Raw genomic sequence first — 128,779 nt, forward strand, 5'->3', positions numbered from 1 at the left:
ACAAGTTATACTGTATATACGATCTGTAATAGCAAACATCTGGTGACTCTCAATCTGTTCATCTAAGTCATTTTAATTCCCGCAAACATTTTCCATAAATATATATGTAGCAATATATTTACCAAATGGTATATCTGGATGCTCTTAATTGTATTGCTGCAGTAGTGTTCAAATATAGTCAAACCTGTCTATAGAGACCACCCAAGGGACCAAGAAACACCAAGTGGTTTTAATACACAGGTCAACTTATGTTGAAATTAACCATTTGGGACCCTGAGAAAGTGGTCTTAAAAAGCAGGTAGTCTTTATACAGAGGTGGTCACTAAGGCAGGTTTGACTGTGTATAAATGTAAAGTTTCATTCATGAACGTTGTTTTGTTTACTATTTATTGGTAGTGTTAAGTGATGATGACCAAATAAATGAATTAATAAACATGTTCTTGTCTTTGTGATCTGTATATTTGTAATGTACTTCTTTTGATCGGTAATCAGAATACCTACAGGTCAAAATTTAATTCACCGCTTCTAGATATCCTTTGCTGTGATCAAGGATTTATAAGTGAGAAGGATTTGTCACTCAGGGTTTTGGACGAATACACTGCAAGCGCTTTTGTGTTTGTGCACGGACTGTGATGTTGGGCGACGACTGATTGTCCTTGATATCCGCCAACGCACCCTTTGATGTAGCTTGCTGGTGCCAGACTTACTGTCTTACTTTCTGAAGGAGGCCGTCGTTTCATGAGATGTCCTATTTTTTAATGAGAATTTAAAGACATTTCTTCTTAATCTTCCGTCCTTAAACCAAGGAATGAAATTCTGGAATTTATTAAGCTTTACATTGGTGTTTATTTAGACTCGATAGACAAGTATTTGTTGAGAAAAAAGGTTTTTTTTTGGTCATCTCGCGTGGTGTTAAGTAGTGAAAGAGAAAGTGACAAATCCTTCTTACTTACAAATCCTTGCTGTGATGCACTATTTTCCCCTACAAGTAGATGCCGACAGAACACTTACCAAACTTCAATTGGCGAGACAAAGTTTATAGTAATAGGTGGGTCATATAGGCGATAAACCATAACTAACTAAATTCCAACCAAATCTTTTCTCCTGAGTGTGCAACAAACCATTTACATACATATGCATGTATCTGCTCAAATTTTCGACTTCTTATATACAACAGCAAGTCAATAAGTTACCACCCTATCCCATCTCCAAATGAATGAGACAGTTATGATTTCCATACTTTTTTTGATACATGTTTTGTTACCTGGGTACAAAATTGCACTACAGCTAGGGTGTTAGAATTATACCAGCTGTCTGTATTACATGATCATAAAAGTTCTCTTCTTCCTAACTTACCTTCTTCCTAAATCTCCCTCGATCACTTTTGGCCTGGAGTTGAGCATTGAGCATTCGCCCCTAAGACATTGAATGAAGTTCAAGGTCATTCATTTAAACAAACTTTGTAGCCCTTCATCCCAGTATACTACAGATCCAATATCAAGTCTTTTAGTTATTAACAAGAAGTCGTACAAGGTTTTTATGTCTTTTGGACCCCTGTGATCTTGAATCAACATGGTTGCCTTAATGTCAGCATGCTACAGGCCTCTTAGTCCCCAGGTATTCACACAAAGTTCTTTACAGATTTCAGCCTATTTGAATTCCATGACCTTGGATAAAGGTCCAGGCCATTCATTCAAACTTAGTAGCCCTTCATTCCAGTATGCTTCTGCCTAATATCTGGTGTCTAGGTTTCTTAATTATTGACAGGAAATTGCTTAAAGATTTTAGCCTATTTCATCCAAGACCTTGAATGAAGGTCAAGGTCATTCATATGAATAAACTTTGTAGCCCTTCATTCAAGAAAGCTATAGTCCCAATATCGGTACTCTAGGGTTTTTCGGTTATTGAGAAGTCGTTAAATTAAAAGATTACAAATAGCAAACCACACACAATGATGGATGAAGCAGGTTGACTATAGGTCCCTTTGGATCAGGATGACCTAAAAAAAAAAAGACTTTTCGTGAAGAAGACATTAAATTAGTTTGAAATTAAATTTTAAAATCATGGAACATGATGCTGCATATCCAAGATTTAACTTTGATTAAATGGAATTTGGGCATGTTATCGGTGCTTTTGACAAAAATATGCTACCAAGAGAAAATCACTGTGGGCTAATTTAGAAGTACTAACAACAAACTTTGAAGGGTTGTTCTCAACAAACTTTATATCTCCATTTTGTCATGCTTTCTGTCCAGAATAATACCGAATTGGCTACTAGTTGATTCAGAAATCAAAGTATGGCATAATTTTTTTGTTGTCTTAGACAACAGACAATAAACAACTACATCAGTCACCTGAGTTACTGTACAGTTGTTAAATGTTGCGAGTGTAAAATTTCATTAACTCTTTGGAAGTTCACAGGAGTAAATTTTTGCGAATCATTCACATGAGAGGCAACTATGAAATTTAAAACCATGATTTTGATAACTTTCACAATGTTTTAATTTTGCAAAAATAGGATGAATCTGCGAAATTGAATAAAATTAAACCTCCACAAATATTAGAAACTATACAGTATATGTTTTAAACAAAAAGACGAAACAACAGGAATCTGACATTATCATTTATTGACAGTAGACACGACCAGATCAAAGTTAAAAACATAAGTTTGACATACATGAGGACTGCCGGTTACAAAGCAACACAAATGTAGTTAGATAGATAAAGACCTTAAGTCCGGATGTGTCAACCAAATATTATACACGTTATCATTAAAATCTTACAACACGTAACCTGCCATGTTGTATGAAGGGCGGGTAAATCCACCCATCTTTGAACACTCCTCCCTCTGATACAAGCCGTATCTTACTTTCTTATTACCTATATTTTGTACAGCGATAGTTGTCCGGGTTGTACAGCTAACACCGCTCTTCAGACAAACTGGCAGACACATTATACATGTATTAGTTATATTGTACACAGATAACATGTATAGTGAATAGCACTTTATGATGTAAATTGATGTTTATTATACCACATTGATACCCTGCCAAAGATTACCAAAACAGAATTGTTTCTGGACTCTATATGGCAATATATATATATATATTTTTTAATTTCATTCAATATTTTCTTTTATAATCAGTAAGAAAAAAAATAAAGCACATACATTTGACATTCCTTGAATAATTATTGAATTACATTTTGACTAAGACTGAAAATTAGAGACACAAGGACAACATTTCGTGTGTGTTGTATAGTATTTACAGGTATAAAGGGAACCGTCAATTAACTGCAAAAGATGTGTTAACATTAAATTTTATTGACCATTCTCAGGTCAATAAAAGAAAATATTAACACAAAATGTGGTAGTTTTACAAATAGATATTCCCTTTATCGAAAAAAGTGAGAAAGATAGAAGTCGAGAATAAGATAGAGAAAGATCATGAGAAGAAAATCCCCTCGTTTTCATCTATAATACATGGGTGCAGCTCCCAGAACTTAGGGAGCATTACTTCTGTTTATAGACAGGGTGAAAATGAAGGGATTTTCCATCATTCGTATTCTAAGCAACAGTCTTAGCTTCGATAGATACATAAATGAATGATAAAAACATTCCTGAAGAGGCACAGCAAACACAAAGGCTTTGGAACAAATGGTGGATATAGGGGTATGCACAAGGTTTCCTGATTACTATACACCGTCAACTGTAGTACTTCATGGAAAGGTTCAATACTCTTAACCAACCTTCACCATGACGTGGGTATCATCGGGTTACCGACTGGCTGATACACAAGGCCAGGACAGGGACTCTGAGGAATTAATCATTCAGATCAGATTTGGAAATCGTAAAACTGATACGGGAAAATCAGGATAAAATTTGTGGAATGCTGTTCTTATTGCAGAGAATGTAAATGCACGGTTGATAATAAAACATGACTTATATGGGGAACATAACATAAATAATAATATGAATAAAATCAAATTACATTGGCACTTGGTATATAGGTTATACTTCAGACAGGTAGAGTGTATCTATTTATGGATAAATCACATTATAACTCCCACATCAATAAATGCAATCCCATCTCTGACTTTTCCTTAAACTATGTATTGTAACATCATAGTACAATTATACAGCGTCAGCTAAAGCAATAACCGGGCCCACATTTATAAACATTTCTTTAATTTAAGGAATTCCTTAACTTAAAATTCTCTATAGGAAAGCATTACAGATTTTAAGGAAGGCTCCTTAACTAAGATTTTGTCTTAACTGTAATGCTTTCCTATGGAGAATTTTAAGGTAAGCAATGTTCATGAAACTTGGCCAAGTTATGGTTGCTTTTGATCTGTTATGCAAGACAACTTCACAGTAATGACGACAAAAGTGAAGATAGCTTAATATTTGAGGTTATTTAGTCAAATATTCAAGCTTTCATCTCCTTTACCTGAAGGGCTATGATCCCACGAGCTACGTTAACATGGACATATCTACTGTGATTATAACCCCTCATTATTAAGGGTGTCCAACATCGTACAAAATCTAACTGGAAGTCACGACAAGTGACTATTGTACTGAAGCTACAGAAACAAAGTCCATACAAGCATCACATTTGTTGTCGTAAGGCGAGTGCAAAATGTGTGGACTAACCCTGTCTAAACATAATCTGTAGTCTGAACTCCAAACTGGATCAGCTACACATCTGGGTAATAAATAACTGGTGTAGGCAGACACTTCAGAATGGTACCATATTCAGGTTTATATCTATCTAACTACAAACAAAACGTCAATAATAAAAACATTTCTCTTCAACAAAAATTGCACAGGTCGCTCTTTTCAATACAAAATGTTGTCTCTCAATGTATAAAATGGGACTAGAATAGCACTTCAGCAAGTCAAATGGGCATAATGTTATTTTCATTCTTACTTCTTTTTATAAAAAAATGCTTTTATTATGTTACCAAACTTTCAAAAATATACCTGAGAGATTAAAGAAATATAAACTGGCCTAATAAAGGTACATCATCAAAGGTTTTGTAAATACACAACCCGTTGTAGTCCGACATCAGCAACACTCCTACAAGGAAATGCGATGCAAGTATGAGATTTTGTTTCCTTTGAAGATAGAAAGCATCAGTGTAGAGTTCACCGATATATTAATATAGTTTTATAACAACACATATAACTGTGTCTACTGCAAAATAATAATTGAAATCCTGTGATAAAAAGCATGTGTTTTAAATAAATTAAATGAATATTAAACTTAACAATGAATATGAAGCACACTGACTATAGCATGGCAATGCTAGAGATGTTTTTTTATGAGAGAATACATACGAATGGCAAGCTTGAATAGAATGACACACTGTATCCAAGTTAATGGACCCCATACAGAATCATCTACAACCCTGACGACAAGTCATACAAGTTTCCTTTGATTTTCTTCTGTATTTATATGTTTACTTATTAACAACCATCCACCACAATATCGTTTGGAAACAAAGACAAAATTCAGACTAATATTCTCAAAATCTTCCATTTTTCTTCAAAACTATATTGAACACAGAGAATTTCTGAAATGAATGTTATTCTTTTCATCACAAGCATTTCAGGTATTGCATGTTTAAAAAAAAATACAAAATATTGAACAATTAAATAGATATGTTATTTCTTTAATTCTAATATTAAGATCTTTATCAAGTCATGGAATGCTGATTTGAGCTGCACAATATATACTTTGCATTTCAAATTGACTCTGGTCAAGGAGTGAGGGGAAAAAAAAAAAAAAAAAAAAATCAGAGATACATCACCGGAAAAAAAATGAGAAAACATTATATGGACGGATGGTTGCATGAATAACAGCAATCACATAAACATCAGGGCAAAAAAACAAGAGGAATATCAGAGTTAAAACTTTACGACAATCAGCGGAACTGGAAGCATGGCTCATCTCAACAGTATTAGGTTTGTGATCATGCCTCTAGAACATCTATACGATCTGTATAAAATCCATTAAAAGCTTTGGAACTCCCATCTAGTGCTGACATTTGATGCCAAAAGCGCCCAGACAGGTAAGTGCACAATTTTAAGGATTTTGTATCAAATCTGTGGAATTTCATTAAAAGATGATGCCTAAAAATTGCTTTAACTACTAATTCCAAGAGTACAATATGTAATTAAGACAATAATTAATTTGAAAATGTATATCACAGATTTTGTAATATATATATAAATATGTGAACAAATATATAACATTGGACTCTTCACCGTGTCCCCTGTACCTAGTACCACGAATTGGGTCATTTCACGTTCTAGACCGATCGATGGTATAACAAAAGATTTGTTTAAAGACATCTCTGTCTTAATTGAAGTGCATTTAACTGTATTCTGGAACTGCTTATGGCAAAAAATAAGTCAAGCACCTTCAGGTATGTGTCGAAGAAACAAATTGATTAAAGGATGATTATAATGTCTATGCTATCAATACTTACAAAATTGTTTACCACATGCAAAATTGGCATGATACAATAAAAAGATACACTATGGATATTAATATAGTCAAAGAGTATTCATACCATTCCTTAATAATAGCACTGCACAACTTAATCAGCAAAATAAATTTGATCAATGTATCTAAATGAGTGCAAATTATTATCATTCTGACATATTAATTTAATTTTTACACTAGACTTATTATAGAAAAAAAAATTAATGCATTATATTATCTCGGGAAATAATACTCATTTTCTCATTTAGCATAGAGCCACGTTACATGGTGGCATATAGTTCATTGGAATAGAATTAGTTTATAATTTCTCTATACAATGACAAGGGGAATTTCATGTATTTCCTTTGGGATAACATTGTTTTCAACCTATTCCATTAACCACTGAAAAACTTTTATATAGCAAAAGCTCAAACCAATACCTATTTACTTGGAGTACAATGTATACATATTACATACAATTAAATATCAAAGAAACACAATTTAACAAAGCATGACAATTTATTGACTCGTGCCCTATTCGGGCCTCGAACTCACGATCTACGGCACCCAATCGCCTTGCCAAACATGTGAATGTGGCAAGGCGCAGGTATGTTTAGCTAGGTGATTGGGTGCCGTAGATTGTGATTTCAAGGCTCGGAAAGGGGCATAGGTCGATAAATTGTCATGCTTTGTTAAATTGTGTTTCTTTGATACTTATTACATACAATTTAAAGAGAGAAGACTGGCAATAACACACTGTGCACAGCTTTTAACATGTCATAGATATGGTAGTTCTATAGGCTCACATATATTGCATTTTGCACAAATGGTTGTGAAAGACATGTCAGATCCGGTATACACACTAAATGAATAAATCTTGTTTAATTACTTCTCGGCCAGCAAATCTCTCGGTATCACCGTCAGCGAGTCCTGTTTAAAATAATCTGATGCATGTCCTTGAGCACATAGTGTACTCCACAGCCAAGTCCTAAAATCACCGCTCTAGATGTGTATATATTTATATATATGTAAAATAAGTGTGAACTAAATTAAAGACAATCAACACCTTCACTGAGCATGAATAAATCAGCCATCTTCATTTAATTCATTTTCCTGTAAAGGAAAATTTCTCTCAGATTAGGAGAATAATTAATCTTTTCTCAGATTAAGAGAATAATTAATCTTCTCAGATTAAGAGAATAATTAATCCTTTTTATAATATCTTTGATGGCTATTGGTTAAAATAATGTGAAAGAGGTATATGACTGAATAACAAGACAAGCGGACAAGACCACTGGAAGCAAGCACTGTCATATAGATCCAAAGGAGGCATCACTGAGATCATTCACCAGCACCCCATAATAGTGCGACACGCTCGACCGAACTCTCGATCAAAAGTATAAAACTAGGCTTTATACCAACCAATCCAAACTCTCCCAGACCGATACCATCAAACCAGATCCTCTCCACACGATGGTTTTAATAGGATGATTGTTTGATTTGTGACGAAACAGAAACATTTCGGGACAGTTTTACAATATAATTTGTATCATTGCTTGGTACATACTTAGCCCAAGTAAAATGCAGTTGCTGGCTGAGTGATTTAACGGCATTCCCAAACTTTGACGGTCTGGTCCACAGAGCCAGTTATTACGTAGGGTGCTGTCTTATGCATGTCTGAAATAGAAGGTTTAAAAATAGTCTTTAGAACACTTTCTAACCAATTTAAACGTTTTCCCATGTATATATTGTTACATTTATACTACACTTATATAACAGAACAAGTTTTTCAAAGCATTTCTCCCAAAGATTTTAGGCCCTGAAGAGTTATTCCCCTTTTAAAGAAGAAAATTTAATAAACTGGTTGCCAAATTAGTAAATTGTGACTAAAGATTCATATTTTTTAGAACAAATCTTTACTAAAAATTTCCTGTTCACAATTTCAATTAATACACATGGTGTTCGCATCCTGACCTTGATCAAAATTCACATCATAGGTGGAAAGTGCAAATTTGTCACTGTGTTAACTTGTTCAAAATTGTTTTTTTTCACAAAGAATTTATTTGTGCCAAAATAAGTACTTCATAATTTCTATCTAAACAGAAAATATATCTTAAAATGCACTTTTTAGGGCAACATATAATACCTTCAGGACTAACAACAGCATTAACTCATGTCAAAGGAACAAACTTCAACATCAGTCAAATTGTATAATATCTATACTTTTACATGAAACATTTAAGAAATCATTCGGTCTGCTATGATTTGTTTTTACTCTTGCAACTCTAGTGAGATTTTCATTGTATCTACACATATGGTATCAAAGTCAGTTATATTGTGATCAGTGTATACATCAGAGGTCAAGAAGGTCAAGCATTGGGTGTAAAAAAATTTTTGAGGTACTCTAAATTTTATCAGTGTCTATTATGATAAACTTCAGCTTGGTAGCTTTTATATAAATTTTGTGTAAACATTTACCTAGAGACGTTACAAAGTGTTGATGGGCGTCTAGACTCTTCTGGTTCCTTTTGTTTTTGATATCCCAGATCCTCAGGCTCTTGTCATCTGATGCACTGAGGATATATTTGCCTCCTATATGGAACAAGATACCTCTAACCCAGTTGTCATGTCCAACCTGCAAAAGTAATTTTACACATGAACAAAGAGCAAGTTTCCCTAACATCTAATTTCATACAGTTCTTCTAAGAATGTGTCAGGACAATCACTTCTGCTTAATACAGATACTGTTCAGTTTTATCTTGTCTGCAAACAATCCACTGGTCCCATTAAATGTATCAAATCAGTCCATTCTAATTGGCATTGTTTATGTTTTCTCTGTCGAAAATTCCCCTGTCTAAATCACTGTCCTTTCTGCGGTTAACTTCAATGAACTTAAATGGGAAGCCATTAAACATTTACGTAACCATGATATACCTTCCCCTCAACAGCTGACTGCTTTGCCTTACCGATTAAAGAGCGCAATTGGATTAAAATTTATGTGTTTATTAGCCGGGGTAGTGTCATACCTACAGTCAATTTAGTGTTAGGTATCGTTTGGGTCCAGTGAACAGGTCATTAGAGGACAACGAACAGTACATGTGCTTAATTTTTTTTTCTTAATATTTTTTTTAAGTACATGCCATCTTCTATATTCCAGGGGTTCCGATCACTTACGATCTCTACACCCCTGGACTATCTCATAGTGAAATTGAAGGCAGCTCAGCTGAAAATATTTGACCAATCACAGACCAGCAAAGATTTCCTTAGCGGACAAGTGTTATCTCTGGCTCTGCCGGGGTGAATGGGGCTCCATACGGGGGTTTGATAGATGGGCTTTCAAAATCGGGAGATTACTGTCTTTTTGAACAATATGATCAGGAAACGGGATAGGGAGTCTGAAATCGGGAATCGGGAAAGATGGCAAGTATGTATCGACTATACAGATTGTTTAGCATGAACACAAAGAATGTGACGTCTTTCAGAATATCTAGAATAGTAATTACCAGAGTAAAGAGACAGAGTCCTGTGCTGATGTCCCAAATCTTTATGGTCTTGTCACGTGACCCAGAGGCCAGGTATGGGCCACTTCGGCCAGTTTTCTTCGCCTGTAGTCAAAATATCATTGATTCATTGGAAAACATAACAGGTATTTAGGTTCATATGAGAAGAATAGGATGTCAATGTGATTCTCAACTCTCTATTTACCTGTAAAATCATTCATGCACCTATTGGCAAACGTAAAAGCATGTAGTTGTATGGTATATACTGCAACATTTCAAACCCAAATTTTGCTAAGAACCATGTGATACTATAAGGATTTTAAATCTTCCTTAAAGAATCACACTCGCATCAGTAAATGTTTGAAATTTTCTTTGTGTAGAAACTAGATTGTTTCCTTCGATACTGTTGAACATGAATACATGTATTAAAACAAAGTAATCCCTTTTATACAATATTAGAATCACTAGCCAACCACAAATATTCCTTTACACAAAATACTGTGAAAGCTCATATCTACTAAAATAATTAAGCAAAAAACTTTGTCTTATATTGTATTTTTTTTTAACCTAAACTTTTATCACATATATATAAATAAATTTTACAAAACTTTTTGTACATACATCAACACCGCTGGCCTCACAAATGGCGGGATGTGCGGACTCGGGAGCCCAGGCGATACACTCGACGACGTGTTCATGCTCCCTCAGTTCGGCCTTACACTCCTTGGTAGCAGTTACCCAGACACGAACTGTCTGGTCGTTAGAACAGCTGGCGATGAGGGAGCCGTCGTGGTACACCCTGGCCATACGTACCCACTCTCGGTGGCCGGTGTAAGTCTTCACACAGTACCTGTGGATATAAAAACTTAAGTTCAATATTGTAAACAAACATATTTTAACATAATCATATTTCAGTGCTTTTCACATTTGACATTTTGTACTAAGATAAAATAGCACTAATCATATTTTCTGCATAATGTTAGTTTGTCAATATATATGCATCGATATTCATCACAGCGTCAATTTTGCGACAAAATAAGTAGGATTAGAGTATGTCACCAAAATTTCAAGTAAATCACTTTTTAACATTAAATCTATTAGCATAAATAATTGACTCAATTCCAATAGAAATTATTACTTTGATTCAGAAAGTAAAATATTTTGTATGTCACTCATCCTTCAAACAGCCTCAAGTTAATGTTAGTTAGTAAGTTATTGTTAGAACTATTCATAGTTCATCTGTACAATGGTCTGTATGACAGTGCGCTGTTTGTTTTAAAATCTTTTAGAAAACAGATATTCAATAAGCCATAGGAACAGCTACAACAACTGTAGATTACTGACCCAGTGGAAACCTCCCACATCTTGATAGTCTTGTCACGTGAACACGAAATAATATGATCCCCACTTGGCATGAAAGTCACACTCGAAACGTTGTGGTCATGACCTGAAAAATGTGCACATATGTACTCAAATTCATGTCTACAGCGCTACAATGATTCCTAGCTATATATATAGGGTTCCATTATAAAATACAAACTCTTGTAGGAAAAGACAACTCAAGTATTGACTCCAATTTTATAAAAGTTTCTTTGCGTTAAACTAAAAGCAAATTTTAGCAATGCCAATTTCTAATTCAAATTAAATCTATGTTTGAAATCTGCTATCTTATTTTTAAACAGACATCAATATTCCTGTATCATATTAAATCTTTAACATTAGGGTAAAAGAAGCAAAACAGAATTGTCATAAACATAATTTTTCATTAGACATTAAATCTATCAGTAAAAGTAAAAGACTAGATTTAGGAATTGTTCCTGATACTGATACCATGCATGGTCTTCAAACATTCGTATGATCCTGTAAAGTCCCACAGTTTTATAGTCATATCAGCTGAACACGAAACTGAAAACAAAAAATAACATGCATTACAACAATTGGAAAATCAATTGAAATTTTAAATTTAAAAGATTTTTTGTTTAATTTACAATGATGAAGTATGTCAACCCTAAAATTGATCTTATAGCCAGCAGTCACTGAAAGCTTTTTGATACAGGGCCTTGTGTGCTAGGAGTAGGTTTTAACTTTCAACGTTTGTATTACCTAAGAACTTTTTGGATTTCTATTTTAAGATCTACCAGTTCCAAAAATATATTACTTTTATCCTTGGTTAAATGAACTTTTTATTATCTATAAATACCATATATCAAAGCTGGACGGGACAGATCGGATGGACTTATCAATAAATAGAAATATACAGATGTAACTAATCAATACAGAGGTTTCGAGATCCACAAACGACCTGGGTAAAGTACAATTTACCGTCAATCAGTCCCACCCTCTGGTGATTATGACGTCATGAAACTCAAGTGAAATGATGACGTCAAAATCACTGGCTAGTGGGACTAATCAACGGTCAATTTTACTTTACCCATGTTGTTTTGGTATCTTGAAACCCCCGTATTCAATATGACACATTATTCCGTCTTTGCATTTTACAGAGTTAGCTCCCTTTGGGGTGGGTATCGATTGTCACATCATTATTTTGTGAGCGCATGCGCAATTTACATTGTTTTCTCCGAAAACTAAAACTATGACGTTACGCTCGCAAATACATGACGTCACAATCAATTCCTACCAACAAAGTCAGATAACTCTGTAATACATATGCAAATACAGAATAGGCCCTTACCAAGTGATTTGCCTGCCTGATCGAAGGCTACATCCTGTACAGAGTCTGTGTGTCCTTTTAAGGTCCTCTCATAGTCGCCAGTCTCGTAATCCCATAACTAAAACAATGAAAAATATCTTTCACAGAGTGTTCTATGTAAGCACAGACAATTAATATCATTATATGATATCATACATAAATACATTAAAGTCTCGTAATCCCATAACTTAAACAAAGAAAGATGTCCTTCACAGAGTGTTCTATGCAACCACAGACAATTAATATTATATTATACATATATCTATACAAAAGGTTTCATTCATTTGAATTTGTAAAGAAATCTGCAGTATGAATTATCATATACAGTAATTTTTCGAGGTGCTTTTTTTTCTCAGATGAAATCTTAATTAGTGAAATAAGAGAAATGGGTCAATTTTAATCATATATAGGGACTGCATTTATGGAACAACCAGTCAAAAATATCATATATACTTTCATAGCCAGGTTGCAATAGATTTAATCCAATAAAATTAATCTTTCTAACAAAAATTGTAAAATTTGAATTGGCTCAATTTCCTTGAAAATGAGACGACTTGACATTCAGGTACAGAAGTCATCATCACTGTCTTACCTTCATAGTAGCATCTTCACTAGCTGAAACCATTATACTAAATTTGGGGTGAAATATAACCCGTGTGACGGGACTCCGGTGTCCACTGAGGGTGTATTTCTCTGGAGGGCGGGGAATCCACTCTGCAGGACTTCGACGGTCGCGGGTGGGCCCTCCAGAGTTGAATTCTTTTTCTGCCTCCGAGAGTTTGGCTTCAAGGTCCATGACCTAGAAAATAAAAACATATGATCATCATCAGAGAAATGTCCTGGTACCTCAAAACAAAAGTATTTGGAATCTATTTCTCCAATAACACACGATTTTGCTGTTCAATTTAGTATGATACTTATTGTGCTGAATATTAAATCTCAGATCACAACACTCATTCAGGTTAATTCTTGCATTTTGAAATATCTAGAAAGAATTTCTTTGATTGACAATTTTCATTATGAATATAATCTTTAAATTATTATGATTATCGCTCACCTGGTTTGTAATGCCAAGTAATGTTCTGAATACAGGTTCATTGTTTCTTTTCTGAAGGAATTTTAATATTAACCTCTAAATCCCCTATTGGGCCCCACCCCTCCTGCCCCCAGGGGGTCAGAGCCAAAATTTATACAAGTAATCCAAGCAAAACTCTAGGACAAGTAGCGATTTATAGGATTTACCTTTATTTCCCCTATTGGGCCCCACCCGTTCTGCCCCCGGGGGGCCAGAGCCAAAATTTATACAAGTTCTGTTCCCCTTCCAAAAAGGATTATTTATGGCCAAATTTGGTTACATTCCATGCAGAACTCTATGACTAGTAGCGATTTAAAGGATTTACCTTTATTTCCCCTATTGGGCGCCCCCCCTCTCCTGCCCCCGGAGTGTCAGAGCCATAATTTATACAAGTTCTGTTCTCCTACCCCCAAGGATGTTTATGGCCAAATTTAGTTACAATCCATACAAAACTCTAGGACCAAATTTGGCCACAAGGATTTACCTCTATTTCCCCTATTGGGCCCCGCCCCTCCTGCCCCCGGGGGGTCAGAGCCAAAATTTATACAAGTTCTGTTCCCCCTCCCCCAAGGATGCTTGTGGCCAAATTTGGTTACAATCCATGCAAAACTCTATGACTAGTAGCTATTTAAAGGAAATGTTGACGGACAGACGGACGGACGACGCGCCATGACAAAAGCTCACCGGCCCTTCGGGCCAGGTGAGCTAAAAACCCAAATGACGTTATACCCATTACCATCAATTTTATATGTTGAAATCTAAATGTTAAAGATGGTCCACCGCTGACAAATGGTATTTTTTCACTATCAAAAACAGGAGCAGACGATTTAGTATTTTTATTCGGTTACAAAAGTTAATATTACTTTACACCATTATCACCATTGAAAAGTTAGAGCTTCTAATTTTACTTCAAGTTAAAAATATGAAAAATAATTAATTGCATCCCGAAAAAAATTCTGTGTCACTATATCCTATATGGAATGAAGTATTGATTGCGCATGCACCAAAGGCAAAATAAATTATTTTATATTATTTTTTGTGTTATTTAGACATATTTACACAATTAAACACCAATTATTGTTCAAATGATGAATATCATTTATGCTCTGTCGGCGGTGGAGCATCTATAGTAATATGTAAATTGGCTTTTAAATATTTGTATGTAACATTTTCTTTTTGGCTTTACCAATTTTGCTCATTTTTTTTTTAAATTTACTTTACATGTATCCTTTTGTGTCCCCTTTTCTGGACAGAGTATTTCACTAATCTCTAACCTTCTGTTACTATAAATAAATGACAAGTTTAAATCAAACAAAGACTACAAACCTTTTTCTGAAGCCTGATGACAGATGTCCATTTCTTTTCTAATAGGCCTGCATATTTCTTGTCAATTTCTCCTTGCTGAAAACAAGCAATATTTCAAAACATGAACCATGTGTAAACTTAATTTCATCATTACTAATAATTTGAAAATTCTTATTTAGTGAAATAGTAGTGAAATATGTCTGTGACTAAACTTTAAAAGAAAGAAGAAGACATGAAATCCAAAGATCTACCGTCGACTTCCGTATGGTTTTGACATAATATAACCACACCACTTATTGTCAACAATTAGAGTGACCAAGATGACAGTAACTACTGAAAGCTCTTGATAAGTTTGACAAGTAAGATGTGAGTGCAATTATAAGTTTACATTTATAATTCTGTAATTAATTCAAATATTTTTTTTGTTTTGTTATAATACTTACCATGGAGGCCTCTTTCTGGAATTCTCCCAGAGCACTAATGTATCCATTAGAACTAAGGTAGTCAGCTATTGCACGATTTCTGTTGAAGATAAAATAACACTATGCAGTATAAAACAAGTTTTTAATACCAGACTTTATAATATATACACTTTTAATTATTATGAACTAAGTTATAATCAACTTTCTTATGAATGGGTTATTGGTTTAAATCTTACAAAAACCTCATTTTCGTGAAAATAGAATTATATAGCAACAAAATTTATCAATAAATTTAAAGCAAGATTTCAAGAATAGATCAAGTCATACTATGAAATTCAGGTTCAAATGCATGAATAACAGTAAACATGAATAATTTAGAATTAAATGGTTGTATTGTGATTTACTTACAGTTCTTCTCTTTGTCTTTGAGATAAAACCATTTTGAAACTTTGGATGCACCAAACACTTCACCGATTAAAGTGCCAAGGTTAACCAATGGGAGGCAGATACAGCAGAACAGTTTAGTTCATTTTGTTGCAAGTCTGAAAAATAAAACGAAGGCAAGGTAATATAACAATGTTCAGCAATTGAAAACCTGAACTTGAATTATTCATATATCAATACTGAACCACTGAAATGTTCCCACTAACTAGGTATGCAATGAATTATTAAGTTGCTAGTGTGTGAATAGCATCACAAATTCAAAATCAATAATTGGTTGATAACAACTGATTAACTATCACTTAAATCATGTTCTGGCATGTATTTAATTTTCATGATTTATCAATTGTTTAGTTTAATCTATATGGGATGGGGAACATTGGATTTCAATGTCTAATAGTACTAGCTATTGAAGGAACTTACAAAAGTTTTCATTGATACATATGTAATTACAAAAAAATTCTATTGGCAAATCCAATTCTAGGACCCAAGATTGCCCTGACAATAATGTAATAAAGATAATGCCCTGACAATAATGTAATAAAGATAATAAACTGAAACATAATATAAAATATCTAAAGCTTTTTACAAAACACTTAAGCCTTTCACAAATATTATCATTAGCATGGTCACGCATGTTGTAAGTTAAAGTTTATTTTCCAGTACATGGATCCTCTGACTCAATCACAGGGTGTCCAGTCGACCCCTGACTTTTACAATTCAGAAGGCAAATCACAATTTCTCAGATTGAGAAAACTGAATAGTCAAAACATATATGACAAAAAGACACATGCTTCAAACTGAAGAGTCAAATCTGATTTTTGGGAGTCCAGGGCTTGACATTAACCATTGCTTGACTGCCTGGGGCAGGTGATCAGTTACGCCTGTGACTTGCCCGACTGGGCAGGAGGATATTTTAGTGCCAATGTTACTTGTTTGAGCTGATGTAGGGTTGATATCCGTCAAACAGATGTTTGTACACCCATGTAGTATACATATGTGATAATTCAAGCGCTTTGATGACACAGTCATAATGTTATAAAAGTTTACAGAAAGCATAGTAAACAAATGCAACAGTATGGCAATGGTGGAAATCAAAAGTTTATCATTATGTGCAAGATTAATTATGCATGACCAGCTTTTGACTGAAAATTCATCAATTCATATGTGTTTTGTTCGTCATGCAGGTTACATGCAACCTAATCTACTCATTAATCGATCTTTCACTAACAGTGACACCTGTTCATCTCGTAAATAATCACTGATACTGTGCATGTGTGAACTTAAGAAGATACCGGTATATCAAAGCAGATTGGTAGTGTCGGCGGAGTTATTAGGTCTGGAAGGTTCTTGATAATTTTCAGTTGGTCAACTGCTCAGTAGATAGGAACAATTTATCTTAACAGAACATATTTTGTTATAAACTTTCATTATGCTCACAAAAAAACCCACAAAAATTAAGAAAATCTAAAGGAATGATAAATTAATCATAAAAATAGAGAAATTTTATCATTTTTCATTAAATTTTATTGGGCAAGTCAAATTGCCAGTCGGGCAGGTAGGTTTTTGTGGTCACCTGCCCGACAATCGTCGAAAGCCAGTTTAGGCTTCTGGTGAAGATACATTAGGTTAGTTCGTTAACATGGATGGGAACAATTCCAAACTCAGTGGTGAATCAATTTATCCCTATCATTATCAAAACTAAATGTGATGAAATTAATGGATTTAAAGGTTTTCACATTGACCATTGCAAAAGTATTTACATTTTATATAATCAGGCTCAAAGGGTTGAGTGCATTTGACTCTGGGAGGTGGCATGAAATTTAATGTTGGTTACATGATTTTTTTATTTTGAATTTTTTTTTTTTTATATGATAAAAACTTGTTCTTTTATGGGTGGTAATGATTGGCAAGGGCAGACCTGAAGGGGTTCAGGTTTGTTATGCTTGCTTCTGAAGATGGTAGGGAATTCCAGTACGAGATGGTTCTGGGTAAAAAACGAATATTTGTAAACATTTTTGTTGGTGTAAATTTGGTTTAATTTGTGTACACCTCGAGTTCTTCTGTCTCCTTGTGATAAGTGTTGAGATGGAGTTATGGCAACAGTTTTATTTATGATCTTATGGAATGTTACCAGTCTGGCTACTTTTCTTCTTTGGGCTAGGGGCTCCCATTCTAAAGATTGTAACATGTTTGTGACACAGCCAGGGTCTCTTGATCTATGGTCATTATAAACAAATAGAGAAGCCCTTCTTTGTATGTTCTCTATAATGTTAATCATAAGGTGTAAATAAAAAACCATGCATTCCACAGGTAACGTTCAATGTCAAAGTCACCTAACTTAGTGTTTAAAAGAAACAATGTTGTAAAACAATGGACACAATGTAAATCCATTGCTGAGTAGGATGGTGTATCGTCATAATCGTGACACTGACAGATGTCAAGAGCATCAGAATGAAGAAAGACTGAGAAATGACATGGCCAGGAATCAATCGCAGTATTTTGCTATTCTCTAAATTAATAAATGGTCAATATCTATAAGTATTGCAATGCATGTTATACAAATATTACGGCAAAAGTGATGGATCGATTCAAAGTTAAAATTTCAGCTAATGAATGATAATTTTTGCAGACAGTGAAATGTCACCCCGCCATATCTGTAAAGTTGGGCCATGAGGAAAACATCAGTTTCAAGATTAAATCATTAACATCGGATAATCTACATAAACATCAGATATTTTGAACCATTTACCATGTATAAATACTTGAATTATATCTGTAAAATTGTCACAAATCGTCGAAAATACCCTCTTTGGCAGGACTCCACACGTAAATTTCACCCGATAATGACTTACTGCGCATGCTCATTACCTCATCCGGAAGTCATATCGTAAACAAAACAACGCGAGATTTGACGTTATTTCAAAGTCTGCGCCAACTTACGTTTTGTAGACGTTGTTTACATGTTTTCATGTGGAAGCATGATATAAGGATACTTCAGTTGTGACACTTAACGATAGAGTTTCTTCAGTAACACTGAGAAACGCTGTTTCTATCCGAATGAACTGCCAGTTAAGAGTTTTGAAGTAATTTCCAAATCGGACAGGTCTAAGATTATATATTGAACAAAGCACATGTCTGCATGTTAGCACGACTTCTAACAAGCATTCTTAATAGACAAGATGATGTTTCGAGAGATGATTCAAGATATACAATAACTGGTAATTAAATATATATTGTTTTTATTTTTACTTGTCTCTTTGCCAATTTAACCATTCAATGTTAATTAGATATCAATTAAGGAAGAAAGTGAAACCAGTTATTTTGTACCTTCATTTTGAAAGAGTTCCAGTTTAAACAAGTATTTAAGGCAATCTTTCAAAAAACTATGAAGGCTCCTATCCATCATTAATTGAAAGCTGTTGTGGTAAAGTTGGAGATGAAGATAGGTATCACTCCACTATCCAGCATCCTCAATCCCAAGTAAAAATATCTGCTTAGTATCCCATGGTACAGGCTATAAAATGTAAACCTTCTATATCTTTAACTGATTAATTAATCAATCATTTAATTTGCTCTGTCACAGGTTAAATAGGCTTAAAATAACGGAGAGATAGTTAGGGACCTGATGAATGTTTTATTGACCTTCATTAAAGGTCATGGCTATAAGTGTCGGATAGGCTTACTATCAGTAAATCTTTTAAACAAGAGACCTAATATTGGACTTGTGCCATACTGGAATGAAGACCTAGCAGCATTGTTTAAATTCAAGGTTACAGAAAGGCCTTAATTGCTCAGATGAAATCTTTAAACTACTCCTTATTTAATTGGCAATAACTTAAAGATGCTCCACCGCCGACAGAGCGTAAATGATATTCATCATTTGAACGATAATTGGCGTTTAATCGTGTATATATATGCCTAATTAGCACGAAAAATGACATAAAATAATTTAGTTCGCCTTTGGTGCATGCGCAATCATTACTTCATTCCATATAGGATATAGTGCCACGGAATTTTTTCGGGATGCAATTAATTATTTTTCATATTTTTAACTTGAAGTAAAATAAGAAGCTCAAACTTTTCAATGGTGGTAATGGTGTAAAGTAAGTAACTTTTGTAACTGAAGAAAAATACTAAATCGTCTGTTCCTGTTTTTGACACTGAAAAAATACCATTTGTCAGCGGTGGAGCATCTTTAAAGTGCAAAGGCCTATAGATTATATTGGACCTGTGGCATGAACTGTCAAGTTTGTTCAGCAAAATGACCTTGACCTACTTTCAATTTCATGCTATTCAAATAATATCAGAAAGTTACCACTTTTACTCTAAATTGTTAGTTAAAGAAAAAGTGAGCATGCATTTTTTTTAACCCACTTCGTCTTTTTTATTTTATCCAAAGATTTTTTTTCTTTTATATCAATAGTCAAAGAATTAAATTTGATCAATGATGACCTATATACAGAATGTTGTTATCCATCTTTTCTTCATTTTTGCAGATCATTTAGTGCCATCAAGACTTTGGATGTAATAAGGAACAGTTTTCAGAATGGCTTTAAATAAGTTTATGCACCCGAGGAACTTGTACAAGAATAAAAAGCCAAACTTTCAGGAGTTAGCACTGAAATATCCTGACTTCAGGAAATATGTGTTTCCTGATGTAACAGGCAAACTGTTCCTGGATTTCAAGCATCCTGATTCACTGAGACAGCTATCAAAAACCTTACTGGAAGACGATTTTGACTTGAAGATGGAACTTCCTTTGGATAGACTTGTCCCTACAGTACCGCTACGCCTAAACTATATACACTGGCTTGAGGATGTTCTCGCGGCATCAAAGGCAGGGAAATGTATAAAAGGCATAGATATAGGTATTCATATTGCATAATTTCAATTTTTTACATTGTACATACTGGTATTATAGAGTTATCTGCCCTTGCAGGTAGGTTTTGATTATGAGGTCATGTATTTGGGAGCGTAACATCAAAATTTTTTTGCGGAAATAACAAGAATTTCACTCAATAGAGAAGTCTTAATCTATACCTTCTGTAAGGGAGATAACTCTGAAATATGCAAACAGATTAACGGATTCAGATGGTTAATAAATAGCATTCTGTAGATTTTAATCAATTCGTTATACCTTACCTAATACTCCAAATCTATATCTTAATTTGTAGTCTTGGTTATTTTGCCATATGCTTTAAAATCTATTATACAGTGAAACTTGTCTAATCCAACACTATGGGCACACAAATCTTTGGTCCTAATCTTTGGTCCGATTAGATATGGTGTCAGAAAAGTCAGGTATTCATTGTTGTTGACTATTGTTTTTCGTGGGAATATGGTAGTGTTGGATTTAACAGAATATCTTAAAAATCATGTGTCGGATTAGACAGTATTCACTGAAAATGGTTTAAGTGTAATATCTTACAAGGGGATAAAACTTTAAAAGTTCAACATCTTATGATCTTATATCCTTTAATGATCATGAAACTCTAGACAAATGTAAAGTGTTTTGAGGAAAATAAGCAGCAATTTAACATAAGTTTTCATGGTTAAAGAAAATTAACTATGAATAAAATCCTATAGTGCTTCAGGCCGTTTAATCAAAATTGTGTTTTATTTTGTGTAGAAATGTGCATGCATATGATGATACATTAAATGAAGCACTAAAAACCTAGGCTTATTGCTGTTGTAGGTACAGGATCAAGCTGTATATACCCCATACTGTCCTGTAAATTACACGATGACTGGACCTTTTTGGCTACAGAGGTGGACGATAAAAATTTCATGTTCACGCAGAAAAATATAGAAACCAATGGAATGACTGAGAGAATAAAAGGTAAAACGTTTGGAGTGTTTGTTTGTAAAACAACAGTTATTGTGTTATCTGCAACGCAAGGGCGACATATAGGTATCACTATGTCTGTGTTTGTGTTGGTGTCGACAGCGTCTGGGAAAAGGTTTCTGTTCGATAACTTCAGTATTTATTGTCCAATTCTAACCTTTGGTATATATATTGCTTTATATAAATGAGATCTCTGATTGGTTTGATACTTGTCAAAATCCGTCAATATTTGAGTTTATACGGGACTTGATAACTTCACCTAATTATCAATAATATTTTCAACTGTAAATAACTATTTTTTGCGATGTTTTAAACTGCTGTGTAGGAGACCTTCCACTTTTGCTGAATTCTTGTTTGTTAGATATCTACTTACTTTGACTATCAGTTGATGTGATATACCCGATATCTACTTACTTTGACTATCAGTTGATGTGATATACCCGGGTATGAAATATTACCTTCATATGAGAATGAACGGTTTTTGTTTTGCTGAGGCTTGACAAACCTTTTTCCAATGAATAGTAAAGCATATTTTGTAAATGAAAATATTTGTAGAAAAGTATACTCATTATTCAGGTGTTCTATTCCTATATGATGTTTTAATACAAAATACTGCATTGTCTTTACATGTTATAATGGTAATAATGTTAGGATTGTCATTATTGGAAAATGACAGGAATTTTATAAAACATGTTGATAAAATGAGTTTAACCTATGTTCTATAAGCTGTTTAACCCTGTTTTACATTCATTTGCAGTGAAGAAAGTAAACGCAGTTGATGACACCATCTTATGTGATGCCATTAAAGATGAATCAGACACCTTTGACTTCTGTATGTGTAATCCTCCGTTCTTTGCCGATCACGTGGAGGCCCAAGCTGTAGCTAAATCTCGTAGTTACAGTCGTGCCGACCCAAAGTCTGTCTGTACAGCCAGTTTCACAGAGAAAATCGTGGAAGGAGGTGAGGTCAACTTCCTGAAGAGGATGATCAAAGACTCAATGGAACTGGGGGACAAAATAAGGTACAACTTTTCAAAAGGAATAACATATACATGTACCTGTGTAACAGCTTTTAATAGCCTTTTATGGATTATTTCTGGTATTAAGTGTTTGGGGAAATTGAGTTTTTATGGAAAAATGTACCATATTACATGGATAAGTTATATGTAGTAAATTTCATCGGGGCATAATTGTCATTTGTTGAAAAGATCTTGAAAAGTGATTTGATATTTGAATGTTTGTTTAGAATCTACTCCAGTATGATCGGGAAGAAGAGTTCCTTGCCTCCACTGAAAGAAGAACTTAGGAAACTCAAGGTATGTATATATCTATATACATCCTTGTTACTTGAGGGGTTACTATCACTGTCGTAATATCCACTCCTGCAATTGCTAAACTAAAGTTATTTCAGGAGAAAGAAACTGACCAATCACATGTCTGTATAGACTTCCTTTGTACTGCGACACCCAACTTCAAAGCCATACAGTCAACCACAGTATACCATTATTTGATTCTTTTGATGTACAATATCTGTTGTCTAACACAGTGCCTGCATTTTTGCTATGAAATATTCAGGGATGGATATAGCATCAGTGATAGTACACCCTTGAGTATCAAGAATGATCTATATATGATTACAGATGTTTTGTAAAAATAATGGTTTTTTGTGGGTCAAATATTTTGTGCTGAATTGGATTTTGAAGATGATAGCGAAATGTCAAATCTGCACTAAATCCCAAATATCACTGTTCTAAAACTAAAAGCTATTTACCTCAAATTCAGTACAAAATTTATAATGCTATAAGTGTTATAATAAGTACTCAATATTACTTGGCAACTGCCCCACATGGGATTCAAATGCGAAACCTAGAGGTGGAGGGGGTTTTGAGATCAAAATCCATCATGTGGCATTTGCCAGGTACTTACCCGGGTAACTAACTAAACCCTATAACTATCTTAACCATATGTCTGTGTTTCTTTCTGGTTGGTAATCTTTTCATTTGCGATGTTTCTAAAATTGTATACTGTACTTACATTATATGGCATTTTCCTTTTTAGCCCACCACTATCAGATGTTGGGCTATTCAAATAGCTTTTCTTCTGTGGTCTGTTGTCCGTCCGTCCTTCTGTTCGTTAAAAATTCTTGTTACCGCTATTTTTCAAAAAGTATTGAAGGAATCTTTCTCCAATTTCATATGTAGGTTCCTCCTAGGGCCCTACTTGCGCATATATTGCATTTTGGGACCAATCGGTCAACAAAATGGCCGCCAGGCAGCCATCTTGGATTTTGATAGTTAAAGTTTGTTACCGTTATTTCTTAGAAAGTACAAAAGGGATCTCTCTCAAATTTTATACTTGCTGGTTCCCCTAGGTGCTCTATTTTCGTGCAAAAAGATGCATTTTGGATCCATCTTGGATTTTGATAATTGAAGTTTGTAACTTTTGTAAAATACTCAAAGGATCTTTCTCAAATTTCATATGTAGTAATATGTAGTAAAAGTTTGAAAAGCAGAGGAAAGATCTCTCTTTGGTTTGTCAGACATAGATCATTCTTTGGTGGGCGCCAAGATCCCTCTGGGATCTCTTGTTAATTTATAGTAATTAAAACTTGTATAAACCGAAAGCCTGGCTATACTGGTCCCAGTGACATCCGATTTAAACAAGTTACACTGTATATGATTTGTGTTGAAATGATAGATATTCTGTTACACATAATCTCCAGTTTGAGAATGTTTGACAAACTGGATCATTTGACTCTCAAACAGGTATGATATGCACATCAATGTAAAATATGAATTATGCAATAAGATCATGTTTTTGTCACAACAGAAGTCCCTCTTCCAAGAATCCAAGAAGGAGCGGCCTCCGCTGGTGTACCAAGTTCCTCGTGCTCCGACCGACCTAGATTACGATGTCGCACACATAAGTGCCAGGATTAAGGCACTGCTGACAGATCTCAAGGTCAGTACAAGTTCAAGGTCACAATTTCGAACATTGGTCTCTTTTCTGACCTTTCCTTTCACAAATGTTTGCTCAGTAGGGTACATACCTTTATATAAAGCAAAACCGCTATAATTTTTACTTCACATATCACTTCCTGAACAATCTAATATAATAAATCAAATGTTAATTTCTAATCATGGTGTCCATTCAATTCATTTTATTCCAAATGCAAACAGCATATACAATTATATATTATCCATACAGTAGATTCAAAACAGAGAAATGGACCTTTATTGTTAGCATAGATTGATTAGTTGATAAAATTCTGGTTTTATTTTCAGATCCAGCATGATGTGACCCTAAACCAGAAGTCTCTTGTAAAAATGACGTTGGTTGCTAAAGAAAACACATGGTCGAATCAGAGACGAAAGCGGCGGCAGAAAGCAAAGGAAGAAGCTCAACCCTCCAAAAATAGTTTTGCCCCTACGGAAGGAACAAAAGACGGACATGATGATGGCTCTGATGGCTCAGAACATTTGAAAGGAAATTCTCCGTGTGAAGAACATATTTCTTCCTCAAAAGAACAGAAAGCAGTCCCTGAGGAAAATGAAAACAATAATCATCCCAATATTGGGTTGGACATTTGCAAAAAAATTTTTAATCCGTCTAAAAGTGCATTGCTGTAAAACAGCTGTTCCTTCTGCTGTGTAACTAATTCCAAGCAACTTAAACTGGGTAAGCCATAAAGACGACTCTACGTGAACCAAGAAATAAACTTCCCACAAGCAGCTGACCTTGCATTTTGGCCTTAGAAACACCGACTTCACAGAGACGTAATTGCGGATTAAAAATTTATTATGTATGTGATTTAGCCGGGTGGTAGTGGTCTACCTACAGAAAACAGTCAGGGGACTATGATAATTTTTTAGGTATATCTGTACTGGCGTTCCAGTGAACAGGAGATCATTACGCAGAGACAACGGAACAGTACATAGTGCTTAGTAAAGGCGGCACAAGTGTTTATCTACGTGGGGCTGCTGGCCGCAGGTGTAAAAGTGTCTCGCATACGGGGGTGTAGTTATAGACAGGGTCTATCAAAATCGGTAGATTACTGTCTTTTGAAACAATAATGAGTCAAGGGAAACCGTGATACAGTGAGGTCTTGAGCACATCTGGGAATTATTTCGCAACAGAAATCCAAAGTGAAAGATGGGGCAAAGTAAGTATGCTGACAATACAGTACTGGATGTATAGCATGAACACAAAGAATGTAGAAACGTCTTTTCAGAATATCTAGTAATAGTTAATTTAGCCAAGAGTAGTAAGAAGACCAGAAGTCCTGTGCAGAATGATCCCAAAATCTTTAAATTGAAACCTTGTACTCACGGGCAGCCCCAGATATGCCGAGAATGGAGGCCACGAGTTACGGGCCAAGTTTTATCTATATCAGTCGCTGATCAGTCCAAAATATCAGTTGTGAATCCTTGGAGAAATCTATAACAAGGTATTAAGGGGTTCATTATTCAAGACAAAGAAGTCAGTATGTGTCATGAATAGTTATTTCTCAACTCTCTATTTTACCTGTAAACATCATGATCTATGCACCCCCGACTTAAAATTGGTGCCCACAAAAACACGTAAACGCGGGAAAGTATATAGTATATGTATAGCTAACTGTGGCGCAGACATTTCAAACCAAGAGAAGTCAAGCACACATTTGCTCACAACCTAAATAGATACTCAGGATCAAGCGATTTTTAAACGCTGGCTCTCGCATACAGAATCCGCACTCCCAATCATTGCATTATGAGCAACAATTTGCTATTTGTGGTAAGAAACTAGATTGGTGGTGCCTGGATTGCTGATGGAACTCCATGGAATGTTACTTAAAAGCAAAGTAAATCACATTTTATATCAATCTAATAGATATCACTAGCCAACCACAAAAATTCTTTTACACAACAATACTGGAGGAAACGGTGCGATCATCAGCTACGGCCCGTCACGTAATCTAAGCAATGAAAACTATCATTGATAAATTTAATAGTTTTATAACATTACCTACAACTATGTAATCGACAAACATAAAAATACCATTCACAATAACAGTCTACTGTCACATAGCGCAATCAACAGCCCGCTTGGCCATCGAGCAAATGGAGCAGAGAGCGAGGTCCTGACATGTCACACCAAGGAGCCCATGGGCGATACGAACACGAGGGCGACTTGTACATTTCTAAAGTGACCCTCAGGATCGGGCCTACACTCCATTGGAGTAGCGTGAGTTACCCAGAACGACACTAACTCTGGTCGTTAGAACAGCTGGCGATGAGGGAGCTCATCGTGTACAGTAAAGGGGGAGGACAGGGCTTCGATTGTAGGTTGAGCAGCAATCGGCACCAGCCTCGGGCACATAGACGTCGACTGGGGGTGTCTTACGCTCTTTCTCTTCATAACTCCCCTGGCTCATTCATTCATGACCGGCCACTTCTCGACTCTGCTGCGGCCCGATGTAAGTCGAAGCACACAGTAATCGTGTGGTACTATAATAACAGAAGTTTCAATACTGCACGAAACAAACCACATGTTAACATGAATCCAAAATTCTAGTCGCTATTTCCACATTTGACATATTGTAGCTAAAGATAAAATACGCAGCGTTAATGCATAATATCTGCATATTGTCTCAGTTGATGTTCCTCATGTATCTATAATGACAGTGCGTCATTCATCCGCATGATGTGGTAAACCCTGTCTGCAGAATTCAAATTGTTGGTAGACAACATAAGGTATTAGAGCAGATATACAGAGAGAGATAATCAACACAAAATGGTGTCAAGTGATATCATCACCTTCAGTTAAAAACATTACAACTAGCAGCATAAAGTTATTTGATCTCATCTCCCATAAGAAATAGAATTACATTGACTAAGAACAGAGTAAAATATATTTTTGTAATGCCGTACGAGTCACTTCTCGCGTTCAAACAGCCTCAAGTTAATCGTTAGATTAGATAATGATAATGTTAGAACATATTCATAGATCATCGCTGTAGACACATGATTGCTGTAATGACAGAACTGTCGGTTGGCTTTGAAAACCCTTTCTGGAAAATGAAAACAGACTTAATCAAATACGTCGCCATAGTGAACACTTACAACAGACTGTAATAATACAGACCCAGTGTACAACCACCCACAACAGAATTTCTTGAGATAAACTTCTAGTCCACGGTGAACCCGAAATAATATTAAACCCCACTTGTCCTGAAAGTCATCGACTCGAAACGTGTGGTCATGACCGTGAACAAAGTGTTCCATATGCGACTACTAGTGATCAGCAAAGATTACATGTCTACAGCGCACAGCTATCATGATTCCTAGCATATATAAATAGGGGTTCCATTAAAAAATACGAAACTCTTGCAGGAAAAGACGCGCGCGCCATAAAGTATTGACTCATCAACTTTTATTAAACAGCTTCTCATTGCGATCAGATAAACTCTAACAAGCACAATATTTAGCACAGCCTATTTCTAATTCAACATTAACATTCATATGTTTGAAATCTGCTATCATAATTTTTATAAACAGGACATCAATATTCCCTGTATCATATTTTAAAAATCTTTAACATTAGGTAAAACAGAAGCAAAACAGGAAATTGTCAAAAACATAATTTTTCATTAGACCATGTAAATTCAATACAGTAAAAGTTAAAAGACTAGATTTCTAAGGAATTGTTCTCTGATACTAACTAACCATGCCGATGGTCTATCCAAAACATTCGTAGATACCTGTAAATTACCCACAGTTTTTATAGTACATATCAGCTGAACACGAAAACTGAAAACAAAAAATAACATGCATTACAACAATGGAAAACCAATTGAAATTTTAAATTTAAAAGATTTTTTGTTTAATTTACAAGGATATAAGTAAGTCAAAACCCTAAAATTGAATCATTATAGCCGAGCAGTCACTGAACAGCTTTTTGATACGGGGGCCTATTGTGTGCTAAGAGTAGGTGAGTTTTTAACTTTCAAATCATTTGTATTACCTAAGAACTGTAGTTCGGATTTCCATTTTAAGATCTACCAGTTCCAAAAAATATATTACTTTTATCCTTAGGTTAAATGAACTATTTATATTAGTCTATAAATACCATACATATACAACAGTCTGGAAGGGCACATACGTATATCCGGGGATGGACCTTTATCAAAAAATAGAAAATATACAGATTTAACCTAACCCAAACAAGAGTTATTATCGAGATCCCACAATACGACCAGTGGGTAAGGTATCAATATTTACCACGGTCGAAATAGAAATCAGATTCCTCTGGATGATTATGACGTTCATGAAACTCAAGTTGACATTTATGACGTCTAAGCATACTAGCTAAGTGCGGAATAATCAATCGGAGTCAATTTAACTTAGGTCCATGTATTTTTTGGTATCTTGAAACCCTGTATTTCAATCAGGGACACCGTATTGCTGTCTTTGCATATTACCAGAGGTTAGGCTCCCAAGGAGGTGGGTATCTGATTGTCACATACATAATAATTGTTAGACGCATCGCGCAATTTACATACATTGTTTATCTTAGCCGAAAACTAAAACTAAGACGTTTTACTCTCCTGTCCACCATCCGAGCAAATACATGACCCGCACGAACTCAAGTACCTACCAACAAAAGTCGAGGTGAACTCTCGTTAATACATATTCAAATACAGAAATAGGTCCCTGTACCAAGGTGTATTTGCCTAGCCTTGATCGAAGGCTACATCCTGTACACGAGTCACTGTGTGTCCCTTTTAGAGGTACCTGTCAATAGTCCAAGCCAGCATCTCGTAAATCCCATAAAACTTAAACAATGAATTGATATCTTACACAGAGTGGTCTCCTGTAAACCACACGAGACAAATAATATCATTAATATAATCATCAAACAAAAATATATTTAAAGTCTTCGTAAATCCCATAACTTAAACAAAGAAAGATGTATCCTTCTCTAGAGAATGTTTCTAAGCAACCGACAGAGAAGAGCAATAAATATATATATACATTATATGCTACTATCAAAAAGAGTTTTATTTTTATATGTAAATTAGTAAGAAATCTAAGCAGTATTGAATTACTCCTAGACAGGTAAGGGATTTATTTGTTCCGAGGTGGCAGATTTTTTTCTCCAGATGATATCTATAATTAGTGAAATAAAGAGAAATGGTCAATTTTAATCATATAATAAGGGACTGCATTTATGGAACCTACCATTCAAAAAAAACATATGATAGACTTTCATAAGCACAGTTTTCAAACAGATTATAATTCCAATAAAATTTAATAATCTTTCATAACACAAATTGAGTAAAATTAATTGCGAATTGGCTCACAATTTCCTTTAAAATGAGACGAACAGGGTGGTGTGACAAACATTCAGGTACAGAAATCATCATCTACTGTTCTTAACCTTCATAGTAGCATCTTTACACGCTAGCTGCGAGAACATAACCAATATACTAAAATTCGGAGGTGAAAATATAACCGCGTTGGTATGACTGGACTGCAACAGCATGTACCGGGTGGGACCACATGAGGAGGGTGTACTTTCTCTAGGAAGGACGGTGGAAACCCACTCTCCGCAGAGACTTCGACGTCCGCGCGAGTGTGGGCCCCTCCAGAGTATGAATTTCTTTTACTGCCTACCGAAGTAGTTTTGGGCTTCAAGGTCCATGACCTAGAAAACAACAAAAATATAGAATACCATCATAGAAATTGCAAGGTTTCTGGATGATACCTGATGGTTCAAAACAAATAAGCAACAATACTAGTTGATGTTACACGTAGACAATTTAAAGGTAATGATACTTATTGTGCTGAAAACTAAAAATCACAGAAATCACAACACATCATTACTACAGGCTTAATTCTTTTCATGCATTTCATGAAGATTATCAAGAAAGAAATATCTTATGATTGACTGAATATTGTTATTAATGAATAAGAATCTTACAATATTATTATGAATAAAAAAAGAAACAAATGAGACATTATAAACACCCATTACTATCTTTTACATAATTGTTAAAATCAAAATGTTCAAGAGATATGTCCCATCGCTGTACAAACGTAATTTTGTCAACTATCAAAAACAGGTAGCAGAACGAGTTTAAAGATATTTTTTTCAAGCTGACAAAAGTGTTATAGTGAGCAATAGTCATCCATTACGCACTATTGAAAAATATAGAGCTGTCTAATTTTTACTTCAAGCTACAAAATATGAAAAATAATTAATTGCATCCCGAAAAAATTCTGTGTCACTATATCCTATATGGAATGAAGCACGGATTACGCATGCACCAAAGGCTAAATACATTATTTTATATTATTTTTTTGTGTTAATTAGACATATCTATACACGATTAAACACCAATTATTGTTCAAATGATGAATATCATTTATGCTCTGTCAGCGGTGGAGCATCTTTAGTGTTATGTAAATTGGTTTTTAAATATTTGTAGGTAACATTTTCTTTTAGGCTTTACCAATTTTGTTCATTTTTTTTTAAAATTAACTATACATGTATCCTTTTGTGTCCCCTTTTCCGGACAGAGTATTTCACCAATCTCTAACCTTCTGTTACTATTAATAAATGACAAGTTTAAAATCAAACAAAGACTGCAAACCTTTTTCTGAAGCCTGATGACAGATGTGTCCATTTCTTTTCTAATAGGCCTGCATATTTCTTGTCAATTTCTCTCCTTGCTAAAAATCAATCAATATTTCAAAACGTGAACCATGTGTAAACTTAATTTCATCATTACTAATAATTTGAAAATTCTTATTTAGTGAAATAGTAGTGAAATATGTCTGTGACTAAACCTTTAAAGAAAGAAGAAGACATGAAATCCAAAGATCTACCGTAGACTTCCGTATGGTTGTGACATAATATAACCGCACCACTTATTGTCAACAATTAGAGTGACCAAGATAACAGTAACTACTGAAAGCTCTTGATAAGTTTGACAAGTAAGATGTGAGTGCAATTATAAGTTTACATTTATAATTCTGTAATTAATTCAAATATTTTTTGTTTGTTTGTTATAATACTTACCATGGAGGCCTCTTTCTGGAATTCTCCCAGAGCACTAATGTATCCATTAGAACTAAGGTAGTCAGCTATTGCACGATTTCTGTTGAAGATAAAATAACACTATGCAGTATAAAACAAGTTTTTAATACAAGACTTTATACACTTTCAGTTATTATGAAATAAGTTATAATCAACTTTCTTACGAATGGGTCATCGGTTAAAATCTTACAAACACCTCATTTTCATGAAAATAGAATTATGTAGCAACAAAATTTATCTATAAAGTTAAAGCCAGAATCCAAGAATAGATCAAGTCATACCATGAAATTCAGGTTCAAATGCATGAATAACAGTAAACATGAATAATTTAGAATTAAATGGTTGTATTATGATTTACTTACAGTTCTTCTCTTTGTCTTTGAGATAAAACCATTTTGAAACTTTGGATGCACCAAACACTTCACCGATTAAAGTGCCAAGGTTAACCAATGGGAGGCAGATACAGCAGAACAGTTTAGTTCATTTTGTTGCAAGTCTGAAAAATAAAACAAAGGCAAGGTAATATAACAATGTTCAGCAATTGAAAACCTGAACTTGAATTATTCATATATCAATACTGAACCACTGAAATGTTCCCACTAACTAGGTATGCAATGAATTATTAAGTTGCTAGTGTGTGAATAGCATCACAAATTCAAAATCAATAATTGGTTGATAACAACTGATTAACTATCACTTAAATCATGTTCTGGCATGTATTTAATTTTCATGATTTATCAATTGTTTAGTTTAATCTATATGGGATGGGGAACATTGGATTTCAATGTCTAATAGTACTAGCTATGAAAGAACTTACAAAAGTTTTCATTGATACATATGTAATTACAAAAAAATTCTATTGGCAAATCCAATTCTAGGACCCAAGATTGCCCTGACAATAATGTAATAAAGATAATAAACTGAAACATAATATAAAATATCTAAAGCTTTTTACCAAACACTTAAAGCCTTTCACAAATATTATCATTAGCATGGTCACGCATGTTGTAAGTTAAAGTTTATTTTCCAGTACATGGATCCTCTGACTCAATCACAGGATGTCCAGTCGACCCCTGACTTTTACAATTCAGAAGGCAAATCACAATTTCTCAGATTGAGAAAACTGAATAGTCAAAACATATATGACAAAAAGACACATGCTTCAAACTGAAGAGTCAAATCTGATTTTTGGGAGTCCAGGGCTTGACATTAACCATTGCTTGACTGCCTGGGGCAGGTGATCAGTTACGCCTGTGACTTGCCCGACTGGGCAGGAGGATATTTTAGTGCCATTGTTACTTGTTTGAGCTGATGTAGGGTTGATATCCGTCAAACAGATGTTTGTACACCCATGTAGTATACATATGTGATAATTCAAGCGCTTTGATGACAGTCATAATATTATAAAAATTTACAGAAAGCATAGTAAACAAATGCAACAGTATGGCAATGGTGGAAATCAAAAGTTTATCATTATGTGCAAGATTAATTATGCATGACCAGCTTTTGACTGAAAATTCATCAATTCATATGTGTTTTGTTCGTCATGCAGGCTACATGCAACCTAATCTACTCATTAATTGATCTTTCACTAACAGTGAAACCTGTTCATCTCGTAAACTAGAACACTGACACGTCAGAAAGGGCCCCGCTATTTGTCTGACGTGCTTAAGTGAAAAAGTAGTATTTTGACAACGAATTCTTCCGTGTTAGCTATATGTTGCTAATAAATAATTAATGTCAACATTAATTGGGAAACCGATGATGGTACATTATTATAATTCTTTGGAAAAAGTCTTCCAAGTATTTAACTTGAATCCTGATTCCAAGCTAACATTACATTAAGAGCATACAATTAACTCAAATACCCCTTTTAAACAAGGTAAACCTCATAGTTTGCTGAAGAAACACATAACAAATGTGAAAGGAAGGGAATAAAGGTCTTGCTCAAATATTTTAATCATGTAAAAGTTTTTTTCCATAAGAGTTGTATCTGCAAATAAACTCTGTGGAATGGTATATCTAATCATATCATGTAGCCATTTTGATTCAAATCATATTGACTTTAATTAATATATTAAGCAATGAATAATTCTATTTATTATGTCATAACAAATTGTTAATAAGTCCAAAAATGGAAAATGTCAACCTTTGATGCAGTGACCCCATGATCTTACCTTTGGTCAGTCAAACCTTTGGTGAATTGACTTCTTGTTTAATTCTGAACAACTCTGCTTCATTATAAATGTTGTAGCAAAATGTTCATGAGAAAATAATTTTTTTAAATTTGACCTTGACCTTTGACTTAGTAACCTTGGCCCATGACCTTACCTTTGGACAGTCAACTCCTTGTTTAATTCTGAACAACTTTGCATGATAATGTTATAACAAAATGTTTATCAGTTAAGAGCAACAACATTGTGATTTTTTTGAATGTTAAAATCCAAGATGGCCGATTTTTTTAATTTAATTTCAGCCTGAAAAATTACCAAGCAGATCTAGGATGGATGGGGAATCATCATGTAAAATATGGGGAAAATACTCCACTCCCTTCCATCATTAATGTGCAAAAGAAAAAAAACGGACAGACGGACGGACGGACGGACGGACAGACAGACAGACAGACAGACGGACGGACGGACGGACGGACGGACGGACAACCTGATTACTATAGGGCACCCGCATCTCGATGCGGGGCCCTAATAATCACTGATACTGTGCATGTGTGGACTTAAGAAGATACCGGTATATCAAAGCAGATTGGTAGTGTCGGCGGAGTTATTAGGTCTGGAAGGTTCTTGATAATTTTCAGTTGGTCAACTGCTCAGTAGATAGGAACAATTTATCTTAACAGAACATATTTTGTTATAAACTTTCATTATGCTCATAAAAAAACCCACAAAAAATAAGACAAGAGGCCCATGGGCCTTAACGGTCACCTGAGTTAGAATATATAATGAAACAAATAATGAAATAAATTAAAGACATACAAACACTATATACTGGGCCTTGAAGCAAGTTAGTCAGTGATTTATAAATTTGACTTGTTAGACTATGAAGAGTATTTGCTTCCATCAAGCTGTGAACTTAGAGGTATTTTTTGAAATTTTAATCATTTTGACCCTGTTTGGTCCTGCCCCTCTGGTCCCCCAAGGCGTCATTGAGGACGGATATGGATGTTAAAATGCTATATCTTAGGATAATAATTCTAATCAAATTTGACTATTTTCCTACGAAAATTGGGCAAATAATGTTCACAAATATGTTAAATGTGTTTTCCCTATATAAACTATAGTAAACTTGACCCCCTCCCCAGGGGGAAACGCGAGACCCCAGGGTCATATAATTCACAATTTTTGTAAAGGACCTTAAGACCTTTCTATTTATGAAAAGTATTTGATTCTACCATTTCCAGAATTTCAGAAGAAGATTTGTGAAGTTTTAGCCTATTTGACCCTTTTTTTAGCCCCGCCCCTCTGCCCCCAGGGGGTCGGCCAGGACCAATGTGGATATGATATTAAAATGCTATCTTAGGCTAATAATTCTAACCAAGTTTGACTCGTTTCCAATGAAAATTGAGCGAAACATGCCCATAAATGTGTTTTCCTTTTCCCTATATAAACTATAGTAAACTTGACCCCCTCCCCAGGGGGAAACGTGAGACCCCAGGGTCATATATTTCACAATTTTTGTAAAGGACCTTAAGACCTTTCTATTTATGAAAAGTATTTGATTCTACCATTTCCAGAATTTCAGAAGAAGATTTTTGAAGTTTTAGCCTATTTGACCCTTTTTTAGCCCCACCCCTCTGCCCCCAGGGGGTTCGGCCAGGACCAATGTGTATATGATATTAAAATGCTATCTCAGACTAATAATTCTAACCAAGTTTGACTTGTTTCCAATGAAAATTGAGCAATACATGCTCATAAATGTGTTTTCCCAATATAAACTATAGTAAACTTGACCCCCTCCCCAGGGGGGAAACGTGAGACCCCAGGGTCATATGATTCACAATTTTTGTAAAGGACCTTAAGACCTTTCTATTTATGAAAAGTATTTGATTCTACCATTTCCAGAATTTCAGAAGAAGATTTTTGAAGTTTTAGCCTATTTGACCCCTTTTGACCCCGCCCCTAAGACCCCCCGCTGGGGGTCAGTCATAGAAAATTTGTTAATAGGATTAAATGGCCTTCTCATACTGATAATTCTGACAACATTTGACTCATTTCCTATTACAAATGACCAAATAATGCACAAAAATGTGTTTTCCCAATATAAACTATAGTAAACTTAACCCCCTCCCCAGGGGGAAACTAAAGACCCCAGGGTCATATAATTCACAATTTTTGTAAAGGACCTTAAGACCTTTCTATCTATGAAGAGTATTTGATCCTACGACATCTGTGAGTAGAGAAGAAGATTTTTGAAATTTTACTCAATTTTACCCCTTTTGGCACCTCCCATAGCCCCCTGGGGGGTGGGGACCATATAATTCACAATTTTGATTGGCCTTATGCCTTAGAAGGTTTGTGCAAAATTTCATTGAAATTGCTTCAGCAGTTTTGGAGAAGAAGTCGAAAATGTAAATTGTTTACGGACATACGACGGACGACGGACGACGCACGACGGACGACGGACGACGACGGACAAAAGGCGATTAGAATAGGTCACTTGAGACTTCGTCTCAGGTGACCTAAAAATCTAAAGGAATGATAAATTAATCATAAAAATAGAGAAATTTTATCATTTTTCATTAAATTTTATTGGGCAAGTCAATTGCCAGTCGGGCAGGTAGGTTTTTGTGGTCACCTGCCCGACAATCATCGAAAGCCAGTTCAGGCTTCTGGTGAAGATACATTTGGTTAGTTCGTTAATATGGATGGGAACATTTCCAAACTCAGTAGTGAATCAATTTATCCCTATCATTATCAAAACTAAATGTGATGAAATTAATGGATTATAAGGTTTTCACATTGACCATTGCCAAAGTATTTACATTTTATATAGTCAGACTCAAAGGGTTGAGTGCATTTGACTCAGGGAGGTGGCATGAAATTTAATGTTGTTTCATGATTTTTTTTTTTTTTGAATTTTTTTTTATATATATGATAAAAACTTGTTCTTTTATGGGTGGTAATGATTGGCAAGGGCAGACCTGAAGGGGTTCAGGTTTGTTATGCTTGCTTCTGAAGATGGTAGGGAATTCCAGTCAGAGATGGTTCTGGGAAAAAAAACGAATATTTGTAAACATTTTTGTTGGTGTAAATTTGGTTAAATTTGTGTATACGTCGAGTTCTTCTGTCTCCTTGTGATAAGTGTTGAGATGGAGTTATGGCAACAGTTTTATTTATGATCTTATGGAATGTTACCAGTCTGGCTACTTTTCTTCTTTGGGCTAGGGGCTCCCATTCTAAAGATTGTAACATGTTTGTGACACAGCCAGGGTCTCTTGATCTATGGTCATTATAGACAAATAGAGAAGCCCTTCTTTGTATGTTCTCTATAATGTTAATCATAAGGTGTAAATAAATAACCATGCATTCCACAGGTAACGTTCAATGTCAAAGTCACCTAACTTAGTGTTTAAAAGAAACAATGTTGTAAAACAATGGACACAGTGTAAATCCATTGCTGAGTAGGATGGTGTATCGTCATAATCGTGACACTGACAGATGTCAAGAGCATCAGAATGAAGGAAGACTGAGAAATGACATGGCCAGGAATCAATCGCAGTATTTTGCTATTCTCTAAATTAATAAATGGTCAATATCTATAAGTATTGCAATGTATGTTATACAAATATTACGGCAAAAGTGATGGATCGATTCAAAGTTAAAATTTCAGCTAATGAATGATAATTTTTGCAGACAGTGAAATGTCACCCCGCCATATCTGTAAAGTTGGGCCATGAGGAAAACATCAGTTTCAAGATTAAATCATTAACATCGGATAATCTACATAAACATCAGATATTTTGAACCATTTACCATGTATAAATACTTGAATTATATCTGTAAAATTGTCACAAATCGTCGAAAATACCCTCTTTGGCAGGACTCCACACGTAAATTTCACCCGATAATGACTTACTGCGCATGCTCATTACCTCATCCGGAAGTCATATCGTAAACAAAACAACGCGAGATTTGACGTTATTTCAAAGTCTGCGCCAACTTACGTTTTGTAGACGTTGTTTACATGTTTTCATGTGGAAGCATGATATAAGGATACTTCAGTTGTGACACTTAACGATAGAGTTTCTTCAGTAACACTGAGAAACGCTGTTTCTATCCGAATGAACTGCCAGTTAAGAGTTATGAAGTAATTTCCAAATCGGACAGGTCTAAGTAAAGCACATGTCTGCATGTTAGCACGACTTCTAACAAGCATTCTTAATAGACAAGATGATGTTTCGAGAGATGATTCAAGATATACAATAACTGGTAATTAAATATATATTGTTTTTATTTTTACTTGTCTCTTTGCCAATTTAACCATTCAATGTTAATTAGATATCAATTTAAGGAAGAAAGTGAAACCAGTTATTTTGTACCTTCATTTTGAAAGAGTTCCAGTTTAAATATCCGTCATTAATCAGGTCCGGTAGCACGCTAAATCTGGCTATATAGCTAGATTTGACTATGTAGCCAAATCTGACAGTAGGTGTAGTGGACAAATATAAACAAAAATGACATACCTGGTCACAAAATCAGCGTACACATCGAAAATTGAATGACGAATCTTGAGAATCGGCAAAACGAAATATTTTTGTCATCCAAAATAATTTCCGGTGAACTTTTAAAAATCCGTCGTTGCATTTTTTGGTACTCGCATCCATTCATCCTCATGTTCTGATGAAAAAGATATAAAATCCAAATTTCCCATTTGAAATATGCCACATACCCTGTTGTTTATGAGCCTACTATGGCACTTTTTGCACATGGTCACTATTTGCACGGGATCTGCATGCTCCAAGTGCACCTGTGGCCCGAATCTTCATCATGTGGATGCTTATCTGCAGACGACACAGCAACGCCATATTGGTTCGCCTCGCTATAGTTTTCTTACCAAAGAAGAGTGATAATGGATACTAAATAATTGCAACGATGGAAGTTTAAAAAGTTGCCTGCAAATGAACAAGTAGTCAAACATTATTCATATCACCGATTTACATGTTTCGTCATCCATGCTTTCATACTCCACGAGAAAAATGTGACCAGACCTCACCTGTTTGTTTACGTTTGTCCACTATAACGTGTTGTCAGATTTGGCTATATAGTCAAATCTAGCTATATAGCCAGATTTAGCGTGCTACCGGACCTGTTAATTGAAAGCTGTTGTGGTAAAGTTGGAGATGACTCCACTATCCAGCATCCTCAATCCCAAGTAAAAATATCTGCTTAGTATCCCATGGTACAGGCTATAAAATGTAAACCTTCTATATCTTTAACTGATTAATTAATCAATCATTTAATTTGCTCTGTCACGGGTTAAATAGGCTTAAAATAACGGAGAGATAGTTAGGGACCTGATGAATGTTTTATTGACCTTCATTAAAGGTCATGGCTATAAGTGTCGGATAGGCTTACTATCAGTAAATCTTTTAAACAAGAGACCTAATATTGGACTTGTGCCATACTGGAATGAAGACCTAGCAGCATTGTTTAAATTCAAGGTTACAGAAAGGCCTTAATTGCTCAGATGAAATCTTAAAACTACTCCTTATTTAATTGGCAATAACTTCAAGTGCAAAGGCCTATAGAATATATTGGACCTGTGGCATGAACTTTCAAGTTTGTTCAGCAAAATGACCTTGACCTACTTTCAATTTCATGCTATTCAAATAATATCAGAAAGTTACCACTTTTACTGAAGATCTCTTTTACAAATGTCTAAATTGTTAGTTAAAGAAAAAGTGAGCATGCATTTTTTTAACCCACTTCGTCTTTTTTATTTTATCCAAAGATTTTTTTCTTTTATATCAATAGTCAAAGAATTAATTTTGATCAATGATGACCTATATACAGAATGTTGTTATCCATCTTTTCCTTATTTTTGCAGATCATTTAGTGCCATCAAGACTTTGGATGTAATAAGGAACAGTTTTCAGAATGGCTTTAAATAAGTTTATGCACCCGAGGAACTTGTACAAGAATAAAAAGCCAAACTTTCAGGAGTTAGCACTGAAATATCCTGACTTCAGGAAATATGTGTTTCCTGATGTAACAGGCAAACTGTTCCTGGATTTCAAGCATCCTGATTCACTGAGACAGCTATCAAAAACCTTACTGGAAGACGATTTTGACTTGAAGATGGAACTTCCTTTGGATAGACTTGTCCCTACAGTACCGCTACGCCTAAACTATATACACTGGCTTGAGGATGTTCTCGCGGCATCAAAGGCAGGGAAATGTATAAAAGGCATAGATATAGGTATTCATATTGCATAATTTCAATTTTTTACATTGTACATACTGGTATTATACAGTTATCTGCCCTTGCAGTTAGGTTTTGATTATGAGGTCATATATTTGGGAGCGTAACATCAAAATTTTTTTGCAGAAATAACAAGAATTTTACTCATCATAGATGTCTTAATCTATACCTTCTGTAAGGGAGATAACTCTGAAATATGCAAACAGAATAACGGATTCAGATGGTTAATAAATAGCATTCTGTAGATTTTAATCAATTCGTTATACCTTACCTAATACTCCAAATCTATATCTTAATTGGCAGTCTTGGTTATTTTGCCATATGCTTTAAAATCTATTATGCAATGAAACTTGTCTAATCCGACTCTATGGGCATACAAATCTTTGGTCCTAATCTTTGGTCCGATTAGATAGGGTGTCAGAGAAGTCAGGTATTCATTGTTGTTGACTATTGTTTTTCGTGGGAATATGGTAGTGTTGGATTTAACAGAATATCTTAAAAATCTTGTGTCGGATTAGACAGGATTCACTGAAAATGGTTTAAGTGTAATATCTTACAAGGGGATAAAACTTTAAAAGTTCAACATCTTATGATCTTATATCCTTTAATGATCATGAAACTCTAGACAAATGTAAAGTGTTTTGAGGAAAATAAGCAGCAATTTAACATGAGTTTTCATGGTTAAAGAAAATTAACTATGAATAAAATCCTATAGTGCTTCAGGCCGTTTAATCAAAATTGTGTTTTATTTTGTGTAGAGATGTGCATGCATATGATGATACATTGAATGAAGCACTAAAAACCTAGGCTTATTGCTGTTGTAGGTACAGGATCAAGCTGTATATACCCCATACTGTCCTGTAAATTACACGATGACTGGACCTTTTTGGCTACAGAGGTGGACGATAAAAATTTCATGTTCACGCAGAAAAACATAGAAACCAATGGAATGACTGAGAGAATAAAAGGTAAAACGTTTGGAGTGTTTGTTTGTAAAACAACAGTTATTGTGTTATCTGCAACGCAAGGGCGACATATAGGTATCACTATGTCTGTGTTTGTGTTGGTGTCGACAGCGTCTGGGAAAAGGTTTCTGTTCGATAACTTCAGTATTTATTGTCCAATTCTAACCTTTGGTATATATATTGCTTTATATAAATGAGATCTCTGATTGGTTTGATACTGGTCAAAATTCGTCAATATTTGAGTTTATACGGGACTTGATAACTTCACCTAATTATCAATAATATTTTCAACTGTAAATAACTATTTTTTGCAATGTTTTAAACTGCTGTGTAGGAGACCTTCCACTTTTGCTGAATTCTTGTTTGATAAATATCTACTTACTTTGACTATCAGTTGATGTGATATACCCGGGTATGAAATATTACCTTCATATGAGAATGAACGGTTTTTGTTTTGCTGAGGCTTGACAAAACCTTTTCGAATGGAAAGTAAAGCATATTTTGTAAATGAAAATATCGGTAGCAAAGTATACTCATGATTCAGATGTCCTATTCCTATATGATGTTTTAATACAAAATACTGCATTGTCTTTACATGTTATAATGATAATATTATTGGAAAATGACATGAATTTTATAAAACATGTTGATAAAATGAGTTTAACCTATGTTCTATAAGCTGTGAACATTGTTTTACATTCATTTGCAGTGAAGAAAGTAAACGCAGTTGATGACACCATCTTATGTGATGCCATTAAAGATGAACCAGACACCTTTGACTTCTGTATGTGTAATCCTCCGTTCTTTGCCGATCACGTGGAGGCCCAAGCTGTAGCTAAATCTCGTAGTTACAGTCGTGCCGACCCAAAGTCAGTCTGTACAGCCAGTTTCACAGAGAAAATCGTGGAAGGAGGTGAGGTCAACTTCCTGAAGAGGATGATCAAAGACTCAATGGAACTGGGGGACAAAATAAGGTACAACTTTTCAAAAGGAATAACATATACATGTACCTGTGTAACAGCTTTAAATAGCCTTTTATGGATTATTTCTGGTATTAAGTGTTTGGGGAAATTGAGTTTTTATGGAAAAATGTACCATATTACATGGATAAGTTATATGTAGTAAATTTCATCGGGGCATAATTGTCATTTGTTGAAAAGATCTTGAAAAGTGATTTGATATTTGAATGTTTGTTTAGAATCTACTCCAGTATGATCGGGAAGAAGAGTTCCTTGCCTCCACTGAAAGAAGAACTTAGGAAACTCAAGGTATGTATATAACTATATACATCCTTGATACTCCAGGGGTTTCTATCACTGCCATATTATCCACACCTGCAATTGCTAAACTAAAGTTATTTCAGGAGAAAGAAACTGACCAATCACATGTCTGTATAGACTTCCTTTGTACTGCGACACCCAACTTCAAAGCCATACAGTCAACCACAGTATACCATTATTTGATTCTTTTGATGTACGATATCTGTTGTCTAACACAGTGCCTGCATTTTTGCTATGAAATATTCAGGGATGGATATAACATCCGTGATAGTACACCCTTGAGTATCAAGAATGATCTATATATGATTATAGATGTTTTGTAAAAATAATGGTTTTTTGTGGGTCAAATATTTTGTGCTGAATTGGATTTTGAAGATGATAGCGAAATGTCAAATCTGCACTAAATCCCAAATATCACTGTTCTAAAACTAAATGCCATTTACCTCAAATTCAGTACAAAATTTATAATGCTATACCGTAAAAACTTGTATAATTTGCACACCAGTGTAATTTGCGCAGGTACTTTTTAGGGCTGAAAAAAATCTACTATCAGTATATTTTGCGCATCAAAAATTTTGGGAAAAAACGATGTCCAGGGAGTCCCAAAATCGATATATGAAGGTGACAATTTCAATGCAAAATATTCCCCTAAAATGCTTGACAACTTGCACAAAGAAGTGTTGTATTAAGAAAAAATAACATATTAAAACCGCATCGTGTTTGTTTTCTTTTATTGGCCACCTTAACCTGAAACTAAAATATCTTGCAGATGTCTAAAACATCGGCAGTCCGGTCCGCCGTACTCCGTGCACATGTCAATGTTTTGAGATATTACACATGAATAGTAATCAGGAACATTTAAAAAGATTTGAATCTATTTGTTTTAAAATTGTCACAATAAGTAATTAGTGTGTTTGAGATCATTAACAATCAACAACAATCGGCTAGCGGATACGTATGTTAGCCTGCAACAATCACATTGCGAGTAAACTCACTACCTGTACGGTACCAGATCCAAGCTGATGGCTAATAATATTTATCAATACGGTTGAATATGTCACTAACCTTGTAGCTTGTTAATTCTGCAGTAATAAAATTGCAAACCACTTATTGAAAGTCCTAATTATACGTCAGTTTTGGCATCTTATAAATCCCACGTGTGTTTTGACTTTTTGCACATGGCCTACAGCTGGGCCCTACGTAAGGTTTCATGTGCAAAGCTGATGGCTAATTATATTTATCAATACAGTTGAATATGTCACTAAACCTTGTAGCTTGTTAATTCTGCAGTAATAAAGTTGCAAACCACTTATTAAAAGTCCTAAATATAGGTCAGTTTAGGCATCTTATAAATCCCACGTGTGTTTTGACTTTTTGCACACGGCCTGCAGCTGGGGTATACGTATGTTTGTGTATACACACACACACTCTCTACAGACTTTCTCTACAGCCTCTCTCCCCTAAAAAAATACAGGTAAACTAGATTGACCCGGCCAAAGTCACTGATTGTGGCTGTCCCATTATACTACGAGGTGCACAGGGTATACATCTCTTGCTGTCAGTAGAAGCCATGCTCTCAGTCAGTCGCCATTGAATTCTCAGGGCAAATAGAAACAAGACAATGTGATCATTAATTAGCCTTAGATAATCCACTTTAATAGGTGAGGCATTGTTTTTACAATCTTTAATACCTTTTATCATATAAAATGGCTACCATACACAGAGCGGTACCTCAGAATGGACAGATCTTTCCCCCGTAACTCATTCTTCAACTTCAAATTTTATTTTTGCACAGAAAAAGTGCGCAAATTACACAAGTTTTTACGGTAAGTGTGATAATAAGTACTCAATATTACTTGGCAACTGCCCCACATGGGATTCAAATGCGAAACCTAAAGGTGGAGGGGGTTTTGAGATCAAAATCCATCATGTGGCATTTGCCAGGTACTTACCTGGGTAACTAACTAAACCCTATAACTATCTTAACCATATGTCTGTGTATTTTCTGGTTGGTAATCTTTTCATTTGCGATGTTTCTAAAATTGTATACTGTACTTACATTTATTACTGTTAATTATTCTAGGTTCCAAAATTTGCCACGACAGAGTTTTGCCAGGGAAAGACCATGCGCTGGGGACTAGCATGGACATTTGACCAAACTGTCAACTTTCCAGTAAGTAATTTTATCCAAAAGTTAACCGCATTACATTGTATCATTTTCTCCGATTGAAGAATATTTAAGAGAAACAAATCATGTCCGATGTGATCTGAAACATCCTCAATGACCGAATCAAACACTGGGAGAGAGTTTCCTCCCTTTGCTGATAGGATCAATCTCATCTCTGTAAATAAATAACTTTATACCGGTAATGATATTTTTTACCAATGTGTTACTGTCAAAACCGGCCCTTGTCTAATCTAGATCCCTGTGTATCCTGGCTTAATTATATGGCATTTTCCTTTTTAGCCCACCATCATCAGATGTTGGGCTATTCAAATAGCTTTTCTTCCGTGGTCTGTTGTCCGTCCGTCCTTCAGTTTGTTAACAATTCTTGTTACCGCTATTTATCAAAAAGTACTGAAGGAATCTTTCTCAAATTTCATATGTAGGTTCCTCCTAGGGCCCTAGTTGTGCATATATTGCATTTTGGGACCAATAGGTCAACAAATTGGCAGCCAGGTAGCCATCTTGGATTTTGAAAGTTAAAGTTTGTTACCGTTATTTCTTAGAAAGTACATAAGGGATCTCTCTCAAATTTCACATAAAGGTTCCCCTAGGGGTCTAGTTATGCATAATGCATTTAGGGACCAATTGGTCGACAAGATGGCCAACAGGCCACCATCTTGGATTTTGATAGTTAAAGTTTATTACCGCTATTTCTCAGAAAGTGCAGAAGGGATTCTTCTCAAATTTCACTTGCTGGTTCCCCTAGGGCTCTATTTATGCATATTGCATTTTTGATCCGATCGATGAACAAGATAGCAGACAGGCGCCATCTTGGATTTTGATAGTTGAAGCTTGTTACCACTATTTCTCAGAAAGTACTGAAGTGATCTGTATCAAATTTTATATTAAAGTTTCCTAGGACCTTAGTTGTGCATTTAGCATTTCCGGACTGATTGGTCAAAAAGATGGCCGACAGGTAGCCATCTTGGATTTCGATAATTGTAGTTTGTTACTTTTGTGAAATACTCAAAGGATCTTTCTCAAATTTCATATGTAGTAATATGTAGTAAAAGTTTGAAAATCAGAGGAAAGATCTCTCTTTGGTTTGTCAGACATAGATCATTCTTTGGTGGGCGCCAAGATCCCTCAGGGATCTCTTGTTAATTTATAGTAATTAAAACTTGTATAAACCGAAAGCCTGGCTATACTGGTCCCAGTGACTCCGATTTAAACAACCGTTACACTGTATATGATTTTTGTTGAAATAATAGATATTCTGTTACGCATAATCTCCAGTTTGAGAATGTTTGACAAACTGGATCACTTGACCTTGGACAGGTATGATATGCACATCAATGTAAAATATGAATTATGCAATAAGATTATGTTTTTGTCACAACAGAAGTCCCTCTTCCAAGAATCCAAGAAGGAGCGGCCTCCGCTGGTGTACCAAGTTCCTCGTGCTCCGACCGACCTAGATTACGATGTCGCACACATAAGTGCCAGGATTAAGGCACTGCTGACAGATCTCAAGGTCAGTACAAGTTCAAGGTCACAATTTCGAACATTGGTCTCTTTTCTGACCTTTCCTTTCACAAATGTTTGCTCAGTAGGGTATATACCTTTGTATAAAGCAGAACCGCTATAATTTTTACTTCATGTTTCATCACTTCCTGAACAATCTAATATAATAAATCAAATGTTAATTATTAATCATGGTGTCGATTCAATTCATTTTATTCCGAATGCAAACAGCATATACAATTATATGTTATCCATACAGTAGATTCAAAACAGAGAAATGGACCTTTATTGTTAGCATAGATTGATGAGTTTATAAAATTCTGGTTTTATTTTCAGATCCAGCATGATGTGACCCTAAACCAGAAGTCCCTTGTAAAAATGACATTGGTTGCTAAAGAAAACACATGGTCGAATCAGAGACGAAAGCGACGGCAGAAAGCAAAAGAAGAAGTTAAACCCTCCACAAATAGTTTTGCCCCTACGGAAGGAACAAAAGACGGACATGATGATGGCTCTGATGGCTCAAGACATTTGAAAGGAAATTCTCAGGAGGAAGAATGTTCTTCCTCAAAAGAACAGAAAGCAGTCCCTGAGGAAAGTGAAAACAATAATCATCCCAATATTGGGTTGGATATTAGCAAAGAGATTGTTAATCACGGTTCAAGCATTGTAGAGTCACAAAGTGCGGAGATTATTGCAGAGAAATGTAAAAAGAGAAAGTTACCAGATTCGGATAAAAAATCTGAAGATGTGGATAGGACATTTGAACCAGTAGCAAAACGTCCATCGCTAGATTCAGAACATTGTGATTCTGTGGTGACTAATGCTGACTTAACATCTACTAAAGGCACAGAATCTATAGATAAAAAGCCTACAGAGGAAATGGTCAATGGCTACAATGAACATTTTGGGGATTCCGCTGAAGAGAAAGTTTTCCTGAAATGTTTTCTGAAGGTGAAGTTATCCACCCCACATGTGGTGATCGAGATGGCTTGGGTTGAAGGAGAGAACAGAGAATCCATGCACCAGGTCTTACAGTATATCAAAAACAAAATGGCAGCAGCCACAGTGCCATTATGGAAGAGATAGTAGCGACAAGTACCGGGTATACATATATGTTATGTAGTGCGGTCTCATTCACTACTACAGTATAAGCCGGTGTATACTGTTGCAATTCAGTTGTTTAAACATACTGTTATTGTTTGCATATAATATGCTAACTATTAAGTACATGTGTTATGATTATTAAATTTAATCCTTAATTGCATGGTCTTTGGATTCTTGAAATTGATTTTATTCTCGTTTTCATTCAGTTTTTAAGACCATCATGGGCTATTCAAATCACCTTTCTTCCGTGGTACGTCATCTCTCAATTCTCAGAAAGTACCGAAGAGATGTTTCCCAAATGTCATTCGTGTCTTCCCCTAGGTTGCTATATAAATAACTGTGCACTTTAAATTTTGGGAACTATTGGGGCACAGGCAGCCATTTTGAATTCTGATAGTTGAAATTTGCTTCTGCTATTTCTCATAAAATGGATCTATTTCAAATTTCATAATGTAGACTTCCCTCTGGCCATAGTTTTGAATGGGACTGATCGCACAAGATGTTTGACAGACAGCCATCTTGAGTTTTGATCCTAAAAGTTTGCTACTGCTTAAGGGATCTGTCTCGTTTCATATGTAGGTTCTCCGTGGCCCAGAAACTTGCATATTGCGATCTGATATCAATTGGATAATATGATTGCTTACAGGCATGCAGCCATCATGATTTTGACCATTGAAGTTTGTTATTGCCATTTCTCAAAAATAACTGTTTGAAATGTAAGTTTCTCTTGGTCACCATACTTTGGCTAATTGCAAATTGTAAATGATCAGAAAGCAACATGGCTGATTAGCACCAATATGTGGACAATGGCCACATTGAAGTATATACAATATTATGGGTATTCAATATTTTAAAAAGAGGGAAAGCAAATACATTGATAGTTCTGTGGTTGGTGTCAAGATCCTAAAGGGATATCTTATCTGGCATGTAGTCTCATGAAAACCTTAGTTACTATGTTTGGCTAATCATCTCTTGGTATTCATGGAAATATGGTGTTAAGGATACCACTAGAGGTGACATGCCAGATATGGTGACCATGGATACCACTAGAGGTGACATGCCAGATATGGTGACCATAAATACCACTAGAGGTGACATGCCAGATATGGTTACCATGGATACCACTAGAGGTGACATGCCAGATATGGTGACCATGGATACCACTAGAGGTGACATGCCAGATATGGTTACCATGGATACCACTAGAGGTGACGTGTAAGATATGGTGACCATGGATACCACAAGAGGTCACATGCCAGATATGGTGACCAAGGATACCACAAGAAGTGACATGTCAGATATGGTGAGCATGGATACCACAAGAAGTGACATGCCAGATATAGTGTCCAAGGATACCACAAGAGGTGACATGTCAGATATGTGACTTAGGATACTACAAAAGGTGACATGCCAGATATGGTGGGCATGGGTACCACAAGAGGTGATATGCCAGATATTGTGAGCATGGATACCACAAGAGGTGACATGCATGATATGGTGACCAAGGATACCACAAGAGGTGACATGCCAGATATGGTGACCAACAATACAACAAGAGGTGACATGCCAGATATGGTGACCAACGATACAACAAGAGGTGACATGCCAGATATGGTGACCAAGGATACCACAAGAGGTGACATGCCAGATATGGTTACCATGGATACCACAAGAGGGGTCATACAAGATATGGTGACCATAGATATCACAAGAGGTGTCATACCAGATATGGTGACCAAGGATACCACAAGAGGTGACATGCCAGATAGGTGACCATGGATATCACGAGAGGCGACATGCCAGATAAGGTGACCATGGATACCACAAAAGGTGAAATGCCAGATATGGTAACCATGGATACCACTAGAGGTGACATGTCAGATATGGTTACCATGGATACCACTAGAGGTACGTGTAGATATGGCATGACAGGTACCACAAGAGGTGACATGCCAGATATGGTGACCATGGATACCACAAGAGGTGACATGCCAGATATGGTGACCATGGATACCACAAGAGGTGACATGCCAGATATGGTGACCATGGATACCACAAGAGGTGACATGCCAGATATGGTGACCATGGATACCACAAGAGGTCACATGCCAGATATGGTGACCATGGATACCACAAGAGGTCACATGCCAGATATGGTGGGCATGGATACCACAAAGGTGAATGCCAGATATTGTGAGCATGGATACCACAAGAGGTGACATGCACGATATGGTGACCAAGGATACCACAAGAGGTGACATGCCAGATATGGTGACCAACAATACAACAAGAGGTGACATGCCAGATATGGTGACCAAGGATACCACAAGAGGTGACATGCCAGATATGGTTACCATGGATACCACAAGAGGTGTCATACACAGATATGGTGACCATAGATATCACAAGAGGTGTCATACCAGATATGGTGACCAAGGATACCACAAGAGGTGACATGCCAGATAAGGTGACCATGGATATCACAAGAGGCGACATGCCAGATAAGGTGACCATGGATACCACAAAAGGTGAAATGCCAGATATGGTGACCATGGATATCACAAGAGATGCCAGATATGGTGACCGATAATACCATTAGAGGTGACATGCCAGATATTGTGAGCAAGGATACCACAAGAGGCGCCAGATATAGTGACAAAGGATACCACAAGAGGTGCTAGATATAGTGACCAAGGATACAACAAGAGGTGACATGCCAGATATGGTGACCAAGGATACCACAAGAGGTGACATGCCAGATATGGTGACCAAGGATACCACAAGAGGTGACATGCCAGATATGGTTACCATGGATACCACAAGAGGTGTCATACAAGATATGGTGACCATAGATATCACAAGAGGTGTCATACCAGATATGGTGACCAAGGATACCACAAGAGGTGACATGCCAGATAAGGTGACCATGGATATCACAAGAGGCGACATGCCAGATATGGTGACCATGGATACCACAAAAGGTGAAATGCCAGATATGGTGACCATGGATACCACAAGAGGTGACATGCCAGATATGGTGACCATGGATACCACAAGAGGTGACATGTCAGATATGGTGACCAAGGATACAACAAGAGGTGATATGCCAGATATGGTGACCAAGGATACCACAAGAGGTGACATACCAGATATGGTGACCAAGGATACAACAATAAGTGACATTTCAGATATGGTGACCATGGATACAACAAGAAGTGACATGCCAGATATGGTGACCATGGATACCACAAGAAGTGACATGCCAGATATGGTGACCATGGATACCACAAGAAGTGACATGCCAGATATGGTGACCAAGGATACAACAAGAAGTGACATGCCAGATATGGTGACCAAGGATACCACAAGAGGTGACATGCCAGATATGGTGACCAAGGATACCACAAGAGGTGACATGCCAGATATGGTGACCAAGGATACCACAAGAGGTGACATGCCAGATATGGTGACCAAGGATACAACAAGAGGTGACATGCCAGATATGGTGACCAAGGATACAACAAGAGGTGACATGCCAGATATGGTGACCAAGGATACCACAAGAGGTGACATGCCAGATATGGTGACCAAGGATACCACAAGAGGTGACATGTCAGATATGGTGACTAAGGATACTACAAGAAGTGACATGCCAGATATGGTGACCAAGGATACAACAAGAGGTGACATGCCAGATATGGTGACCAAGGATACCACAAGAGGTGACATGTCAGATATGTGACTTAGGATACCACAAAAATTGACATGCCAGATATGGTGACCATGGATACCACAAGTGGTGACATGCCAGATATGGTGACCAAGGATACCATTAGAGGTGACATGCCAGATATTGTGAGCATGGATACCACAAGAGGTGACAAGCCAGATATGGTGACCAAGGATACCACAAGAGGTGACATGCCAGATATGGTGACCAAGGATACAACAAGAGGTGACATGCCAGATATGGTGACCATGGATACCACAAGAGGAAACATGCCAGATATGGTGACCATGGATACCACAAGTGTGACATGCCAGATATGGTGACCATGGATACCACAAGAGGTGTCATGCCAGATATGGTGACCAAGGATACCACAAGAGGTGTCATACCAGATATGGTGACCAAACATACCACAAGATGTGTCATGCCAGATATGTTGACCAAGGATACCACCAAAGGTGACATACTAGATATGGTGACCAAGGATACCACAAGAGGTGTCATACCAGATATGGTGACCAAGGATACCACAAGAGGTGACATGCCAGATATGGTGACCAAGGATACCACAAGAGGTGACATGTCAGATATGGTGACCATGGATACCACAAAAGGTAACATGTCAGATATGTGACTTAGGATACCACGAAAGGTGACATGCCAGATATGGTGACCAAGGATACCACAAGAGGTGTCATACCAGATATGGTGATCAAGGATACCACAAGAGGTGACATGCCAGATATGGTGACCAAGGATACCACAAGAGGTGACATGTCAGATATGTGACTTAGGATACCACAAGAGGTGACATGTCAGATATGGTGACCATGGATACCACAAGAGTTGACATGTCAGATATGTGACTTGGGATACCACAAAATGTGACATGTCAGATATGGTGACCATGGATACCACAATAGGTGACATGTCAGATATGTGACTTAGGATACCACGAAAGGTGACATGCCAGATATGGTGACCAAGGATACCACAAGAGGTGTCATACCAGATATGGTGAGCATGGATACCACAAGAAGTGACATGCCAGATATGGTGTCCAAGGATACCACAAGAGGTGACATGTCAGATATGTGACTTAGGATACCACAAAAGGTGACATGCCCGATATGGTGACCAAGGATACCACAAGAAGTGACATGTCAGATATGGTGAGCATGGATACCACAAGAAGTGACATGCCAGATATGGTGTCCAAGGATACCACAAGAGGTGACATGTCAGATATGTGACTTAGGATACCACAAAAGGTGACATGCCAGATATGGTGACCAAGGATACCACAAGAGGTGTCATACCAGATATGGTGATCACGGATACCACAAGAGGTGACATGCCAGATATGGTGACCAAGGATACCACAAGAGGTGACATGTCAGATATGTGACTTGGGATACCACAAAAGGTGACATGCCAGATATTGTGACCATGGATACCACAAAAGGTGACATGCTAGATATGGTGACCAAGGATACCACAAGAAGTGACATGTCAGATATGGTGACCAAGGATACCACAATAGGTTACATGCTAGATATGGTGACCAAGGATACCACAAGAGGTGACATGTCAGATATGGTGACCATGGATACCACAATAGGTGACATGTCAGATATGTGACTTAGGATACCAGGAAAGGTGACATGCCAGATATGGTGACCAAGGATACCACAAGAGGTGTCATACCAGATATGGTGAGCATGGATACCACAAGAGGTCACATGCCAGATATGGTGTCCAAGGATACCACAAAAGGTGACATGCCAGATATGGTGACCAAGGATACCACAAGAGGTGTCATACCAGATATGGTGACCAAGGATACCACAAGAGGTGACATGTCAGATATGGTGACCATGGATACCACAATAGGTGACATGCTAGACATGGTGACCAAGGATACCACAAGAAGTGACATGTCAGATATGGTGAGCATGGATACCACAAGAAGTGACATGCCAGATATGGTGTCCAAGGATACCACAAGAGGTGACATCCCAGATACGGTTACCATGGATATCACAAGAGGTGCCATGCCAGATATGGTGACCAAGGATACCACAAGGTGCCAGATATGGTGACCAAGGATACCACAAGAAGTGACATGCCAGATATAGTGACCATGGATACCACAAGAATTAGTAACATGTAAGATATAGTGACCATGTATACTACACGAGGTGACATGCCAGATATGGTTACCAAGGATATCACAAGAGGTGACATGCCAGATATGGTGACCAAGGAATATATACCACATGAGTTGGCATATGACAGATATCGAAAATATATCTACATGGTAAGGGTGAGCACTTCTTTGTATTAGACTTACAGAAGCTATACTATATTATTGTAGCAGTAAGTTTGCAGTTAGATTGTTCAACTTATGGAGCGATTATTTGTAAAGTGGTTACAATTAAGTGATGCAAACCTGATTTTTGGCTTTCTGAGTTAGATGTAAGCTAGGTTGTGAGCACCACATCAAGAATTCACCACGTGTGGTATCATCGTCATCTTATCTTGTATGTCACCTCTATCACAACACTTCTGGCATCTTTGATGAAAATATTTGTTGTCAGAAAATTATATCTCGTAATTCATGGAGCAAACTTTAATTACTTTAGTAGTATTTTCTAGTCACTACAGTACTACAGTACATGTGAGCTCCTCCATTACAAAATCTTGTATGTTTGCCTGTTATAAGCTTTGTTGGTTTTATGGCATACAGGGGAGACTGTTGAAACAACACTAGGCAAAATTAAACCAAACCATTAGTATTCAAGTAATTTCTTTCAACTTGATAGGAATAATCACAATGAATTTAAATGATATGAAGTTTGTGTTTTCTTAAAACAGCTGGATGATTTGACTATGAAAAGTTTGGAAAGGAAAGTGTTTCTAATGTATAAGATGTAGTACTTCAAGAGGAGGTAACTTACTAGTTTAACCTTTAATTCAATTATCTCAAGAGTCTTTTTAAACAAGCAGTAATTACACTTTCCTAAAACTCATTATACCGTACATCAATAGTCATTAAAACAAATTTGGTTTTGTTAATTTTGTATGTACAATTATAAAATTAAGAAATTTCAGTGTCTTGAGCATGATGGAGGTTAATATATAGAATACCAACTCTCTCAGTAGTGATACAGTTGCCTTTTCTAGCTTTGCGTTAAGGGGAATTTTCCTTCAGTGCAGTTACTAGAGCAAGGGATCAGTAAGTCTGGAGTCACAGTTTTGAGCCAAACTAGCAGGACACTACTCTTATCCTGTTACACACATACAGTAAAAATATAACTTCAATACAGTAAAACATGTTTATAAGAAAACACACATGACAAATTCATGGTTATAACATAGTGATTTTCATTCTCCATGGAGGTTGTAAAAGGTAACAAGTGTATAATGAACTATGCTTATAACAAAGTGATTTTGCTGTACACCAGAGGATCCTTATAACGCTGTTTTGCTGCATAAGTTTTAAAATATTTTCTGAAATATCCATAAGAGCATTTCACTTTTCAAGCCTTATGGGCCTTTTGTTGTTTGTATAAATTATCAACAGCAGAGTTTTATAACAAATTATTTATTTCAGATCTATATATTACAAAACAAATCAAGGAAAAATAGCTTCAACTGACCAGCAATTAAATAAAGCTGTAAGAAAGAAATCATGATTGTATTGCACAAATAATTAGCACAAAGAAATCTTACAATACCCTAGGTAAATCATAAAATCAACTATTAAATCAGAAACATTATTATCTGTTGTCATTTTCCAGTAGAAATGCTTTTGTCACTTTTAAGAACTCCTGTGGGTTTTCTGCATGCACCCAATGTCCAGCATTCTCTATGTGTTTTACGTCAGCTTTGGGAAAAAGTTCCTTAATTCTCGGAATATCAGATGATCTGAAAAAAAGTATAAAGAAGAAATATTTAATTTTCCATCAGGATTTCAATCTAAAATCCAAGATGGCCAACAAAGCTGCCATCTTGAACTTCTTCTGAAGTTCAGTATCATTGCATTACATCATCATGTTTCTTTTATATAAGACATTACAAATGGTACATGTAACAATATGTGTTAAATACAATTAATGCTAGGGTTTTAAAATCCAAATGTGTGTGAAAACAATTAATTGTGATTTTTTTTTATTTGTTATTTTTTGGGTAGGAGAGGGGGGGATCTAAAACAATGACATAAGGTATCTTGTTAGATAAAGAAAATCAGTTAAAAAAACTTACAATATATAATCTGAGTTCTGCCCTCCAATAAAAAGAGTAGGATTAGTGAATTGTTGATTAAATTCAGGAAAGTCTCCTAGTTCGGGCATATTGTTGATAACAGAATCTAGGTTCACCCTCCATCGAAATCTTCCATCCTGGTGTATCAAATTTGTTAACAGAAATTGTCTGATGCTCAAATCCTGGAAACAAAATAACAATATAGACAAATAGTAAAAGAGCAGTACAATTATAAATACAATATATGAACTGGTACATTATACAATGAAACATGCCTTAGTGACCACCTTTTTTCAAAAAAACTTTCTTAGGGCCCCAAATAGCCATTTAAAACAAAATTTATTGACCTTTGTATAAAAACACTTTGCTATATAGACACCACTTTTCCTTTACCCCTAAGGTTGTCTTTATCGCAGGTTTGACTATATTTAATTTCATCAGGTAGAGAAAATCAGTTTGATTTTTCTAAAAACCAACTGGCATTAAGAGGAAGAATATACATCAAAGACGAACAGGACTTACTTTCACGATTGCTTAGGTTAATTTTTGAAAGTTCATTTCAATGAATTATCATTAACATTGATATTATTGAAAGATATTTTAATTCAGGTTTTGAATCCACGTAAATTAATCTCCGCAAATTTGATTTGAAATATGGTAATGCGAAATTTATTAGTCACAAATAGTTGGTATATAGTACATGTGCTTTACAAGTATACTGAGGGCCCTAATTCCTGACGGGGCATAAACCGAACTTTTGGAAACAACATTATAATACCTAATGAAGATCCAGAACCCTGAAGGAATTGAATGCAGATTCTTAAGCTGGTGAATTGGTGAAGTTTCAGCCACATTCTCCTCATCATATTTACCTGTACCAAATTATCTTGGAGTTCTAAAACCACTGGTATTGCTCACCTGTACTGACTCCTGTAAGATCATGTCTGCGTGTTTCTTGGCCTGAGATAGAGAAATCTCTGTCATATCACACAGTGATGAGCTGACCTTCAACATGGACTGGAGATAGGAGCTGGTGGTTGGGGTGACATTCGCAGGGCGAGGTTTAGGCGCTACGTCAACCACCACTAAATTCTCAACACGGTCTGGCTGGAATAATCAACATGGACTTATTGCATCATTCATGGTATTTAGGTTTAGATTAATTCAAAGTTTGTACAATATAAGTGAAGGAATAAACTTACACCATAGTACACATATATATTTTAGAATCAATCACAAAAAAATGTAAATGTTGATTCCATAACCATAAAAATAATGACTGTCAACATTGTGCAGCTTATCTGATGACATATATTGGCTACCAATAATGGCTCTATATGAATAAATTATATACTGTGTCTTGGCATTTTAATAGTTCTATACCAAACCATGTGTTTTTTTCATCTGCAGAAGTGGTCAAAATTCTTCATCATTCAAAGATAGAAGACCAAGTTCCTCATTTTTCCAAATTAAAGCTTTACATTTCCCAATCATGCACTGTGAAAATTTATAGTCCAAATTTGGTCTTATTAAGCACACCTTAATTTTTATTCTTTTTTCAATTTTAAGCTCCTTGTGGGCTTATTGGGTTGAATATGAATTTGGGTTAATTAAAGCATTCTCCATGCATAACTACAATATCACAACAATCTCATACATGTGTAAGCGCTAAGGTCATGAGGACTTTGCCTCCCATACTGTGGCCGATTAAATTCACTCTGTCTTCTCCCAGTGAGTCCATCAACCTGAGAACATCGTCTGACATTAGGAAATAGTTCATGTGTTCACTGTGAGGACTTTCCCCATGGTTTCTGGCATCAACTGCTATCACCTGTTTGTTAAAAAAAATCTTCATTATTTGTTGGATAAATTTTGGAAAAGCCCTAAAAAATAAATTATTAAACTTTAAAGCAAGAAATATTAAATTGAGATCATATATGATGATTCAAAGCATTTAACCAGAAGAATTTAAGTTTTTCATTAACAAATATTTTATAATCACTTAAATATCAGTACCAATAATCACTATAATAATATTCAAGGGTCATCGCTTAAAAGGGATATGGGGACGGCATAAATGCATACCTGACCGTCAGTGACGTGTGTTAATTTTGCATGCATGACTTTTAAATCATGTCTAAAAATATATAATTGACCATTTAAATTTCCTACTTATTTACCTTTCTTCCTGTTTTACATAGAGCCTTTGATAAGCTCCTCCAATTGTTTCTAGACCCCATTAAACCATGCATCACTATCACACTTGTGCTTTTAACTCCTTTCTCCTCATTCTTGTGGATACTATAAGCCAACTTCACAATTGGTTCATCCTTACTGCAAATAAAATCATATAATATCCATGTAGCTTTTGCCAAATTGATCTTTTATTTAAAAAATAAACTTGATCTATTTTACATCGATTGCGAAATAACTTATGCAAATTACTTTTGATGGCCCGGATGTTAGCACGCAAGGGGTCTTAGTAAGGGCATTAGGGGTGAGCGGGTGGTATAGTGGTTAAGCCGCTTGCCTTTCACCTAGCCGGCCTCGGATGGATCCCGGCACGGACGTGAAAAAGTCAGGGGTCACCTACCCGATCACGTGGGTTTCCTCCGGGCACTCCGCTTTCCTCCCACACTAAGATCTGTCATTTTATTTGGAGTTATTGCCCTTTAAAAATTCATTACAAACTTACAAAGGCATGACAACTATTTTCATTATTTCCAAATCTGTTTTCGAACTTACATTATTCATTATTGTTCATTACAGTTAAATTGTTTAATAATCGCTTCATCTACTTTCTTCAAACTTACTCGACCTTTCTGATGCAAGCAAAACAACACTGGCCTCCTGTATGATAGAATCATGTTGCACTATTCATATAACTTTTTACCTGAATGTCGTTGTACTTTTCATTCTTGATACATAGTACACACATCTGAATTGCTTTAACTTCGATAGATATCGTCCGTTCATCCCGCTTGCAGACGCTTCAGCTTCTTAGCCTAGCAGACAACTTTTTAAACCGGAAATGGTAGTTAATACGCAAATCCGTGTATTAGAGAGACTTTGAAGGTTTCCGACTGGATTAAAACATTTTGGTGACCCTGATCACACATCGCTCTCGCGCACTCGCCTACGCCTCATTTCCTGGTATAACATCGAAACTTCCGAGTTGGAAAATAAAACCTGTGTTGTTTCGTCCTTCTGTATGGAAACATGGCTCGCGAGTATGATCACCTGTTCAAACTTTTAATCATTGGAGACAGTGGTAAGTCATATATCAGTATTTTTCATTATGATCCGGCGATAGGCTCGAATTGTTTATCGTTATGAAAGGAATGTTATGCTGCTTCCTCCAAGTTGAGGGTGTGTATATTCTCCCAACATAACGGCAGTTTAATAATTTCTCCAGTATTGTGATCCAGGGTAATCGGTATCAGGATCATTTAAAATGTGTTATACTATACAAAGGGATTTATGGAGGTTGTTTAGACAATTATAGATAGTAATGGGCCAATGGTACGAAATATTTAATCAATTTGACGCGAATTAAGATGAAAGCTAACCATACAGTAGATTGCCATTGTATTATTTAGTCGTTGACAACTGAAGATACATATAGAAATTACTATTATCAATGTACAGATAAGTACTGACTAACAATGGCTAGATAACTGATTATAATAAAGTGTTGTAGCATTAGAATTAAATGCCATACTATTTAATTATCACATTTAATATCCTCATGCCATCAGATTAAGATGAAAGTATTTTGTCAACTTTTGTCGTGGAGTTATTGCAAGAAATATCATCATTTTTATGAAAAATATTTTCTTAATCAAAATCTTGTCAATTTTCAATTTGGATTTAATGCAAATTACAAGGAAGCAAATTGTATACATCATCATCAAAAGTATTTTTCAATTTCTTTTTATGTCTTGAAAACAACACTAAACTTCTAATAGTACCAAAATTCAACAATGTGAGTTAGATAGAGAATCACCAAGAGACAGTAGGGTGCTCCCATAAAGGAAGGAATTTTCAAAGAATAAGGACAAGATACCAGATAATGAAAAACAACAACAATGACAGCTACTCATATAGAAATTTTAAATTCAAAAGTACAATTAATGTTGGCGTAAAAATAACTTTTAAGCAAGTATATTTGTAAAAGTTTTTTCGTTCAGGAAATTTATAAACTTATCGACCTTGTGTCAATGATTAAGCATTATTTATTTACTGTCCAATATGATGAAACAAAAGGATTGTGATCATATTTTTATTATGAGTTGATCACTGGCTGCACCTTTTTATAATTCATTTATAAGTTTTAACACTTAAAGATAATAATGAACCAGCCTCGGGTTGACTAGCCGAAATATTTCAATCGGATTGAGATATCCCTGTCCACTTGACAGACCCATGTCAGATTATTTTTCTCCCATATTTTAAAACAAAATCAGATTAGGAATTATTTTTATAGTGTTGGCAATTAATGGCATCCTCGACAATAATCTCCGCATGTATGGATGACGTCATTGTCAAGCGCGTGTGAGCTGTCTTTTCCCTACACTGGTAAAAAGCATGTGTAAGCTGTCTTTTTTTACCCCAGTAAAAGACAGTTATCTTTCCCCTAGCAATTGCGTGATAACCCTGTCAGGCATGGGAGAAATATTACACCATATATATCATATATATTTAAAGCAACATTTATTTTTTTCTGCATAAATATGGAAATTGTATAAGTATGATATGTGTTTCATAAATATAAAAGTTGTCGTGAGTTAATCTGAGAATCGAAATAGCACTAGGACAGTATAAAGTACTAATTAGCTAGTAATAATTGTGTCTGAGTTGAAAATACCAGACAGAGCTTGAGGGTGACAGCTGATGAGTGCATGTTGTGTACAGGTCTATTACTTGTTGCCTGTAACTTCATAACTTGATTTTTGAGTTTGAGGCTCAAATTTGTCGGAGAATTGCTGTGTAATGAGTAGGTATACTGGATATATATGGTCCATGCTTTTATTCTCCAGATATCCGTCCCAATCCATGCACCATCTGGCATTGGCATTTGGCCTTTTTTCCTCAATGAATCAAGCTGTTTGTGTTAACAGGACAAGAAACATAAATAGGCCAAACCAAACAAATATATTCTAAATCTGTTTATATTCAAGTCTGTCTTATAAAACAAAGTTTGGAGAAATAGATGTGTTTTTGATTTTTTTGTAATTTTTCTGTTCTTTATTTTGTGTGGAAGAATATACAGAAAAATATAATTTAGTTCTAGTTAGATCTTTCAGATGTACTTCTTAACAAATAACAAAAGTTTTAGTTACACTTACAAAATTGTTTTTTCCCTACAGCAGTTATATAATGATAAAGGATATCCCAGTAAAATAGCAGAAAAGTTATTGTCTGAGTAGTTTCACAATCTTTAGATTTTTACGGAAAGTTTTCAAATTGTATTAACATTCTGTACTACAGTGCAAGCTACATCATATCTACTCATTCACCACTGAAGACACATCTCAACTCATCTGATTCAAAGGATCAGAAATTTTCAGTGGTGAACCGTGAATGAGTTAATTAGGCTAGAACTAATGAGTCTTATCTATTAATCTTGAATATTATTACCAGTATATTATGTGAACAGACACTGAAACATTCAAATTTTTCTTCAAATATACCCGGTAAATGCATGTCTTTGCATATCTTATGTACACCATAAGATATTAATTAGCAGGCATGTACAGTATTCAAATTGTTATGAATAAAATTTCAGAAAGGATGACAATGAAAATCTATTCAGTTACAAATCTTATTTCTTTTTATCTATTCTAAGGGCATTATCAAAAGTCATAGTGCCTTGGGCATATGCACATTCATGTTTTAGTTTAAAGTTTTAGTGGTAAAAAAAAGTGTTGTTTGGTTACCATGCAATAAAATGTTGAGTGAAATGTAATAGACCTCCTGTGCATCTATATATATATATATTATTGGGTTAGTCACCAACAATTACCAGAAAGCTCAAAAACAAAACATTCTGGATGATAAACCTTTATAATAACATCTAAATTTAAAGCTATATTTGAGGTAGTCACTTTTCACCAAAGTCTACTTTAAAGGGACAATTCACTCAGGCTAATTCTTTAACATAACAAAGAAGCAAAATATGGCATAAATGTATTGTTCTACATTTCTTATGAAACATTTAACACAATATATTGACAAATTCCACGTCATTGTTAAGTATTTTAATTGATACCGTTGTAATTATAAATCGTTGATCAATACGATTACTTAGTAAGCAGGTACAGTATGTACTCTGTACCCATACCCGAGTCAAAGTCAGGCACGTTAAACAAATGAACTACATAACCACTGAGGAGGTAATAAAATGAGTTTTAGGCAAGACAATTCACCTAATAAGGTAAACCACTACTGTCATAGCGATTTGAGCAGTTCAAGACAAAAGTTGCATTACTTTACCAGCAAGGGACAGGGTTCAGCATACAAGATGTTCAACCACAATGTGTAATGGCGGACAGCGAGCGACTGCGAGTTTGAAAGTTTCACATGCATTTCACCACCATGGGCTTTTCTAGCATATAACAGTAAAACAGACAGATCTAATTTCCATTAGAACTGGTTTTTTCTTGATAAATGTACAAATTTAATGTTCTCTTAGATTGAATTTAATTGTCCCTTTAAGGAACCCATGGCATTGATAATCTTATCTTAAAATTATAATAACATGCATCCATATTCATAAGTTGAAAAGCATAACAACCACATTCAAGGATATAATTGTATTCATTCTATCTATCTATAGTTCGACAAGATATAAAAACTCCAATGTTATGACACTATTACAGAACATTGTCTATGAATACCGGTAATTGCTGCAGGCACTATCAGAGTTGTTTTAACAAGGTACCTAATCGCAATGTAGACTTCCCTCTAACTAAATGAGATATAAGTGCCCAAAACAGTACCATTTAACTATTGTTGATTGAGGATGTTGTATATTCAATATATTTTCTATGTTGATTTATTGATCAGAAAGTCCTGAGTTTTAGTTACAGTGAAGCTCTGTGTTTACAGGCCGCTGACTGACTAGTTTATACGATAATTGACTTGTGCCCTGAGCTACTGTGCTTTGTTAAGTCCAAACTCAGTTTCTCTGCAGCTTGTGTCTTATGTTTGCCGATATTGCCACTCATGATTTCCAATCTTAATGTCACGTTACATGCAATATATGTATGTCGAAAACTACTTTGTTGATTGGCATGCATGTGTATGTGTGAGCTGTGAAGATTAAGTCTTGCTTCTGATCACATGATCCTGATGTAACTGACAACAGCCGTGAAACAGATGTTCAGTCAGTATAAAACATGTCATACTGACTTGGATGAAAGTTAAAATATGGTATTCACACTTTGATATATTGTTTAATCAAACATGAACATTTTTTAATAGATTATTTAGTTCGGGGATACAACAATTTTCAAAAACATCATCAGATGGTGGGCTATTCAAATCGCCTTTCGTCTGTGGTCCCTCCGTCCGTCTGTCTGTCCGTCCTTTCTTCCGTTAGCAAGTCTTGTTACTGCTATTTCTCAAAATGTACTGAAGGGATATGTCTCAAATTTCACATGCAGGTTCCCCTAGGGCCCTAGTTGTGCATATTGCATTTTGGGACCGATCAATAAACAAGATGGCTGACAGGCCACCATCTTGGAATTTGATAATTGAAGTTTGTTACTGCTATATATTTCAGAAAGGACTAAAAGGACCTTTCTTAATTTTCATATGTTGTATGTAGTAAAAGTTTGAAAAGCAGAGAAAAAATCCTTCTTTCATTTGTCAGACATAGATCATTCTGTGGTGGGCGTCAGTATCCCTCTGGGATCTCTTGTTTAAAATAACCAATTGTGTTTGCATCCTGTTATCATTTGATCTCGATCCTTTATGATCTCCCTTCCTTTTTTGGCTTTCTGTTTTAACACCCTTACCTGAGAGAATGGGAGGGGCATATACATGTATATAGTGTTACCCAAATGTGATATTGTGGCATTCCATCCTGTTACATCCCAATTTGTTATATATAAAGAGGTTTAGTCATTGCAAATATTTATATATATACAAGCAAACCTGCTTTACTGACCACCTATATATAATGACCACCTGCTCAGTTAATAAGACCACTTTCTCAATTTGGTCAATTTCAACACAATTTTTTCTTGGACTCTTTAAACAGGTTAGGCTGTGTATTGTAATCCAGACATTTTTAGTGATTTTCTCTCCCATTTTCAGATATATTGAGAATGATATATTAATTATTTTCTAGTTATAATTACTTATACATAGAAATGAAATTAATTGGTATAAATTGACCCCAGACAGTGAAAATGTTCATCGAGTCTTGTCATTATATTTATGTACTGAACAATGAAATAACTTAACTGTGATCATTTTAGCCCTGGACTACATACAAACTTATGTTCATTTCCGGTGGTCATTCGTGTTTATTTGTTTGTGTACATCACAAGGGGCCAATCTGGAGCTATAGGTATAATATACAGGGCAATCACCTCCCACAAGGTTACAGATAGGTGTTGTAATTCTCAGGTAATCACATGTCAGGTACTCACGGCATCCTACGCAATTATAGATCAATATTACATGGATCAGGAAAAGCTCTGGAAATTATTCTTGTGTTATTTCATCTAACCGGTATGCTCTTAGAAAAAAATAGTTACTGTAGAATCTTATTCAAATTCCTTTAATTTGAAGTCTTTTGTTTCATTTGATGTAACTGATGGTTTGCTGTAACTTTGCTGTATGTCAATCAAACCATATACAGCATGTAACTTTGCATTTTGTGTATTGGACCGACATTTAAGTCGATAAGTTCACCTTACTCAGATACTTAAGCTGTTCCTTTACAGCTGAAATAGGAATAAACATTGCTGTTATTGATGATCAAAATCATTGTTATTTTGCCCTTGAACTACCATGACCTTTTACTGGAACTAAATAATATACAGCAAATTCTGTATTGGGAACAGCAATTTCTTTCTTTTGTACCAAATTCTACAGAAAATTAATTTGTTTTATCATAAATATTTACAATAACTAGAGTCTGTACATTTGTTTTTCAAATGGTTTAATATCCACATGGGTACTGGTATATGTTAGTAGGGCTGTTTTCCATCACAGCCGAAGTCTTACTTCCCAGAGTATACAAATATATGTGTTATACTCACTAACACCACCAGTAACCTCCCCCTCCCCTCCTCCCTCTCCAGTCCTTCACCTCCTATACTCCACCCAATTTTCCTTATAACATCTTCCAGTACCACTAATGATGGAAGTAGTATATATACTTAAAAATTACGCTTTTATCAATTTCAAAAAATGAATTGCTTCTTTAAAAATCATGAATCAGTATATCAATAATTTCCATTCATCCCCATTTGTATACTAAAAGTATGTAGTAAATTTCCAATGTGTTGTGTGTAAGTTTAATGTGCCAAATTTATAAGTGATCATTGGTCTCTTATTAATTAGTGTTGTCAGTTGAATTCTTCATGAAATGTGGGGTCGCAGTGACCGAGTGGTTTTAAGATGTCCCAACCACAAGCCTTCCACCTCTGTGTTGCAAGTTTGAATCCTATGTAGGGGAATTGCCAGGTACTGACTGCTGGTTGGTGGTTTTTCTCTTGGTACTCCAGCTTTCCTTCACCAATAGTATGTTGGTGGAGGAAAGCCGGAGTACAGAGAGAAAAACCATTGAAAATGAAAAATTACTGTCATATTAAGACCCACAAATTTAACAAACAAACAAACAAAAAAAAATTGTTTATATAATATTGTGGCTATAGCTCCATCGGCTAACCACAAATATTTCTATCAATGAAATGATATCAAAGTTCCAAACCACGAAAAAATTGGAACTCGCTATACACACAAATATTTCATATTCTACAAAACAAAGGCTGACAACAAAACATTTACTACATAGAATGTGGAAGATAGCATTGCTAGAAAATAAGTTTGCTTGCAATATATTTTGCCTATTAGAAATTGTATATGTCAATGCCACAGAAGTTACCTCCAGATCTGAAACATCAAAGCTGAGACTTGTGTACAAGTACTGTGGTAATGATGTACAAAAAAATGTATGTAGATGTGGTGTAATTATATATAACTAGTAGAAACAGTTTCGATGTACTGGAGAAAACTACATCTGGATGATGTGCAAGCTATAAGGCTTTTAACCTTTCAAAGGAAATATTATTTTTACACGCGTCTATTCCCCATCATTACTATTTCAAGAGTTGATTTCTGGCCAGAATCACAATTTTTACACATGTATATACATGGTAGTTATATGTGAGGAAGTTTTTCTATCTCCATGTGGTTTCAGAGACCTCAGTGGCCAGGTGGTAGAGGTGTTTCCGAAATGTATCACTATCCCCCCTACCTCTAGGTTGTGAGTTCAGAACCAACAGAAGACAGGGGATGGGGTGGTAGAGGCTTGTTCTTCCTGTGTTATCCTTGTCTATTCTGTCCTTATCTTCAGTTTTCTTCAAAAACCATGGGAATGACATTGTATTGTATTTTGCATACATTTCAAGTTTTCCTTCCACCTTTTGTTTTAACTAGAAAACTAGAAATGAACTTTATGTAAACCTATTTTAGATCTTTAGGGCAGTAGTTTTAGACCAGTACATCAACAACAGCAAAGAATATCAAAATAAGATGTACGATATTAAAAAAAAAAAACAAACAAAAAACCCAGATTGTTAAAAGATTTTGCATACATGTGAAAACAGACTACTGTACATGACCTACCACTAAAATAGGTTTGTATACATTTGTAAAAGTATAGGCTTCATTCTAAAATCTAATTCTTTCACACAATGTATATGGTTTTTCAGCTGTCTGTCTATATATTAGATCAATGTGATATTGAATTTCGCATGAAAATGATATTTAGAAACAGGAAAATTATACATGCAGAATTTAATATAGAAATAAAGTTAATCATGGTATATATATATGCTAACCCGTTTTCTTTGTTATTTCAGGTGTAGGAAAAAGCAGCCTGTTGCTACGGTTTTCCGATAATACCTTCTCAGGTAAGGGCTCATTATCATACACTTTCAGTGAGTCATGATATTGACAAGCTATTAGAGAATGGATGTCGGAACCAATTTTAGAATACTTAACTCAAGTCACAGGAAATCAAATCTTGTAAGGTAATATTGATCCAGGTGACCTTGACTTTGATTAAAAGTTTCTACTTTCTATAGGTTTTACGTGCACATGTACTTTATATAGTATAGAGTTAAGTACATGTACAGGTAAGTATTAAAGTAAGGCTGGGTCGATCCCCAAGAGACTGAGGGGCAGGGCTCCAAAAGGAGAACGTTGCTGAATATTTTATCTAAATTACTTGCAACCAAATTTGGTGTGAAACATCATTGGGAGATGACAATTATATTTTATGTAAATGAGACTTAATTGGGTGATCAACGTCTACATATGGTAACATAAATATCAATATTGAAGAAGTGTGTTTGGGGGGCGAAGAAGATATACAGTATAGACATTGTAAAGGATTGTTTAGATTTAAGACTTATCACTTACCACGGCAAGACTAGAGAGTTTACAACAGAAATTACATATCTCTGATGGTTACTATACAAACATAAAATATTTAACATAAAATGTTATACAAAGATCTTTACATATGTATTCAATCACATGTGAATGAATTTATTTTCAATTGATAAGTTGATATGAACTTTAACTGCAGAGTTTCTTCATGATGAGGTTGACTCGGAGCTTCAGATCTCTTGTATTTTTTGTTTGAAACAGCAGCTTGAGACTCATACGTCAAAAGCTTCTTCATTTAAAGTCCATTAATCAAACAACAAAATGATACTTCGTCATCCATGTAACTTTAATCTTCTTTTCCTGAACTCACTCACAAAACTTACAACCCGAGTTTCAAGGAGAAGATGTCAACAAGGCCGCAATAATAGACTAAAGTGATTTGTCTTCCTGAAAAAAAAGCCATGTTGTTTAAAAATTTTAAGCTTTTTAGCCCACCATCATCATTCATCAGATTGTTGGGCTATATATATATATATTGCATTTCGTCCATGGTCTGTCGCAGAGTGGTTAAGATGTCCAGATATATTACAACAAGCCATCCACTTCTGAGTCGCAAGTTTGAATCCCATGTAGGGCAGTTGCCAGGCACCGACCGCTGGTTGGTGGTTTTTCTCAGAGTACTCTGGCTTTCCTCCACCTTCAAATCTTGCACGTCCTTACATGATCCTTGCTGTTAATAAGACGTCAAACTAATCAAACCCAAAACCAGTCATCCATGTTATGTAAGTTTTAAGCTTTTCATTGATAGATGTAATTAGATAGAAATATTCTAATTGATGGAGGACAGAAGTATTCTAAGTGATAGCTTAAATAGGGGACAGTAAATAGATATGGATGACCTGGTCCAAAACCTGTCAAGGATTATTTCTTGTGGTCACTGAACCTATATATATATATAGGTGTAATGTTGACAATATCCACGGTGATCATGCCAGCATACCGAACCGACTATCACTACTTCATAGAAACATCCTTTTTTGGGGACATGGATGTGGTGCAGTGGTAGAAGGCACAGGTATGTTTGGCTAGGCGATTGGGTGCTGTAGATCGTGAGTTTGAGACCCGGATAGAGCATGAGTCAAAAATTGTCATGCTTTGTTAAATTGTGTTTCTTTGATATGTAATGTAATAGATACATCTGGTATCAGGAGACAAATATGTGTAGTATTTAAGGATGAATATCATCTTTAGATGTGTAATTTCAGATAGGAACTTAGCCAGGGTCCATGGAAGGGTTCATTTCCTAGAATTACCTGGTCATAACAATATTATTAGTAATTGTATGGTATATATACGTCCCATTAGTCCTGGGTAAAATATCAATCACCACATCCTAGTTTAATTATTTCTTGGCCAGTCGATATTGAATGTCACTATGAAAACTTAAAATCTTGGCAAAAAGTTAAGTAGTTATGATAATACAATTTTTCGAGTTTTCTATAGCAACTTTAAGTGCATTTGAATTTTACAGTTAATAAAAGACTAGAAAGTTAGAAACTACTCCATTTTTGTCCTGTGATAGATGTTATACCACCCTGTATATATTTCTTCTGTCTATATATACGGATACACACACCAGCTCTATCAGCACAGTAGTCTGCTGTTTATACCCAAGTTCATGGAATAACATTGAGTAGTAACTATTTGGAAAAATATGTTGTGCGTTGATCTGAACTTGATCATCTGTCACAGCTAGTACAATATTAGAACCAAAATTTTAAGGATGATTAAGAACCATAACTTTCATCAACTTTCATCTCTGAACTTCTGATTCTCCATACAATGGACCATCCAAACACTTGCATCCCCAGCTCATATCATCCGGATAGCTAATTTTCCAAACTTTAAGTAAGTAATAATTGTTTCAATTACTGAGTATGTATCCTTTTAGATTACGAGTTTTCCGGACTATCATTGCATGTCTGGACTATCTGGTCTACTGTATACAAAACCATAACTAAATTTTTGGAAATCCTTTTAAGATATTATGTAATGCTTTCCTATGGTAAATTTTGAGTCTGTGAGTTAATCAACTGTATATGTAGTTATATATCTCCTATCACAGTCAAATTGATGCCCATCTACCCAGAGTATCTTACTGTCTAGGACTAACATGTAGGTGTGAGACACAATGCCTGTATTATCTGTGTAAATACGATATTAGAGGTCATAGATATCATCTCTCCTCAAACTAGTATACTATAACAGGTATCCAGGACCAGCTATAGTATGGAGTCACTGTATTGTGTATAACAGAAACATTATATAGTCCTCAATCACACTTAACTTATCCTAGTAAAAAAAAAAAGGATCCTGGAAGAGGGGGGCAGCATGGTACCGCGGTGGCCGAGTGGTTAAGATGTCGTGACTAAAATGTATAACCACAAGCCCTCCACCTCTGGGTTGCGAGTTTCAATCCCTTGTGGTGCAATTTGCCAGGTACTGACCACAGGTCGATGGTTTTTTTCCAGGTACTCCAGCTTTCCTCCATCAACAAACCTGGCACATCCTTACATGACCCTGGCTGTTAATAGGATGTCAAACTAATAAAATTCAAATTACTTATCCTAGTCTGTCTTTTGTTGACTATAACCCTGGTCAATATTGGTCTGTTGTTGACCATTACCCTGGTCATTATTGGTGAGTTACTTACCTGTAAAGTGTTTGATTACCATTCACATTTTGACTATACCCTATTAAACATCATCATTTCCTGTCTCTGTCTACTTTCTTCATGCTGTTACACTAAATCATGGTTATAACAAGTCACTGGGAACAATGACAATTACTTCATTATACACATATCGGAATCTTTATGAGGCATGAAAATGGCTATGTATGTTATGACCATAAATATGTTGTAAGAATGTTTGTTATAAATGTGGGTCCGCTGGTCGGTGGTTTTTTCTCCGGGTACTCTGGCTTTCCTCCACCAACAAACCTGGCATGCCTTTACATGACCCTGGCTGTTATTAGGACATTAAACTTATAAAACCCCTCGTTATAAATGTGTTTTATTATTAGTACTGTATCTGTACAATAGAAGGAAGTGGTGAAAGATATTCTTCTACTCCCCACCTCCAGGGCTAAATCTTGAGACCCTCTGGTCACAGAACAGAATCAGTCAAATAAGGGGACTGAAATTCCTACTACACCCATTTCACAACCCAAGGGTAATTTCATTTCAACCCTAACCAGTATCATGATGTCAACCTACCAAGGGTAATTCATGATGTTCAACCTAACCCAAGGGGTAATTCAATGTCAACCCTAACCCAAGGGTAATTCATGATGTCCAACCCTACCCAAGGGGTAATTCATCGATGTTCAACCCTAACCCAAGGGGTAATTCACGATGTCCAACCCTAACCCAAGGGGTAATTCATCGATGTTCAACCCTAACCCAAGGGGTAATTCATCGATGTTCAACCCTAACCCAAGGGGTAATTCATCGATGTTCAACCCTAACCCAAGGGGTAATTCATCGATGTTCAACCCTAACCCAAGGGGTAATTCATCGATGTTCAACCCTAACCCAAGGGGTAATTCATCGATGTCCAACCCTAACCCAAGGGGTAATTCATCGATGTCCAACCCTAACCCAAGGGGTAATTCATCGATGTCCAACCCTAACCCAAGGGGTAATTCATCGATGTTCAACCCTAACCCAAGGGGTAATTCATCGATGTCCAACCCTTACCCAAGGGGTAATTCATCGATGTCCAACCCTTACCCAAGGGGTAACTCATCGATGTCCAACCCTAACCCAAGGAGTAATTCATTGATGTCAAACTCTAAGCTTGCCGAGGACTGGACAGAAAACATTCATATATTCCAAGTAAATTCCACGGCTAAAACTGGTGACAAGTCATGAAATGTTAGAGGAATACACCTTCCTTCTCTTTCTAAGATGGCAATAAGCTATAACATTACACAAAAAAAATAGTTCTTCGTACGCGTGTAGCCAGGTTTTAGACAAGAAGAATCATTGAAAGTCAGAGTATATCATATTTTTATATTTTTGTTCCAGGTACATATATAACAACTATAGGAGTTGACTTTAAGATAAGGACTGTAGATGTAAATGGAGAGAAAGTAAAGTTACAGATCTGGGATACGGCTGGCCAGGAAAGATTCCGTACAATCACATCAACGTAAGTCTCAAACCTACAGTAAAACCTGTCTTAGTGATTATCTCTGTATAAAGACCACCTGCTAAATAAGACCACTTTCTCAGGGTCTCCAAACCATTTCATATATCTACAATGGTACAAGTTTGAGTAATTTACAGTCAGACCTGTCTTAGTGACCACCTATATATAAAGTCCACCTGCATACTTAATAAGACCACTGTTCTAGGATCACAAATGACAAATTTCAACATAATTCAACCTGTGTAGAATGGCCACCTGCCTGTACATATTATTTTTCTTGCCCCTTGGGTGGTGTTTATGGACAATGTTATTCTATGCCCCTCGCATGTTTGTCCGTTCCTATAAAATGTAGAAAAAAATCTTAAGAATTACAGGTGGTGTCCATTCATAATCTTGATGGCTTGTTTTTGCTAAATACTTCATCACACTACCAACCATAATGGACAATTCTGTATTTGCATATTACAGACTTATCTGCCCTTGTGGGTAGGTATTAATTGTGAAGTCATGTGTTTGTAAGGGTAACATTAAACTTTTTGGAGAAAACGATATGAATTGCGATCATAAAATAATGACCTCACAATCAATACATATCCTCAAGGGAGCTAACTCTGTGATATGCAGAGACAGAATTCAGCCTCTGAAAAGCTAAAATTATATACAGTTATTACCTTTTGTTTTATTTTTTACTTGATCATGATGACAATTGATTAATCATATACATTGTATCTCAACCCAAACTGCCATTGATGCTATCTCTATGTCGTTGCGATTTCAACAATATTTCTACGTAAATAAGTAACTGCTGTATGTGACCCAATTAGCGCACAGAACGCTTAAAAATTGTTTGCAAAATATTTCAAATATAAAAACCTGCATAGATTTCATAGTGTCAGTCTTTATTTAATGGGAAAGTGAAATTGAGGTTTCAAAAAGGAGGGAAAGGCGCTTATAGAGACAGAGAAGCTTATTGGGTCGAATACGGTATATTTGTTGCTGTAATATCAACTTTATACTTAATTTCCAGTAATGCAAATAATTATGTACCATGTGATGACTGATGACGTTTGTGTGGGAGTAGTACCTTCAGTGGTGATGGAATGTAACCCTTTAAAATCTTTCTGCTGAAAGGATGTCAGCACAGGATATCATCTTTTAGTGTCATCACCGATAGAAACAGTAGTCCTGCATAAACATTATCAGGTATCACATCGTACGTTAATTACCAGGGTATTCTCATTCTGTGATTTCCTGTACTTCCAGGTATTACCGAGGGACACATGGTGTTATAGTTGTGTACGATGTATCAAGTGGAGAGTCCTTCGCTAACGTCAAACGATGGCTCCACGAAATCGACCAAAACTGTGATGTAGTAAACAGAATTCTAGGTAAGCTGTGTTGTTTTTCCAAAAGAAAAAAGAAAATCAACAGATATTACACAGGAATATTTGCTTCTTATTAAAACTTTTTTATTTCAAAACAAATTTGGCACAATTGCCAGGTAGTCATAATGATTATTATAAAGGCAGTGGTATTTCTCATGGTACTCTGGCTTTCAACCAATTCCTCAAGTTTTTACATTGACCTTTGAGACCTGTTAATAGAACATTACAGAAAATAAACCCAAATTCAGTATGAATAATTGTGATTGTAAGATTCTTCTTATACTTTTGTCTGTCTTAAATTTTGTCCAAAGCAAGTTAAGCTGAAAGTCTAAATTGTATTGTTATCATTATTTTTGCCTTACATATGATCATGAATCAACTTTAAATATTGTTAACTAAATGTTGACACTGTAATTGGTAACAGTTGGAAACAAAGACGACGATCCTGATAGGAAGGTTGTACTAACACAGGACGCCCAGAGGTTCGCTGAACAGATGGGGATACAGTTATTTGAGACGAGTGCTAAGGAAAACACTAATGTGGAGGAGGTAGGATTGGTCATTAAATGTGTTAAGTGAATCAGGTTGTGGAATCTCATCCACTTCAGCCAGTTCTGGATTGGTCTTTAAATGTGTTAAGTGAATGAGGTCGTGGAATCTCATCCACTTCAGCCAGTTCTGGATTGATCTTTAAATGTGTTATGTGAATGAGGTCGTGGAATCTCATCCACTTCAGCCAGTTCTGGATTAATCTTTAAATGTGTTAAGTGAATGAGGTCGTGGAATCTCATCCACTTCAGCCAGTTCTAGATTGGTCATTAAATGTGTCAAGTGAATGAGGTCGTGGAATCTCATCCACTTCAGCCAGTTCTGGATTAATCTTTAAATGTGTTAAGTGAATGAGGTCGTGGAATCTCATCCACTTCAGCCAGTTCTTGATTAATCTTTAAATGTGTTAATTAGTGAATGAGGTCGTGAAATCTCATCCACTTCAGCCAATTCTTATACTATATTCTCCAATTAACGCTGAAAAAATGGTAATAAATGGGGAGGCTTATTGGGAACCGAAATGTAAGTTATGGACAAAAATATTCTTGAAGAACCTTCGCCATATTTTCACTCTTTCCGTACTCATTGCACATTAATCTGTTGCAGTAAACATGACTTTCCCTCCTTTGAGATGCATTATTAACGTCATGATTCAGATGTGAAAAACTCGCAAGTTCATACACAGGTCTTAAATGAATTTAATATACATGTAGTACAGAGTACAATGCCGATGTGATAAGCAGTGGTCAAGTGGTTAAGATTTCTCCACATATTACCACAAGCCCTCCACCTCTGGGTCGGGAGTTTGAATCCCAAGTGTGGCAGTTGCCAGGTACTGACCGCTGGTCGGTGTTTTTTTGCTGGTCGGTGGTTTATCTCTCGGGTACTCTGGCTTTCCTCCACCAACAAACCTGGCACATCTTTAAATGACCCTGGATGTTAATAGGATGTTGAACTAATAAAACCAATAAACCATAACCATCAGACAGTTGTAAAACATTGTTTAATCCATGGGATGGGGGAATGGGGTTTATATAACTTCAACTCCTTCAGAAGAAGAGAGGGGCACATTTGTCTCATTTGTAATACCGGGTAGTAGCAATAAAGTCAAACAGAATTTCCAATTTTTGCAGTTTTACTTCTGATGTGAAAACTGCTAAAGTACTCTATAGTTGGTAAACTGCAGGTGTAAAATTTCACGATTTACTATTTTGTCATTATTCTCAGGGATTTATTTTTGTGAATTATCTCCGTAGCCTTTGAAAGCGTCATTTTGACGACAGGCTATAATTTGTAAAAAAAAAAAAAAAAAAAAAAAAGACAATTTAAAAAAAATCAATCCCGAATTTGGGTACATCCGCGACTTTAGCAAAATTAAACCCCCTGCGAGTATTAGTACCTATATACTATTATGACCTCAATAATATGTACGTTACTTAACAATTATACAAAAAGTATCTAATATAAGTTTCTTTCTTTCTTTTGTTCAGATGTTTATTGGTATTACAAAGCTAGTTTTAGTAACCAAGAAAGAACAAATGAAAAAGGCCGCTGACCAACCACAAGAGGATAGAAAAGGCATCGTTCTAAGCCGAGGCGGAGGAGGCTCGAAGAAAAAGAAGTGCTGCTAGACCTAAGAACTGTTTGTATGTGATGTAAATTATGGAAGAAAACCATTGTTACCCGTTGTCCAGGATACGTAAATGAATTCTATATTAATTAACTTGTTCATCCCTAAAACCACATATGAGCTCTTCTGATTCAAAATCTGGAACAGTCCATTATGAATTTTTAGGGTGGAATGAGTTGATGATCATTTCAGATGAAATATTGTTGTACTGAATGTCAGTAGAGTGCTTTCAGACATCGCTGAAATTCTTCCCATCATCAGCAATATTACCAACATTTCTGTTTTATCAGTAAAAAATATAAAAAGGTTGAACATTTTTGCTGAATTTGAATGTTAAAGTGTAAATGAATCAGGGAAAATGTGTTAAGTAATGAAAGTGCTTTGAATTATGAAATGAATTTAACTGTTACTTTGTAGTTAATGTAGCACCTGTACCTGGACAGGTTAGAGTGTAAGAAGGGAGAGAGTGCTAAGCAAGGGAGATAACTGTTGTATACTATATTTAAAATGTGAAATACAAGAAATCATTAAAAAAATATTTGTAAATAAATATATACATAAAATGTATAGTACTATAATTGATAATATTATAAACATGTACATGTAAAGTAATGTAAGACTATAGTTGTGCTGTGTGATGCATAAAAAACTTGGTATAGAGTCGCATCTTGCTAATTGTAGAGAAACATTTGTCGCTGTAAATATTCTAATGGCAAGATTTATCGCTAGCTTTGTGTAAATTAATGTTATATCCTAATAACAATTAATTACTGAAGGGTTAAATCCAGCAAATTTATTTGTGAACATTTCTGTGGAGTGTGAACATCTTTACCAAATTTTTAACAATTAAATTTACAAGAATGTTTGATTGATTAGAATAGTAAAAATACTAAGAATTTCAAAGGAATTGTTAAAATTTTAATCAGGGATTATCTTTCATTTTATCAAAAAAAAATACATGTACATCAGATATGAAAGATTATTTTCCGATGAAACCTGTTAAATCGCTTTATTAAGGTTTGTAATAAAACAAGTATGTTAAGAAAGTATGAAGCATTGGTTATATTGTAGAAAAAGTATTCATACTAAAGTGAATGGATTCTGTGTTTCAATTGTGATATATTTATAATATTATATAGACAATGTACCAAAAATTTTAATTATTCATGTAGTAATTATGATACATTGGTAATTAAATAAAAGAGTCAAAGCAAACTGAGAATCAAAAATCTATTAATAGTGACTTTAACACCAGTATTTCCTAAAGCTCAACTCATATAATTACTTTTATGAAAATTAATCTTCCTTAATTTAGTCAACGAAAAACAATTTTAAATGTGTATATATTGAATATGATGAAATATTACATAGATGTAATATAAGTTCATCGTTGGAGACCAACGTTTTATTGCATTATGCAATGCTACACCTATCACCCACTGGTCAGCTCTGCCGAAAAATCTTGTTTCAATGATGTCACTCTATAAATATAAACCAAATAAGAACTCTTCAGGTTTTGGAGGTGAATTGTGATCAGTGAAATGGTTGTGTCCATTGTGGCCTGTCGCTACGGCGACAAACACTTCGCTGACAACAAACTGTACAGGTCTATCATTTAAAACATGCAATTTTTATATAAATAGACTGGTAAATGTAATGGAGCCAATCATATGGAATCTAATTGTGGGGGAGGGGGAATTGGGCAAGTTAACTCAAGGTGATAAGTGTAGTGTAGCCAAGTGCAATCAACCGTGACATCTGACAATGGGACAAGTAATTAGTTGATCGAGTGATTTGTCTTCCTGAATATCATCAGTGTGTTATATTTGAAACTGTAGTGTCTAATGTATTCATCTGTTTGATAATAAATTGTCATGTAGCAGTCTTCACAGAAAAAAAAGAACAATATATCATGTTGTTTATATATCCATTGTTCTGATTTCAATAATTTTTCTTTGATTTATACCCTGAACAAACTGCTCCAAGCCACATCTAAGGTCCCTATTCATTTGTTTATTAATATTTCCGGTTTTTTTTCATAAAATTTACCATTAGAATCATGCATTTTACATGTTTCATCTGGTTATAGTTTCTGGTTCATAAAAATATGCTCTGTCACTTAGAAAATATTTCTCATATTTCCACATTGTCAAATGCATGTAATTTACAAATACCTACCGTATTTGACCCAATGAGTGTCCAGTCCTATAAATGTCCCATTTATCGCTTACTTTGAACTTAAAAAGCTTAATCAAATACGGTCTGAAAATATGAATATCATACTTTATTTGGGAATCATTTTGTGGCTTAATTTATGCAATAATTTTGAGAAAGGTCAAAATTAGGACAACTGTGTGCCCCCTCATTTTAACATTGTAGGGATGCTTATGTGGTCAAATATTGTATAATTATATAAGAACTCACACTAATTCAGCATCATCATGTTTGCATTGTTGTTGATCTCAGTTTAAATTTTATAAAATCACCAGCATTCATACTTTCCCCTCCATCGCCATCCAAAGAAGAAACATTTTATATTTTGGGTAAGAGTACTAACGTCTAATCTGGCTGTTGCTTTGCTGTATAATGGTAATTATTGGTAGTGATAATTGTTTTCACCTTTGTTCTATACCACCTTCATGACTCTGCCTATTGCTGTATGGTTTATCTCATCTATACCACCTGCATGACTCTGTCTATTGCTATATAGTTTATCTCACCCACTGTAGTCCATTCTTATTGGCGACTGCCACCTGTATGGATTATAACATTTTCTTTGCTGTTTTTTCCCCATATACAGTGTAAACAGCCAAATTTGAGACGACAATAATTTTAACAAGTAGTAGCTGGTGGCTAATATTCTGAACAAATATACATGAAGATTACTCGATGGTAAGGGAACATGATGCATCAAAAGTCACAGAGGGCCTGGCCATTTTAAATGTTTCCTGAGTACATGTACATGTAAATGTATGTAAACATAAAGTCAAATGGTCAGTTCATTTCTTGTGTATTTTCCTATTTAGTAACATTTTATGAATCAACAAATAAACAAGTATTTCTTGTAATTACTCTAACTGTAGATCATCCTCGATACTCCAGGGGTTCAGATCACTTACGATCTCTACACCCCTGGACTATCTCATAGTAAAACTGGAGGCAACAGAACAGGTAATTTAGTACATCAAAAGAGCTGTATAACTGTACACTGTGGTTGGTTGTTTGGCTTTGAAGCTGGGCATCGCTCTCTCTGTAGTCTTCAAAGGAAATCTTTGCTGGCCTGTGATTGGTCAAATGTTTTATGGTGAGCTGCCTTCAATTTCTTTATGAGATAGTCCAGGGGTGTAGAGATTGTAAGTGATCGGAACCCCTGGAGTTTCGAGGATGACTGTAGATTTGATCAATAGATTATGTTAGAAATTTTGATTTCTCATATCTTAGAAATTCTCAATAAAGTATTAAACTGCTACTTAATAGAAATCTGTCCAATTATGTGAATCCAAATACTCGTGTTGAAGATTTGTAGATTGTATATACGTGTAGTGTAATTATTTTATGGGTGGCCTGTCAATACACTTCAGTGGCTACTATATTTATCAAGTATGGACCTTTGATTTGGTCAACATGGCGTTATACCGACCGTGTAGAATCTAAAGTAACGACCTCAGGCGTTAGATAAAAATGAATACCGTAAGGTACAAATGTCAATTACATCCTTTGTTTTCTATATTGTATATTGACCTAGCTATATGATGACGTTACAATATTATCATTTCTAAAAATAGAAACAACATTGACCTCCATGTCACCATGTTTTTGCCATTTTAGAATAATGGAATTTGAGAGAATATCTAATATGTTTATTAGTGCCAATGTTTACAGATATACTGGTAGATGTTTACCAATTATACAGAAAGATTTTTTATGTTCTCTGTTATCAAGAAACAAATCGGTATTCCATAGATTACCAACAAAACTGATGGTTCAAGAATAAGAATCTATACATTATACCTCAGGTTTCCAGATGGATACTGGATATCTACTTTAATATTGGTATTTGAAGATACATAATATTTCAGTATTTAATGCTTCTGATGGCTGAAATGCAGTTAAAATTTGCAAATTTTATTTACAACAGTGGCTAGTGAAACCAAACCCTTTTCATACATTATAATTATAAGATTGTTGTTTCCATTAAAGCTATACATGTATGCTATTCTGTCTTTGCATATTACAGAGTTAGCTCCCTTGCGGATCGCTATCGATTGTTATGTCATTATTTTGTTAGTGCAATTCACGTCATTTTCTCAGAAAAGTATGACGTTACGCTTTGACTTAAGGCACAATCAGTACCTACCAGCAAAGGCAGATAACTCTGTAATATGCAAATACAGAATTTGTGATATTAAAGTGATACTGTAGAGTTGTCTTTATTTGTTGGTGATTAAATTTAACTTTATTCGCAGTCTTGGTGATTTTAGCAAACTTAAATACCCGCGAAAAAATTGTAAAGGATGATGAGAATGATAATCTGTATATATATATGTAACTCATGACTATGAGAAATTGAGAGTGCGCGAACAATTCTCCCCATGAATTATTATTGAAGAGAAAATCGCAAAATTTTCTCTCCCACAAAATTAAACAATAATACAGTAACCAGTTATTGAAAGGTCTGGTAAGAGAATTACAGGTTTGGACAGAAACATTACTGAGGTCATGTTGTAGAGTTGGCTATTGTAAAGTATCGTAAAGCAACAACTGTAAATTTGTATAGGAATTCTAAATGTTTAGCTGACTGTCTGTTGTGTTAATGTATAAATACATAAAAATATATAAATAGCTTTCATCATCACAGGCTAAAACTGCTTCATAGCATAGATAGAACAGTAAAATCAAGTTTCATTGTAAATAATTTGATAGCGTGTAGGCTCATTTTCATTGATTTTCTTTCATTTTAAATAAAAGTAATATTTTTAAGATGTATGTATTTTTGTATCAGACATTTTTAATCTAGCTCAGTAAAGCATTCCTACATTTATTGATATATCCATGTCCATTTGTCCAGTTAACTACCAGTTCAATGTTTTATTGTGCATTCATGTATAAACTGTGATTGTTTCACTATAAAACATAAGTTACTACCGCTTTATATGACGATGTACACATGTGATCGTTGGTACTTTTAATTGAATGAAAAATATGAACTTCAGAGGAAATAACACAAAAATTTTCATCTCACATTCAGAAAATTTCATTGTTTCCCTACGTGCATGTGATTGTATTTTAATTGAATGAAAAATATGGCGTGAAAATTTTTTTCTTGAATCACAAATTCATAAAATTCCTTTAGAATTCCTTGTTTTGGACATGTGTTAGAGTTATCTGCCCCTGTTTATAAGCCCATTCTTCTGTCACGAGGATGATTTAGGCCAATATTAGGCTTCAAATGACAAATTAAACCAGATTATAGTACAGGGTATCCAATAACAGATATGTAATGTAAGGTGAGGACTTCATGGGATAAAAACCCTTTTTGGTCAAAACTAATGCAAATATTTCTAATAGTGTTGAAATTAGCATCCCACAAGAATCAAATGTCTACTCGGACATGGTAACAGCCTAGCTAGATAGTTTATTTACTGGTGTGTAATAGACAAATAAATGTGAATTGATTAATCATATGTGTGCATATATTGTACTGTAAAAATAATAACATTGAATGTTAAAATTTGAACATTAGTACACTTTTTTATAATAATATGGATGTTTTTTAAGCTTCAAAAATTATTTAATAGTAAGCAAAATCAGAAAAGAAGATTCGGAGAAAAGACAAAAAATAATGTTATGAGTAGTACACTTAAATTTCAAAATGATTAATTGACAGTGTAATCATGTTATTGTACTTAGTGTGGTCAGTTCACTCTGGCAGTATGAATTCTCTACTGCGAGAGTGGTCACTTTTGACCGTTAGTGTCTCTATTTGAGTTGTGACTTTATAACACATAGTGGTCACTTAGCTAACTGATGAGTTAACTGTTACTTAGATGGGTGGTCATTTAGGTGAAAACTTGGCCAAATGGTCACTATAGACAATTAGAAAATGCAAGTGGTCACAATATATAGAATTCTTCAGCCTATTGGTCGCTGTAGATGAGTGCTTGCGATAGAAACCAGTTGAAACCTGCATAGATAGGTACAGGTGGTCTATTGGAGATTGCACTATTATGAGATTCCATACAAACTTTACTTAGCTTGAGTCTTAACGCTATAATCAACCTTTCTTATAAAGACCACACAAGGGTCAAAGAAAAAACGGTCAATCTTTATACAATGTATGTATACTAATTGGTCATATTGTGTTCAAAGAGAAGAAACTTGCATTGTACTCGGGTCGAACTGTTTTTAAATTGACCATTTAAGACCTTAAACATGCTCATCCACCGACAGAGCATAAATCATCATTTTTATAATAATTAGTTTTTAATCGTGTGTGTATATGTCTAATAAACACAAAAAATAATATACGATAATTTTATTTTGCTTTTGGTGCATGCGCAATCAGTACTTGATTTTATATTGCACAATAGTGCCACGGAATTTGTTTGTGATGCAATTAATGATTTTTAATATTTTTTATCTTGAAGTAAAATTAGAAGCTAAAACTTTTCAATGATGGTAATGGTGTAAATTAATTAGCGTTTACAACTGAAGAAAAATACTAAATCATCTGCTCCTGTTTTCAATAGAGAAAAAATACCATTTGTCAGCGGTGGAGCATCTTTAAACAAGTGGTCAAATTGAGCAGGTGGTCTTTATACAGAGGTGGTTGCTAATACAGGTTTGACTGCAGTCTCCACTAGGAACAATATTGTAAATGTGTATGTAGTAATCTGTTATAGATCAGTAACTGTTAACTAGTAATATTACTAAATGATTACTTTAGAGTATTCTGTCTTTGCATATTACAGAGTTAGCTCCCTTGCGCGTAGGTATCGATTGTTACGTCATTATTTTGTGAGCGCAATTCACGTCGTTTTCTTCGAAACGTATGACCTTACGCTCGCAAACACATGACGTCACAATCAATACCTACCCGCAAGTGCATATAACTCTGTAATATGCAAAACTAAAATGTTTACTTTAGAGTATATGAACATGTTAATAGACCATTAGTACTATAATAATAGTGAAGAGATCGCCATAGTTACTGGTCTGTACTGTTGTAGATGTTAACTGTCTGTGTGGCTATGTTCTGTAATCATTAGTCTCCAACATTACCAGGAGATACATTGAGCAATAAATGACACTTTTGGTAGAGAAAAGGTCTTGTGTATTTTCTTTCAATGCATACTGTACCACTCTACAGAATTCAAACATTAACACACACATTCTTAGCTTTATACCGGATGGACAAACAGTATGCTTCTAAGTTATTATGCTTCTACCATGAAATGGAGGGGTTCTTCATATCTTCGTATCTTGTCTCTCTTAGACAGACAGAAAATTTTACCTGGCTCTGAAGATAAACTGTTACCTTTTGATGAACTTTACTTATTATTATTGTGCCATAGAAAATAGAAACTGAAACATAGTCATGCTTCACTGTAAGTTCATTTGCCTGAAGGACAAAGCTTATGCATTTGTCCCAATTGCCTATCCGGTGTCAACTTTCCCTTTAAACTACTTCTTCTCAAAAACAAATAGGCTCAAAGATATGATATTGGGCAGGTTTCATGCTTGGATGAAGAGCTACCTAGGTCACACATTCCGATATGCCAGAGTTACTTCAATTCATTTCACTCTGTCGGTACTGACCAAGTGAAATGAAGGGAGTATGTGTATAATTATCAAATAGCTCCTCAATATCCACAAAGCCCAGAGACCTAAGAAATATTTGGCCTGTAGTAAGCTGACATTAAGGACAACCAACAAAATAGTAACTTTGACCTCTGTTGAAGGTCAACTAATTTTAAGGCCTCTCAATATCCCAAACATCGCAATAAGTTGTTGAAATTAATTCCCTTGACCTTTATTCAAGGTCAAATGAATTATTGATTAGCTTAATTTATACATGTTTCAAATGGTTACCATGGCAACTAAAGCTACAAAATTAGTAACCCCTGGAGTATCGAGGATGCCCCAATACCCTCACCCCCAATAATAGATTTAGAGGCATGGGTGGTGGGGGAGGGGAGACTATGGACTTGGATGTGCGGATCAGTTCAAAATTGAAAAGGACCGAGAAAGCGGGACGGAATATAGTTCGTTATGAACCAAGGGTAACCAAAATTACTCAAGGAGGACTGAGCTATAGGGAATTAGCACCAACAAAAGTAAAACAAACAAAAAATAGAAAAGTAAATAAAAGTAAAACACTTTGCTAGCCCAGGCTAATTCCAGGAAAAGGAAACTTTCATTAGAAAGCCTTGCCGCTGTCTATATCTTTAATATTTTCAGCATCACAACCCTTTAATATCTATAGAGATCAGAAAGAGTTTATTGAACACCAAAACGAATGAGGTAAAGATGTATACTGTTTTGAAAGTTATATTACTGCTTTTAAATAAGCGTTATCTCCCTTTAAGCACAGATGTAGTACACGAAGAGAGTATACGTGTACATGTATAGTATAGTCCCCCTCCCTTCTACATTACAGGTCCCTGTGGTCAAAATAAGATAACCTATCCAGCAAAGTTCAAATGTTTTACGTAAAGTATAGGTATTAGATAAATACATAAACAAGAATGACAGCAATGGAAGTTTTATTGAAATTGTTTGTTTATTTCTTAACTCGAATAATTTTCCATTTTTCAAAAAACCTTTGCTTGGATCCAAACATACCACTTAGTTACTGTTTCTTTTTAATCTTTTGATTTGACATATTTTTTCTTTATTGGAATTTCCCTCATCCACTATAGCACATTTTCTGACCTGTCAGTTTTCTAATTTCTGTGGAGAGGGTTCAATATCTCAAATTAAAACTAAGTTTTAGAGGATGTTTATAGATATATTCTTTGACATTAGGTTAGCTCAGCATCATCTTCGATATTCCAGCGGTTACAATCACTTTTGATATACGGCAGTGATAGTAGCCCTTGGAATATCGAGAATAGCTCAATAAATACATTGGGTAAAGCTTATTTTATTGAATGAGATAACTAAGCTATTTTACTGTTTTTTGGATCAACATGCAACCCTAAATAGCCTTGGTAAATGACATGACTTGTCATTCACATGTATTAAACATGTCATTATTGAAAGGCTACACACCATAAAAATATTTCCAAGTATACATGTCCTATTTATATGCGCACGAAGAGGTTTCAAATTAGAACGCCAAATAAGAAATTTAGAACAAACGCTTAAATAACACATGTATATACATATGTGTTAATAACGGCTTTTTATGATGTTAATTTATACAATACTAGAGATATAATGCAGAGGCTTATATATGCATCTGAACTAAGCCCCAGTCATATTTAATATAAGAATTGTCAATCAATCATGTTATTTAAAGAATTGTCACTGATCCGACATCAAAGAGCTTTGTTGGAAGAACTAGGCCACTCCGATATCATTAAACCACGAAACAATATTGCCGCGCGTATTCTTTCGTTGAATATACATCGCGTTGCATACTGTAACAGAAAAACGGCATTAATTTGGTTATAAATGTCGTTACGACATATCCATCTGTATAATCAGATCGCACAGAACTCATCTGTTACGTTTATTATATATTCCATGTAAAAAAAATTATTTGTATTTGACAGCGAGTTTTGTTTTATTGAACAGTTATTATGACGAGCGGCTGACAACAGTCACGTGACCACGATAAATGTCATTTGTTATACGTATGTTGTTAATCAGCTTTTAAATATGAAAATATATCTAGTATCATAGATTTTGAATCCTAACATTTCAATATGTTATAGATGCTACATCGCCGATAGAACGAATATACGTACCCGGCCTACTATACCTTTTGGCCGGGTACGAATTGGTCCTTATGTGTCGTTGTGGAGCACTGCCTCCGAAAATCACTCGGGCATAGTTATCTATACTTTTTTTGTAGGTTTCCAATTATTTTATGCCTATACATGCATTTACATATCATTTTTGTCCAAAACAAACATAACTACCATTCTAATATCTGCCGTACCGCTCACAAGACGTCAAATTCACAATTTGTGGACATGCCGTATAAATTCCCTTCAGAAAGACCTTAATACATGTATGTATTATAGCAAATAAGCATCAGCACTACAACAAAAGGGGATGTTTTTTTGTGTGTGATATGAATATGTTATTTACGTGTTCATATACATGTATACTGAACAAGGTATCGAGTTTATGAGTTTATCATAGTCTGTCGGCGATGTAGCTGCAATATTGTAGCTCAAAAGACTTTTTGACAGAAAATGGTGTCGTCTTTAGAGCTACAATTGGTGCCTATTACTGCTAATGGAGCAAAGTAATGATTATGCAAACCATTATAAAACGTTTGTTTGCATTTTTATCGTGCTTGTTTGATATCGCTTACCTACGTGGCAATATTTCATCGAGGCATTTTTTTACATAATGTAAAACCTTCCATCGGGCGATTAGAAAAAAAACGAGTAATCGCCACGAAGTGATTCTAACATAGGTTGGGAAATTGGTACAAAAACACGAAAATAATTCGCCGCGAAAATAAGTTATTTAACTGTCCTCACAGGCCTGTATCAAAAACTGCAAGTCCGTCAGGATTTAGACATGAAATAATGACTTAAACAAATGGTCGAACCGGTTGTTCCGAATAAACGAAAACGCCCCCTGTCTATACGGTTGGAGTGGTTGGACCGTTTGTAAAATTTATTATTTCAAGTAGGAATCCTAGCATACCTGCAGATTTTGATACTGGTCCATGGGGGTTTTGTCACGGCTCGTCTGAAAACAATAAAAAAAAATCACAAGATCTGGTATTAATTCATAAACGAACGACTTGGTTCAACAAGTCGAACCGTATAAACAAAAATGATCCTGATAAAGACGTGAGTTCGTCAGGGTGGCGTCCTATGACCATCATTTTTCTTGTAATTAGTATGCGCATCATATACATTTTGACGTTTGTCAAAGAAATTCTTTATGTATTATAAAAATTAAGGACCTTTTGTTCGGTCTAAATGGTGTTATACAGCCCTGGTAAAATCTAAAATAATGACTTCGGTCTACGTTCGTCCTCGGTCATTATTAAAAAAATAAAAATCTACCAGGGCAGTATATAGCACAAAATGTACTTTAATGGCCGATAATTGATAAATTTGATGTTTGGGATTTATTTTTGAGATTGTTCAACGATCTGAAATCGGCAGAGCGGGTATCGGTCGTGGAACTAGAAACCCTTACTATTCCGTATCTCTTTGTGACTTTTGTTCTTGATTAAGGATTAATTATCTAATTGTTTTTGCCTTTGAAAAAGTCTCGATTTGAGACCTTTTTCTTTTAATGATCGGGGCGGTTGGACTCTTGTATTTTCATTGACATTTAGTTTGGATTATTTTCGCTCTTATGATGGCGGTTTTGTCGTCTTGTGTTCCTGAACTCTGGGCTACATCAACCATATTGGCTTCTCCTATAACATTTTGATGTGGAGTATTAATCTCACTAATGTATAGAAATGTGTCTACATGCCGTTATAATGATGTTTATATGTTTCTGCCTAGTAGCTCGTCACTGAATGGACATGGAGAGAGGTGCGATATATTACAAACTCAGAAATGCGATACCAATTTGATGTCGCCTGCTTCAGTTAAAACAGATGTGGCGCCATTTTATATTCAGGACATGTTAATGTACTGTTCCGCTGCTCTAGGCATTCAATGGGATGAAAACAAAATAAGAAAGACGTGCGTTTAATTAGAATAAAACTTATTCTTGGTTATCATTTTATGATGCGGAGTCAGAGGTATGTGTCGGAATCTTATGAAGGGTCGTGACCATCCCACCTGCATAATATAATGATAGGTAAACAGTATTTGTATTATCTACAGTAAGATGGCATACATTAATGTTCAAAAATATTTAATTGAAACATACGTATGTAAATAGCCATAAATGTACTTATTCTAAACCCACCAGCGAATCGTCTGCTCACTCACCCATGTCATTATTATTTTACGAATAAAGGGGAAAAAAATTTGCCCGTTTCCATAACTTTTGTAAATGCAGTGGCTAATCAACACATCAGGCTTACCTACTGTTGATCAAGCCTCGTGTTGCACAATGTTGAGAATATATATATGCTAGATCATGCCAAATCAGGTAAGGTCCTAAAACCATCATGTATATATATTTTTTCTGGCGCACGGATTTGATATTTGCTTCCCAATTAAAAAATGAAGCGAAATAAGGACCGCTAGTAACTCGCCCATTTCACGAATCTAACATCGCCTTGCAATCAACACACCAAAACACCTGTTCAGCGGAAGGATAAGTCTTTGCCTTCTTGGACCAGGATGTAAGACTATAAATATCTTAATTTCTATTCGGAACATTATCAGGATTTGCCTATAAACAAATCTGAATGCGATAAAGTCCCATCTAATGTCGAATTTGACAGAAGTCTTTGTATACCTCCAAGCAGTGTCCGCGTTTCTTTATCACAAGATCTTGTGTAAGAATGAAATGTTCTCTTTCATGTGAAAACTCACCAAACTGACTAGTTCTCTCTCGCTGTAACTGGCCTTTCAGTAGTAACAATACCCTCGGACCTTGTCAACCGCATCTGTATTCATAACAGGAGCAAGTCAGTCATGACGTATACCACCAAAACAGCTAACCTACCAAAATTGATTTTGTTGCTGAGGTCTATTTTGGAATTTTTAGATCTTTCTTATGCAAAAGATCTTTCTTATGCAAATACTGAACAACTCAGGCAGTGGCGTCGTTAGCAGCAAATTAATGTGCACGCAAAGTGGAGTCGGAGCGCCGAAGGCGCGAGAAAATGTTTGTTTGGGGGGAGGGGGTCCGGGGGGTTTCCCCCCTGGAAAAAAATACGATTTAGAATGGCAGAGATGAGTTTTACGATGTATTTTTATGATTTTAAAGCGTTCTTAATCTTAACGTGGTAATTTTGCGAAGAACAAAATAACACTGAAACGGATTAATTCATATTGCAGATTGAAAATTACCTATATTTAGAAATTCTGATTGTAAATGTCGTCGAAGGCGCGATAATTTTTGTGTTTTGGGGGGGGTCCCAAGTCGAACAATTTTTTTAGAATTGATTGATGTGCACGCAGTTGCGTTTTTGCGTCAATGGTAGCTACGCCACTAAACTGGTCTTTCTTGAATCTTGTTTATACTACAAAAACTGTCAGCGCCGCTTTTTTATCGTTCTTTTCCATCGATATAAACTTGTATTACACTGTACTGATTTTATAATCAGAGACAAGCACTTCAATGTCTACGACTCTTTATCATTTCGTGAGACTCAGTGCTATTTTTAGGTACCAAAAAGAAATCGAGTTTCATCACAAGCTTTGAATCAGGCTTTACAACGCAAAATTTAGTCTCCACAAATATAAGCTGATCTACCGTATGCCAACCTTGTGCTGCGTGTCATTGCCGGAAAATCCCGAGTCACCGCTTTGTCGTGGGTTTCGGACGATGCTTACGTGTATAAAATGTAAACTATCATATCAATCCTATTGTTATAGAATATCAAAATGTCCTGTGGAAATGCGATACTTTTTAAGGAACAATGGAGGAAATCCGGCCCTGGTGTTTTGGCGAACAGATGATGATGATATCGGCTGGTAGAAGATACATGAATTTGACTGTTATCTCATGAACACTAGACCTCCAAATACAGACGAGATCATCTTCTAAACAGCGTAGCAAGTCGTCATTTAGAGGTCTCATGATAAGGTCGTCATAACATGATATGATAAGATGATCAAACTGATTGTCCTTTTAGTCTGCTCGGGTGAAAGTCTACACCCAACATTTCCTCTACTTTCCATAGAGTCGGTTTCCATAGCGATGTCAATCTCGCAGGACAACTCGCGTAACCCCAATGCAAGTGTTTTACATTTTCATGTTGTTGGGTTTTTTTCTTTAAATATTTTCTGCTGGTTTGCTAATTTTTTGATGATTTGATGTGTCATTATCAACTGGCAACGCAGTATCAGTCGGCAGAATTCCTGTTGAAATACTGTAAACGCAAGTTAGTTATAAGAAGGGTTATTTATTCATTAACTCTCCGGATTATCATTCGTATGTATGTATTCTCTCCCGTTTTGAACATTTTGTCCTGTCAAAACATACAGGCACTCACCTATAGCAATAACCTGCAAACAGGGAGGCTGTCTTAAAGTGAATAGTCGGGCAAAGAAAACCAGTCTAAATGCGTTCATTGGCCTTCCAAAAGTTCTCACATATTAATACGACGGTCAAGTTCTGCTCAGTTCGGACCATTAAAGTAAAGAAAAGTTGAAAGCATTGAAAGCGAGGCTGCGTGGAAATGTAACCACGGACATAGTGAGCCGGGAGGACGTTTTAGAATTTCCATACTTTAAATTAATTTCTTCGTACGCAGACAGATTTTGACGAGAGATTTTATTTTTCCATTTCATAAGAAATTATCCTGGATACATTCACACCATTTTACCGACTTTAGCCATCCTTGCCCGACTGTTCACTTTAAATGACCATGACTGTTTATTAATGAGATTTTAAACTGCATCAATTCATTTTTTGTTTGTTCAGTTTTTCTCTTTTCTCCTTATTATTAGGCTACAAATGTATTTGTGTGTTTTTTTTATATAATTATTACTATTTGTGTTTAACATTACATGTTAATGCTTTTGTTTGTTGTCGTTAAAACAAATTCTATTTTTTTTTTATTTTCTTCTTATTTTTTTTTTTTTCGTAAGCATAACATGGTAGCCAATGCTTTGTGACAACTGGATAAGTTATTCGACAGTTTCGAGTCTAGTAACCACAGATTCACGACTTTCATAGTCTATATTAAAATCATATAGTCAATGTTCCTTGTCTGCTCATTATCTCAGCAACACAGTCTAAACGGTTCATGCATTTCTGCTGTATTGTAATTCTTTGATAACTTTGATGTCATAAATGTTAATTCGATTTCATTCAAAAGACATAAGATGATCTTTTTTAAAGAATGTCATTAGAATAAATTGACAATTTCGCTCACATAAAAGTTTATTGACAAAGCATAGATGAAGTACTTAAGACTTTAATTAACTGGATGCTTAGAATCGTCCTGTTTGCAAGGACATGCCACAATATAAATTGTATGTATTCGTCTTTGATATATCAATCGGAGTGTTACACATGGACAGCCCGTTATAACAAGCTTGAATTAAGTTCAATTAATAAAATAATGATGATATTCGGGTATTGATTTCAGATATTCGTTCACTAAGTGTGATGTGTTTTATTTCAGATATTCGGGCTCTTAGATGTTTGTATGCTGCAGTGCAAAAACCCTTGATGAAGAAAATTTAAGGTCTAGGATTAACAGTAAATCAATCTAATTAAAATTAGAACTTCTATGTCGCTCTCCGTACCGTCCGCTCGTACGAGCGGACGGTACGGAGAGCGACATGGAAGTTCTAATTTTAATTAGATTGAACAGCAAATGAAACTGTGTTAACTTCATATAGGTGGGTAAATATTGTACACCAATATTGTATCATATACACAGGGTAATAATAGATATTAAGTCCCGTGGAAATGTATGATTTGTTAACGTATAAAATGTTATCAATAACTTGTTTTATTGATTTTAATCCACTATATGACAGACAATGCTTTAATCCAGGGCCCAGAATAAACATCGAATGAAAATGTGAAAATACACCAGCTTGGGTAAATACTATACACATTGTTACAAATATAAAACTCTGAAATAACAAATGTAATACTCTGAAATAATCATATTTTGTAAGGGTTTAATTTTCATGTTTTTCTGAAGAAACGAAAAATACGTCTACACGGAAATTGATATTTTTGAGTAAGAAGACATATTTTCAAAGCAATCGTAATCATCTTTTGTAATCGAAGCCAAGATTGATACATTTTTTATGTTTTGACACACATAAAGCTTGCATTGCAGTGCAAAGAAAAGAAAGAAAAAAATCTTATATTTTGTTCCACGAAAATAAATTATTTTACAATAAGTGACCATAATGCTGTTCGATTCCTTTCATGTATCTACTGTAGTTAAGCATCTATTTGTATTTAATGGATTTCATGATATTGTATTTTAGTAGAGATAATGTTTTAATTCAAGTTTCAGTAAACGTGAAAGTGTAGGTAAAATTTGATTTTTTGTCATATTCATACTTTGTATATTACAAGGTTTCCTCCCTTTTGTGTAGGTATCTATTAATTGTGAGTCGTTATTTTGTGAGTACAATTCACGTCGTTTTCTCTGAAAAGTATGACTTTTGTTTCGCAAACACATGACGTCACAATCAATACCTAGCCACAACGACAGAAAACTCTGGGATATGCAAATACAGAATATTTGATTGATTTTATAATATTATACAGACAATGTTTTCATAATATTGTTGTTGAGATAATGCTTTAATTCAAAGTTCACGATAAGTGACAGTGTTAAACTACATCGCAGAAGGTAAACATTGATTCTGTACCATATACATCGGGTGATAATTATAATAGGGGCGCCATAATGGGATATAATGGTAATACACAGAGATAAAGCCCTGTGTGCGAGCTCTAAGAGCGCAGGGCCATAATATACACAATATGTGTGTCAGTTTTTTTACTCTGTTCATCATCATCGCTCGCCTATGCTACACTAGAGAGTAGAGTACACACTCCAAACTTAAATATGATATGTAGTCGTCGGCGTGAACAGACACGGGCTGTCTGACCAGGAAATTAGCCCGGATTTTTACCTGGTATAATTCCGCTAAGGTAAGATTACATGACTATATATGTGAAACTTTATAACACGCTTGATTTAATTTTATGCATAACGTATTACTATATTTAAACTTTGTTTAAAACATGAAAGTTTATCATTGAATTTAATTACGCAGGTAAAGGCTAGCTCCTTTATAGAACAATGTTCTTGTTATTTGAGGTATGTACGATCACTTAGCAAATTCTCTCATTTTTCCATAACTAAAGGAAATTCTTTACCTTAGAATTATTAACGAGTAACAGCATAAAAGACAAGGAAGATAATAAGAAGTTAAGAAACATTTTTCAAACTTTGTTAAGCTTTCCTACGGGGCAATTTTGAGTTAATTAATTTATTTAAGGTATGGGACATTGATGAATTGATGCAGGGATTGAATAAGGAAATTAGATCAAACTTTTTAATGTCTCCACAAATAGTAAACAATTAAGTCTGTTTTTACATGTGATCGATCTTAAATTAAATATTTTCCTTGATAGAAATTATGAAAATAAGCTAAGCATCAAAGAAATATATCAAAATTGCCATAAAGACAGATTGTGGTGCAATTGATAAGAAAAAGTGTGTAGTCATGTCACTGATGGATACGATAGAAAGAAACTGCATTGAATTATTCTGTGTTTGCATATTACAGAGTTATCTACCCTTGCGGGTAGGTAGGTACTGATTGTGATGTCACATTTTCGTGAGTGAAACGTCACATTTTTTTCAGAGAAGACGACATAATATTGCCCACAAAGTAATGACGTCACAATCGATAGCTACACGCAAGAGATCGAGGTACATGTGTATTATGAAAAGTTTAGAAAAGGTTTAGTTGTCATACGAAGACGAAAATAAATTGAAACAGGTGTGCTGCATAATATAATAGAAATAACAAGAGTTGACATGCTTAACTGACTCCGCTTATAATTTATTGCATTGCTGTTTTAGCTAGATAGAGCATTTGGATTTTCTTTGACAAATCCTATTTGAACAAACTAATGTTGTTTAAACCTCCTCGTGTCTGCTTCCTTCTACCTTATTTCACGTTTAGTTAGTGATCAAACAATTACCTTAGTAACCGAACAATCTTACCGGAAATATAGCCGCAATGTATCGTTTGTACTTTCGTGATTAAGTAGATAAACAAAACATTTTACGATCACGCACTAATTCTTCTAAATATAGCTTTGCTTGTGTTTGCTTTAGTGACATTTTTTTATTTTAAAAGACTTATTGTACAATTTGTTTAATTTCCTTAATCTGTTCGTTTGTCGTGTGTACTTGATATGTTATAATGTATTCTAATACTAAAACAACGTCTAGATATTTGATAATTACAGTATTATTATATAGAGTACATGTAACTTGTGCTAAACTGGATGTCACATATTTGTTCAGTATAGACAGATTTCCGAATTACACAGGTTTAAATTACTATACATTAAAAACAGAAAACGTCATAAAGTACAACAATATGCTTGCACACCTTTCTGTTTGCAGCTTATTGAAGTTTCCGTATTTAGATATTTTTTATTTAAAAAATATGATTAAAAATGCATTTTTAGTTGGTTTAACTGTTCAGTATCATTTTGGCATTTGTGAAAAGTTTTTCTATGAATTTAAAAAGATTTTGTTAGTTTGTTTGTAATTAACGTCCTATTAAAACCAGGGTCAAGGGCAGGTCTCCCATGTATGATGTATGTAGCGTGTATGTAGTGCGATGTGCGTGTTTTGGGAGACTGCGGTATATTCGTGTTGTGTCGGCCTGTGCAGTGGAACTTTTGTCTTTTTATGGCGCTATATCACTGAAACATGCCACCGAAGACACCAAGCAACACACTCCACCCAGTCACATTATACTGACAACGGGCGAACCAGTGGTCCCACTCCCAAGGGTTTCCTTGTAGTTAAATGAAGTATCAAGTATTCAATTTTAGTGAAGAATCCAATTGACTTTATAATACGTAAATAATGTATGTTGATGCATTGGGTTCCACTAGAAAAAGAAAGTTGGCGGTGTCCGAGTAGTTAGGTGTCTCAACTTATAACTACAGGACCAAAACTTCTGTGTCGCGAGTTCGAATTTCCATGTGGGGCAACTATCAGGTATTGACGCTATGTGTTATAATCAAATCAAATCGAATTAAATAATTCAAAAAGTATTGGTAATAGGAAAAGATTTTTTGTCATGGAAGAAAATGATATCCATCATTCAGTCGCCTCTAACGATCATGATAATGAAATTATAGATATAATTATATGGTATATAATGATGATGTTTTTATCATATCGTATAATGATGAAGAAGGGTGCATAGCGCAATGAATTTTTCTTTCCCCTGTCACCCAAGCCTCGTGCTCCACCACTTCGATACTGAAACGCTTCTGGGTTAACTGCTTGACAACCTTGAATTTTTAAAAGGCATTGCTGCTCTATCGTGAGTTCCTATGCCGAAACAAAAAAAAGAGTGTATTAAATTTAATCATTTCAATAGTCATAACGTCCTCATATTGCAAAGCTGTACGAAATAAGACATCACGTTCGCAGATTTAAGAACTACTATCTTCCGAAACGGCTTTTAAATTTTTAAAATGGGATTATAAAACGCAATTGATAAGTTTGTAGAGTCATGAAAGTTAATAACTTACCGTTAATATTACACTTACCATCACCTTCTTATTAATTTGATTAAATAAATGAAATGCTAATTTTCATAACACGGGTCGTTTTATGTTTCCCGCCGTCGTCTTAATTACCAGGCGTCGGCTGATTATCACTGCACTAGACGGTAAAACAGCCAAATGAATCTTCACTGTTAAACATAGTTTATGCAGGAAATCTGCATTTTATTGGTCTTATAACATCATCTTATGCCATTAATATACATTTTCATATGTTATTATAGTTTTTTAAAAAAACTTTTAATTTTGGTTTCGCAAAGGTACTCCAGAATTCGAAACTAACCAATCAGAGTCCGAATTAATGAGTCTATGATATTTAAGTCAGTTTTAATAAAAAAAGATGACTACGATCGCATTTTTCATTAGTATTCATTTCCCTGTATTTAAGTAAGCACTCTCTCTTATTCTTTTCCATACATAAACTGCACAGTAGGCATAACAAGCATAAGAGGGATCGAGTGGCGTTATTGAAGTGTGTAATTATTTCCATATCCACCAATAAAAAGGTTACGTACACAGATGTGAGGTAAAGTGCAATTCTCTGTATCTTAGCGTGAGTGTTAGAATCACCGGGCGTGCCAAAGAGGAAACAAACTGACGTCTGCCCAAGGACAACCAGACATATATGTTAAAGATCCTAAGAGGCACGGCGTATTAATCCTACGTAAGTTTTAAATAATTTAAAATGCCACTTCCCTGTAAAAGATTTTAATTGCAATTTTTAGGAAAAGCTTAACACGTTTCGTCTTTCACAATTTTTTGTTCGGAATATTAAATTGATTTCTTAATATTCTTATGCATATTACATTAGCCTCAACAAAATTTTGCTTATGTTACAAATTCGTTTTTGTACTCAAAATTCCATTTTACATGTAGTTTAAGCAGTATTTATTTATTTTAAACACTATCTTCATACAAATTTGGTTTCTTAAATCAAGTGTCATTTAAGGAGTGCCATGTTTAGGAGGTGGGCAAAAACCAGAGTACCTGGAGAAAACCCTCGACCAGCGGTCAGTACCTAGCAACTGCCCCACATATGATTCGAACTCATAACCCAGAAGATATCTTATCGACTCGGTCATCACGGCCCCAGTTCTATAGTCGGCTTCATGCATTGTCACGCATTCTAACGGTTGATGTATCACTATAGGCCAACAGAATGAAAGGTGACACTTTTTAACCCATAACATTTGATATATCACTGACTTTTCACAGTCTCGCCACCATGACATTACGCTTGAGTTCATAATAAGAACACACAACTTGTAAAAAGCATAAATTTAACTAAAATAATGTGCTACATAGGTAAATTTAGTGAAAGGTCAGAAAATGTGTTGATTTAATTTTATATAATAGACCATCGATGAGTCGAACTTCAAAAGGTCGAATTTCTCGATGTCGGGCATGTAAGTTTATATAGTATATAACCTTATATAAGCGTTTAATATCATTTCGTCCCGGATCATGCCTTTATATGAAACAAAAACGCGCATTATGACGTTTTGTCTGCAGCGCTTATTCGTGGTATAGGACCATGACACAGAATCGTTAGATATTTGATCTTTTTATGTACAAAATAGTCCCAAAGCTAGCTACTGGGCCCAGTTTCATGAACATTAAGGAATACATTAACTTAAAATTCTCCATAGGAAAGCATTACAGATTTTAAAAAATACTCCTTAACTTTTGTATTGCTTTTCTATGGGGAAATTTAAGAAATGTTCAGCCCTGCTGTAGTTGAAAAAATGTCACCTTTTGACAGACACTCATGATCAGCCAGTCATGAAGGGGGTATATTTTCCGGTTCAACAGTAGTTATCATGATGTTACACTGTTCACTACATTATCAATACTATTTTCCCACACGTTTTTATGGTCCAATAATATATAAATACCCTTGTGATTCTGTGTGTTAGTACTGAAGAGTAAATGTAAATATTTAATTATAATTCTATTGAATTTGAAGTACACTCAATTTTTCATATTTACATCAGCATAGCAGTATAATACGTAACGTAACGGGTTAAAAAACAAAACCATCTGGTACCACTGCAGTTAAATTGTGTAGTCCATCAAACTGAAGTTTGGGTATTGACAAATGAACATCAAACTTATGAAAAGAAAATTATGTGGGCGACATAAAATCCGTTACAACCTTTTAAAAAAAATAAATAATAAGAAAAATGATAATGATTTTCTGATTGTCAGAAGTTTTGCCAGACTTATTAATTAAATTTAAGCGGGCAACAAAAGTTTTCGTTATAAGTGTCTATTTAAAAAGGAACAAAGAATAGGAAAGATGACAATGGTTTTTCTATTTGCTCTAATTACTATCAGTTAATGGATTTTTTTTCTGAAATTTATTTACAGTACAGCTGTGTTTAAAGATTTCCTACAGTAAAACCATATGATGGTATAGATATTATATTTCTAGGAGTCTTCAATTACTACATTATTACGTCAAATAATTATTATTTATCTTGAGACCTGAGGCAAGGAATTGATTGACATGACTATTGTTGACGATCTGTTGTTACATTAGATGTCTGGTTCACAAAAACATGTTGTAGTAATGCCTTCCCACATAAACATATACCCATATAATATTTCAGCAATTTACATACCGTTGTCGATTACAGTTAGTCAGGGTTGTGTAATTACCTTTCATCATAATCGCGTTTCGAAATTTTAATCCCACAGAAAAAAATTGGTTAACAGTAACTATTTTTTCTTTTTAAACCTCCCCCCTATTCATACATTTGCTGTCGGTTTAACAGCAAGGTGCGTTCTAGTTTGAGATGGCAAAGAAATACGAAGTATCCAGACACAATTGGCAAACTTATTGTCGACATTAGGCAAAGTATCTTTAAACGTGATTCTCGTACTATAGTACGAATCCTAGGTCGGAATGCGTTGCCTTAATTTTCAAAGTCTCGAAGAAAAAAAAAATGGCATAGATGGAACTAGGTAAACTAGGTGCTTTTGTGTATGCATTGAATTACTTAGGACACGTAGTCCATACAAGTGTTTCCACTACGAACTCTGTTCAGAACTTTCTTTATATAAAACATCAGTAGAATGCATAACGGTCGTAAAAAAGAATTTATTCCTACATAGATATACAATTTTAGAGAACAATAAAGTTTTACGTGGTATATGTACAATACTTTAGATGCTTAGTTGGTATATTTTTTGTCATTTGTACAATTCAATAGATGATATTTTGTTTTAGATTTTATATGTTTCATCACTTTCACATCAATTTTGTACCCGGTATGCTAACCATTCTTTGTGTTCTTACTTTAGCTTTATATATTGGCGAAGGTTACCTCAGACAGGATTACAGTTTATATGATATAGATATACATCTCACCTTTACTCAACAGACTTTCAGCAGATAAAAGAAACAAAGAAAAAATGCTTGTGTAATGAGTGGTCGATAGAGGTGGAGCCTGGCGCAAAAACCTATATAATCGCTACAAAAGTAACGTTAACGCAAGTTAGATACTGTCTAATTTTAGCGATTTGCTGTCATAGTTTTGCCACGTATGATTTGCACCTTGTCTTGTTTTTCATTTTAAACAATACATCTATGACGTCATTACTTTGCACAGTTGGTGTAACCCTATGTAAATTGGGGAGATAAGAACAAAAGAAATAGATCGTCTGTTAATAAAATCGTCTGAGCACCTGTTGTCAATATTTCAAAAGAATTTTTTAAATGTTTTGTAATAAACGTGGAAAATTAAAGTTTGACATTTTATTTCAAGAGATAGATCTCTTATACAGCTGTGTCTGATATATTTTCTATACGCTAACTCTGTAGTGGTTTAGTTTCAGGATCTGTATATATCTCAATATCTTGACCTAAGACTTGGGTCTTCAGCCCTTTGATTTACCCAATCACAAATGGTTTTATAAACATTTGAGTTCAGCTATATCTATTTACAGGGAACTTACCAATCGCAAATGGGGTTATAAACAGTTGCGTCTTGTTATTTGTATTGGTGGAGGAACTTAACCAATCACAAATTGCGTTGTAAGCAATTGAGTCGTGTAATTTGTATTGGTGGAAAATCTAAATCTTTAAGTCTAAAACTTCCCACATCCTGCAGTTAGAGAAATTAGGAAACATTTTTTTTTCATTTTGAAGAAAGTTATTCGGTCATTTACGTTAGAATATACTTATTGGCTTATAATTAAATCTCGCTTGTTTTTTGTGCTTTTCCCATAATATAACAATTATATTCAAGTTAATCCTTTAATGATTGAAATAAGCGGATTACGCATATTTCAGTATTGTAAGTGAATTCAAAAGTAGATAGATAAAAATTCAATTGTAACTTTTGGCGAACAATCACCATTTCAGGCTGATAAAGATAACAAAAAGATCGATCAGTGTAATATGATCATAGACAAGACCAGATTGTGTGTGGGAAGGTTTGAGGACAATTGACATTTCCTAGGATTGTAAACAAGCTGTTGCGCGTATGATCATTATGAAATGAAAAAAAACCCACTTGTGAAAAAAAACCGTTCGATTGTATCCAAAACTGACGTCAAATTGTAAATTACTCACAAAAAAATCGTAATAACGATGCTTTACCTACGCGACTCTGTCAGTGGCAGAAGAGGCATTGCTGTCGGCTACTGCATGGAAGTCTGCTGACACGTTAACAGCATATACACATATCATTGTGGTAATCATCATTTTTCTAACATGCAAGGTAAGTTGTAATACTAGTATGTTTCGCCGGTGTAAATTTTCGCGATTAACAATTATTTATATATTAAAAAAGATCAAAAAACGAAATCCACGAAAATCAACTCCCACAAAAGTTAATGATTTCACATTATGTTTCACCGGTGAAAATTTTCGCGATTAACTTTTATTTATATATTAAAGTGAACAGTCGGGCAAGGATGGCTAAAGTCGGTAAAAATGGTGTGAATGTATCCAGTATAATTTCTTATGAAATAGAAAAATAAAATCTCTCGCCAAAATCTGTCTGCGTACGAAGAAATTAATTTAAAGTATAGGAATCGCTAAAACGTCCTCCCGGCTGACTATGTCCGTGGTTACATTTCCACGCAGCCTCGCTTTCAATGCTTTCAACTTTCCTTTACTTTAATGGTCAGAACTGGGAAACGTAAGCAGAACTTGGCCGTCGTATTAATATGTGAGAACTTTTGGAAGGCCAATGAACGCATTTAGACTGGTTTTCTTTGCCAGACTATTCACTTTAAACACGATCAAAAAACGAAATCAACGAAAATCAACTCCCACAAAAGTTAATGATTTCACAGTATGTTTCGCCGGTGTAGGTTTTCGCGGTTTACAGTTTAGAACTTATTCGCAGGGTTTATTCTCGCGATTCACCTTTGTAGTATACTTAATCTCGGAAAGTGTAATTCACGTGTCATAATGTTACATGTTATTCCATCACTTTGAAAATGTTGTAGAGTTTTTCAATTTCGCGAATTTTTAGCGAAACGAAAATGTTACCGAGAATGTTAGCAACTATATGTATCTAGATTACTTTTTACAACTAGGTAAATAATATAAGACTCTTTCATATGTGGATATGAAGGATCGGGATATTGTACCAGAGGGTCACAAAATGGTTTTACAACATTTTGTGTTCCCGAGGGTAGAATGCTATGATAATGTTATTTTTTGCGCCATTTTGAAATAAACTAGGAAAAAACGCGACTGTGTGTTAATTCTCCATACAACGCAAATTCAGTTGCTTTTATCTTTTGAAGTGAATCCAGTCTAGTTTCTGAAAAAAAATCTTTTAATTGTAACCTAGAGAAAATAGTAATTTTCTTGATGCTGTGACGTCACGAGGCTTTATTACATGGGTAGTCATGTAATACAGCCTCTGGCGACATGAGTGTATTGCCCTAGACCAGCCAGTATTACACGTGTAGGTATGGGGTAAAATTGTATACTAATCAACTAAGAGAATGTTTTGCGTAAGGTAAGGGGCATTGTGTCATAATATACTGTTTACCATTTTATTTTCGCGTAAACAATATTACGGTTCCCGTTATCAACATATTCGAGAATTCATAAATTCTCGATCAATGACTCTTACTGACAACCGTGCGTTCGTACGCAGTATACGATGTATAGTTATAAACAATTGAATATGCGTTCAAGTTATCTCGGTAGATTACGGGAAACTTTGTTTTTCGAGAACGTCAAGTTGTTTGCAAAGAAGAGTACTGTATTGCAACAGAATTACATAAGCGATTTACAAGTATAAAGTAGGTTAAGAAGTCTACGAGGACTAATTTCAATAATTAATAACATAAGCAATATTGTATAAGATTCCACTACCAAAGGATATTTATAAGTTTTTGAAAAGCGATTGTGTATAATAATCAACAGTGACTATTGTATATATTTCATAAAAAATAAGATATATTGAATGAAAATGTAAAGAAAAAGAGTTTAACCAAATATCATTTTAAAAGACACCTATTCGATTTAATATTAAGGGATATTATTTTCTTCAGTAAATGTAAGAAATAATGTTTTTTTTAATCAACAAATTATCAGTATAAGACGAGGTATATGATTCAAATACTGGATATCGATGTATGCCCATCCTATTTCATGGCAAATGGTATACATTGCATGTTAATATCTTAAAACCTCGAGAATGTTTACATGCTTAATTACGTCATATCCGGAAAGGTCAACAGGTCAACAGCCAGCAATATTTTCTGTGATACTAAAGCATATTTGGTCTCTATCGTTTCCGTAATCGACGATAAAACAATCACTTGATACAGTGCATGTTGTTTGCTTCAATCGATAACATGTACAAGTATATCTTCATCTTATCATTTCCTTTTAAAATATGAACAGAATTTCAACGATTTTTATTAAACTGCCTTAGATTACGCAAGCTCAGTAGTTAACATGCTAAAATATTCAAAAATCGTTTTGATTTCAAGTTTTTGTTCATATTTCCTGTTGTTTCGGTGGCACCCGCCTGCTTGCAGGCACACTATGAATTCAACATGCGTGCACTATGTCATATTCTGAAAGTGTTCCTCCAGAATATTTCTGTCGGTTTACAACAACCATATCCTTTGATAAGCGATGAAGATGATGATGTTATTTATATTTTAGTCGATATAAAATGTAATCTATTTATATGCACAATTATCATGAAAAGTGAATACCTACATTGAAATGTTAATAAACGGGCTTTCAATTTTAATCACATCGTCATCATAAACAGCAACATTATATCCGATCAGTACTTATGATAATTCTGACCAAGATCTAGAGTTATTGAAGCTGCCAATTTGACATCAGCTTTTTCAAGTTTGTTAATAGATTTTTTGTGTTTGAATATACCGGGAGTTGTCAAGCAGCCAATCTTTTAATGTTTGTGTAGTTTGATACAGTCCTCAATGGTATCACCTTTCACAGTTTGATGTTCTGTTATGTAATGTGTATTTTAGGTAATCGTGCATATCCAGATAAAAACATTTTCATGGAAGCATATCGTCAATCACAACGGTTATAATATGTTATCTAAAAATGACATTTACCAGTAATGTATCAGTCTAGATTTTTAGTGTTCTTGTATAATTCAACTGCACCAAAGTATGGAGATGACACAACTGCTCTGTTAATTCCACTGGACTGAACATTGATACGTTCATAATTTGATTTATCTTTGATCTGTGTTTTTTGTGAATGTCGTTTTTGTTTGAATGCTTAATTGTTTTCTATCAATAAGTTAACATTACAGTTTTGATGTGATGTTTCATGCATGAACAATGCATAACCGTATACACTTGTAACGAAATCTCATTAATCAAGTAAAAAAAAAGAGATAAAAAATCATCACATGCTAAATAAATGTTTTTCTTTATAGAGACACCAGGTCTCAAAATTACAAAACAGTTTTAAACACAAAACAATCTTTAGTTAAACCTTAGCCAATCAAAAATGGCGATACAAAAAGTTACGTCATGTATTTAATTGGCCAAGTCAAAGCTTTTCAGCTCAAACACCTTCAACGAAAACACCAGGAATATGACATATTTGTTGGGAGCAAAGGGAGAAAAAAAGCTCAAATTTAGTTGCCTTTTAAATCCTGCAATGGTTAGTTGACAACACGATCAGGCAGCGTAGCGAGTGAATACAACGAACAATGTATTGATATTTCCTGCCCGATCACGTGGGTTTTCTCCGGGCACTCCGGTTTCCTCCCACACTAAGATTCCTCGCGCGCTTACATCCGGGCCATCGAGAGTGATTTCAATAAGTTGTATAACTTGTTTCGTAATCGATGTAAAATGAATAAAGTTTATATTTTATATGCAGCATTGACAGTGAAAATGTCATTCAGATTGTTACATAATTAATTTGTGCACAAAAATGACGTCATATCCTCTATTAAACTTTTTTTTATCCCATCGTTTCAATACAACAGCCAGACGTGATACCAACGTGCTATCGCCAAGACTTTATGACGGGGAGATATCATATATAATAAGGAAACCTGGTAAACACTATGTGAGTTCAATATGCTGAGAAAAGCAAATTCCATATCTTTCCGGTTTTCGGCCGAAAGTGAGAATACGATACAGTAGGACCTTGCATAACTGCCTTTGAAGTTCAGCAATATAAGATAAGAACTTGCAACTGGAGGTTTTGTTTTGCAATAAACATAATTATTAACAGGTAATGCAGTAGTAAATAACATATGTTTAAGGTGAAATTAAAAAATGGTTTGTGTAATCGGTAAATCAGTTACACTTCAATATCCTGATTGATTCCAAAATATGAAGATTAGAGAAGTCGAAATCAAGACAAAATGAACAAAGTGTAAATGCGTAATGCAAAGTATCAATATAGTGACGTCATCATTTTGTAAGCGATAACACGTAGCTTTCACTGAAAAGTATTACGTTACTTTGTAACTAGTAACAACACAATTACTAGTGATTTCTACACGCAAAGGCAGATTACTCTGTAATTGGTATTTGTAGAATTGTCATTTGTTTAAAAAAAGAACGCATGTAAAATACTCGGATTTTGAAAAGGGTTATTAAAGTCCATCTGATTGTGAGCGATGTATTTTAAAAAAAATGTAATTTTACTTTTATATTCTGTACACTAAGATCGTGAGAATAAATCCATTATTATATCCATATCCAACCCAGGTGTTACCTTAACGATGTCATTTGCAAATATGTCAGGTAATGTAACTCCCACAGGTTATACAAGTTATTAACCCTTATGTATATCAATAACTGTATAGATCAGATAAACATTCGTATCTATTATCTTCTAAAAAATGCAATTCTATTAAAATTACCACATGTTTATTGATTTTTTTTTAATTTAACTCCTTTTAACATCATTGGCCATCTAAGGATATATGTCCGATTTAGAATTGAGGTGGGAAAAAACACCAACCAGTGGCCAGTAACTGACAACTGTATCAGATGGGATTCGAACTCGTCATCCAGAGGTAGAGGGCTTGTGGTTTTATATTTGTATACACTAACCATAAACTAACCCTAAATATTGATGGATTTTGTTTAGACGTAAAGGACCTTGTCAGGGAGTTGAAGTGTTAAGATCAGGTTTCGCCCACAGATGTCAGCTTATCCTTTTCAGAACTCGATCTTTGTATTATTTTATCGATAGTGCTATAGTAACATTATATGTCGGTAGGGTATTGGTCAACCCAAATCACGTGATAGACCTTCATTATAATTATCTCATTCAGATATCAATACCGGGCACTGAAACATTATACATGTAATTTTCCCACGAATAATAAGGAAGTAAAAGTACGTGGTCTTTATTGGCTAATCAGGCAGTCATTAAATGAGATTTAGAAATATTCCGATAAATAGTTCTAAATTTAAATCTAAAGTTATCTTTAATTATTAGCATTTTCAATATTTGGCAGATAGGATATATTGAAACAAAACAACTTCATTTGATGCATATTAAAGATGCTCCACCGCCGACAGAGCATAAATGATATTCATCACTTGAACAATAATTGGTGTTAAATCGTGTATATATATGTCTGATTAACACAAAACATTACATAAAACAATTTATTTTGCCTTTGGTGCATGCGCAATCAGTACTTCATTCCATATAGGATATAGTGCCACGGAATTTTTTCGGGATGCAATTAATTATTTTTTGTAATTTGAACTTGAAGTAAAATTAGAAGCTCACACTTTCCAATGGTGGTAATGGTGTAAAGTAAGTAACTTTTGTAATTTAAGAAAAATACTAAATAGTCTGCTCCTGTTTTTGATAGTGAAAAAATACCATTTGTCAGCGGTGGAGCATCTGTAAGTCTTTGAAATTGAAAAACAACAAAATATATAAAATATCTTACTATTCTGTTTGTTCGATGACTAGAAAATGTCGACAGGGAATATTCAAATAGAATTGTATGCAATTTGAATTCAGCTTCCACTTATGTAATATTCTTTGAATTATGAATAAAATTTTATTTTGAACCATAAAAAATCCCTCGATACAGCTATAGCGAACATTCGTATATATTTGGTAGAGTATATATACTTTATATCTACTTAAGAAATTTATGCTGACAAACGTGCAAGATAACGTCTAATTAGCATAATGATAATAAATCAAATTACCATTGTCTAATTATCACTGGAGATGTCACTTCTTACACATCACCGGTGTAATACACGCACGCTACGTGAAATCAACAAGCTTACAGATGTAAATTGCAGCCTTGTTGTTATTCTTTATCGTGACAATTTTAACGCCTTAGAGATTAAGAGAACGTTGATTTGTGATACGGGATTATATAATATGGAATATAAGACATTCGTAAGTATTAAGTGTGATGAATTAATTTATTTCTGTTAAAGTCTAGTCATCTTTTTAACTTTTGAAAAAAAGATATTCATTTACAAAAATCTACTAACACCTTAAATACCAGCTGTAAATATTTGAGGCTATTAGGGCGTGATAAATAATTAGGAAAAATACTTTTATGAAACAGACTATACTGAACCACATCATGTGTTTTCTATATATTGCAGGAATGATGTTTTTAATTACGTTTCCCCTGCAAACAAAATCTCGCCATCTCCTGTCATCGTCCTTCTGCTGAAATGGCAATTTACAAATAAATATGTCTATGCGCAATGACTTACGAAAACAGTTTCATATTTAAAGCCCAGCAATTATAAAACGATGACCCGCTATAATTTGTAGTAATTGCGTCATAGAGTTTCTAAAATAGAAATGGTTTGTATAAGTTTGTCTTATGTATAATAATTCTAACATGGAAAAAAAGGAAATTTATTTAGCTAAAATTGCTTAGTCTCATTCTTCTTCTCAATTTAGCAAGCATGCACAGCAAAGCCACTTTATTTTCGCAAAATACAAATGTATGTAATTTCACAAGGTATCTCGAATGCGAAGTCTAATGTTCCGAAAATGATTGTATAATGAAATTGTGTGTGAAAGCACGAGCTCTTCATCGTGAATTCATTTATTCGTGAATAGACTGAAAAAAATGAAGACACGACATGTTGAATACGAAAAATGAAGTGGTTCACAGAAAGTTTTGTAAACATTATCAACATTGTGTAAAGTTTATTTTCAAACAGTTAGTATTTCTGATTTAAGAACAGGTTATGGATTGCGTTTAAATAATAGTTGTAACATATTCTATTATATTTTAATTTTGTTTTTTTTTTACTGATGTAACTTTGTTTTGTGGGTCTCAGTGGCCGAATGGCTGTACTTGTCTATGTCGTACTAATAATGAGAAAGATTCGACTGTTCCCTATATGCTTTTTATGCATTTGGATGAATTAAAAAACATATTCTTGTGGCTAAGATGTCCCGACATTACCACAAGCGCTCCACTTCTAGAACTAGTTCGAATCCCATGTTATAGTTGCACCTGCCAAGTACAGACCACTGGTCGGTGGCTTTTCCCGGGTACTCCGGCTTTCATTCACCATCTAAATATGCCATTCTCTTGAAGACGCTGGCTGTTGATAAGACGTTAATCAAATCAATCAAATTATTTCATTTGCTATCTTTGAATAACTTTTCGTCATCTTGATTCTGAAGCGCCCGAGACAGGAAACAGCTGTGTTGTAATTTATAGTGCTGACGACTCCCATTACTATTTTACAATCCATGTTTTTTAGTGTAATCTTTGTGAACTTGCAGATTTAGCTAATTTACCGTGAACAGGTATTATAAACCTGTTCAAACTGGTCTAGGCTCACCGTGACCGGAAAGTACCGGTACAATTGATTAGAAGAGGTACCATGTCCTGCTATAAACTATAAACTGATATCCATTCCACCAGGGACTACCATTATTCTTCTGTTTATGTTACAGAAACATTCCAGGATTGCCTCGTCTAGCGGGGACGCTATAGTCAGGTAAGGGAAATTTTGATATCGAAATTTATTTTATTGAAAGAAGCAGAGAAATTGGCTCGGAATATGTATTTATAAACCATGCTGTATTTCTTTGGTGTGACATTTAGAAGACTTCTCGACCATTTCTGTTTTCTGTAAAAGATTGGCTTGATTTGAATTTTCATTAGTAACAAATCAATGATATATATTCAGAATAAAGTCCATAATGAAAAACACTCCTCTTTTGTCACCTTCCTTATAAAGCAGGTGTCAAAAATTTAGTAGATATCTACTGAACTTTTGACACCTGCTTTATAAGGAAAACGACAAAAGCGGAGTTTTTTTTTTCATGATGACCATTCTGTTTTCTGCAAGAGTTTGGCTTTATTTGAATTTTCATTAGTGACAAATCAATGAAATATATTCAAAATAATGTCCATCATAAAAAAGCTGGATTTTGGACACCTTCTTTATAAGGAAAGTGACAAAAGAGGAGTTTTTTTTTACCATGATAAACATTATTTTGAGTATATTTCATTGATATTTTCTATGTGCGAAGATGCATATGTTACTGCATTGTATTTCGATATCTGATAGACAAACAGATAAAATCGAAAGAAGTTGTATAAAACATTTATCATAAAACCGTCATCCTAAAACTCGGTAAACGCACTTTCTGACCGGGTGGGTACCTGGTGGAGGACGAACTCGGATAGGGGCAATTAAATTTCCATGAATGGTTGAATTTATGAGCAACGTCTTGACCCTAGTGTGACGCTAAAACATCGATTGATTATAGTTATAACCAATGAAAACACTCTGAGACATGCTGCATAGGAGATTTTGATTGAGTAACACATGTTTTATATACACTGGGATTGTGCAGAGTTTTTTTTTTCAATTTATATGAAGCTCTCTACTATACAACCATGACATTCCAAACAATTTATAATAAAGATGTAATTTATAATGTGGCTGCTGGTATGCATACAGTTTATTCTCATTTCCTATATAAATATTGTACATTAAAACACCGATAAGTCGAAGTTCAGGCAAAGTATTCGACTTATCCGATGGTTCGACTCATCCGTGTTTTACTGTTCACGAAGACATTGGCGTCTAGGTTGTACTGACTGAACCGACTGTTACCAGGTTGGCGTTTTACGCACTTATTGATTTAAAATAGTCAATAAATAACAAGATTTTTTTCACAAAGCTAAGCAATGTGTAGCTTGTTTATCGTGTACGTGTATTATGATCAAAATCATTTGGTTTCAAAAGGTAAACAAAATTTAGAATACATTTCTTTATCGATTTCTTTTTATAGCTTTCTGTGACTGTGTCTTGCGTTTTTGTGATTTGACGGAAAATGTCTTTGTGCTACATGATGAAAGATATGATCAATAACTTTATTTGTTCTGATAATACAGTGTGTTGTTTTCATAAAGAAACCAATACTTAGAAGCTATCCATTAACCATGGAAAAACCAGCCATCGATCAGTCAACATGTATCATATCGTCGGTTGTGTCCACTGCTCGTAGGTCTCCTTTTTAAATGGTTTCATGATAAATGTGAGCAAAGGATATCGGAAATATGAACTTGCCTGGTTTTCATTTTTTACTTACTCTGATTACGTTAGAGTCGTTTCTTTTTTTCTTTTTATAAAATCCTTTGACAAAGATCTTTTCAGTGTACACCTTTTTTCCGATTTAAATGTACATACGAGCAATTGGTGTTGCAAATACTACTCTGAGCGTTCCAGATTCTTATTTACCTTGCTTATTATACTCGCCTGTACTTTCTTCTATTGTAAAATCCTTTGACAAAAATCTTTTTTAATTAACATTTTCTCACTTTTATTGTAAATGATTGCAAATGATATTTTAATTCACAATAATTTCTTTCAGTGATGAATCGGGCGCTAAAATGAATAACCATTCAAACTGGACATTCCATCGACAGATTTCAGAAAGATCCAAGAACGCTCCAGCGATCAAAGCAGAGAGATTTTATTTAAATGCTACAATGAAACAAGAAAAGTGACCTTATTCCATTCCTGATCCATTCTTGTACCGATGTTCTCATTTGACCTTATGCAAATTAAGGCCAAAATAGCTTCTGAACTTTTCAGCATGTGAAAATTAGAACTACTTTTAGGGTAGTGATGACGCGTTTGTCGATGGGACCAGCTCGTGGGTTTATTCTCGGGGTGACTGTATTTTGCCAACTTGTATTTATTTGTCTATTATGGGACTCGCTCAAGGTCGACACCAGGGTCAGCTTCAGGTCAAACAGCTGTAATACGCGGGGTCTACTCTCCTCAAACGACGACAGCGATGACTATGCACGTAACGCTGAGTTTTCTACGACGAGAAGGCTTAATGAGGAAGAGAAACTCATTGAAATGTGCAAACTTCGTCCAAACTCGCTTGTCAACTGCAGATCACTGTTCACGGGGGATGCTACTACAATAGCATTAACACGAAATACAAGCTATCCAAAAACAATAGACGGCAATTGTTCTGTGGAAAACTTGGTAAAGTCATGCAAGGTGTTGATCAAATCTCATGACTACTTGACCGATGGAACAGCCCTCAGTATCGAAGAACGGGACTATCCGTTGGCCTTCGCCATCAAAATGCATAAATCGCCTGAGCAAGCCGAGCAGCTTCTCCGGCTTATTTATCGACCTCACAACGTTTACTGTCTCTATATCGATAAGAAGGCAAGCCAAAAAGTGTTCGACATAATGAACAAACTAGCTTCTTGTTTCCATAACATTTTCGTCATTCACGAACGCATAAACATAATTTACGCAAGTTTATCTCACGTTTTGGCCGAAATGCAATGCATGCATGAACTTTTAGCTCGGTCAGTTATGTGGAAATACTATATCAATTTAACTGGGCAGGAATTGCCAATCAGAACAAATTTGGAAATGGTTAAAATTCTCAAAGCTCTTCATGGAACTAATGATATAGAAAGCTTCTTATTTCCAAAACATTTGAAATTCCGCGTTCAGAAGCATTTTGCTGTCGTGAGAGGGTCATTAAAGGAAGATAAAAATGTTACGAAAGACAATTTTTTATTTAACATCACATTACGGAAAGGAAGTGCATACGGGATGTTTCGAAGGGAATTTGTAGAATTCCTCCATGAAGATAGCATTGCACAGAAGTTCATTCATTGGTTAAATGACTCTTTGTCCCCAGAGGAGACGGTCTGGGCGACATTAAACGGTCTTCCGTGGACCCCCGGGGGATATTCCTTGGAGACGAGCCACAGCTCTACCACTTTCTTGTCACGTGCTGTGATATGGACTTGGGACAAACCTCATTGTTTTGGTAAATTCTCGCGCAGCGTCTGTATATATGGAATAGGGGATCTGCCGTGGCTGGCGTCACGTCCTCACATGATTGCCAATAAATTTGATAAAACGTACGACCCTATTGCACCCGATTGTATGGAAGAACTGGTGCGAAATCGGACAAAATCGGAGGGAAATGGTTTGTCACAAATGGACTGGTATTTTTATAGAAACCTTCCACATGTTAAACATTACACTAATTTACCAAAAGAAGAGAAGACGATGGCATATTTGAGCAAGAAAAGAGAGACCTGGATGAAACAACAACAGTCAGCATACTTGACAAGGTTAAAAGGGAGTTAGAAAGAGATCATTATCTAATCAAACTTTATTGTAGATATCCCGAATTCCTTTTTATAACTTAATTTATCTGCATTTCAAAAGACTTAATGAAATTTCACTCTCGTAGTAGGTGCATTACATGCATTTTGAACCTTTGATCTTTACAGAAGCATAGAAAAAGGAGGTTGTCTAGAATTAGTGCCAACACCTGTGGGTATTGGTGGTACGGCATCATTGGTGTTTTCACATTTAAAACATTTTTTTTTATTATTAATTGTAATTATTATGAAACTTTTGTGCCTTCATAGTTATACGTGTTTAATGTTATACATATAGACATTGTCTCTTGCATCTTTTATTGTATCGTTACCATAAAATATGTCATACATTCGAAATTGCATAATTTCCATAAAAAATGACACTTAGACGATCTATCACAATGTCGTAACTCATACATTTCCTACATAAATATTCCGAAACCTTGTCCATATTTTGATACAATGCATAAATTTCGAATTAAAAAAATGGTCATCTTTGGGTCGAAACAGGTCGATATGCGCCATCCATCTTTAAGATTTGTAAAAGGTTTACACATACGGTGTTGCGTCGGCTTGCTTCTTGGTTTGTTTCTCCATAAACATAATCTGTATCTAGACATTCTTAAGACATCGCAATTGTATACCATTTGAGTTTTCTATTGTTAAACTGCAAATATACACATTTTAGTGGTAATCTCATTTTGGTGGTTTTTGTTTACATGTATTACTTTAAATGTTTACTTTTCTAGTCTCCAATTTTTGGATAAATCGTGTGTGCACTGGTTTAACCATGAACTAATTTGTTTTGAACCGGGTTGGCTAGGCGCTAAAATGTAAAAACGCCAAGTTATGTTATAATACATAAATATATTCAACAAAGAGATTTTATATCTGAAACAATACTTCCCGGTGCTTTGATCACGATATTAGACTCAGATGTGTAGATATACCAGAAAGTTCGTTTAGTCCCCCCCCCCCCCCCCCCATTTGTACCACACCACAGGCTTAATCCCCCACGGCGAACACGAGATTTCCCCTGCTTATATACCGCAGTTTATGTTTATAACATCAAACCCGTTAGGATATAACACTCTACCATTAAGATAAGGCCAATCCTGGCCCCCTACGATTAATAGGTTATGAAATTGAGATAAATTTTCTGAACTGTAATTTTATTAATATTTGACCCGACAGGCCATGCATTAACGAAACACGTGTAGACTCGGATGGATTTATAACGAGAAGTTCGCATTAGTACATTCCGCCATGACGAGAACGGTGTTGGACTGTAAACACAAAATACTTTAAAGGGACAATTCAGTGAGGCTAACTTGTAACGTAACCACGAAGCAAAATACGACATAAATAATGTATTGATCTACATTCCTTATGAAACATATGACAAGAAATAGTGACAAATTCCACAACATTGTTAAGCATTTTGATTAATACCATTGAAATTCCAAATCATTGATCAATACGATTAAGCAGGTACAACATGTACGCTTTACCCATACCCGAGTCAAGTCAGAATTGCATTGTTTATATTCCAAGACGAGATGTGTATGTATCGAAACAAAATATATTCATCTTTTTGGTACGAAGGATTTTAAAGCTGCATTTCGATTGGACAATACCAACAGCTAGATCAAATTGTATTTTGTTATATAAATTCAAGTTAAGTTAAATCAAGAGTTATTCTTGTAACAGTATTGGATCCAGATGTTTTCGGGGCCTAAAAAATTACTTAATTTGATTTTGTTTAATCATGTATTTTCACCATTTTTTTTAAATATTTTTTTTTTATTTCTTACACTCATAGAAACCCTATGGAATTTGGAAACCCCTCAAGATGGATTCAACACTTTCATGCTACTTTTCAATTCATAACGATTTCTCATGATTTTCTTTGTCTATCGATCCCCCATTTATAAGTATCAACAACTTCATACTTTTATATCACTCTTGTTTTAATAACCCGTGATTGATATGAAAGAATCGAATGACGGCCGACATATTTGTGAGACCGAGTCTGCCTCGCAACAAAAATATGTTAAGGACATGCAATGCCACCTGGTGAGCAATTAATAGCGTTAAGCTGCGTTATCGGTTCAATTTCATAACTTGATGATAAGTTGTAATTTTTAATTAATTGTTCGTTATCGGACTTAAAGTTGGGTTCCCTGCCTTGTTTATTATCAACAAGGTGTGGTAATATGATACGATAAACTGCTTTCATGTCTCTCGCAAGTAAATCAGCCAATCAGAAAGTGTTTCGTAAGAAAGAAAACAAATTTACACTTTTTAAATGTATTTTGCGGGATTGCATTGCTTAGGTACACTGATCGCATATCTAATTTCTATATGAAATGCTAGTATATGGATATTCCAAACTGTTAGAAAATACTGATTTCACTGTACTCAGATGGCGGATACACACAGGTGCTAAACACCAAGGTATTTTCCATACTAGCACTAGTTGTGCATGTACCATTCGAAAAACTGACATTTTAGAAGGTTCTAAACCTGTCGACTATTGCGTTATAATTTTGTATAGGTTTTGTATATATGACTGGTGACATTTGACAGAAGTGAAACTTCAAATTGATTAATGTTAATTAATTAGAGTCGTTATAGCAATACTGTAAATTAACTGTATGGAACTTATTCGCGAGGGTTTATTTTCGTGAACTATCTTTCTAGACTTCTAAAGCGTCATTCTTACGACAGACTATAATGCGTGGAACCTTCGTTTTTATAATTTCACGAGGTATACATTTCGCGAATCATGATGGATCCGCGAATTTATCGAAATCAAAACCCACACGAATATTAGCAATTATGCAGTGTGATATAGCAAATTATTTGCTTGCGCGAGACTTTCAACAATCATTACACATCCATGATAAACATATTGACCAATCACAACGAAGCTTACAACATTCTGATAAAGTGCCCGGATTTTAGTGCTAATTGTATGGTGAGGCTGCAGCTCTCTCAGCCTCTCGTATATTACATAATTGCTTATAGACGAGCGTGGGATATATTTTTTTTTTTCAGTTTTCTAGCGGTTTATGCCTGCTCTGAGATTTTTTCCTCTGTAAATGTGACCGCGAATGGTCGTTCAAGATGTATTTGTCTATGATTATTCGTCTGAAAGTTTGTAAACAGATATCAGCTTTTGATGTTTCGCCTCTTTGTTGTGGTGGTACGTGTGTGTATTTCTAAAAGACACGTCTTCGAGTGGATAGTTTCTGTGTTTATTTATTGTTATAGTATTTGTTAAGAGTTCGTGCATGTTTCTGTGTGAGATGAAAGGGTGTTGAATTAACAACACATGGCATGCACTCGTTCTTTATTCGACTTATCTGTGATAATACCATAATGACTGTGGGAGAATATGCGGATTTCATTTGCTTTCGTCATTGAAATAAATAAATAAATAAATTATTTTCAAATAAATCATCCGTGTCATATTGTCTTTATTACACTCGTGTGTATATTCAAAAGGAAAATCAACATGTTATTCGAATTTGTTATTTATTTTGTTTCGTCATTCAATTATTTACCTATCCTTTGTCTAAAAGGAATTCATTCTCATATATTTCTTTTAGAACGATAGGAGACAGCGGAAAAAGACAAATAAATTTAGCTGTGAAAATAAATGATCATGATATCTTTTTACACGTTAAAAAGGTTTTTAACTTTTATAATTAAAAATACTTCCAGTGCTGCAACTTTATAAAAAGTGGTAAAATTAGAAAGTTTAAACCTCAGAAAGACGGAGAAAAATGTGAATAACACTTTTAAACAGTTTTCACTGTGACAAAAAGAGCGAAAAAAACTTGTAATGCTTTTCATAAAGAGAATTTAAAGTTAAGAAATGCCCTCAAGTTAAGAAATATTCTTGAAACAGGGTCTGGTAATATCATAAATTGGTAAGGAAATGTAAATATTTCTAGTAGGACGATTTAACAATAGTGTACATTATAGTTTGGCTAACAGTTATGTAATCTGGCGTTAACTATAAAACAACACAACAGCAATCTCAGCTATTCCGAATTTGCATATTACAGAGTTATCTGCACTTGCGGGTAGATATCGATTGTGACGTCATGTGTGTGTGAGCGTAACGTCATACGTTTCGGAGAAAACGACGTGAATTGAGCTCACAAAATAATGACGTAACAATCGATACGTACCTGCAAGGGAGATAACTCTGTAATATGCAAAGACGGAATATGTGACGTTAAAGTATTAGTCATCAAGCACTCCAAAAGTCTACTCGATAATTATAGACTACAATTTACAACTGATGTTTGTATAACAGCTACTTGGACTTTTATGGGTGTCAAGGAAAGCATAATAAACGTCATAGGAATATCTTATTTCGATCACCGGTGATTCACATATTTACACGTTCGTGCCGGTAAGTCTGGTATTTGAGGATAGGTCCCACTGGGACACGAAGTCCTATTAGAACACTGTCAATATGCCTTGAATTTCAAATTCAAAGTTAGAGGATACTGAAGGCGATCGATATTTAAGCATGATATCAGTTCAATTTTCTTTGTTTTCATACTAAATCCGACATTCTGACCTGTCATTTTTTTTCTCATTTTAACCATTGAAATCACTATTTTTTAATTTCATCGGGGGATTAAAGAAATTTTGTTTGCAAACTGTGTGAATCCGTGTATTATTCTCACAAAAGTTTGCAAACAAAATTTATTCCATAACCCGATGAAATTTAAAAAATAGTGATTTCAATGCTTATAATTAATTTTCCAGGCTACTTTGTAAAATGAAATGCGTTTACACGTACGATTCCATTGATTTTTCCAAGGGATTATTTTTGCGAAATCAATACGCAACGTAAATGTTTCTATTGTGACGTCATGATAACGTCGGATTTCCGCGCCATTCCGTGATTTTTTTTCCATCGTGGAATGCAAATAATGAATAGGCCAATCAGAAAGCCAGAAACAAAGAAAAAACAATTAGATCTTTATGAATAAAAAATCCGAGAATTCACAGAGTTTGGAAACAAAGTATCTTTCATATCCCGATGAAATTTAAAAACACATTGACACCAATGCTTGAATATTTTGTTTCCCTTATTTTCATACTAAATCAGATTTTCTTTTTCTTCACACCTCCACGAAGAAAAAAAATCAGAATGGCTTGAAACTCGGCGTTATGACGTCACAATAGAACTTAGAGACGTTGCGTATTGACTTAGAAAAAATAATCCCTTGAAAGATCATTGGAATCGTACGTTAAAAACTGTTTTATTTCATCCAATTATCGTATGATAGAAATGAATCTGTCAGCTTATCATTTCGTTTGGAATATTGATTTTTTTCGAATGTATTGTGTTCTGTCACAATACATGCACATTTCACAATTAACAATTGTTCAGAAATGAAATATCAGTAGGATTTAGAAATGAGCTATAAATAGACACGGATTAAACAGAATTATCTTGGTGATTAAGAACAAAAGTACAAATAGAAATTATTTTGAAATTTATCAACAACAGGTTTCAAGTAATTCAGTTGCACTTTTAAAACAAATAATTGGATAAAAGGCAAGGAACAACATGACAATGTACGTAATTATCAAATAATATCCGTCCTATATAGAGAGGGTATATTAATTAGCTACATTATAAGTATCCCCGTAGAGATTCAGTTGATGTGATATTACTCTTGACTTTCAACATGTTTTAAACAGATTTTTACACCTCATATGTTTCAGTTTTAGCAAAACTGGCCTTTAAAGGCCCACTACCTTTCCGGAGCAAAATTTAAATGCTTCTTAAAAACGTTAATAACCTAAGAAAACACATATCGATGGCCTAAGATGAGGTAACAACACCAAACATGTGCAATGTTTCCTGTGTAATATATGATAACTGTGGAGATTCATTTCGCTGTTTTGCCGTCTGACGCAGTGATAGTCAACTGCCGCACGGTATTTAGGACAACGGCGGAAAACATAAGACGACCCGCGTTATGAAAATTAACATTTAATTTATTTTAATAAAATTGTTTAGGAATTGATAATGATTATAGTATTAAAGCTAAGTTAATAACTTTTGCGATTTAAAAAAATTATCAATCCCATTTTACATTCCCATTTTGAAAATTAAAAGCCGTTTCGGAAAGGTAGTGGGCCTTTAAACACAGATTGTTCATTAATCAAGCTGAAGGTCATATAACTAGTAAACGACTACTTGTTGGGTCATATGAGTATCATCCTCGCACTATGTCATACCAAAACTGAATGCTATGTATACGACAAAAGATGAGACAGGTATAATTCATAGGCGCTTGCAGTTTATTATTATATATAAAGTTGCTGTAAAACGCTATACTTTTTTACAGCAACTTTACTGTATATCATAATTTGCAAGCGCCTGTGTTAGTTTAAACATATTTTATTGCATTAATTAACAAACGGATTGGGTACAAGTTATTACAACTTATATACACACCCTTTCCACAATATGGTACAAAATATACAAGTATACGCAATTTGTCCAGAGAGAGAGAATGAGAGAGAGAAAGAGAGGGGAGAGGGAGGGGGTAGAGAGAGAGAGAGGTTGGGGGGAGGGTTGTAACTTATGCTATCAATACTAGTATATAAGTATTACACAATTAAGTAAATTAACAATACATGACTAAGAATGAAGATATAAAATATAAAATATAAAAGATGAAATATAAAAGATGAAATATAAAAGTGGCCACAATTGGACTGTAGTCTCATTCGTGTCTCACAATACAAATGTTCGTCTCATTCCTGATTATCCTTCTGTCTTTGTCACACCGGTCCTTCCACATTTCCATAAACATTCCTCTTAGTACCAACTGGGCCACCTCTATATCAAAACTTTTATAACATTAACATTGGTTCAGAATTACAATAATACTAGCATAAATCAATTTTTTATGAGATGTCGAACAAAATGAAATTTAAAATGAAATTAAAGTTACATATATTTTGCAGTAGACTTGGTTTAAAAATCTATGACTGGCTTTAATGAAATTTTGCACATGTAGAAATATTTCAGAGTTTGAGGCGCTAGACAAATTTTCATTTCCAAATAAAAGCAGATCTCAGTCGCAAGCTACATCTAAATTCATGTCATTTAGACGTTTAAAAAGTATATTTCTCTCTATACTATATCGACTACATTTGAAAAAGAAGTGATAAACATTTTCGCAAATATGCCCACAAGTACAGCATGGGGTTTCCACAAGGTTTACCCGGAATAAGTCATAATTAAGAGCACTGCACTGGTGTCTAAGCTTCGTATGTATAATATTTAATTTACGATCCCCAAAGCCAACGTAAGAAGGAGAAGATACAACCTCAGGTTTCAGAGAGAATTTTTAAAGATACCTAGCGAGACTGATGACTTTATAGTACTGTCAAGGTCATTCCAAGAACGAAGTGTAGAGGGTAGAAAGGAAGAAATGGTTGATGAAAGTCTGAAAAAGGGTATTCTGTAGTCATCTCTGTTTCTCAACTGATAGCCAGCCTGCTCATTTACAGTTGGAAGGAAGTAAAGAAGAAAGATAGTCTGGAGTCTGAAGTGTGTTCATTTTGTAAAGAAGATGGAGTTTTTTTTTCTTTTCCGTCTGGAAAATAAGGATTTAAACCAGTTTCAAAATTTAAAGAATCTATACTAGAGTAAGATGGAAGACCCGTTATAATTCTAGCAGCTTCGCGTTGAGCTTTGATATAACGGTGCTCTTTGAATGTTATAAAAATGGTTAATAAACACTCTGGTAGGTCCAAATATATATATAAACTGTAACTAATTCGCAGTTCCGTGTGTAATTACACATGTAGTTACTTTCCCTGTACTGGACTTTTTCAAGATAGGTTTCCACCATATTTCACGGTATTACGTAATTAGATGGGTGTCCGTGCAGAGTTTGGAATGGGGAGGTTAATCGAGAGAGTTACTCACGCGGTATGCACGCGACATGTGGGACTGTCTAGTGTCGACCATTGGCATCCTCACAATCTAAGCCCCCACCCCCTCCCCCCTCTCCCAATCCCCCTTAGAGGTATATATCGGGTAAGTACCGACAACTTGTAAACACATTTGCCTCACCGACATATAATCAAGTGCTATAATGCGGGTCAACAACTGTCTACAACGTACGTATATTAATGCTACATATAATTTACATAATTAGTATTACCGCATTTCTCTCAAATACACCTGGCGTTTCAGAAAACATGTCCTGACTTTAGAATTTTATACCTTCCCAACGAAAAATCATAATCTGTCCGAATTAACAAATTGTAAAAACCAAATGTTATAACTTTTTGTTGGAAAATAACTCATTTAATAGCTTTGAATTTCCTGATAAGTCATTATCACGTGATTAATGACATCATCGAAAACAATTTTATTTGGAATTTCGCCAAGGTGCATTCGATCACAGAGATTTATATTATAGTTGTAGAAGAACAGCGAAAATACACATTATTTCAACGATGAAACAGATGTGACTAATCAGCAGGTGAATGTATTCAAGTGATACATAGAAACAAGAAAAGTTTTTTTCTTATGTCAATATTAGCTTGAATCTTTACAACAGCTGTTGAAAGAACCAACGAGTAAGTCATCCATATTTGACTGATCTACAATTTATGTCCGTGTCACTATGGAGTTTGAAAATTGGGACATGTTTTCTGAAGCACCCAGTATTTACCATACACTACCTATTACTTTCCAGTCTCCTGCACTTTCATTATGCGTGATCGTACTTCACTTGTGAATATATAAGTTCTCTGAATTTCCTCTCTTTTTTTTGGAGCAGTTTTCAGTAACCACTCTTGAGTTTTTCCGTGCGTCATGATTATATTCGGTGTGGTCAGGTTATATATCTACAAATACTTTAGAAAGAGGAATATTGGAAATTGAGTCAATAACAAAATAAATGTTTTGTAAACTATTCTTTATTTCTGATAGTAGTATTTACGATAATATAATTATAGTTTATATATTAATATTATCGTAAATACTGCTATCAGAAATAAAGAATAGATTACAAAACATTTATTTTGTTATTGACTTATTTCCTATAACGGGAGGGATAAACAATCGCAACATTTCTGAGAAATTCGGCAATCTTCGGAAATCATCGACAAATATATATATAGTTGAACTTTCTCCGAGATGTTGCTATTGGGGTGGTGTTTTTGTCACGTAGTCCATTCGATTGTTGCGTTCTTCCCAGAAGATCTTCCTACTCCTTGACGGAAGAGGCTTCCGGAAGCAAAAGAGCTACGAATTAATTGAAGAAGACAAACCGAGCTGGACTCTGGAAAAGAAAGAACTTGGTACAGACCTTTCTAGTCCGATTTATTTTACAATTCTATCATCTTTATATAGGCCTTGAGCCTATGACACCAGAATTCCACCCCTATATAGCGGAAGTGGAAGGGCATTGGAGGACGAAGAGGATAGAAAATAAGGAAGAGGCGCACGTGCTATGTACCAGGTGCACATGCCTGCACCAGGATAAAGTATTCGATAATGTTCAACATAGGATGGGTAACAATCAATAACGATTAAGGTATAGTCACTGATTAAAGAGTCCCAAGCCATCTGTTTCCTTGGCTAGTTTAAAGACACATCTTTATTTGCTTTAAACGTTTTTTTTTATTTTATCTAATATATGCATTTTTCAGCGGGATCGGGCACAAGTTTTCAAACTAAAATAAAGGCATCTCCCTCAATACAAGTTTACAACATACATAATACATGCAAAATGTCTTTTAAAAAATTTTAGCAGTGAAGAAAAAAGAACGAAGGGCGCAATGTATCAAAATATATAAAGATTTCTCTTGAGACCTGATCTCCCCGGCTCCTAGGGGAGTTTCCAATATGAGAGTAAAATAAAATATAAAAATTATAAAGATAAAGGGTTTCCTGAATCCTCTTAAAAATTTCTGTCCAAGTATTAAAAATAATGAAATGGAGAGTGATGGAATATGTTTGCAAGACCGAAAATTGATCGTAATTTAAAGTACACGAGAACCTGTGTCAAAGATGAACTCCCAATGTACAGGGAGTCTAAAGAAACATTTTCTACACGATGTTTTAACATATATAGCCATTAAAAACCGTTGGTTATACTGTCGACACATATCTTGATTATAAATGTCTCAGTTATAATTTTTATCGGAAATTTGAAATATAAATTATCTGTTCACAACGCCATTACTGAAGATAAGATCTAAACATCTAATACGTGTTATGTATACAGACAGGGTACAAAGAACGTCTGTTACAACAATCAGCCGTTCGACAGTTTACTGGAAATAACAATTCTAATTTTATTATCAATATCAGCATCATAAAATGGCAAAAAAAATGTAATTTATTCATTTTTTCTTCTTTTATGTGTAGCTTTGTGGGCAGAATTTGGTTCACGATGACCTAGCACGATTATCGCACCTGTAAAATGATATATCATAGTATAATTTATTAGCAGTAGTATATTGTGTAATTATGTTGTATGGACTCCTTTTTCTGATTGACCGACAAATATTATCACCCGTCTGCAGACTGTTACAAAAAAAATGTTTTCCGGACTTAGTGATCCGGTGTTGTGTGTATAAGATTAAAAAGGATGGTTGCGCACCAATCGGATCACCTCGTAATTTTCCCTTATGTCCGAAGAAAAGGGCAAGGTGTTCCGATTTGATGCGCACGAGAATAAACAAGAAAGAGAAACAGCCAGGCAGACGTCCTTTAACCCCCCCCCCCCCCCCCCCAAAAAAAAAAAAAAAAAAAAAAAAAAAAAAAAAAAAAAAAAAAAAAACAATGTTGCTGCATCCCTGTAGCAATACAAGTAACAGTAACATCTGGGTATCGAGGATGATGGGACATATGTCATAATGAAATAAAACTATATTGGACTTCAGTTTGATTGGGCTCCAATCAATACACATTATACAGTTGTTTGATTCAGTTTTCAGTCGTTCTGTCAAAAATCCGGTTGAACGAAGTATTTGGCGAACACTTTGAACACTTATACATTTTGTCATACTCTTACACTTTCGGTCGTTCTGTCAAAAATCTGGTTACACAAATTGTTTGCTATTTACTCACAAGTCTGTTTCAAACATTATCGAACACTTAAATTCCGACCATGCAGACCAAATATCCGGCTGGCCATATCATTTTATTTACAAATATCGTCTCTACGTGATGTAGATATCATAAGATACGATTTTAAAATGTATCAATGTTATGCTTGGAAGACACTGTAGATGCATTACGTAATTTTAAAAAAGACAGACGGTTTCCGGAACCCCTGTATTATGTGTCCTGTTTGATCCCGGAAGTGCAGTCATGCAGCAAGCCCTGTCCACGGCTCGGTTACAAAGCGGTATTTATAGAAGAAGCACGTGTTCGACAGGGTGTCCGATTTCACGTGAAGTTAACAACGTGTACAGGTGCTGTCATTAAGTCTAGGATCCGCCTTAATATTTTACATAAACTCATCGAATGCGCCACACCCCGATTACACGTGAAATTTACAACGTGTACAGGGCCGTTTTCGATTATGCGGTTTGGCTGGTTGAACCTAGTTGTTCGTTTATGAATTAAAGGACCTGATGATTTTATATTGTTTTCAGACGAGCCTTGACTAAGCCCTCACAGGCCTGTATCATAAACTGCAGGTCCGTCAGGATTTATACTTGAAATAATGACTTTTACAAACGGTCGAACCGGTTGTTCCGAATAAACGAAAACGTCCCAGGTGTTCTCATCGAATGTGCCACACCAATTAAAGAGTCACTTTTTCCTGAAAGGAACACGTTCAAGAAATGTTTGAGCAATTGGGATCGTCCAAACTAGAAGGTCCAACCACAGAGATTCGTTACAAATGATAATAAGCATATGATGGGTTTGCGGATATACATTAGCTGCGATGACGTAGCTATGAACGACAGACGGGAGATTTCTGACATATGGTCCTGCCGGGAACGGAGCGGAGGGCAGGATATGATTTCTACCATCATTCGTTTTAATTATACACATAGATATTATAAGTTGTAACTTGTCCCTGTGTTCCAATATACGCACTTCTGTACAGAGGAAAAATTAAACATATATGTTGTTAACTTGTAGTGCTTTTGTGTGTAATGTTGCAATAAGCAATATCACTCCGTTAAATATTTCATCAAGAGTAAATTATCCCGTTCGTGCCCCTTTAACAGCCGATCCTTCTACAAAATTTATGGTCGGTAACTCATGACGAGGTAGAAGTGTAATGTTCATTTCGTCAATCTTTAGGAAAATTAGAAAATGAATCACTCGTCTGATACTACTAATAGTTCCAAGTCCAATTTGTACATGTAAGTAGAGTGCTACTATCTAAAAATTACCTCCGCAAAGTAGACACTCGACAATTCTATTAAACCAAGTCGTTAACAGTTAGACCCGTAGTTCATGATAGTGTTGCGATCCCTTATATATGTTACAAAAATGCAATATTGTGTAGATTGCAGGATTTCAGATTCCTGATCTTGAGGGTCGTGTTGGTAACAAGGAAGAATGCCTTATCATATGATTGATAAGTTTAATTTGTTTACTGTATTTACATTATTTGGAGATAAAATTAATTAAAATTAAAATCGCCACATTGCATTGGTACATGTACTGCAAAACACTATAGCACGCGGTTTTTACGCAGGGAATCTTATATTTCAACGCATGCTCCATACTAAATAGTCAACTATTGACTGTTGACATGGTCCTCTTAAATAGTAACCCCATGTACTATGTAAGAGCGTGGAATCTTTTGCGTTAGAAGATAAAAATGCTGATGCGTCTGCATATGGAATGAATTGTGGGAAAAGCTGTCGAAGAAACAAGATGGATACGATGACTAAAATAAAGGTAAGCGTAGAATATGTTTTAATCTGTTTAATATAATTTCTAATGTACGGTAAATGATCATTTAAATCATAAATAAAGGATGATTATTTTAGCATTAGCATATGAACCTTGAGAAGGAATGTGAAGTTTTACACTACAAAATGGGATACTTCGATGAACCACTTAACGTGTGACTAAAGCATACTTAAGTTAGATCTATTATCGACCAATATATTGACCAGATTAATTAAAAAAAAAACAAAAAATTATTTCAACATGCTACTGGTCCAGTTTCAAGTCTCTACATACAGTAGGCCTTTCAGAACTTGACAAGAAGTAGTTCAGAGATTTTAGGAATTTTGGCCCCTGTGATCCCGGATATAGTTCAAGGTCAATAATTTTAACAAGCTTGATAACTATTGATGTCAGCGTGCAATATGCCTAATATAAGGTCTCTAGGCCTTCTAGAACTTTATAAGGAGTCATTTGAAGATATTATGAGTTTTTAACCCATTTGACCTTGAATGATGGTCAATGTCATTCATATAAAAAAACATGGTAGTCATTTATTGCAACATGCTACTGGCCTAATATTATGTTCCTAGGCATTCTAAAACTTCACAAAATGTCATTGGAAGGTTTCAGGTTTTTTTGGCCCATGGGAGCTCAAATAAAGGTCAAGGTCGTTCACATTAACAAACACGGTAGCCAATTATATCAGCATGCTACTGGCTTGATATTAGGTTCTGGGCTTTCTAGAACTTCATAAGAAGTCATTTGAAGATTTTATAAGTTTTTAACCCATTTGACCTTGAATGATGGTCAATGTCATTCATATCAACACACATGGTAGTCATTTATGTCAACATGCTACAGGCCTGATATTAGGTTCCTAGGCTTTCTAGAACTTCACAAGAAGTCATTGGAAGGTTTCAGGTTTTTTGGCCCATGTGACCTCGAATAAAGGTCAAGGTCGTTCATATTAATAAACATGGTAGCCAATTATGTCAGCATGCTACTGGATTAATATTAGGTTCCTAGGCTTTCTAGAACTTCCTCAGAAGTCATTTGAAGATTTTATGAGTTTTTAACCCATTTGACCTTGAATGATGGTCAATGTCATTCATATCAAAAAACATGGTAGTCATTTATTGCAACATGCTACAGGCCTAATATTAAGTTCCTAGGCTTTCTAGAACTTAACAAGAAGTCATTGGAAGGTTTCAACTTTTTTTTATTCCCATGTGACCTCGAATAAAGGTCAAGGTCCTTCATATTAACAAACATGGTATCTAATTTTGTCAGCATGCTACTCACTGGCTTAATATTCGGTTCCTAGGCATTCTAGAACTTCACAAGAAGTCATTGGAAGTTTTAGGATTTTGGCCCATGTGACCTTGAATGAAAGTCAAGGTCATTCATATAAACAAACTTAGTAGTCATTTATGTCAGCATGCTACAGACCTAATATTAGGTCTCTGGGCTTTTTGGATCTTGAAGAAGATTTTTTAATGATATTTTTAAAAAATTGCACATTTGAAATGTGACCCATATTTCCAATTGGAACATGACATTTTACAGAAAAAAGTGTTACCTTGGTTATTTGTTAATTAGGTCATCGGACACAAAATGCATATTTCGTCCGTCCTTATATGCTGTGGGTAAACTTTTCACATTTTGAATTTCTTCTCAAGTTCTTTCAGTGCGATTTAGCTGAAAAATGATCCTGACATGGTCTCGACCTAGTGTTCTTATTTTTGAGGTCTATCAAAAGTCTAAGATGGCTGACACAGCTGCCATATTGAAATCCCATTTTGAACTTTTAAAGTTCTACCAGTGCGATTTAGCTGAAACTTGCTTGAAATTATCCTGATATGGTTCCTACCGAGTGTTTTTCTTTTTTAAGTTGATCAGTAATCAAAGATGTCCATCACAGCGATACAACATATAGTATAAAATTGTAGAAGTACATTTAAGATAATAGTTTATTTGACCCCTGTGACCTTTGAAAGATCAAGGTCATTCATTTGAACATACATGTACTTGGTAGCTCTTTATCCAATCATGCTACATGCCCATTAACAAGTCTCTAGGGCTCTCAGTTATTTACAAGACGTTGATTAAAGGTTTTAGCCTTTTTGACCCCTATGACATTGCATGAAGGCCATCACAGGTCATTCATTTGAACAAATTTGGTAGCACTTTATTCCAGCATGCTACAGGCACAATATCAGATCTCTAGGACTGTTACAAGATGTCAGTTAGAGAGTTTAGCCTTATTTGACCCCTTTGACCTTGAATGAAGGACTAGGTCATGGCAATTTATCGAGGGTATAAAAATATAAAGTACATGTACCAATCTTCACACCAGTCTAAGCACCAGCCCTACTGCTCTTGTGCAAGAATCAGATGCAATAAGAGTTCTGTAAGTTGTGTGTGTGTGTGTTTAATTACTTTGGATACATTCAATTGTGTATAAATTAGTGTAAGTTTAATATTTTATAGGGACAGTTTAGATCCCTTTCCGAGATTCGGAAATCCGGAAATAATAGATGTACAGGTCAACTATTTGCTTATTGTATGTTGGCATCAGTTCACCAAAAGAAACCCACTAAACCCTCATCTTTACAATGTCATTCAATTCATCTGATTCAAGTGCAATAGCACTGGTGCTTAGACTGGTCCGAAGATCGGTACCTGTACTACTATTACATGGATCCAATATGGGTGAAACTGTGTTAAAGGTAGGCATAAAAATACAACGTAAATTATAATGATTATGTGTACAAATAATCAAGAGAACTACATTGAAGATATGTAATGTAGGCAAAATATATATTCAGCATTATTCACTTTCATAAAATATACAATCTTCAACTACGTGAAGTCGGTCATTATGGTATTCTAGATCACCAGAAGGATCGTAGCTAGATTTAAGCTTACAACTGCACATTGTAAGCTTATATACCGATAGAAAATCTCGGTGACACTGTGTAGTTACAGATAAAATATTACATGCATACATTATTTGATGCATTCATAGATTGATCATGATAGATAACAAGTAACAAAATGGCTCCATGAGCAAATGATCATGAGCATGGTATGAATTCTTTCTTTCTAAGACCATTCATATATGTAGCTTTATGAAATCAATATGCTAGTACCACACCTTGTTAAATCATGTATCCGCCTTTACCCTGGTCATGTGCTAGTGGAGCATAAGATATTTTTTTTTGTCAGTAGAGGAAAGTGTAGTATTGAATGAAGACACTTCTCTCTCCACCCTGCTTGTTTTCGAACTCATCTCAATCACTTCTTTTGAAATTTTTTTTTCATTTTTTGTCAGTTATACCTGAAAAAACAGTTTTTAAGTAATTATATCAGACTGTATGTTGTGCCATCTCCTATATTTTATAACGTTAATCTATGGAGTGCCCATATTTTTCCAGATGCAGATTTAGCCGCCACAGGAGTGGTGGAGAGGACGCGCAAGATGAATAGCGCAGCCAAATCCTACTAACACTGTGGCGGATAGCTCAAACCCTGGACCCCCTCAAACCACTTAGCGCTGGAAAACTTTATGCCGTGACCTTCCGTGTCTGTCGCCTTGATGTGTGCTGGCCGTGCTGAAATGATACTACCTTTGGTAAACGAGGAGGTATCAACCCAGTCCCAATGTCCCACACATTCATTTCCTGTCTCTACTACCCATTCGTCAAAAGTCTCTTTGCTCTTCAAATGAAGATGCATTTTAAGACCATCTATTATGTTTTACAACCATTTTGTTTATGTCGCCACTACAATCCTAGAACCAGGGTTATATACACCATTACAGCCAGGTTCTATAGACCAAACTCCACACGCTCCTAACACTGGGGCTCTATAGGTCACAGCAGGTCTAGGTCATGGTTATATAGACACTATAGTCACTAGAAGACACTCAGTCGAGTTCTTTGATAGACAACATACTGGGCCTCTCAACACCCAGGGTTATATAGGACATCTACTAGCAACACCGCCCAACCCTGGGTGTGTTTAATCTAGAAACACTACAGGTCTCAAACACCAGGATCGTTATTATACACTAACAGCCTCTAACACCTGGGTTATAAAGACACTACAACACTCTAACACCAAGAGCGTCTATCTCTCTTACACTACAGTTCAAACACCAGTTCAGGGTTCTAGATAGACACCTAGCAGCTCCTATAGAACACTCAGGCGAGATTCTTTCTGACACTACTGCTATACACACCAGTGGTATATAGACCACTAAAGGCTCTCACACACCTGGGTCTCTATAGGGCACTACAGGTCTAACAACTAGGTCTCTTATATGACACTAGAGGGTCTCAAACCGCCAGGGTATATATAGACGGGGGGGGGGGGGGGGGGGGGGGGGAGCGGGGAAAGGGGGGGGGGGACAGCTTCTAACCTCCTGGGGTATATATCTTACACGCCTCAGCTCTAACACCTAGAGGTATATAGACACTACCAAAGCTATTAACACCAGGGTAGCTTAACACCAGGTATTAGATACCACAGCCCTAACACCAGGGTATATAGACACAACAGCTCTAGGGTCAGGTTATATAGACACTACAGTCCTAACACCAGGGTTATATAGACACTGCAGCTCTAACACCAGGGTTATATAGACACTACAGCTCTAGCACCAGGGTTATATAGACACAACAGGTCTAACACCAGGGTTATATATACACTACAGCTCTAACACCAGGTTATATAGACACTACAGTCCCTAACACCAGGGTTATATAGACACTACAGCTCTAACACCAGAGTATATAGACACTACAGCTCTAACACCAGGGTTATATAAACACTACAGCCCTAACACCAGGGTAAATAGACACTACGACTCTAACACTGGGATATATAGACACTACAGCTCTAACACCAGGTTATATAGAAACTACAGGTCTAACACCAGGGTTATATAGAAACTACAGGTCTAATACCAGGGTTATATAGACACTACAGGTCTAACACCAGAGTTATATAGAAACTTCAACTCTAACACCAGGGTATATAGACACTACAGGTCTAACACCAGGGTTATATAGAAACTTCAACTCTAGCATCAGGGTATATAGACACTACAGGTCTAACACCAGGGTATATATAGACACTACAGGTCTAACACCGGGGTATATAGACACTACAGCTCTAACACCAGGTTATATAGACACTACAGGTCTAACACCAGGGTTATATAGACACTACAGGTCTAACACCAGGGTTATATAGACACTACAACTCTAACACCAGGGTATATAGACACTACAGGTCTAACACCAGGGGTATATAGACACTACATC

General features: G+C 35.1%; 7 protein-coding genes and 1 long non-coding RNA gene across 12 annotated transcripts; 5 read left to right on the forward strand and 3 right to left on the reverse strand.

Annotated features, from left to right (window-relative positions):
• Nucleotides 1-2,610: 2,610 nt before the first annotated feature.
• LOC138331551 (platelet-activating factor acetylhydrolase IB subunit beta-like) lies at nucleotides 2,611-18,819 on the reverse strand. Its single transcript, XM_069279249.1, has 12 exons — nucleotides 18,694-18,819; nucleotides 15,909-16,042; nucleotides 15,522-15,600; nucleotides 15,100-15,174; nucleotides 13,291-13,497; nucleotides 12,681-12,777; nucleotides 11,819-11,893; nucleotides 11,333-11,435; nucleotides 10,610-10,838; nucleotides 9,992-10,093; nucleotides 8,967-9,123; nucleotides 2,611-8,165 (listed from the first exon to the last, which is right to left on the reverse strand). Exons 2-12 carry the CDS (start codon nucleotides 15,938-15,940, stop codon nucleotides 8,092-8,094), a joined length of 1,230 nt encoding a protein of 409 aa, XP_069135350.1. The 5' UTR covers nucleotides 15,941-16,042; nucleotides 18,694-18,819; the 3' UTR covers nucleotides 2,611-8,091.
• Nucleotides 18,820-18,851: 32 nt separating this feature from the next.
• LOC138330542 (RNA N6-adenosine-methyltransferase mettl16-like) lies at nucleotides 18,852-25,418 on the forward strand. Its single transcript, XM_069278107.1, has 7 exons — nucleotides 18,852-19,162; nucleotides 20,441-20,812; nucleotides 21,640-21,783; nucleotides 22,547-22,811; nucleotides 23,036-23,105; nucleotides 24,619-24,750; nucleotides 25,074-25,418. The coding sequence occupies exons 2-7, from the start codon at nucleotides 20,491-20,493 to the stop codon at nucleotides 25,416-25,418; spliced, it is 1,278 nt and encodes a 425-aa protein (XP_069134208.1). The 5' UTR covers nucleotides 18,852-19,162; nucleotides 20,441-20,490.
• Nucleotides 25,419-31,851: 6,433 nt separating this feature from the next.
• LOC138331552 (uncharacterized) lies at nucleotides 31,852-37,982 on the reverse strand. Its single transcript, XR_011209698.1, has 3 exons — nucleotides 37,857-37,982; nucleotides 32,232-32,365; nucleotides 31,852-31,930 (listed from the first exon to the last, which is right to left on the reverse strand). It is a non-coding gene; the product is annotated as an uncharacterized lncRNA (long non-coding RNA).
• Nucleotides 37,983-37,998: 16 nt separating this feature from the next.
• On the forward strand, nucleotides 37,999-47,503 carry LOC138331553 (RNA N6-adenosine-methyltransferase mettl16-like). 3 transcript variants are annotated; one of them, XM_069279250.1, is made up of 8 exons: nucleotides 37,999-38,312; nucleotides 39,931-40,302; nucleotides 41,130-41,273; nucleotides 41,980-42,244; nucleotides 42,469-42,538; nucleotides 44,634-44,723; nucleotides 46,120-46,251; nucleotides 46,578-47,503. In XM_069279250.1, the coding sequence occupies exons 2-8, from the start codon at nucleotides 39,981-39,983 to the stop codon at nucleotides 47,328-47,330; spliced, it is 1,776 nt and encodes a 591-aa protein (XP_069135351.1). In that variant the 5' UTR covers nucleotides 37,999-38,312; nucleotides 39,931-39,980; the 3' UTR covers nucleotides 47,331-47,503. The 3 variants fall into 3 exon arrangements, with proteins under 3 accessions (XP_069135351.1, XP_069135352.1, XP_069135353.1); XM_069279251.1 differs by lacking the exon at nucleotides 37,999-38,312 and adding an exon at nucleotides 38,517-39,298; XM_069279252.1 differs by lacking the exon at nucleotides 37,999-38,312 and adding an exon at nucleotides 39,252-39,282.
• A 2,567-nt stretch (nucleotides 47,504-50,070) lies between these two features.
• On the forward strand, nucleotides 50,071-51,090 carry LOC138330543 (polycystin-1-like protein 3). The gene has a single exon (XM_069278108.1). It carries the CDS (start codon nucleotides 50,071-50,073, stop codon nucleotides 51,088-51,090), a length of 1,020 nt encoding a protein of 339 aa, XP_069134209.1.
• A 3,226-nt stretch (nucleotides 51,091-54,316) lies between these two features.
• LOC138331554 (sn-1-specific diacylglycerol lipase ABHD11-like) lies at nucleotides 54,317-58,394 on the reverse strand. The gene is made up of 6 exons (XM_069279253.1): nucleotides 58,238-58,394; nucleotides 57,525-57,678; nucleotides 57,002-57,175; nucleotides 56,263-56,451; nucleotides 55,345-55,526; nucleotides 54,317-55,008 (listed from the first exon to the last, which is right to left on the reverse strand). The coding sequence occupies exons 1-6, from the start codon at nucleotides 58,318-58,320 to the stop codon at nucleotides 54,861-54,863; spliced, it is 930 nt and encodes a 309-aa protein (XP_069135354.1). The 5' UTR covers nucleotides 58,321-58,394; the 3' UTR covers nucleotides 54,317-54,860.
• A 66-nt stretch (nucleotides 58,395-58,460) lies between these two features.
• LOC138331555 (ras-related protein Rab-35-like) lies at nucleotides 58,461-82,081 on the forward strand. The gene is made up of 6 exons (XM_069279254.1): nucleotides 58,461-58,615; nucleotides 66,447-66,497; nucleotides 71,069-71,192; nucleotides 72,456-72,580; nucleotides 73,002-73,126; nucleotides 74,617-82,081. The coding sequence occupies exons 1-6, from the start codon at nucleotides 58,564-58,566 to the stop codon at nucleotides 74,755-74,757; spliced, it is 618 nt and encodes a 205-aa protein (XP_069135355.1). The 5' UTR covers nucleotides 58,461-58,563; the 3' UTR covers nucleotides 74,758-82,081.
• Nucleotides 82,082-91,570: 9,489 nt separating this feature from the next.
• LOC138331556 (beta-1,3-galactosyl-O-glycosyl-glycoprotein beta-1,6-N-acetylglucosaminyltransferase-like) lies at nucleotides 91,571-113,975 on the forward strand. 3 transcript variants are annotated; one of them, XM_069279256.1, is made up of 3 exons: nucleotides 91,571-91,721; nucleotides 106,801-106,844; nucleotides 108,733-113,975. In XM_069279256.1, the coding sequence occupies exon 3, from the start codon at nucleotides 108,990-108,992 to the stop codon at nucleotides 110,493-110,495; it is 1,506 nt and encodes a 501-aa protein (XP_069135357.1). In that variant the 5' UTR covers nucleotides 91,571-91,721; nucleotides 106,801-106,844; nucleotides 108,733-108,989; the 3' UTR covers nucleotides 110,496-113,975. The 3 variants fall into 3 exon arrangements, with proteins under 3 accessions (XP_069135357.1, XP_069135359.1, XP_069135358.1); XM_069279258.1 differs by lacking the exon at nucleotides 91,571-91,721 and adding an exon at nucleotides 94,949-95,058; XM_069279257.1 differs by lacking the exon at nucleotides 91,571-91,721 and adding an exon at nucleotides 98,779-99,121.
• Nucleotides 113,976-128,779: the final 14,804 nt, after the last annotated feature.

The sequence above is a fragment of the Argopecten irradians genome, chromosome 9 (genome assembly GCF_041381155.1).
Source record: "Argopecten irradians isolate NY chromosome 9, Ai_NY, whole genome shotgun sequence".
In the NCBI taxonomy this organism is placed as follows: Eukaryota; Metazoa; Mollusca; class Bivalvia; order Pectinida; family Pectinidae; genus Argopecten; species Argopecten irradians.

Bases quoted from the DNA above. Each gene is read 5' to 3' on its own strand.
- LOC138331551 (XM_069279249.1), bottom strand. From the start codon at position 15,940: ATGGTTTTATCTCAAAGACAAAGAGAAGAACT. The intron at 10,839-11,332 runs GTCAGTAATCTA...TTATATCCACAG, and splicing joins ATGTGGGAGGTTTCCACTGG to GTACTGTGTGAAGACTTACA. The intron at 10,094-10,609 runs GTATGTACAAAA...TTTTGACTACAG, and splicing joins GTGAGGCCAGCGGTGTTGAT to GCGAAGAAAACTGGCCGAAG.
- LOC138330542 (XM_069278107.1), top strand. From the start codon at position 20,491: ATGGCTTTAAATAAGTTTATGCACCCGAGGAACTTGTACAAGAATAAA. The intron at 21,784-22,546 runs GTAAAACGTTTG...ATTCATTTGCAG, and splicing joins AATGACTGAGAGAATAAAAG to TGAAGAAAGTAAACGCAGTT. The intron at 24,751-25,073 runs GTCAGTACAAGT...TTTTATTTTCAG, and splicing joins CACTGCTGACAGATCTCAAG to ATCCAGCATGATGTGACCCT.
- LOC138331553 (XM_069279250.1), top strand. From the start codon at position 39,981: ATGGCTTTAAATAAGTTTATGCACCCGAGGAACTTGTACAAGAATAAA. The intron at 41,274-41,979 runs GTAAAACGTTTG...ATTCATTTGCAG, and splicing joins AATGACTGAGAGAATAAAAG to TGAAGAAAGTAAACGCAGTT. The intron at 46,252-46,577 runs GTCAGTACAAGT...TTTTATTTTCAG, and splicing joins CACTGCTGACAGATCTCAAG to ATCCAGCATGATGTGACCCT.
- LOC138330543 (XM_069278108.1), top strand. From the start codon at position 50,071: ATGGTGACCAAGGATACCACAAGAGGTGACATGCCAGATATGGTGACC.
- LOC138331554 (XM_069279253.1), bottom strand. From the start codon at position 58,320: ATGAACGGACGATATCTATCGAAGTTAAAGCAATTCAGATGTGTGTAC. The intron at 57,176-57,524 runs GTAAATAAGTAG...TTTAACAAACAG, and splicing joins TATGTAAAACAGGAAGAAAG to GTGATAGCAGTTGATGCCAG. The intron at 55,009-55,344 runs GTAAGTTTTTTT...ACTTTTTTTCAG, and splicing joins CAGAACTCAGATTATATATT to ATCATCTGATATTCCGAGAA.
- LOC138331555 (XM_069279254.1), top strand. From the start codon at position 58,564: ATGGCTCGCGAGTATGATCACCTGTTCAAACTTTTAATCATTGGAGAC. The intron at 72,581-73,001 runs GTAAGCTGTGTT...AATTGGTAACAG, and splicing joins TGTAGTAAACAGAATTCTAG to TTGGAAACAAAGACGACGAT. The intron at 73,127-74,616 runs GTAGGATTGGTC...TCTTTTGTTCAG, and splicing joins AAAACACTAATGTGGAGGAG to ATGTTTATTGGTATTACAAA.
- LOC138331556 (XM_069279256.1), top strand. From the start codon at position 108,990: ATGACGCGTTTGTCGATGGGACCAGCTCGTGGGTTTATTCTCGGGGTG.